This window comes from Zootoca vivipara, chromosome 5, assembly GCF_963506605.1.
Source record: "Zootoca vivipara chromosome 5, rZooViv1.1, whole genome shotgun sequence".
In the NCBI taxonomy this organism is placed as follows: Eukaryota; Metazoa; Chordata; class Lepidosauria; order Squamata; family Lacertidae; genus Zootoca; species Zootoca vivipara.
The window spans coordinates 97,754,150-97,898,328 of record NC_083280.1 but is presented as its reverse complement, the minus strand read 5'-3'; the positions used below and the strand labels follow the sequence as shown (position 1 = coordinate 97,898,328).

At 43.0% G+C, this 144,179-nt stretch overlaps 1 protein-coding gene across 1 annotated transcript; it reads left to right on the top strand.

Moving 5' to 3' along the window:
- The first annotated feature begins 46,325 nt into the window (after positions 1-46,325).
- MPPED1 (metallophosphoesterase domain containing 1) lies at positions 46,326-131,307 on the top strand. The gene is made up of 8 exons (XM_035137988.2): positions 46,326-46,425; positions 60,968-61,245; positions 62,571-62,842; positions 67,816-67,997; positions 93,002-93,227; positions 118,253-118,368; positions 125,175-125,288; positions 129,211-131,307. The coding sequence occupies exons 3-8, from the start codon at positions 62,691-62,693 to the stop codon at positions 129,327-129,329; spliced, it is 909 nt and encodes a 302-aa protein (XP_034993879.1). The 5' UTR covers positions 46,326-46,425; positions 60,968-61,245; positions 62,571-62,690; the 3' UTR covers positions 129,330-131,307.
- Positions 131,308-144,179: the final 12,872 nt, after the last annotated feature.

The following is a 144,179-nucleotide window of genomic DNA, read 5'->3' as shown; positions in this document are numbered from 1 at the left end:
ATTTCAGTGTACTGGAAGAAGCAAAGATCACCAGTGTTGAAGCAATGATACTTCAACATCAACTTCGTTGGACTGGTCATGTTGTGTAGATGCCTAATGATCATCTTCCAAAGCAACTACTCTATTCCGAACTTAAAAATGGAAAGCGTAATGCTGGCGGTCAACAAAAGAGGTTTAAAGACTGTCTCAAGGCAAATCTTTAAAAAGTAGTATAAACACTGAAAACTGGGAAACACTGGGACAACTGCGAGCGCTCCAATTGGAGAACAGCCTTTACCAAAGGTGTCATGGGCTTTGAAGAAACATGCAAGGGAGAAAAGTGCTAAGAGAAAGGCACATTTGGCAAATCCACACCGTGATCAACTCTCGCCTGGAAACCAATGTCCCCGCTGTGGAAGGAGGTGTGGATCCACAATTGGCCTCCACAGTCACTTATGGACCCATTGTTAAAACCATGTTCATGGAAGACAATCTTTTTTTCCCCCATAAGCATTTCTTTATTGAAAGGTAATGATATTGTACAATTATTCCATCACGGTTACTATCCAAAACCGTTATACGTTGTTAATTTAACAAGTTCTTGCCTCTTACTATACGAAGAAATTAAAGAAAAGTAAAAACAAACCATAACATCAATCCATCTCATATATAACTAATTACATCAATACCGTTGACTTCCCGTCACCTTCTGCCGTGTGTCTCCTTTGAGTTACTCATGTACTAACATTCCTCATCATATTCTTGTTATTTCTTTTGTACATAATAAAGCCGTTCATACCAATTTGTCTAATTCTTTGTTATAAACCAATCATTCCAAGACTGCCATGAAGATTCCGTCGTTATTATCGTTTTCTGAATTTTTCCCACTTTTCCGTAAATGACTGTTTAGATTTTCCCTTTAAATTATCTGTTAATTGAGCCATTTCCACAAATTCCAACAACTTAATTTGTTGGAAGACAATCTTACTCGGCTACAAGTGATCGCCAAAGAAGAAGAAGAAACCTCCTACCGGACTATTAAACTGGAGGTTCCAGGCATTGAACTTGGAACTTTGTGGTTGCAAAAACATTGGTTCTACTACTCAGCTATGGCTCTCAAGTTTAACAACTGGATTTGTTTTTTGCGTGTGTGGGCTCTCTTCTCAGTGTGGTGAGGAGGATTCTTTCCTATGGGGTTTTGATGTCTTCTATGCTTTATGTTGCTTTGGGGCACTCGTTTGTGTATGAAAACCAGCTAATAAACATGATAAGAGTTAAATTCATAATTGGTAGAGCATGGGGCTCTTAATCTCAGGGTCGTGGGTTTGAGCCCCAGGTTGTGCAAAAGATTCCTGCATTGCAGGTGGTTGGACTAGTAGATGATCCTCGTAATCTCTTCCAACTCTACGATTCTACTGAAGTAGAATAATGTTCTACCGTAACAGTATTGTATGATCAAGAAACAGAAGGAGAGTGGAGCAATGCAGAGGTGTTTGTGGGTTATAGACATGAGAAGCAGCTCTGATTATCAGTCACTGAGGTCACTAAGTCCAGGAAGCAGATTTGGCTCTGGACCAATTATATTTCCCTTTACTTTCATCCATATGAGTGAATGCTTGAATTCACTCCTTGCTGTTTGAAAAGTAATGCCCCTGCACACACAGACACTAGTAGGATCTTGGCTTTGGCCCAACTTAGACACTCTTTCTGTGTGCGCTTACTTTTGGGTTGTTCAGTAAATGCACCAGCCAAATCTGAATCAATCACTTGGGAGTAGGAATAATCTGAATAACTTTATGTTGGATGGTAGATGAGATTAGTGTTTTTTGTTTCTTTATGTGGTGCCTCTTTCTGGAAGTGTTCCTTCTGTAATTTTGGAAAAGTGTGATCAATTCCAGGCTCTTTTTTATTTATTTTAAGGGGTGGAAGATATCTGCCCCCATTGACCAACGTGACAGCCATCTTTTCTCTGCCACAAAGAGTTCTCCTAAGAATAATGCTACATTATGAATTTGCCTCAGGGGTCTTTTTCAGCCGGAAGTCACCGGAACTTAGTTCCAGCCATTATGAGAGAACAAGAGGCATTCACGGTGAGTTCCGGCACCCCTTTTTCGAGGAAAATAGCACTGCATTGCCTAATGATGAACTTATATTAATGTGGTAGAGGCCAATGTACACCAATAACTTTTTTAATGAGAGTATGTTTTTGGAATACATATGCGACGAGCATCTATTTTTCCTGTTAGGCCAAAACGGTTTTGCAGCCACATCCAATTTTTATTTCCAGCATGTCCTTCAGAGAGGTCCATTTAACGCCAGCAATGGGTTGATACTATCAAATATTGAGGGAAAGGAGAACTAAACGGCCTCCCCAATCTCTCTCCTAAGGTATTATGGGCTTCACTGGATAGGAGCTGTACCCCTTAGGAGTTGGGCAAGATGGGTGGGCAGCAGCAGTTGAACACTCAGTGTGCCTCCCTGGCAGAGCATCCCACTGTGCTCTGGCTAATGTGGATCCTCTTCCCCCTTTTCTGGAGAAAATAAGGCAGCTGTCCTTACTACAGAATTACTGTTTCTTGGGGACACAGGTGTGGAGGACTCCCCAGTCCTGTAGGGGTAACTGCGCACCTCAAGGACCAGGTGCACAGCCTGGGAGTCATGGAGGCACAGGTCAGTTCTGTGTCCAGGGCAGCTGTCTACCAGCTGCATTGGGTACACCGGCTGAGACCCTACCTCCCTGCGCCCTGTCTTGCAGAGTGGTCCATGTTCTGGTTATCTCCCACTTGGACTACTGCAGTGCACGCTATGTGGAGCTACCTTTGAATGTGATTTGGAAACTACAGGCAGGGGACAGTTGCCATCCCTACCTGAAGATGCTGAGGACTGAACCTGAAACCTGAATATGAAGTGGGTGCTCTGCTGCTGAGGCACGGTCCTTTCCTTTAAAAATTGAAGTAAGATTCTAGTCCTCATGACCGTTTTAAATCGGTCCATTGGTCCATCTAGCTCAGCATCGTCTATACTGACTGGCAGTGTCTCTCCAGGGTGTCAGGCAGGGAGTATCTCCCGGTCCTATCTGGAGATGAAAAGCAGACCCTCTCTCACTGAGCTCTCTTTAGGGAAGTTTTTAATGACTGATGTTTTAATGTATTTTTTAACCTTCGTTGGAAGCCGCCCAGAGTGGCTGGGGAAACCCAGCCAGATGGGTGGGGTATAAATAATAAATTGTTATTGTTGTTACCCCATTTGTCATGTCAATGGATTTGCCCTACTCCTATTGTCATTGGACATACTTATCTGACACCATCCTAATGTGGATGGAGAGGAGTCACCAGATCTGCTCCATCCTTTTTTGGAGAGGTCTCTATGTGTCCCTGCTAGGGCACATTGTCCCCTCCAGATGTTGATGAAGTAAGCTGATAAGGGCACACTCTAGCATGACCAAACGAGAGAACTGAGAATAGATAATTTTGCATATAATCCTCACAATTGCCTATTTACTTCCTTTGGAGGTTAGACCAGTGTTGGGCTGGCAAGTGTCTTAACTGCAGGAGGTGCTGACTCTCCAGCTGCAGTAGATGAAGGCAAAGTCATGGGTATGAAACAGCGGGAAGCCTCCTACACAAAACACATCAACCAGAATCAGAGCTTTGCAATGGGACTACTTGCAATGGAGCCTGTGCTTGCTGGTTTGTATCCCATGACTTACCGGTTTGTGTTCTAAAGAAGCGGCCAGCCTGTTCTTAGATGTGAAGAAAATTCATATTTTGAAGTGTTTACTTTTTATCAGTTAAATGTTAGTTATAATTCTATATGCAGGGCCAAGAATATGGCTAAGAGTATCCATTTCTTTCCGAGGCAAGTCTAAATCCTGACCATTTCCAATACATGTATAGTATACACATCCATCACACACTTTACCGAGCCATGGTGGGATCTTATGTATATGGTTTTCTTTTTGCAACTGGTTCTGAAATCAGGATAGCCTTTGTTGTAGTAAAAGGACTATTGTTGTTGTTTAGTTGTTTAATCGTGTCCGACTCTTCATGACCCCATGGACCAGAGCACGCCAGGCACTCCTGTCTTCCATGCCTCCCGCAGTTTGGTCAAACTCATGTTCGTAGCTTTGAGAACACTGTCCAACCATCTTGTCCTGTGTCGTCCCCTTCTCCTTGTGCCCTCCATCTTTCCTACTAATTTACCCTGTACCATGAAGGTAGTTTCTGTAAAATCCAGCAACACAATTCAAACAACAAGATGTTAGACTGAGTCATTGAGTGTTCAAAATACAGATTATGACAAGTGACCTAGGCTATATATATATACAGTATATATATAGGTTGAACCAGCCTTCCCAATTCCAAGGCCTTTGTTGCTTTGACATTGTTCAAAACATATGCGTCTATCATGGTACAGCAGTGGCTAATTAGGTTTGTGCTGCTATATCTCCAGCAAAAGAAGATCTTGAAAATTCAGTGATGACACCCCTTAAAACATCATTTGTCTTTCATCTGTGTAGAGGTATTTATATACTTTTTTTTCTCCAAAGAAGCAGATTTGGCAGAATAGCAGGGATTTTTAGAAAAAGAAAGGGTATGCTCTAAAAATTATTTAGCTGAAAATAACACAGTTACAACAGTTTCCAAAAATACCAGTTGTTTCACAAAGACAGACATTACAGTTTGTTCTATTTTTTTTACTGAGATGGAGCCAAGTGACATCTTGTTGCCAGCACTACAGTAATCAAGATGATAGCATTATTTCACTTGCTAAAGCCAAGATGCAATCTGCTGCAAATTAGAACTGAGCACCAAATAAAGAAAGATAAGCAACATAAGAGAAGATGATGGCTAATTAAAATTGAAAGATTTACAACCCCCAGCCCCAATCCCAATTCCTAGCCTGATCCAAGTTTGGAGCTTGATTCCCACCATTGGAGCTTGTCTTATGTAAGAACTCATCATGTGAAACGATTATTTAAAATTGAGCAGGATAATGCAGGAATAGGAAGAAAGGAAAATACACTAAAAGTACATTTCAGATTGAGGATGGGAAGAGAGCTGATTGCTTCTTGGAGTGAACGAGAAAAAATGGGAGGGGTTTAGAGGTTGACAAACATCTTCCATCAGGTGTTCAGAATTTGTTAAAAGCCAAAAACTAGTGACGCAATTTCCCATCAGGTCTGGAGTGATAAGTAGGAACAAGTAGTTCTGTATTACTAGGGAGATCTATCGATGGGAAAGTGGGCAAGAGGGGGCCTTCGTGCAACCATGAATAATATGGTCACTTGTGAAATAAAAGAAAGCATTTGTATGAAAGATAAAAGGCATTATATGAAGTGCCAGCTATTATTGTTAATATACCTTTAAAAAGCTTTCCGGCAAACCACTAAATAAACGGCCATTTGATCTTCACCTGCAGTCCTTTAACTTGTGGCTTATTGACGTAAATAATCGGGAGCCAATATGTTTTGCAAAATTGATATTTTTGAGACTCTGTGCTGATTTTGAGTCTGGAAAAGGGCCACAAGAGAGAGCTGTTTTATCTTTTTTAAAAAAGTGTATTTCTATATAGCATCCACTAAGATCCATTCATTTGCATCCAATGATTTTGGGCCTCTTCTGCACCTCGTCCCTTCTCTCCCTTTCCTTTTCCTTTATAAGAATATTGTTTTGAAGTCGGCCAACGAAACATGTTTTATTTAAGTACTATATTCCTGGAGCAATGGATTCTTTGGAGAGCTAAAGGCTGCAGAGCACTTCATTAGTTCCACATAATGAAAGAATGGCGCGATTGAAGGAGGGTCTCTAGGGGAGAATGGCGTGGAAATTAGAGATCCGTCTGCTCACTTGCAAAGAAAAAATAAAAATTGTGGATTTGCTAAATAAAGCACACCGTCTCCATTCAAGTCCACTGAGAAAAGGGTACCCAACTCAATCCTCTTACCATTGACAATATAATAAAACCAGAGGGACTTTTTTGAAGTAGATCCGCGCATTCCACATTTGGATTGAGGGGCAATGGACTGTTTAAATTGCTATTTACATTTCCAGCTGTTTTACCAGTGATTTGCCCATCTTAATAGCTCTTTAAGCTTTTAAACAAGAAAATAGCTATTCTCACGACTCAAAGAAGAAACCATGGTTATTTCAGACTGCCCCTATTGAAAACGGCTTAGCTCCCTCTGTCTTTATATATGCTTTTCTTTTTATGCTACTTCCCTTTTCCATCCCTTCCTAGTTTCTAGATTTTGTCCTTTTTTCACTTTTTTTTAAAAAAAATTAACATTATATGTTTTAGTAACATAATAAGTCTTTCCTGATACTGCTGATTCAAGGGGAGGGGGGAGACTACAAGCAGCCAATACGGTTCCCTAGAGAGGCTTAAACTAACCAGAAAATGAGAATTAAGACTATAATATTCTGCTAGTTATTGGAGAGTTAGGTTAGTGTTAAATACTCTGAGATGATAGAAAATGGTGTATTTATTTACCCACTTTTCTCTGGAGATGCATCAAATTTAGCAGCATGTTCAGGCATGATTTAAAACTCTGTTTTTACTTACTTTATTTTATTTTGCTGACGGTGGAGAGAAAGAAAGAAAAACATACCGGATGGCAAATATGGAGGGATTTTATTTCCATGTTGATCTATAAAACACTGCAGCAATTCTGTTATAATTTGAAATCATTAGCTGCCTTCAACTAAATGCCTTTAAATTGTTATTCATGGTATCTGGGGAGAGGGATTCTCCCTTGTCTGAACCAATCATGCCTTATCATTTTTCTTTTCTGTGAAAGTGTCTCCTATTAACTCTGAAAGTATTCCATGTTTAAGTAAAGTGGAAAACTTCCAAAACTGATATTCTTCAAGTGCATTGACTGGTAAATTATTCAGTCTATTCCCTGGAAAGAAAATTGACAATATTTTCTAGGCATTGTCATTTTTAATCACCACAGTCAAGAAATGGAAAGCATTTGCATTTGTGATTCTGCCCTCCCCCCACTACAACAAAAGGTGTAGATTAAAAGTTCAGAAAGCCCGAAAGATTACTCTAGAGTAAGCGGCCTTGAAACATGGGGACAAAGGCGTGACAATTGCTTGTTTATTTAGAGTCAGATTTCCCAACCCCAGCCTTGGGGGACTGGGGAAAGGAACAAGAAAACATGGATAGAGACCACCACCAACAACAACAACAACAGTTTTTGACTGGTTTGTTCAGTTAAAACCTTATTGTAATGTCTGCACTTTGCTAATTTAAGCTGAGTACTGAAAGGCAACCCAGACTGGCAGTAATTTAAAAGATTCCTGAAAGATGCACTTTGGTGAGTGTACCCAGACAGGGCCTTATTTAATAATCGAGCGTGGCCTCCAAGAATGCCTCTCTTCATGTCCTCACCCTTTGAATCAAATACGTAAGAGGTACCATCAAGAGGGGATCTCAGTGGGTCTCGGGGATCATCATTCTATGATTTATTCAGTTTGTTGATTACGTAATTTCATCACGTAATTTTATTGTCTGTATTCTATATTGCATTATTTTACGGTAGGCCATGTTTTATTGTTTGTAATAGAAAAGCAAGTATAAACATTCGCTTAATTAAATAATTTATACATTCTTTCCCATTTGAAATGGGGCATTTGTTTCCACTGAGGTCGATCGCATTATTTGCATTTGCAAACAATGCACGCCCCCTTGGAAGCAGGACTCGATCTTCTCTATGTATTTCCAAAGCGGGTTGTCAGGAGTATGGGCAGGAGTCAGGCCTGTAGTGCTTTGCAGGACTGGGGCATGCTTCAGCTTGTGCTGGAGAAGCAAGGCGTGGCCACACAGGTGGAGACCTCAGCTTGTGCTGGAGAGGCAAGGAGTAGTCTCTCAGGTGAGGCCACTTGTTATCTCACTGCACCTGGTGGCAGGAGCTGGGAGGGATAAAAGCTCAGCATTTCCCTTCAGCTCTTTGCCACAGCAACGCTTTCCCTGCCTGGTTGCATCTGGCCTCTTGATCCTTGCTCCTTGGACCCTTGCCTTGCCGACGTCTTGATCCTTGCTCCGTGGACCCTTGCCTTGCCGACGTCTTGATCCTTGCTCCTTGGACCCTTGCCTTGCCGACGTCTTGATCCTTGCTCCTTGGACCCTTGCCTTGCTGACGTCTTGATTCTTGCTCCGTGGAACCTTGCCTTGCCGACGCCTGAATCCTCGACCCTTGGACCTTTGCCTTGCTTCTTGTTCCTTGAGCCTTCGCCTTGCTCCTTGTTCCTTGGACCCTTGCCTTGCCGACGCCTGGATCCTCGACCCTTGGACCCTTGCTTTGCCTTTGCCTTGCTCCTCGACCCTTGGACCTTCGCCTTGCTTCTTGTTCCTTGAGTCTTCGCCTTGCTTCTTGTTCCTTGAGCTTTCGCCTTGCTTCTTGCTCCTTGGACCTTCGTCTCTGCCTTGCTCCTTGACCCGGCGACTGCCTGCTACTGGACCCTCAGCCCTGCACCTGTTCCTGCTTCTGCACCTCCATCTTGCCTCTGGTCCTGACGCCCGCCGACCGGACCGTGACACGGGTTCATATACAGGGGAATTCCTGCTTACACGGGGGTTCCGTTCCCAGCAGCCATGCGCATAAACGGGACGTGCGCAAGTCCATTCTGCCCTGTTCTGCTCCCTCCCCACCCCCTTTCAGCACCAAAAACAGTGTGTGTGTCGGTGATCCGGCACATGCTGCTTGTCCACCAATGGGTAGGTGCCTGTACCTATGGCCCACCTGCAGTGGCTATGAATTTGTTTCCAGGCCCAATTAAAAGTGCTGGTCTTCTGACGGTTCCCTCGTTGCGAGAAGCCAAGTTGCAAGGAGCCAGGCAGAGGGCCTTCTCGGTGGTGGCGCCTGTCCTGTGGAACGCCCTCCCATCAGATGTCAAAGAGAAAAACAGCTACCAGATTTTTAGAAGACATCTGAAGGCAGCCCTGTTTAGGGAGGCTTTTAATGTTTAATTGTTTTATTTCATTTTTTCTGTTGGAAGCCGCCCAGAGTGGCTGGGGAAACCCAGCCAGATGGGCGGGGTATAAATAATAAATTATTATATTCTACATTCTTGCATGGCTCAGGACCCCATTACCTTAAGGATTTGCATATGAATTTACTGTGATCACCATCTGAGGCCCTCCTTCATGTGCTCCTTCCACGGGAGGCCTGGGGAACAAGACCTTTTCAGTGGTGGCTCCCCATCCATGGAATGTTCTCCCCAGGGAGGCCCGCCTGGCTGACCATCCTTACATATCTTCAGGTGCCAGGCAAAAACAGACCTTTTTCATATGGCCTTTGGCTTTTAACTACCTATGGTCTTTTCGCCCGGGTGGGACGCTTGTTTTAATGTGTTTTTCATTTTGTTAAAGAAACGGTAAGTTGCTTTGAGTTGCCATGGCAAGAAAGTGACTAATAAATTTAATTAAGAGCGACAACAAACGCAATTTGGAGCTTAATTTGAATTCGTTGGCAGGCAGGACCCTGCAAGCCCTGCCGAGTTTCCCTCTGGGAATTCCTTAGCGTAGCCAAGGAGGTTCTGTGTCAGCACCGTCAGGGAGCCCTGCTTGGCCTTGTGGATTCAGATGCCCACCTGCTGCTGTGCTTTGAATCCAATTCATGTCTGCGGATGGACTGAAAGCAGCTTGCTATAACCGCCAATCAGTGGTTACAGCAAGGAAGGCCTCTTGAATTTTGACTGGCGGGTGGCCTGTCAATGGAGGAATCGCAATGGTTTTCAAAGCAGGACTACACCACAAACGGTCCTGGTCCTGCTCTTCAACCTTGGTACCCAAATCCTCTCCCCAAGCAAACTTTAAGAGAAATGTAAATTTCTTTATGTATGCCACAACAGCGGCAAGAGTACTACTAGCCAAGAACTGGAAGTCTCATGAACTACCAACAGTCGACGAATGGCAAATGAAGATGATGGGAGTATATGGAGATGGCTGAGATGACCGGGAGAATCCGTGACCGGGGAGAAGATGCGACTGGAGAAGATTGGAAAGGTTTAAAAATATATTTGAAAAAATATGCTAAAATTGTATATTAAGATTAGATTTAGAATTCTATAGAAGCTGTAGATTTAGAGAATATGTGAAGTAGTTGGAGGGATGAAAGGTTTGAAACAATATGAAATTTATATAAAAATGTATAAGAAATTGCTAAAGATAAAAATGAAATGAAGCACAGATGGATGGAACACGAGGAGGTCCCTATATACAATGTTAAAGAAATGTGGATTTATATTTGGATCCCTTTTTTTGGTCTTTTTTCTTTTCTTACTTCTCTGTTATTTTTGTATGTTTTTGTTATTTTTTTGTTTATAAAATTAATAAAAATTATTATAAAAAAAGAACAACGAGAAGGTTGTAAATCCTGGAGGCAACACATGAATGTTTTTTCCCTGTGGCAGAGGAGGGCTGATGGCTTCAGGCAAAGTTGTGTGAATAACCAGCATCCTTGGGCTTCCCACCGTGGAAGCAGATGAGTGGATTATATGGCTGTTGGTCGGATCCAGCCAGGCCATTCTTAGGTTCTTACGAGATTTCCTTTTCAGAACATGGCCAAAATAATTCCATGACTGTCATCCCAGTTGCAGTTTTTAATCTTAGTGGGGGGCGTTCCTCCCCACCCATATTCTCCCCCTTTCATGTGGTTTTATAGAAACTGAGGGGGGTGCTTACTCTTTTTTCAAAGGGAAATTAAAGTCTTACTTTAAGTTCCAAATAATTAAATACCAATGATTTCAAATTGTTGTTGACCTTGGGTGGGACAAGTTACTGTAAGTCATTTCACATGTTCTGCCCTCAGAGTTTTCAAAACACCATGGCAAACATACTCTGACATTTACAAGGGAAAACAAGCCATAATGTGGTTTGCTGGTGCGGGTTTTATCATAGAATCATAGAGTTGGAAGAGACCACAAGGGTCATCCAGTCCAACCCCCTGCCAAGCAGGAAACACCATCAAAGCATTCTTGACATATGGCTGTCAAGCCTCTGCTTAAAGACCTCCAAAGAAGGAGACTCCACCACACTCCTTGGTAGCAAATTCCACTGTCGAACAGCTCTTACTGTCAGGAAGTTCTTCCTAATGTTTAGGTGGAATCTTCTTTCTTGTAGTTTGGATCCATTGCTCCGTGTCCGCTTCTCTGGAGCAGCAGAAAACAATCTTTCTCCCTCCTCCATATGACATCCTTTGATATATTTGAACATGGCTATCATATCACCCCTTAACCTTCTCTTCTCCAGGCTAAACATACCCAGCTCCCTAAGCCGTTCCTCATAAGGCATCGTTTCCAGGCCTTTGACCATTTTGGTAGCCCTCCTCTGGACACGTTCCAGCTTGTCAGTATCCTTCTTGAACTGTGGTGCCCAGAACTGGACACAGTACTCCAGGTGAGGTCTGACCAGAGCAGAATACAGTGGCACTATTACTTCCCTTGATCTAGATGCTATACTCCTATTGATGCAGCCCAGAATTGCATTGGCTTTTTTAGCTGCTGCATCACACTGCTGACTCATGTCAAGTTTGTGGTCTACCAGGACTCCTAGATCCTTTTCACATGTACTGCTCTCAAGCCAGGTGTCTCCCATCCTGTATTTGTGCCTTTCATTTTTTTTTGCCCAAGTGTAGTACCTTACATTTCTCCTTGTTAAAATTCATCTTGTTTGCTTTGGCCCAGTTGTCTAATCAGTTGTCTAATCAGTTGTTTTAATCTGCTTTTAGTGTAGTGTTATTTAAACTTTTCAAAAGTCTTAAATTACTGTTGTTAATTCTTCTTTTTTTGTAAACTGCTTTGAGAGAGTTTCTTTTTACAATCAAGCAGCGTACAAATTCTATGAAATTAATAAATAAACAAATCCCCCATCCCAATAGATCTCTAGCACTTCTTCCCTGACCAATAGCATGGTTGTGAATTCTGAAGCACAGGAGCTCAGAACAACAGTCCAGGTGGCTGCACCCCCAAGGAGAGCCAAAAAATGCAGGCATCTTGTTGAGCCATTATACACACAGTATAGAATAATGATAAACTTTTTTTTTTATCAGCAAGCAATAGTGAGCTGGCAAAGGTTGGGATGTTTCAATTGGTTGGGGAAACCTGGTTCACGTCCCTAACCAGATTAGAGAGATGTCAGCAAAGCTCCATCGGTGCTCATTTCTGACTGCATTGGGTGAACTTGTAAGACTCATCCACACTAATTCCCCCCTCCCCCGGTGGGCACAGGTCCACACTTTTCCAACCTGTGTCAGAGCCCTCACTTTCTTCACAAAAACCTGTTATTTATCACTCTAAACAACCCATGAAAAACCCAAATTGCTGTTTGTTCCAATTCAGCATTAAAGAGCAGGTTTTTCTGGAGAAAGTGCTCAGACCCAGACCCAGAAAGCATGGACCTGAGCCTGTAAAGTGCGAGGTAAAAGGTAAGCGTGGATGATACCAAACTGAGCATTGCCAGAAGATCTTCAGTTGGCTGAAAATATTGATTGATTATTTCCATCATTCAGGTCACAAGTACAGGAAAACTTGAAATCCTCACTTCATTCACTTGCCAGAGGAAGGAGGATCCGTCATTCGCTTAGTGCTTGGGCAGACGATGTCTTGCCTTCTCCCCCTTTTTATTGACAAAGAAATTGAGGCTGCATGGCTTGTGCAAACCAAATGAAGGTCATAACTACTGTAGTACATAGACCCACTTAACTGGTTTCTAATAATAATTCATTGTTGTGTAGAAGCCATGAGTTGGCCACAGAGACTTGGGGTACTGACAGGGGGTCTGACAGGGGGTCTCTAAACCAGGGGTCAGCAAACTTTTTCAGCAGGGCACCGGTCCACTGTCCCTCAGACCTTGTGGGGGGGGCAGACTATACTTTCCAAAAAAGAAAGAAAGAATTCCTACGCCCCACAAATAAATCAGATATGCATTTTAAAGAAAAGCACACATTCTACTCATGTAAAAACACGCTGATTCCCAGGCTGGATTGAGAAGGCGATTGGGCTGCATCCGGCCCCCGGGCCTTAGGTTGCCTACCGATGCTCTAAACTCATAAACTTGTGACCTCCTTCCCCCTTCCCTGAATGGAGATCCTGAATATAGCTTTTGTTGCTAAGGAAAATAATTCCTGAAGAGCTGGGTCTTCTTTTCAGGGGCTTGGAAATAAATAAATACACTATTGCTTCATCAAGTTTCTGCAGCAAGTCTTTAACATGAGTAGACCCTTTCCCCTTCATTGTTTTCAAAGTAGATGACAAATGGGGACACGGAACATGTGAAGTGAGTTACTGACTGCTCCAGTTGCTAGCTTTGCTAAATGTTTCCACAGCTCTGACTCTCTTTGGAGATAACTCTGGCGAGACTATCACACAAATTTCAAGAAACTCCATTCTTAGTAAGATGTCAAGAAGCCGATCCAATTTATAAAGACATATGACTGTGATTTAGGAGCTGGAAAAGGAAATCCCAACGAGTTCTTAACTTTGAGAGACAATTACAAAGCCCTTGAATAAATTTGTCTTCTATACTGTACTTAAGCCAAGGGAGATTTTGGCTTTGGGGCGCTCTGCGTAGTTAGGGGAGGGAGAAAGAAAGAAAGCAGATGATCGGAGGTGATGGCATAAGCTTGTACAGCTCCTTTACATTTTATGAAATACATGCCTGCAACTTTCTAATTTAGGATATGTTTTTGTGGCCTTCTCTGAAACGAACTCCAACAATCAGTCTGACTTGCTTGCTTATCTTGCCCTGTTAAGCATGAAGTTTCTTGTTAGTGCTATAAAATAAACAAATACAGGGGGGGGGGAGAAGAGTTTAGGGTTTGTGACTCACTAAAGGCTGAGTCGATGGGTCTCAAACCCTCAGTGAGCTCATCAGCCTGGGAGGGTAGCCCATCGAGAAGAAGGAAAAACTCTGATCCTAAACCTCTGCAGCTTTGTGGGAGTAGAAATGGCTAAGGATTAAACCCCACACAAATCCACAGTAGAGTCCCTAAGACAACTGCATGGCGCCTGGTATTTCTCCTTCCAGCAAATTGTGCCGAACGCATTGCTCTGCTTTCCTTTGGACCATGTCTTGTCCTCTGGGCAGCCCAGGACCTCCAAACACACTGCTCAGGATTGCATCCCAGGGAGGTCATTTCAGTTCTCCTAATGCAGTGGTTTGACACCTCTCTCTCTCTCTCTCTCTCTCTCTCTCTCTCTCTCTCTCTCTCTCTCTCTCTCAGATGCCTTTCTCAGCCTTGCTACCAGGGACAGCTTAATTACTAGGGATGGAAGCTGGTGCTTATACAAGTACTCAGCCTCGGGCCTAGTTACTCTGTATAATCTGTGAACTGACCCTTACCTAACTTGCTGCATTTGAGATGTATGCATTACTGGCTCAATTTTAATTATTTATTTTAAACATTTATAAATCACCCTTCATCCACAAATGGATTTCAAGGGCAGCATACAAATAAATTCAAAATTACCACACACACCCCCCCCCCCAAAATTTGCTCCTCTTACCAAGCACACAGGGAGCTGAATCTAGAGCTTCCGATGGGCCATAATAATAATAATAATAATAATAATAATAATAATAATAATAATAATAATTTATTAATACCCCGCCCATCCGGCCGGGTTCCCCCAGCCACTCTGGGTGGCTTCCAACAAAACATTAAAATACAGAAATCAAACATTAAAAGCTTCCCTAAACAGGGCTGCCTTGAGATGCCTTCTAAAGGTCTGGTAATTGTTGTTCTCTTTGACCTCTGGTGGGAGGGCATTCCACAGGGTGGGTGCCACTACCGAGAAGGCCCTCTGCCTGGTTCCCTGTAACTTGGCTTCTCGTAGCGAGGGAACCGCCAGAAGACCCTCGGCGCTGGACCTCAGTGTCCGGGCAGAACGATGGGGGTGGAGACGCTCCTTCAGGTATACTGGACCGAGGCCGTTTAGGGCTTAGCTCTTGTATGCTGGACCAAAAACATCTGAGCTGCACATTGGGGAAAAGATTCTTGCACTTCAGGGGGTTGGACTAGATGACCCCCGTGGTCCCTTCCGACTCTGATCCATAGTTCATTCTGGATACATTCTCTGATCCAGCAGTTCTTATGCCCACTAATTTATCTATCGATGAGTGTGTTTTTTATGTGGTCTGGCAGCAGCTCTCCTTGATCTCAGGCAAAGGTCTATCTACAGCTTGTTACTTGAGATCCTTTAATGTGGCAATGCTGTGGCTGGCAGCTAAGAACTTCTGCATGCAGAATATGTGCTCGGGTCTGCCTTTCCACTCGGATCCTGCCCCAATATATGGCACCAAGTTACAGCTACCATCTCTCTCAGCAGAGTGCTTCTGATATGGGCTACCTGGAGATCTGTGTGGCACTGAGGTTGGGCATGCTCCTTCAGCGCTTCTTTGGGAACCTATGGACCAGGGGAATGGAAAATAAAAAATAATCTGCAACAGAGGGGGCCATGCATGTGGGCGAAAAGGAAACAACGTGGGATCATCGGGGCACAGCCCTGAAAATGCGCTTTGCTGAAAGTTTAGTAAGCCTAATCCAGGTGGCCAGTGAGGGGAAAAAAGACCAAACAGTGAAATTAAGGATAAATGGATAAATTAGCACAGTGAAGTCTACAGTGGTACCTCGGTTTACGAACACCTCGGTTTACGAACTTTCGGTTTACGAACTATCCTAACCCGGAAGTTAGTAAACCGAGGTGCCGGAGGTCTACTGAGCGTCCGATGCCTTCGGGGAGGCCGGGCCTTCGCTCCGATGCCTCCTGGAGGCCCGCAGCGAAGGCCCGGCCTCCCCGAAGGCATCGGAGCAAAGGCCAAACCTCCCCAAAGGCATCGGAGCGTCGGATACCTTCGGGGAGGCTTGGGCTTCGCTCCGATGCCTTTGCGGAGGCCGGGGAGCGTTTCCGTGACTGGGCTGCAGTCACGAAAGTGCTCCCCGGCCTCCGCAAAGGCATAGGAGCAAAGCCCCAGCCTCCGGAAGGCATCGGAGCCGGGACTTCGCTCCGATGCCTTTGCGGAGGCCGGGGAGCCGCGAAAGCGAAGTCCCGGCTCCGATGCCTTCCGGAGGCCGGTGAGCGTTTCCGCGACTGGGCTGTGCAGCCGCGAAAGCAGTCCCCGGCAACCGGAAGCGAAGTCCCGGCTCCGATGCCTTCCGGAGGCTGGGGCTTTGCTCCGATGCCTTTGCGGAGGCCGGGGACCGCTTTCGCGGCTGCAGCCCAGTCGCGGAAACGCTCCCCGGCCTCTGCGAAGGCATCGGAGCAAAGCGGTTAATCCGTTCTAGGGGGTGTTTTTCCTCATCTAGAACGGATTAATCAACTTCCCATTACTTTCAATGGGAAAGTTCACTTCGGTTTACGAACACTTCGGTTTATGAACAGACTTCTGGAACCAATTGTGTTCGTAAACCGAGGTTCCACTGTATTGTAATTGCAGGGCTCCTGAGTCAAACACTGATTTTATAAACTCTATTAAATTGACACTGTAAGCATATAATGTGCAAAGCTAGCCTGCTTCCTGGCACAGACCCTTCCGCTAGGGAATTCTTCTGGGCAAGTCCTAGCTTACACAACCACTTTAACTGCTCAAAAATATTAAGCTTTCTAAAGAAAAATGCTCTGTGTTGATTTGACAAAGACACTGCTGCCTCCTTGTGGAATGTCATGTCTACTATCCAGGCAAGGACTTCTGCTTCAGGGCCAGTCTCAGCTCTCTCGAGCAAAGCTTGAAAATGAAGAGGGACACGGTCAGCATCACCACGGCCTTTATATGGTGTGACCACACTCTGATTCTTATCTACAGTTCTGGTTAAAAGGTAAAGGTAAAGGGACCCCTGACCATTAGGTCCAGTCGTGACCGACTCTGGGGTTGCGCGCTCATCTCGCATTATTGGCCGAGGGAGCTGGAGTATAGCTTCCAGGTCATGTGGCCAGCATGACAAAGCCGCTTCTGGCAAACCAGAGCAGCACATGGAAACGCCGTTTACCTTCCCACTGGAGCGGTTCCTATTTATCTACTTGCATTTTGACGTGCTTTTGAACTGCTAGGTTGGCAGGAACTGGGACCGAGCAATGGGAGCTCACCCCGTCCCGGGGATTCGAACCGCCGACCTTCTGATCAGCAAGCCCTAGGCTCAGTAGTTTAACCACAGCGCCACTTGGGTCCCTATTGCCACACCTCAAAAAGGACATTTTCAAGTAGGAACACACGCAGACATGAGGAACTGTGCCACGAGGAAAGGTTACAGCAGCTGGACAGTTTTTGTTTAGCTCTCTAGAAAAAGGAAAAGGTGGGGGCACGACAGATTTATGAAATTATCCATGGGTCACCTTCTGGGGCCCTGATGCCAGCAATGGGTGGAGCCACAGGCAAAAATGGGCACTTTTGTACAGCAGGCTGGCGAAAGGTGTGCCTGGGGAGAGGGCAGGTGGCTGGAGAAATCCCAAAGAGTCATATCATAGAATCACAGAGTTGGAAGGGACCCCTAGCGGTCATCTGGTCCAACCTCCCGCAATGCAGGATTCTCAACCAGCAGGGCCCCATCCGGTCTGAAACCATACCACACCATGCCATGCGTAGCTTTGCAAATATGCTAGAGCAGGCATGTCCAACAGGTAGATCATGATCCACTGGTAGATCACTTGATGTCTGTGGTAGATCACTGGCTCCCCCCAAACAAGCTCAACATTTTCAACAGTGTTGGCATGCACCCCAAAACAGGGTTTTCCTTCCTTAAAAAAAGCTCAACAACTTTGACATGAACCCCCCAAAAGGGGGTAGATCACTGCCAGTTTTTGACTCTATGAGGTAGATCGCAATGTCTTGGGGAGTTGGCCACCCCTGTGCTAGAGACTCGGTGGTGGTGCCTGGGACAGACATTTCCTGGTTCAAAGCATTTTGTTACAACTTGAAAACAAATGCTGATTTTCCTTCAAAGTGAAATTGGGCTACCAATTTACCATTCCTGTCTTGCAGCATACAGTACAATACAAGCAAATCCCCGTGATCCTGCTGACCCACCTATCCTTGGTCTAAGACAGACATGGCCAAACTTGGCCCTCCAGCTGTTTTGGGGCTACAACTCCCATCACCCCTAGCTAACAGGACCAGTGGTCAGGGATGATGGGAGTTGAAATATACTCGGAGTCGAGAGTGAATTTCATGCTCTTTATTCAGCTCGTAGTCATCAAGGAGAAGAAGAGAAGAATGGCTCTTTCCCCAAAACCATCTGCTTATATACATTATTTACACAATGGGCCTTGCGTGATTGGCTACTTCAGGGCTACACCTGTGGGCCAATCAGGTTGTGGATTGACTTCTGCCAGCAGCCTGATTGGCTGCTCCTGCAGGCCAATCAGGTTGCGGATTCACTTCCACCTGGAGTTGGATTGGGTGGCTCCTGCGGACCAATCAGACTGCTGATTCTGGATCCTATTGTTCCATGATTCAGCTCAGTACAAAACAGGAGTTGTATTCCCAAAACAGCTGGAGGGCCAGGTTTGGCCATGCCTGGTCTAAGACAACAGCACCACCAATCAAGGGGAGTCAAAGAGCTGGCATTGGAAGTTCCCTTTTGGAAAGGGGGCATCTGCTCCATTTCAGGCAACATCCGATTATTCTCAGGCAGCTCACTAATTCTACAGGATGTGGTTGGGGAAAAGAGTGCTTTTTAATCTGGGTTGCTTCAGGGAAATGATCAGTAATGGTAGAAAAGCTTTCCTAACGTCCGCTTGTCCACACGCTAGTGATCCTTCCTGCAGCCAAAGGGGAGTTTTGTGCATGTACAAGGCCACACTGGTACGCAGGAGGGATGGTCATGCTCCACAGTGTGCCCTGGTCAATCCTCTCTGCACACTGAAACACGCCACCGAACCCCCTGCAGTCCACATGGTTTCAAGGGCAGAAATACATGCGTTCCTCAGGTGGCAAGCTGACATGGAAAGGGTTTTCCCAGAAGAGGAATGTTTTACAAACTACACACACACACACACTGCTTTTTTCCCCTAGAAAAAGAGGTGCAGGAACTCCCACCTTTTTTTTTTTTTGACGAACAACCTTATGTTGTTGAGCTTTTTTAAAGAGAGCACCAAAAACAAAAAGGAAAACAATATCAAAGGCCTGGAAATGATGCCTTATGAGGAACGGCTTAGGGAGCTGGGTATGTTTAGCCTGGAGAAGAGAAGGTTAAGGGGTGATATGATAGCCATGTTCAAATATATAAAAGGATGTCATATAGAGGAGGGAGAAAGGTTGTTTTCTGCTGCTCCAGAGAAGCGGACACGGAGCAATGGATTCAAACTTCAAGAAAGAAGATTCCACCTAAACATTAGGAAGAACTTCCTGACAGTAAGAGCTGTTCGGCAGTGGAATTTGCTGCCAAGGAGTGTGGTGGAGTCTCCTTCTTTGGAGGTCTTTAAGCAGAGGCTTGACAGGCATATGTCAAGAATGCTTTGATGGTGTTTCCTGCTTGGCGGGGGGTTGGACTGGATGGCCCTTGTGGTCTCTTCCAACTCTATGATTCTATGATTCAGCATTTTTTCTTAAAACTGAGGCTCTTTAGCAGCCTTGAATGCAGAGCGCCAGGGCGCCAAGTTCTGGAGGGTGCCAGGGAAGAGGTGGAGGCTGGACGTGGCACCTGCTGGCATCAGCTCGCCGCCCTTGTCCGCCTCCGCCATGCCGCGCCAAAGCAGCGCCGTGCCCGGAGCCTCCATCTGCCATGGCCACCGCAGCACGAAGTGGCCAGCTGAGCCAGGAGGTGCCACATCCAGCCTCTGCCTCTTCCCTGCTAGAGGAGCCACCCTCCAGCCGCTGCTCGCCTCCTCTAGCCCCGCCGGCAGCGCCGTCCTTCCTAAAAAACTATGGGAAATGGAGGGGGGGCTGCCGGAGGGAGCTTTGCATCACAGCGCCGGATATGTCCAAGAGCAAAACTTTCAGTATCCCCCCATCTCCAGGGCAAGTGAAGATTGTTGTTGTTGTTGTTTAGTCGTTTAGTCGTGTCCGACTCTTCGTGACCCCATGGACCAGAGCACGCCAGGCACTCCTGTCTTGCACTGTCTCCTGCAGTTTGGTAAAACTCATGTTCGTAGCTTCGAGAACACTGTCCAACCATCTCGTCCTCTATTGTCCCCTTCTCCTAGTGCCCTCAATCTTTCCCAACATCAGGGTCTTTTCCAAGGATTCGTCTCTTCTCATGAGGTGGCCAAAGTATTGGAGCCTCAGCTTCAGGATCTGTCCTTCCAGGCAGCACTCAGGGCTGATTTCCTTAAGAATGGATAGGTTTGATCTTCTTGCAGTCCATGGGACTCTCAAGACTCTCCTCCAGCACCATAATTCAAAAGCATCAATTCTTCGGGGATCAGCCTTCTTTATGGTCCAGCTCTCACTTCCATACATCACTACTGGGAAAACCATAGCTTGAACTATACGGACCTTTGTCGGCAAGGTGATGTCTCTGCTTTTTAAGATGCTGTCTAGGTTTGTCATTGCTTTTCTCCCAAGAAGCAGGCGTCTTTTATTTTCGTGACTGCTGTCACCATCTGCAGTGATCAAGGAGCCCAAGAAAGTAAAATCTCTCACTGCCTCCATTTCTGTGGAGATTATCTGTGAGCAAATGTGAAGAATTATGCACCAGTGCCAATGCAGCTACCAATCTGCCCCTCAAGTGCCGCCTGCCATCTTACCCCATGTATGGATTTAACAGTTGATTCAAAATCAGTCTCAGGAGGACCTCTGGATGCTTGGCTCTGGCATGAATATGCCCTTTGTCTTGCATCAAGCTTGTGGCTTCCATGTTTTGACACCAGATGGCAGAATTCTCCATAACAATAACAAAGATAGAAGAATGATGTGGAAGAGCAACTGGAAAGAGTAGCTTTCAACACATCTATTTCTATTGAAAGTTTTACTACCGTTCCCACCCACCCCCCTCTCACACACAAACACCATAGAGAATAAAATTCTGAACCGATATTCAATATTAAGTCTCACTCGCCCAATTTTAAATAGGCTTAAATTTAAGTTTATTAGATTTGCTCATAATTTTTATAATTTTATACTTCAATATGTCAATTACATATTGACATATTACAAACCGTAATTAAGATTGCCGGAAGAAATATCAACAACCTCAGGCATGCAGATGACACAACCTTGATGGCAGAAAGTGAGGAGGAATTAAAGAACCTTTCAATGAGGGTGAAAGAGGAGAGCGCAAAATATGGTCTGAAGCTCAACATCAAAAAAACCAAGATCATGGCCACTGGTCCCATCACCTCCTGGCAAATAGAAGGGAAAGAAATGGAGGCAGTGAGAGATTTTACTTTCTTGGGCTCCTTGATCACTGCAGATGGTGACAGCAGTCACGAAATTAAAAGACGCCTGCTTCTTGGGAGAAAAGTAATGACAAACCTAGACAGAATCTTAAAAAGCAGAGACATCACCTTGCCTACAAAGGTCCGTATAGTGGACTGCAATAAGATCAAACCTATCCATTCTGAAGGAAATGAGCCCTGAATGCTCACTGGAAGGACAGATCTTGAATCTGAGGCTCCAATACTTTGGCCACCTCATGAGAAGAGAAGACTCCCTGGAGAAGACCCTGATGTTGGGAAAGATTGAGGGCACAAGGAGAAGGGCACAACAGAGGACGAGATGGTTGGACAGTGTTCTCAAAGCTACGAACATGAGTTTGACCAAACTGTGGGAGGCAGTGGAAGACAGGAGTGCCTGGCGTGCTATGGTCAATGGGGCCACGAAGAGTTGGACACCACTAAACGACTAAACAACAACAAACAACAATGTCAATTACAGAGAGTAATTAAAGAACACAGGTTCCTTAATCCAGCTAGGTTTTACTCTTGCTGGCATCTGTCTCTCTCAGGAGACAATGGAGGAGAGCGCCTTTGGGAGTAAAGTCAAACTGGTGGAAGGTTGCAGCGCCTGCTGTGGCTGTAGAGGCCGATATGAGAGAGACATGTTTTGTTGCAGCTGGGGCAGAGGAATGTGTCCGGTTGTGCTGCTGCAGATGCACCAGGACGCTTCCTCTTTCTTCGTTTCTCCTAGGCTCTGGTCACTGCTGTGGATACATGACTTGACTGCCTGCCTCCAGCTACTGTGGCTGACTGCAAGGGACTCCCAGAAATCCCATGGCAAGGTTGATGTTGCCAGCCTTCACCCTTGGGGATCCTGCCATCTTCCATTCGACATGACCAAGGCAGCGCAGACGTCATCTACACTGGTTGTACTCACCCATTAAATTAATGAGCATGACTAAGTGTGGTCCATTATTTTCAAGAGGTCTACTCTGAGTAAAACTTGGTTGCATGCCACCCACAATGCTTGAGTTGAAGCACATGTATATTAACTCATTTATAACCCTGGCTTTTCTACTAGTACCATCATTTTGTTTAAATATTAATTCACAGCACTGCTAGATCCTCCACAGATAATAGTATGTTTTAAATGTCTTTCTAGTCAACATCCCATCAATAACACAAAGTGGCCATTATAATCCAAGGGATCCTTCCTACAGCCAGAAGGGAGTTTTCTGCATCTATGATGAGTTATTATAATTATAATTCAATTTCTCTCTTGGTTTTGCATTCAAGTAAATACACAACATAGTGCCATTGTTTTTGGAAAGGAAAGTATGAAGAGATAACCAAGCCTTTAAATGTCATGCTGACTGGTGTGTGTGTGTGGAAAGGCAATGTGATCTATAGGGCACAATTGGTCCTCAGGTAAAGGATGCTAAAAATGGGTGCCAGTTCATTTGAGAGCCTTGCTTTTAGAAAAGTGGAAGGCAAATGAACCGAGCGGTTTCAGAACTTCTAACCCAACCCCTCCACCAAAGCCAGTCATCTGAGGCCCAAAGAATCCAAACAAATACCAAAAACATTTCTTGACCATAAGAGAACTTTCTCTCTCTCCCATTCCATTCAGGCCAGGCTGTGTGCAGAAACACATTGCAACATCTATAATCGTTTTTTTAAAAAACAAGCATGGTACTTCAAACAATGTGTTTACCATCACATCTAAGCTTGGCCTTGAAGCACAGCTAACGGTTCTGGATTTTGGTCTATGTCTGATTGATTTGCATGCTCGACCTTGTACCGCCCCCCACAACAGAAAATACCGACTCAAGGTTTATTCTCAGAGAGGCCACCACTATGGAAGAGGGTTGAGAAAAGGGCTGTGACACATAATGACAATGAAACTTCCAGTCTGGACCCATGGCACCATTGCACAATACCTATTTAAAGGACCCCTCAGTTCAGTAACTACCTGTACAGGAACTGGACTCAGATACAAATCTCCTTGAGTTCAATGGGGCTTACTCCCATGCAAGTAGGCGCAAGATTGCAGTCTTAATTTCTTTACAGTGGAACCTCGGTTTACGAATTTTCGGTTTACGAACGCCACGGACCCATCTGGAACGGATTAATCCACTTTCCATTACTTTCAATGGAAAAGTTTGCTTCAGTTTACGAACAGACTTCCGGAACCAATTACACCCATGCTTCGGGTTAAGTACGCTTCAGGTTGAGTACTCCGCGGACCCGTCTGGAACGGATTAATCCACTTTCCATTACTTTCAATGGGAAAGTTCGCTTCAGTTTATGAATGCTTCAGTTTATGAACAGACTTCCGGAACCAATTACACCCATGCTTCGGGTTAAGTACGCTTCAGGTTGAGTACTCCGCGGACCCGTCTGGAACGGATTAATCCACTTTCCATTACTTTCAATGGGAAAGTTCGCTTCAGTTTATGAATGCTTCAGTTTATGAACGGACTTCCGGAACCAATTACACCCATGCTTCGGGTTAAGTACGCTTCAGGTTGAGTACTCCGCGGACCCGTCTGGAACGGATTAATCCACTTTCCATTACTTTCAATGGGAAAGTTCGCTTCAGTTTATGAACGCTTCAGTTTATGCACAGACTTCCGGAACCAATTGTGTTCATAAACCGAGGTACCACTGTACTGGGCTGTTCTACTTCAAGACTGCAACAGCCATGCCATTACATGTAGCATCGCTTGATGTTTATTGGAGCTGAAGGAATGCAGCTTCTCTCGGTCTACCAAAGACAAGTAATAACTATCTGAAGGGTGGGAGAAATGGAAAGAGAACTGCACGAAGAACAATGGATAATAGCAAAGGCTTCATTTAATCTGTTTCAAAATAAGAATAATAACTAAAAGGTCTAGACTTGTTACCACCCAGCTTTATCTAGAAATGCAAGGAATGTAAGAATTGGCACAATCTATCATTTGGCACCGATGTTGCATATGTTTTCAAAAATGTTCTTGCTAGACTCTATTCTCCTTAAATTTGTCTAATCTTATAGCAACACACCTCCCATGGTACAAAGGGGGAAAACAACAAGGATATTTCCGTTTGGACTGTTTAGTATTATATTTATTACAATATAAAAGTTAGCTCTGATCCCCATCTCTTACAGACCCACCCAGGAGACAAGGAGACAAGGCCGGCCCACCCAGGAGACAAGGCAAGGCAGCAGCACTGGTTTCTGGCAAGATCTCGCTGAAATCTCATGAGATCTCACAGTGTGCACAAGATCTCACAAGATCTCGCCGGAAGCCGTGGTGCCAGCAGGGCGGGGAGGCAAGTTCCTGTTTCGGTTCAAGCGGCAAAATGGAGACTCACCACCTCTGGCTGCTGGGCGATCCATTTTGTGGAGAGTAGATAATGGTCCAGGCAGCCATACCCAGCCCCAAATTGCCAGCAAACCCAGCTGCCAGCGCACCCTGTCCCTCCACACACTGCTTTTGCCTTGGGTTGGAAACATAAAACTGTTCTCCCTCACATCTGGTTTTGTATGTGGAGAGAGGACATCTGTCTGGAAGAGCTTTCGGTCATGTTAGAAGAAGGGATACAGCCCGGGCACCAATGTATCTTTCACCTCAGTGACAATTAGGCCATCACAATTAGGCTAGACAATTAGTGATGTCAGCAGAATTCTCCAAATTCTCATTTATGTAGAAATTTAGGGTGTTGTGGTATACACCAATGTCTGCCCTAGAACTAACCCTTCTGCCTTAGATGGTCTGTCAGTTTTTGTTATAGAATAGAATAGAATAATAGAATAATAATTTATTGGCAAGTACTAATTTACAGTACTTGGAATTCTGTTTCGGCTACAATTGCAATGTAAAAGTACTTTATACAAAGTGTGCAGAACACTATTTCAAGATCACCAGCGGAGTGACTTCAGAACAGGTTGAGGTGGTTGTTGGTGCCTCTGGCGCCAACTGAATGGCACTAGTTGATAATGCTTGACTTTCGAACCTGCTATAAAACTGATTCAGGTCGTTTGCCAATTTTTTGACTCTCTGGAGCAGAAGAAGATGTTCTCTTATATTCAGTAATGTTCTGTAAATTCTTCCAAAGAGTAGCCGAGTCCCTGTTGAGAATTGACTCTGAATCCTAGGTTGGTTTTGCCACGTTAATCTCCTTCGTCAGTGCATTCCTAGCTTGGCTGTACAAAAATCTGTCTCCTTTCCTGTAAGCCTCCTCTTTAGCATATTGGAGTTTCTTGAGTTTTCTTGATTAATAAGGTGCAGTTCATCCATTTTATTGGCAAGTGAGCGAAGATTTGAGAGATGAATAGATGGTAAAGCCGATCTCATTCCTCGCCTTCATAGCTGAAAGCGCCAGCAAGCCTCCCTCTTTGACGCCGTCTCCAGATCCTGCAAGGAGCTACAACTCCTTAGTATGAAGTAATAACTGCTTTTGACTCAACAAAAAACAGGGCATTTTTACTCACAGCTTAAGTACATAATATCTTAATCATTTTGATGAATGATTTCTGAAATTTTCTGAAATTTTGAATTACTATGACTTTATTGGTTTGTATCAATCATATTTATGAGTTTGTTGTTTGCTTTGTATATGCTGTTGTGTTTGATAGTACAGTGGTTGCAATGTTTGTTGTTTTTTTTAATGTTATTGTGATTATTGTGAGCCACTTTGAGCTCAACATTTGTTGTTGGAAAAGAAGAATATATAAAAATATTAAATCAAATCAATATTAAATCACATAAGTTATGTTGACTGACTACTTTATGTCTTATATCTGGCCAGTTATACACCTCATGGAGTGATTTAGTGTTAAAAACCTGTATTGGATTGGGCCAATGTTCATCTGAGTCAAGCGTTCTGTTTGTTATAGTGATCAGACATGTGCTGGGAGTTTTTGAGTTTCAGGAAAAGAAATATTTCCTGAAGAAAAAACAACAACATTTTGTTTATGAGGCCGTTTAATTGGATCATGTGCAGTTCCATTGTTTTCCTCTACCTGACTTCTTCATGTATTCCTCTAGCCAATCAAGCATCTTACAGTGAACAGAATGATGTCACAAAGCAACAGCTACTTAGATTTGACTAACAACTTTATTGTATTTTATGTGGTGTAAGTCATATTGCTATATTTTATGAAGGAGCAGATAATAATTTTTTTAAAAAAATAAAAGAATAAACAATACAACTAAAGGTAAGTGAAATTTTCCCTAAGAAGGTACAATGGCCAGATTTTAAAGTACAGTGGTACCTCGGTTTATGAACACAATTGGTTCCGGAAGTCTGTTCATAAACTGAAGCGAACTTTCCCATTGAATGTAATGGAAAGTGGATTAATCTGTTCCAGACGGTCCGCGGGGTACTTAAACTGAAGCGAACTTTCCCATTGAAAGTAATGGAAAGTGGATTAATCTGTTCCGCGGAGTACTCAACCTGAAGTGTACTTAACCCGAAGCATGGGTGTAATTGGTTCCAGAAGTCTGTTCATAAACTGAAGCATTCATAAACTGAAGTGAACTTTCCCATTGAAAGTAATGGAAAGTGAATTAATCCGTTCCAGATGGGTCCGCAGCATTCGTAAACCGAAAATTCGTAAACCGGGGTGTTCGTAAACCGAGGTTCCACTGTAGCACCAAAAAAAATCGTTTATTGAGATTCTGCCTGAACCACTTTGTAAGTGATATTGCAATGCAGATTCTCACTTGCTCCAGTTAAGTTATGTGGAATCCTTCAGGATTTGGAGATGGTGACTGATTACCTGAATTACCAAATGTTTCAACAGTGCTGATTTATTTAATTGCTATTTCTTTAAACGCGCGCGTGCACACACACACACACACACAGTGGGCATGGGGACATGTGGATAATGTCATATAGTTAAGTCACTCGGTGGTATTGGACATAGTTCTATCTGAGTAGAGTCAGGATTTTTCAAGATTTTTCTGCTCTGGTTAGAGAGAGACAATGAAGTCCTTTTCCCGCTTTCTCGGTTTACTGCATCTTAATGAATGCAAATGGCATTTATGACTTACTCAACTATTTAATCATGGAACCTGCAGCTTCTCATTTCGTACATTTATATCCTGCCTTTCTTCAATCATAGAATCTGAGGCGGAGTATACAAGGTTCCACGTCAGTCACACCTACTGACCAGACCTAGTCCCTGATGGTCTTCAGCAAGCTGTGGCCTTTAATACAGTCAGAGTCAGACCATGCCCTCATCATATACCCACCTGATCTGCCCTATGGAATATTAATCCATAGGGAACCAGACAGAGGGCCTTCTCGGTAGTGGCACCCGCCCTGTGGAACGCCCTCCCAGCAGATGTCAAGGCAATAAGTAATTATTTTACTTATAGAAGACAACTGAAGGCGGCCCTGTTTAGGGAAGTTTTTAATGTTTGATGCTGTACTGTTTAAATATTTGGTTGGAAGCCGCCCAGAGTGGCTGGGGAAACCCAGCCAGATGGGCGGGGTATAAATATATTATTATTATTATTATTATTATTATTATTATTATTATTATCTGGCTTCCTTCAGATCACAATAAAATAATAAATAATTTTTCTACCCACCTCTGTTTTGCAGTCATTTAGATGCTGGAATTTGTTTCTTGCACTAAGCAAGTTGCACTCAGGCTACATTAAAAGCATGTCTATAATCCCTGGTCCAGTTCAGAAGTATGATTACAACCTTAACCATGATGGGTAAATGTAGGATATTAGCTCTTAGGATTGCTATTGAGGTCAAGGTTTTAATAAGATCCGTGTTGTGTACTGCCAGGATATCAGATTTATGCAGTTGCAGTTGGGGTACTAGCATTTTTAGTGTCAGCATTTTTGTAGTAACAAACCAGATAATGTCAGGGATTATTGAGTCCAGATAGTTTGGGTGCCTGCCTGCCTCCCCTCCCACTATGAGAACCTTCATCAAATTGGTCTTTTACCAGAAGAAGAATGCAACACTTTTCTTTCACCAAAACCACAAGCAAGACAATACAAAGGCTAAGAAAGGAGACTGTTTAGTTTTATATCTTTGGAAAACTTTAGTGTTAACCACATACAGTACGTTACATATGCATTTTATTCGCAGCTAATAAACTACATGGTTCTTTTCTTTCCAGCAGGCAACATGTTCCAAGCATGTTTCCAACACTTTTATTTTTCCCAGTTGTATTGCAAGACTCCGAAGAAAAGAAGAAACTGAATAGCAGAGTAATCGAATGCATTCCTATTTAGCATGAAGGGAGCAATACACACCCAAGATCTCCTGGGATTAACAAATTAAGATCCAGCAGATCTCTGGCCCAGCCAGACAATTCCCAGCCACACTAGTGCAACTATGCCAGCTGAGTAGAGACCGGTTGATCTTATTTTTTTCCCCCCAAATAATTTTTATTCATTTTATGATAGACACACAATAAGCAACAACTAAAACAGACATACAAAAAAAAAACAAGAAGCAACCCCCCCCCAAAAAAACCATATCTATAAAACAATAATAATAAAAAAGATATATTCTCATATCCTTTTTACTAAACATTGTCGTCTGGACTTCCCCTCCCCCCCTACTGATTTTCATTTCCCCCTCCTTCTTTAGCAATTTTTCCTCTATCATATTCAACCCCAATATCACTTAAATAAAATCATATTTCAATGTCATCCTCTTTTTCAGTTATATCCCTCCTTTGCTCCTTCTGTCCACCCCTCCCATCCCCCACCTCCCCGCGACTCCCACTGCCACCAGGAGTCCCGAGGTGTAGCAGGCAGGTAAAGGCGGTCCTTTTTCCAGTGAAATCTCACCCCCCTCCCCATCCCACCCTCCTCCCCCCCAGCAATCCCTCTGAGACTGGTTGATCTTATGCTGGTGTAAGTAAGCCCTAAAAATATTGGTATTGCAGGAGAGTGGCAGCCAGGAGCAGGACCAAACATTGTCAGGGGGAGACTAAACTCCATTCAGCTCAGATGACTGGGCAACCCAGTCCATTCAAAATGGTGTAATGGTCAAACTCTGTTTCAAAGGCTTGTTTTCCTTTTGCCAGGCTTAAGCCAGCTCAGCCAGCGGTAGCTCCACTCTGGAACGAAATAATTTTTTGCCATCTTCCTAAAGTTATAGGAGAATTGCAGCCTAAATAAACCTGCAGCCTGCTTCAGGAATGCCTACCTCAGTGGCCCATATGGCATTACTACACCAACAAAGGCTTTTAACATGTAAGTATCAATTATATGAGGATTGGACCAGCTTTGCTGAAGTTCTATGTTAAGGATGTGTTTCTGTTGCTTTTCTTAACTTTAGAAATTTATTACACAAAATGAATTGCAATGTAGTACTAGTATATAATTACCCAACAAAATAATATTTAATACAACAATAATATTTAGTACATAAATTTCCGTATTTATTGCAATCATTAACAGTCTCCACTGATGCAAATCCTATATTATAAAGTCCAAGTGTCTCTGCGTCCAGTCCCTGTGTCCCTGGGTTTGCGCTACTGCACATGTGCCCCACGGGCAGCCGTTGGGACTTAGAACGCAGAGACACTTGGAGCGCACGAGAGCAAGAGAGAGACAGACAAGATGATGGCGGCGGCCGAATGAAGCGCCAGGTGGTGGTGGCGGCCGGATCCGCTCGAGCTTCTCCCTCCCTTCCCAGCCCTCAGGGCTACCTTTCCTGAGAGGGCAGAGAGAGCGCTGACAGCCACGGAAGCGTGTGGAGGGGGACGTCCGCTTCCTACAAAGGGGCCTGGTTGCGAACGGAGCCTCGGGGACCGGAGTCCTCCCTCCCCCCATCCTCCATACTTCCCCCATCCTCTTCTTCTTCCTCCTCGAAATCCTGGCTTTATCGTAGCGGGAGCTCCATCTTGGTCCTCCTCCTCCTCACAACCCTCCCTGGCCTGTGAGAGGAGCGGCAGGGCCGCAGCCTTCCCTCCCTCTCTGCGCTCGGCCGCGGGGCACGACAGGAGAGTGAGTTTGTTTACTTGTGTTCCCGGCGCGCCCCTCGGCCGAGCGCAGAGAGGGAGGGAAGGCCGCGGCCCCGCCGCTCCTCTCACATATGTTCTAGCGCCCGTTTATTTAACGGGCTCAATGACACTAGTGTGTAATAAAAGGGTCATCCGCACCCACTCACCATGTGAACAACCATGCCACCGCAAGGTTATTTCACATGCCACAAACTGAGTTAAGTTGTTACAGAACAGCTCCCCTAATATGCATGGATTGAGCCCATTGCCTTTGGGAATTTATGATATGACCCTTCGTAGTTACATAGAATCTTTAGCTCAGAGTGGCAGAGAAGCTTTTACACTTCTTTCTCCCCGTGTTTGACATTAGATGGATGGACAAATGTACACACATCACTCGATCCCATCACTGATAGACACCTTTGCACCCTTTCCCTTCAGATGTTTTAGACAACACCTTCTATCAGCTCTGCCCATTGGTCATGCTGGCTGAGTAGTTGGAGCCCAACAGTATTTGGGTACATCAGGTTGGGATAGATGGCATTGTAAGATGGCTCACAGCAGGATGTGTTGGGTGCTTCCAATGGAAAGTGCTGAGGTGGGTGAAAAGTCCTGCGTCTGATCGTTCACATTGTGTGTGTGTGTGTGTGTGTGTGTGTGTGTGTGTGTGAACTCGTCAGAACAAGAAAGTTCTGTTCTGTTTCAACCTCTACCCTATTAGCTACTGCAAACACATCCCCACTGTAACCATGACCGTCACCCCTGTTTTTCATTTGCTTTGTGGTTTGAATATTGTCCAAATATTCCTGCCTCCAGGGGCACATCTGCTTATATAGATTCCTTCTTGTTTATATAATGAAAAGCCAAATACTGGTGCCAAATGGTGGACCCAAGAGAACTTTAACAGGGTATCCAAGTCCTGCGATTTGGCACAACAGGGAGATTTCCATATTTGTACATTCAGGCTGCGTGTATATTAATTATTATTTGTCAAGTACTGGCTGTGCTTGGCAGTGTGCAAAGCATGGGAGGCAGACATAAATTCTGCTGCACACAAAAACACTCTTTTTCTTTCTTTTCTAAGTCTATACCATAAACAAAAGAAAGAATTTGGCGAAGATGGTGAAGCGCGTTAGCGAGTTGCTAAGGTGTCCTGTTGTCATAAAAACATGGCAGGAAAGAGAAAGCAATTCTGAAGATGGCAGCATAATGCTATGTTAGGAACTGACCAAGAACAAAGATATTTCACCAAGAACCCAATAAATTTGCTGGTTTTGCTGCCTACCTGAGACTGCAAAACTGAGGGGTGTCGTTAGTGATGGGTACCCCCCCCCAAAAAAACAGGTCAGCTGCAGAAAAGAAGAGGCAGGACAGGCTTTTTTCTCCCACACTACTTTCTTTTAGTTAATCTGTACATCTTAAATGAACAAACAGATAAGATGTTGGGCTCTGTCAAAATTTGCTAGGCCTGTCAAAACCCGTGGGACTCTTGCCTTGATCAGCTCTGGGCTCCATTCCCAAAACCAGAGGGCTCTGGCCCCAGTTCCAACACAGATTCGAGGGCAGAATGTACCCCAATGTTACCTATCTGGCCAAGTCACAACACTCATGGTTTCCTTTGGGTGGGTGGCCTGAGCGAAGCACCAAGCAGAGGCCTAAAACCATAAGCAGCCGTGGCCTTGTTGACTATTGTCTGGCGTGAGCTGAAATGTTGTAGGAGAGAAACGTGTTGGTGAATGAAAACAATAAAGCTTTCCAGAGCAGTATGGGCGTTATGCTTAAATGTGGTCAACATGTCTTTTATTGTAATGCCATGTAAATAGCAAAAACCATAAAAGCCTAACCACCCACATGCAGTTTATCTAGCCTGTGTTGGAGGGGGGAAGCACAATTCTGTACGTTTCTCCTGCTATGGAAAACAGCTGAGCAACATACGCGTGGCAATGCATTCAAGAAGCAGAGAAAGAAGGCAGTTCTTGCCTCATTAGAATTTTTTTGTCAATCTGATATACCTTGGGAAAAGATTTCTGCTTTTCAGGCTCAAAGGTATCATCTTGTTGTTGTTGTTGTTGTTGTTTAGTCGTTTAGACGTGTCCGACTCTTCGTGACCCCATGGACCATAGCACGCCAGGCACTCCTGTCTTCCATTGCCTCCCGCAGTTTGGTCAAACTCATGTTCGTAGCTTCGAGAACACTGTCCAACCATCTTGTCCTCTGTCGTCCCCTTCTCCTAGTGCCCTCCATCTTTCCCAACATCAGGGTCTTTTCCAAGGATTCTTCTCTTCTCATGAGGTGGCCAAAGTATTGGAGCCTCAGCTTCAGGATCTGTCCTTCCAGTGAGCACTCAGGGCTGATTTCCTTAAGAATGGATAGGTTTGATCTTCTTGCAGTCCATGGGACTCTCAAGAGTCTCCTCCAGCACCATAATTCAAAAGCATCAATTCTTCGACGATCAGCCTTCTTTATGGTCCAGCTCTCACTTCCATACATCACTACTGGGAAAACCATAGCTTTAACTATACGGACCTTTGTAGGCAAGGTGATGTCTCTGCTTTTCAATATGCTGTCTAGGTTTGTCATTGTTTTTCTCCCAAGAAGCAGGCGTCTTTTAATTTCGTGACTGCTGTCACCATCTGCAGTGATCAAGGAGCCCAAGAAAGTATCATCTTACTTAGCATTATAAATGCAACCCTTCTTAATTTAGGAAATGCTCTGCTGCATATCTCATTTTCAGGAGTTTCCCCCACAGGATGAACCCACTTTCTGTACCACATCCGGCCACGTCATGTTGTCCAGCTCCATCTTGCTTCTTAAGGCTGTTTTAGTGACTAGTCAGTCGGTATGATATAGAGCAGCTGTGGGGAACCTTTTTCAGCCAGAGGACCACATTGTCTCCTGGACAGCCTTCTGGGTGCCACATCCAGTGATGGGTGGAGCCAAGGGCTAAGTAAGGTAAAGGGACCCCTGACCGTTAGGTCCAGTCGCGGATGACTCTGGGGTTGCGGTGCTCATCTCGCTTTACTGGCCGAGGGAGCTGGTGTACAGCTTCCGGGTCATGTGACCAGCATGACTAAGCCGCTTCTGGCGAACCAGAGCAGCGCACGGAAACGCCGTTTACCTTCCCACCGGAGCGATACCTATTTACCTATTAGCACTGTGTGCTTTCGAACTGCTAGGTGGGCAGGAGCAGGGACCGAAGAATGGGAGCTCACCCCATCGCGGGGATTCGAACCGCCGACCTTCTGATTGGCAAGCCCTAGGCTCTGTGGTTTAACCCATAGCGCCACCTGCGTACCAAAGAGCCAAGTAGGTGGGGTCAAAAAAGAAAAGTGGCCAGAGCCACAGGTGTCCCTCTTACCTTTGAGCATATTGTGGAGATGTCCCAAAATTCAGAACATTTGGATAAAACATGATTAATGTTGGACAAAAGTAAAAGTTACTTGGAAATTAATAATTTGTCCTTGTTGAAATGCTTGAAACTCAATTATCTGATGCATGATGTATGAGATGAGATACAAAGATTCAGTCAAAGTAACCGCAATAATAAATAATAATAATAAATTTTATTTATACCCCGCCCTCCCCAGCCAAGACCGGGCTCAGGGCAGCTAGCACCGGAACAGCTCTGTCTTACAGGCCCTGCGGAAAGAAATCAGAACCTGCAGGGCCCTGGTCTCATGAGACAGAGTGTTCCACCAAGCCGGAGCCAATGTTGAAAAGGCCCTGGCTCTGGTTGAGGCTAATCTGACTTCCTTAGGGCCCGGGACCTCTAGGGTCCCAGGCCCTACAAAACAATAGAGGCAGCATCTCCTCTTAGCTGTGATCTCATTCAGACTTCTCTGGACACTAATGACAACCTCTTTGAGATACAGGTAGGAACAAAATTTAAAAAATTCCTTCCAGCAGCACCTTAGAGACCAGCTAAGTTTGTCATTGGTATGAGCTTTCATGGTATCTGAAGAAGTGTGCATGCACACGAAAGCTCATACCAATGACAAACTTAGTTGGTCTCTAAGGTGCTGCTGGAAGGAATTTTTAAATTTTGTTTCAACCTCTTTGAGAGTTTTAATTATCGGATGTGTTTTCATTAACTGGCTGATCTTTCCTTAACTTGTGATGCACTAGGTGAGGTTTCCAAGCAAGTTCTTCCCCGGGTTCCCGATGATCCCACCTCCGTTCTGCTGCCCCTCATGCCACTTCTTCCCACAGGCTCACCTTCAGCTCATGTCCAAAGGCACCTTTGGGAGGCTGGCTGCTTTATCTACTTTGAGGTGGGTGTGCACAAAACAAACACAGTTTGGCAGTCCAGATGCAGACCTCCCGCTCTGAACCAACAGCATTCTTTCCCCTTTGCTGCCACATTCTGGACCAACATATGTTTCTGGAGATACTTCAAAGACACGTCCCATGCAGAGATCACTGCAGTAATCCAAACTGGATGCAGTTAAGGCATGTTGTGACCATGGTCAGATCTGATCTCAGGAATGGGGCATATTTTGGAATATTGTGCATTTTTGAAATTTTGACAAATGGATAGACTTAGAAACAAACCAGCATATTAAACTGGGCTCAGAACAACAACTGGTGAGGCATGTCGTCTGTGTGGTTCCAGTCAACATTCTCGCTCTCATGTTCTGTACTTTCTATAGTTTTACTCTTCACATTCTGCTGTGAGTAACCAGAGGGATCTGACCAGCCACAGCTGAAAACAGAATATTGTCCTTGATGAGCAATGACAGACACCCGAAGGCAGCCCTTTTAATGTTTGTTGTTTAATTTAATGTTGTTAATGAAGGAAGCTTTTAATGTTTGATGTTTTGCTGTGTTCGTGGCTGGGGTAACCTGGTCAGATGGGAAGGGTACAAGAAAATAATAATAATAATAATAATAATGACATTTAAGTCCCATTGATTTGGATGTCCCATTGTCAACCCGGGTTACAAACTAGCTGGTAATGTTACAATATTGCTTTTAGGAGTCCAAGAAAATTGGACTATGCAAGCAACGTCATCACCTGTTTTCCTTAGTACCCTGCTGTATCAGACAAAGGGCTTATCAAGGCTGCATTCAGATGGCAGTTTATTCTATTTCCCCAATGTTTCCTTACCTGATAGTTTCTGCATTTTATTTGGTCTTTTGCATCACATAAAACCCATGTCTGGCAATCTAGTGGAATACAGTGAAAGTTGAGCACTCATTTCGGTGTTGATTGTTTCTGGAAAAAATCCATTTGCAACCCCATTAAGCCAGAAAATCAAAGCAGTAAAGTGACAAAATTTGCAGCTGTATACTGGCAAAATGTTATTTCCTGCCATGTTCACGGGTGAATCAGAATCACACATGCGCACAAGGTGTGGGGGAGTAGCAATGCTATCCGGTGATGTTTCTTGCGCCACACCATGGCCCACTGAAATGAAATGAAATTTAGCATGGCATGCTGCTGTATTGGTCCAACAGCCACAATTCCATAATGCAACAGGTACTGCAGTGTGAAAAAATGTTAGAAATTGGGAGAGAAGCAATGCTCTTTTAATCAGTTAAACTAACACAGGAAACCCCATGTGTGAATGCAGCCCTAGTCCAGCCCCCTGTTCTCACAGTGGCCAAACAGATGCCTATGGAAATCCCCAAGCAGGACCTGAGGGCAACAGTTCTCTGCCTGCTCACCTGCAATTTCTGGCTGCGGGTACCCAGAGGTATGCTGCTCCCAACTCTTGGAGCTAGAATACAGCCATTGATAAATTTATCCTCCATGAATCAGTCAAACCCTCTTTTCAAGGCCTCCCAAGTTAGTGACCATCGCTAGAGTTTGCAGGAGAGAACACTACATTTTACTATTCACTTTGCAAATGAGGGTTTTCTTTTGTCCTGAATCATCCAACAACCTGTGCTGAATGATGGAAGATTCAGGATGGCTCTGAGTTCTGGTATTATGAAAGAGGGAGAAAATAATTTCCCTGTTTACTTTCTCTATATTATGCCTCATTGGGCACTTTGCTAATTGCATAACCATCGTCAACAGCAACAACTTAGAAGAAATAAAATGAGTGTGTTTCGTGTTCAACACCCAACCTTCTTCATTCCCTTTCCTGAGTGTCACACAGATTTTTATTTTTAGCACCTGAACCATAAAAACAGTGCCTTGTTGATGAGATGAAGATTTGTGATTGGGAAATAGACTGGAGAGAGAGAGAGAGAGGAGGTCAGGAGATAGACATTCCCTTTGGAATCTTCTCCCCCAAGCTGGCTGTTCCATGTCACTTGACAGTAACTTACTTCTAAGACTCTATCTCACAACGGGTTAAGGTTGCCGCAGTGTCTCATGTGTTTCTGTGCCTTAATTGCTCTCTTATTAGGGTAAAGCAAAGCAAAGCTGTAGGTTTTCTCCTGCAGTATGTGTGTGGCTTAATTGCATTTGGGAAAGGCAAAGAGGGGAATGGGAGCTTGCCAACATTCATGCTGTCTGTCATCCACAACCTATTGATGACAAGGAGTTGAAACTTGGCAGCTCCTCTTATAAACAGCAACCTGGACGATGAGGAATGGAAAAGATATATGAAATATACGGACAAAAAGAGGGGGCATTCTTCAAGTGAAAATTAAACACGAACAAAGGGCACAGAGGAACCCCAAACAAGGACCTTATCAAAACAGGAGAATGTTACATAAAATAGTTGCCTTTGTCAATTAAAAATTAGATTTATGCTAAGCAACATAAGCAAGCATAAAAACACACAGTATTCTTATAACAGTAGTGCAAGTAGATATCTCTGTCATACAGTAGTACAAGTAACAAGGTATTTTTCTAAAAACACATTTAATTGATGTGCATTGCAGCTCCATTGTGGTATATTAGCATAGAGACTGTGGCTATCTTCAGGCATTTGCCTGAACATGTGAATGCCAGAGTGTTTGGGGGGTCAGAGTGTGCATGCAACTCCCTCCCTATAGCCTCCTGCACTTCCTTCCCCATAATGTGTAGGAAAGGTGTGGTTGGTGATTCTGTTTGCTTAAATGCATGTGAAATTGTCCTCACAATCAGGGATCTCCTTTATCTGGCTCGCTAGTCTCACTGAAGGTTCAACTTGCAGTAAATTAAAAGGAGTGGAAGCCCAGTGACGCCTTTTCTATGCAACATGGGGAAAGTTAGGGACTGAGCAGTGGGGGCAGGGCTCGAATGCACATCCCAGCTGTCATCTACTCTTTGACGCAGCTGCCTGCGCAAAGCAAGAGACTTTGATAAGCACAACAGAGGAAGCAGCCATTGTTGTTCACTAGCTAGTTTCCTTCATATGAGAAAGACCAGCTCATAGTACCTGAGAGGAAGAAGATCTCTGAATGTATGCTAATGCTTAGCTCTGCACTGATCTGTTTGCCAACCACCAACACGAGCACACACCTCCCTTTGGCCTTTAATTAGTCCTGGCAAGAACAAAGTGCTGCCTTCAATGGTAAACTCACATATAGTTGTTTCATTCCTCCAAGCTAGGATGCCCTTTCTCTGTTTTGCTGCATTGGCCCCCTACTCTTTTGCATTTGGCAGTCAATGCCAGGTGCAGTTTGTACCTAGATGGGCCCATGGTCCTCAACTTTGCTCCCTAAGAGTGCTTCTCCAACCTGTGGTAGAACACTTGTCTTCCACCATGATGTTATGCCCTACAATCATCATTAGCCCATTTAATCATTACACATTTTGTTTGCTCATCTTTCACATGCCATTCCAACAGTAAATTATACATTTTTGACAAATTCTTACTTTTGGATTCTAACAATTCTATTTCCAATTTGAACTTTTTCATTTGAAAACCAACTTTTTTATCCATTTTAAACATTTCATTAATTTGATGATATTGTAACCAATCATTTACATTACTCTTCAGCTCCTCATATGATTTTAACTTCATCTGATCATCTTCCTCAACCAGAATATCATTATATTTCAACCACTTTGTTGACATATTCAGTCTTTTTTGTGTCTTAGCTTCTGCTGGTGATATCCACCTGGGTGTTTTTGGTTCTAACAAATCTTTATACCTATTCCAAACATTATATAAGGATTTTCTAATAATATGACTTTTAAAACCTTTATGGACCTTAACTTTATCATACCATAAATATGCATGCCATCCGAAAGCATTATCATGTCCTTCCAGATCAAGTACATCACCATTAACTAACAAAAACCATTCTCTTAACCAGCAAAAGGCCGCTGCTTCAAAATATAGCTTCAAGTCTGGCAGGGAAAAACCTCCTCTTTCTTTAACATCGGTTTAAAGTTTATACTTAATTCTTGGTTTTTTCCTTTGCCAGATGCATTTTGATAAAACCTTCTGGCATTCTTTAAAACAACCAACATTATCAACAATCGGTAATGCTTGAAATAAAAATAACATCTTTGGCAATACATTCGTTTTAATAACCGAAATGCAGCCCATAATGGACAACTTCAAGAGAAGTGTGAATTTAAAAGGGAGAACTGCCCCTTGGTTTGTTTATTGGTTAAGAAATTTGAATAAAGTAGTCTCACATTAAACTATGAACCAATTGGATTTCTCCCTGACCTCTAGCTCAGGTCACTGTGAAACAGGAAATCTCCTTGGAACAGGTAACAATTAGGTGTGCTGTCCTTCTATTACTCTCTAACTCCTCCATTTCCCAGACCTCACTGTATTATCTCCCATCACATGGTCCAAAAGCTATCACTTGTATTTGAACTTTCCCCACTGTATCTAGGCTTCTATTGCAGTCTAGATTGTGCATCAGTTCCTTATATGGCAGCAGTAATGTTTCCTGCTTGCATCAATCTCTAGCAAAGAAACTCAAAGTAACCATTTTACTCTAGGCATTTATTGCCTTCCCCCCTTCAAGGGACTACTTTACTCTTCAGTGCTGTTTTGACCCTTCTCATAATAAATGTTTTTTTTAAAACCCAAATTGAGACTCAGTGGTACTTGCATTCCCCCTAGCTCTTAAGGGTACAGTGCTCTACAACTCTGGGTCCAAGTGCCAAGATCCATGCATCCAGCAGCACTTCAGACACAGAGTCGAGGCTGCAGCTAAGGAGTTGGGCCAACTTTTTGGACCATCAGGACCTGTAGAGTTACAGCCCAGACCCTTGCAGTTGTCCTCCCCCTGAGCCTTGAGGAACCAGGCTCCCACTCTGCAATTCATTGGTCCAGTGCTGCAGGAAGCTCACCAGGAGGAAAACAATGGAACAGAGGATGAGTGCCCAAAGCTGGGAGCGATCTACAAGGGGGTGGGGCCTGGAAGGGAGAGAGCCAAGAGACAGAGTGCTTCCAACTTCTGTTGGAGTAAGTTGCTTGCTTGGAGCTATCCGTGGTCCTGCAACTTCTGACTCACCTCCTTCTCCTTAGGATCTGGCATCAGACCAGAACATGGCAGCAGTATTGGGGAAGTATGAAGCCTCTGTGGGGACACATGTTAAAGGGACATATGGCTTTGTACTGTGTCTGTTTGAGTGGACAATAACTTGGTGAATGCTGTATGAACCAAATTTTGTTTCAGGAAACTGTAAATATCCTTACCTAAAGGCTGGAGGAGCAGGTCTGGTAGATATGGACCTTCCTCATCTCTCAAAGCCTCTAAGTCAGGCATCCCCAATCTGTGGCCCTCCAGATGTTTTGGCCCACAACTCCCATGATCCCTAGCTAACAGAACCAGTGGTCAGGGATGGTGGGAATTGTAGTACAAAAACATCTGGAGGGCCGAAGTTTGAGGATGCCTGCTCTAAGTCTATCTCAAGTAGAATATATCCTACCTCTCATTCATTTAAGCAACTTTTTATTGTTTTAGAATACTTGTTTATAATATACTGAAATTTTCTTCTCTTGGTTTTAAGTTAGCTGAGCTGGAGGGAGAGTGGTGTGAAAATGGTTGCTTTCTTATATTTTATTTTCCATCTTCAAGTTGTTGTTATATAAAACTTTCTATTCAGTACTTGTAGTAGCCCCATTGTAATTTTTAATCTTTTATATTGTAATCATCTTCATATATTTTTCTGTTTATCCTGGATCACGCTTTCACTGTTTTAAAGGAATGTATGTATTTTTTCACAATTTGTATGCTCACTGGAAGAAATTTAAAGACTAGACCAGTGATGGTGAACCTATGACACACGTGTCAGAGGTGACACACAGAGCCCTCACTGCTGGCATGCGCCCCATCGGCCCATTCACACTGCTGTTGTCCCCCCCCCCCAATTTGTTCTCCCGCTCCTCCTCATGCTACAACTTGTCTCCGCTGTTAAAACCCGGATCCTTTTTTGTTGCTGTTGCTGCTGGTAGCCAGATTGGTTTTTTAACCCTTTCTGTGCTGTTTTTCCTGGCGCTTTGGCAGACTATGGTTGGGTGTAACAACGTTCGTTTTTTAACTCGTTCTGTGCTGGTTTCGGGGCGCTTTGGCAGACTATGTCGGTGCTGTGTGTTAGTTCCAGCGAAGGTATTATTCGTCATTTATTTCTGTTCTCTTTCCCCCCAAAAAAGTGCAGCAGCAGCTGGATTGTTGTTTTGTCTTGAAGCTGCTGAAGGCACAGGAGCTTTGTCAGAGAGAAAAAATAATTAACCTTCCTTGCCAGTTTAGTTGTTCATGCCATAAATAATAAATGGATAATAAATAAAATTGTTGAATGAATATGCGAAGAGGGAAAGGGGAATTTCGCAGTGGTTATTGTTTGATGTTGGAAGAACACATTCCTTCGCTCAGGCATATCAAAGTGGTTTTTGCAATGAATGATGAAAAATAGATACAGGGAATATTGAAAAAGGGAGAAAAGTGGGGTCAGCTGGGAATGATAGCTGACACAAAATTGTAATACATAGTTCTACTGCCGTTTTTTTTGAGATGCTCCATCAAGCATTAATGTAAATGACCAAAAATGTTCCTTAAAGCAGGAATGGGCAAACATTTTTTCATTTCGTCCATGAATGATGATCCACAGTCCCATCTCACAGGAGTTGAGATACTGTTGCTTCCTCCCTGCCACCATAAGTATCACACTATTCCACTCATGTGAACTAAATACTAGTTCATGTGAACTAAATACTACTTGCAGCTTCCTGGCCACGATCACAACCATAATTCAAGATACTTTCTTGACAATAACCATACGTTGAAATGGTTTATGTGAAAAAGATCCAAAGAGCAAAAGTATGGGTCTTTCTCCAAGACATTTCTGTACTAGGATTTTGGCAGTGTGGGTGGTTGCGTGATTTGCCTCTATGGTACAGCTGAAAAGTAATAACATATAAGAAAAAGAAAAAAGTACAGCACGACACTTTGAAGATTATCTATAGCAATAAACTGTAGCGCAGGGATTTCCACCTCTCAAAGTCCTTCAAAGCCAGCTGCGCTTTACAGCAGCTGTAGGTGAGCAATGCAAATGACTTCTCCTTGTTGTACTTCACAACCCACACATTTTAAGACAGTACCAGGCCAGCTTTTATCATAAGCACAGGCTCTGGACATCTGCATTGTGACCAGGAGAACAAAGACCTGTCATAAATGTACCATGGCGTTTCTGAAAGTGACAAGACATTTTGGCATAAAGCATAGGAAGCAACATTTTTGCCCCTCTGTGCTTAATTTTCACAATGGAAAACTTGAAGGTTTTCCTCCAATTTATTGGGTTAAGTTTTGATCAGTTGTTTTGATAAGTAGATTGGAGAAGGAAGACTGATGTCTAAGTAGATACATAGCTTTGAGTGCCCCTACTTTGACCCCCAAAAGTTATGAAAATAACAGTTCAACTGTAGCAAGTACGCCTAGGACTAATGTTTTAAAAGCAATATTGCAGTTACTATATGCATTTTTTAAAAAATAAACAAACAATTTTAAAGCCAATTTCATTATTTTAAATCCAAATTTTATTCCTTCCCAAACCCCACCATGTTAAATGCAGAGTTTTTGGAATAAGCAGCAACTTCTCCTACAATTCATAAGAACTGGGTATTGATGTGGAACACTCCCCCACCAAAGAAAATAACAGCCACCCCCCAACTCTCAGATGATGTGTGTCTGAAAATAGCACGAGTACAAAGTGTCATTGTTAAGCAGTTTCACCACCATCTAGGAGACAGATTCTGTGAGCTTACAGCAGGCTTCCTCAAACTCAGCCCTCCAGATGTTTTGAGACTACAATTACCATCATCCCTGACCACTGGTCCTGTTAGCTAGGGATGATGGGAGTTGTAGTCCCAAAACATCTGGAGGGCCGAGTTTGAAGAAGCCTGGCTTACAGGACAGCCTTGGCCAAGTCCCTGTCTGGGTTAAATATTCAATAATTTTTCTTAATACTTAACTTGTATTACTAAGACTGTATTTAATGCCTATCAGTTTGGAAGATAAATAAGGCCATGAAAATAAGGGAGTAAATCTTCGTATGATGTAAAAGGGAAACATAGCAGTAAAATAAAAAAATAAAAAGTGGTTCTATGTTGCAAATCAAGCACTGCTAGTTGTTTCTTTTTGTTTCCCAGTGATTTCTTATCAATATAAAATTTGGTGTGGCACGAGCAATTTTTTCTTTCTTTCTGAAAGTGTGGCTCAGAGGAAAAAGTTTGAGAACTTTCCACTAGGCCTGTCCACTAGTTCTAAAGCAAGCTGGCCCCAAAGATTGTTATGCTAGGAGGAACAACAGCCTTCAGGAATACTGCTACCAGCCACGCTGACTTTATGCCTTGGGATGTCAGCCACTGGGGAATAGCAGTGGCAAAGGCCTATTGCTCGCATGTCCTGCATGTGGCCTTTTCATAGGCACCCTGCTGGCCACCGTAGGAAGCAAAGCTGCGCTAGATAGGCTTGGTGTGATCCAGGACAGCTCTTCTTATGTCCTTATAGCTTAGAAATAATGTTATACAGTATGTTGTTGTTTAGTCGTTTAGTCGTGTCCGACTCTTCGTGACCCCATGGACCAGAGCACGCCAGGCACTCCTGTCTTCCACTGCCTCCCACAGTTTGGTCAGACTCATGTTCGTAGCTTCGAGAACACTGTCCAACCATCTTGTCCTCTGTCATCCCCTTCTCCTAGTGCCCTCAATCTTTCCCAACATCAGGGTCTTTTCCAAGGATTCTTCTCTTTTCATGAGGTGGCCAAAGTATTGGAGCCTCAGCTTCACGATCTGTCCTTCCAGTGAGCACTCAGGGCTGATTTCCTTCAGAATGGATAGGTTTGATCTTCTTGCAGTCCATGGGACTCTCAAGAGTCTCCTCCAGCACCATAATTCAAAAGCATCAATTCTTCGACGATCAGCCTTCTTTATGGTCCAGCTCTCACTTCCATACATCACTACTGGGAAAACCATAGCTTGAACTATACGGACCTTTGTCGGCAAAGTGATGTCTCTGCTTTTTAAGATGCTGTCTAGGTTTGTCATTGCTTTTCTCCCAAGAAGCAGGCGTCTTTTAATTTCGTGACTGCTGTCACCATCTGCAGTGATCAAGGAGCCCAAGAAAGTAAAATCTCTCACTGCCTCCATTTCTTCCCCTTCTATTTGCCAGGAGGTGATGGGACCAGTGGCCATGATCTTGGTTTTTTTGATGTTGAGCTTCAGACCATATTTTGCGCTCTCCTCTTTCACCCTCATTAAAAGGTTCTTTAATTCCTCCTCGCTTTCTGCCATCAAGGTTGTGTCATCTGCATATCTGAGGTTGTTGATATTTCTTCCGGCAATCTTAATTCCGGCTTGGGATTCATCTAGTCCAGCCTTTCGCATGATGAATTCTGCATATAAGTTAAATAAGCAGGGAGACAATATACAACCTTGTCGTACTCCTTTCCCAATTTTGAACCAGTTATACAGTATAGTTACTCCATAAAACCCATTAGGGAGTGCCTGGTCGCGAATTTCCCTCCCCGATACTGGATGTCAGCTCCATGTTTTCCCTTTCACTCAGGTTTGATTGGCAAGATCAGGAGTAGGGCTTTATCAATAATAGCACCCACTCTACAGTATGCTATCCCTGGGGAGATTTGTCTGGCATCCCTGTTGACATTTAGTTGAAATAATTTCTATTTGTGAAGTGTTTCTGTTCCTGGGGTATATTTTAACTGGCAAAAAGGAGAATGTCACAGATAAATACATAATATATGAATCACAAAACTGTAGGGAAGGAACCCTAAGGGTCATCTAGTCCAACCCCATGCCATGCAAAAATCTCAACTCAATGATAAAAACCTTCAAAGGAGGAGAGTCCACCACCTCTCGTGGGAGTCTGTTCCCCTGCTGAACAGCTCTTACTATCAGAAGGTTTTTCCTGATGTTTAGCTGGAATCTCCTTTCTCGAAGGCATTGGTTCAAGTCCTACCCTACCCTCCAGAGGAGAAGAAAACAAGCTTGCTCTACCTTCCATGTGACAGCCCTCGAGAGATTTGAAGATATATCTTCTCTCAGGCTCCTCTTTTCCATGCTAAACATTCCCAGCTCCTTCAACCATTCCTCATACAGGTAAGGGTTTCCAGACCCTTGATCACCTTGGTCGCCCTCCTCTGAACCCCTTCCAGCTTGGGCCAACATCCTTCTTAAATTGTGGTGCCCAGAACTGGACACAGCATTCCATGTGGGGTCTAAGGCAGAACAGAGTGGCACTATTACCTCCCTTCACCTGGACACTTGACTTCTGTGGATGTTGCCTAGAACAGAGCATGAGCCTTTTTTGCTGCTGCATCACACTGTTCCCTCATGTTCAGCTTGTGGTCCCCCAAGACCCTTTTCACATGTACTACTGCTGGCCAGCCAGGTGTCCCCCATCTTTCTTTGGTGCATCTGGTTCTTCCTCATAGAGTCATAGACTTATAGGGCTGGGAGGGCCTCTAGGGCAGTGTTTCTCAACCGCTGTTCCGCGGCACACTAGTGTGCCGCGAGACGCTGGCTGGTGTGCCGCGACGTGAAGGGCGATTTGCATTGTCACGTGCCTGGCGGCCGCCAATACACACCACTGACCCGCCGGAAAGGAAGCCGGCCGGGTCACGACGCGGGGCGAGCGCAGCTCTCAACAGCCACCACCACGGGAGGGTGGTTTTAGACAAACTTAAAGAAGCTGGCTGGATGAGCTTAACCTGAAACTTGCTGAGCAAAGGATTGTGCTGGCAGAGAAATCAGCGGCTTGTGAAGCCTTATTACAGGAGATTGCAACCAACACAGCAATTGGCAAGTGTTTCATAATTATATAGTCAATATAGGGCGGCACAGAGTTAAATTTTTAAACTTTTTTAATGGTGGTGTGCCTCGTGATTTTTTTCATGGAACAAGTGTGCCTTGGCCCAAAAAAGGTTGAGAAACACTGCTCTAGGGGTCATACCCGGAACATACCGCGAGGTCCTTTCCACACGTGCTGCCGGCCGGCTGAATCCCGGCTCACACCACTCTCCCCCCCCCGGTGGCGCCGCGGCTGAAGAGACGGCGACCCACACACGGGGTCGGTGGGCGAGGGCGGCCCCCAATGCGCCCCCTCGGAGTGGTCGTCCCCCCCCTTTCTCCTCAGGCCGGGGAGCGAGCGAGGGAAGGAGGCGCCCGGAGGCGCGTCTCTGAGGGGGCTGAGCCGGCGGCGGCGGCCGGGCTCTCGCTCGGGGGTCGTCTCGTGAGGCGCCCGCGCCCCCCCCCCCGGAAGAGGGGGAGGGGAGACCGGGAGCCCCGTTGCCAGAGATGGTCGCGCGCTTTAAAAGGAGGAGGAGGAGGAAGAAGAAGAAGAAGAAGAGAGACGGGCTCCGTGAGGAGAAGTGAGTCTTGGCGGGAGAGCGAGCGAGCGAGCGAGCGAGGAGACGCCTCGGCGGGACAGAGAAGGGCGGGCGGGCGGGGGGGGGGCGCTGAGGGAGCCACCCTGCCATTGGCGGCGGGGGCGAGGCGGGCACCCCCTGCCCAAGGAGGAGGAGGAGGAGGAGGAGGAGGAGGACCGGCCTGCCTCTGCCTGCCTGCCGGGGAGGCGTTTCTCCCGCCCGCCCCGCCGAAGCCACGATGGGGGCCGCTTCCCTCACGCGGGCGAGGCAGGCGAGAAGAGAGGGAGCGAGCGAGAGCGCGGCTGCTTCTTCTTCTTCTGGTTCTGGGAAGCCTCTGGGCTCCTCTCCTTCCCCTTCCTCCCCGCTGAGGGGTTTCGCGGGCATTGTTGTTTTTTCCAGGTTCCTCCTCAGCCTCGCCTCGGAAGAAGGTAAGGGACCTGCCTGTCACGCGTCTCTCTCCCCCCTCCTCGCCCGACTCGTGTGTGTGCGTGTGCGCGCGTGTTCGCGTGTCTGCGGCGCCTGCCTTCCGCTTCTAGATCCTTCTTCCCGGCTGCTTCGGGGCTCCGAACAAAGCGGAGCGGGAGGAGGAGGAGGAGGAGATGGGGCGGCGGGGGTCTCCTTCGCCGGCCACAGGGTCTCCTCCTCCTCCTCCTCCGCCGCCGCCGCCAAGCAGGGAAGTTAGTCCGGAGTTTGCCGAGTTCCCGCGGAGGCTCCTCCGGGCGAAGGAGGCATTGCAGGGCTGGGCGGCTGCAGGACGCAGACCTCGGCCAGGCGGGCTTCCCCGTCCCTCCGCAGCGCGCTCCTGCCGCTCTTCCTCCGCACACCGCCTCCGCCGCTTTGCTCTTTCCCGGAGCATCTCCTCCTCCTCCTTCCCCCAATTTCTTAAGTGTCTCCTGCATCTTGTCCGCGGGCGACTTTGCAAGGGGTCACTCTGCAAAGCGGTTGCTAAGGCTGGGAAGCACATGCTCCCTCCAAACCCGGCACTTTTTCGTTCCAGTGCATTTGCGTGGCTTTTTCTTCCCCCCTTTAATAATAGTAATAAAATGGGAAATGTTTAAATAATTCGTTGGAAACCAGCTCCAGCCCGGATCATCCTGCAGCCCCGGCAAGGCTTATTAGGGATGCTCACTGAAATCATCAAGTGTTTCTTCCGGGTAAAATGTGCACAAGGGGTTGGCCTCTGTATCCTGCTGACACCAACGCGAGAAGTAAAATGTAATTCAAGGGGGTTTGCAGGTCAAGTCCTGTTTGCTCAGAAGTAAATGCCATTGAATTGCGTGGCGCTCTCTGCCACAGGACTACCGTAGCTGCGTTGGGGTCTTGGAGATTGGGTTAGAGCACCGCTCGTTGGATTTCTACTGGACAACTTGTGTCCTCTGCCCTACGTATTACTTCGTCAGTGGTAGTTATTAAACAAAAACTGAAGTCATGTCAGTGGCTAGTGACCTAAAGCATTCTTTTTCTGTTTGGGATCAGTAGGTGAATTCATTGCCTTCACGCTGCGGAAGCACCGATGTCTCACCTCGCCCCCTGCCCCAGTATGTTAGTTAATGTTTGATGTAGCAAAAGTCACTAGCTCATGGTGTAACAGACTATTGTTCCTGCACATCTGTCAGTCAAGCTGAGGGTATTAGATTTTGAAAGTGCCTTCTAGTAAAGCACAGTGGTATGTATGTATGTATGTATGTACCGTATGTATGTTCAAGGTAGCAGGCTATTGATAAGTCTTTTGGGGAAAATATTGGAGAAACTATATTGGAGTTTAAGAATCTGAAAGAGAACAGTAGAATGTAATGGATCTGGAAAAACAACAACAACAACAGTTTAATGTTTTTGGACATGTAAAATGTGGACACTTAAATTCATACTGTGTTAAAAATGCTTTCGCCTTAATAAATGTATTTTCTTGAAATCTTATTAAGTGTGATCCCATATCCCATAAGCTGTTAAGTACTGTATGGCAAAAAGCTGGTATATGCTAGGCTGTAATTTAGCCATGGAGTCATAATGATATGTTTAAACTGTCACCTCAAGGTTTATTTCATTATCTCACATGATAGGCAATTTTTATTAAATTGCAACCTTAAAATTTCTACCTGCAGGGAATGTATATTGTATAAGTTAGTACAGTGCATATTTATGAACACACTCTCTCTCCTTTTCTCCCTCTTAAGGTTTTAGGAAGTTAAATAACTGCTAGGATTTTTGACATCTTGTAAGCAATGTTCTATCTAGTGTAACTGAGGAATCTGTCTCACAATTGATACCAATACCTTTAGCTGCTTTTCTGAATTAGGAATTCAGTTTTACAATAATAAAGGTAAAATTCAGTTTTACAATCTTAAAGGTAAAATCTGTAGCTTGTTCATTTATAGTAGTGTTAATGTTTATTTCTATAGTTTACGTCTGCTTGTTATACTGTATTAGATGTGTTATTGGTCTCAGTGTAAAGATGGCCAATAGTTGTTACAGTCCTCCTATCATGTTCTATAGATATTGGGGTTGTAAATCCTGGAAACTGGTTTACCCCTAGTTACAATTCCCAGGACCCTTAGACTACAGTTCCCATGATAATTGGGGGAGGGAGGGGCATGCTTTAAATGTATTGGGTGTACACGACTTAAGTTTCTGGGCCACTTATGAGAAGTAGCATATTATGGTTTTGTTGAACAACCTTGATGTTCCAATTTTTTTTATAGGCAAGCTATAACAAATAATACTCATGGAAGTTATGGAAATACTGTAATTGTTCACTTCAGATAGTTCAGGAAGTTCACAGACCTCATTTACATTGTTTTACCTAAACAATTTCAGTCCGACCATCTTTAGTAGATGAGGCAAAAACTTCCAAGGGAAGTTGCTATCCACAAGGGAGAGTTAATTACTTTTTATAATAGAATACATGATTACTAGTGTCATCCTTGTTTAGATTGTGATGTGCCTGGAAAGGGTCCTATTGATCTCGTGTTTTGTAAGATCTTATGTCTGGTGGCTTCAGTTAACGATCAATTAACCATTACCACCATCACCTGCAGTTTAATTACTTAATTTGATGATAATACCACATGTGAAATTTGTTGCCACATCTTGTTCTAGCAGTCTTGCAATGGAAGACCATTTTCAGTATAAGATCACCTTCCCTTGAAAACCTTCCCTGGTATGCTGGCATCATATTAAATATGTTACCATTTTCGGTTTGGATTTGGAAGGAGTTGGTTGATTGAGGATGTGGAATACAGTACTTCCTTTCTGCATCATAAACACATTAATGAAAATTTGAGTGTAAAACCATCTACCCCTAGTAATGAAGTCCACCTACTCCTTCTTTGTCCTTACATTAGGTATGTAGGAGAGAAGAAGAAGAAAAGGTGGCACTATGCTTGGCAGCTTTAAGCTGTCTCTCCCCCCCCCCCCACATCTGCTCACAGAAGATAGCTAACGAGTAAATTGATTAAATGATGGGTTAAGAGATTTAGGTTATACAATAGAAATAGTGATGAATAACCTGCCTAAAGATGATGTAGAACCCTTCTAGAAGTGCTATGGAGACCCATGTCAGATCCATTGGTGCCTTACTTTAGGAAACAGAAAGGCAGTACTGTGTGTTGTGGTGTGTTAAGGGGGTGTGTTAATAGGGACCCAGGTGGCACTGTGGTTAAACCACTGAGCTTGCTGATCAGAAGGTTGGCGGTTCGAATCCCTGTGACGGGGTGAGCTCCCGTTGCTTGGTCCCAGCTCCTGCCAACCTAGCAGTTCGAAAGCACGTCAAAATGCAAGTAGATAAATAGGAAGCGCTACAGCGGGAAGGTAAACGGCGTTTCCATGTGCTGCTCTGGTTTGCCAGAAGCGGCTTTGTCATGCTGGCCACATGACCTGGAAACTGTACGCCGGCTCCCTCGGCCAATAATGCGAGATGAGCGCGCAACCCCAGAGTCGGTCACGACTGGACCTAATGGTCAGGGGTCCCTTTACCTTTACCTTTAAAAGTGTGGTAAGGGGAGGTTATAAGGGGTCAATGACTAAAGACAGCAAGGGGGAACAGATTTGGATCCAGAATTCGTGGATTGGAGTGCTCTCGGATTTATTTGTGTGGGGACTATGGGACTGAAAAAATGTGAGACTTGCATGTCACAAGGCATTTAGAAGCTGCAAGCTAGCTTCTGAATTTTCTAAACAAAAATCCTTAAACGAATTGGAACAAATTGGTCACAAAAATCACTGACTTAGTTTCTAGTGATAGTACCAAGCCAGACAGCAGATGAAATTACTGCATTTTTACTATTTTAAATTCTACTATTTCACATTTAACTAATACAAACAGTGTAACAGTTCATAAATTATAAAGCTCCTGTCCAAAGGCCTTACAAACCTTTTTTTGTGTGTGTCAGGGAGGTACCCTAACTCTAATGTGTAGAATTGCAACCTAAATGATTTGCACTCTTAACTCATTGGTATTGTTTGATTATTAAGGAGAGCATGAAGATTTTTTTAAATTATAGGTTATAACATATACCTGTTTCTTTCTGATTGATTGAAAACTAAGAGACCTCTAGCACTTGAAATGCTATAATAATAATAATAATAATAATAATAATAATAATAATAATGGCTTAAGCTTTTTTTTATTACAGCCCACCTTGTCAGGTGTCAAAGGATTATTTGTTGCTTTTTCAATAAAGATTTGCGAATAGATTTCTGGAACCTGCATCAGTTCTTATTTTACCACAAGGCATAAATGCAACAGCATCATTCATTTTCTGTTTAAACTTCCCTTTATAAATGCTTTTAAATAAAATGACTAATGTAACATAAGAAACATTTTTCTCCATTAGTTTTAGAAACTAATTAAAGAGTGAATGTTTTCTTAAAAAAAAAAAATCTCGTTAAATTCGTTAGGTAATTAACCGGCAGCAAGCAAATGAATTGTTCTTAAAATCGGGCTATATTTTGAGTTGTAACAAATTTTAAAAGTCTAGCACAGTAAAGGAAAACCATTTTTACTATATCACAATTTGATCATTGTAGAAAGTAAATCATGGAAAAACATTTAATATCTGGATTTGGAGTCATTAAAAAAATAGATGGTCAGGTGTCATTTTGATGCAGAACACTGACAAATATAATTAGTATTTCACTGTGAGTCCTAATTTTCCTGTAAATGAACAGTTCCTTTGTTTTCCTCTTACATTTTGCATGGAATTAGTCTGATTTATAAGAACTTACCAAGAAAATGTTATTCTTCTTGTCTACAATTCTTTATTTATGGACTTAATTAGATTTGGAGCCCGTCTCATTTTACAGATATAAAATGAAGATAGATTGTTCCTATCCTATATATATGTTAGACAAGGACTTGGATAAGAGTGGGTGACAATTTATGTACAGTCCACAGGTGTTCATACATGCTGCACTTAAATGGAATTTCCTGGGGAGAAAGCAAAACAGAAGTAGGGGAAGGGAATGCTTCATAATGAAAAATAAGGAGAGATATTAGCATATGAAGGATCAGAAATGAGAAGTGAGAAGACAGGGAGGTGAGGCTACTCTTCATTAAATTACTCCTAGAGACAAGTGATGGTGCCATAGAAATGTTAACAGAGAAAATTAAGGCATGGGATGGTAAGGAAACATGCAAGAGAAGAGAGCTTTAAGGAAAGGGACCAGGATGTCTGTCCATGTGTCTTCTTTAATACAGGACCGTCCTCTATTTGAAGGACTGTCTGCCCAACTCCAATAGAAAAGGGGACTCACCAATACCAACTGGATGGCTCTTCAACAATACCTGGGCAGTAGACTGAGAAGACTTACAAGGAACCTGATCACTGTCCTCTCTTCTATGATGAGATGTGTTTCTAGTTGTTGTGTCTGAATTTCCACCTATACATTTCAATCAGCATCTGCAGAGTTTCTGGTAACGTGTCCTTGTTTGTCCTCTTTTTTGGTTATGCATTTCTTAACCAATTCCTGATCCACAAGAGGACCTATCCTTATTCAGTGACTGCTAAACCTCCTCATGAGTCTTTGGTGGGGTACTTTGTCCAAAGCTTTTCGAAAGTCCAAGTATATTATGTAAGACAGATCACCTCTATCTGTATATTTGTTGACACTTGTATCAGGTTTATGAGACAGAACTTCCCTTTGCAGAAGCTATGCTGGCTCTGCTTCAGTAAGGTTGTTCTCCTGTGCTTAGTTATATTATCTTTAACAATACTTTCCACCAGTTTCTTGGGGGCAGACATTAAGCTAACCAGCCTGTAATTTGCAGGATCTCTGCTGGATCTATGTTCTAAAAAACATGTTACATTGGCTACTTTCTAGTCCTCGGGTATGGATGCTGATCTGAGAGACAAGTTACATATTTTTGTTAGAAGATCAGCATTTTCACATGAGTTTTTTTGAGTACTCTCAGGTGGATTCCATCTGGGCCCAGTGATTTCTCCATTTTTATTTTGTCTATCTGACCTAGAACCTCGTCTCTTTATCTCCCTTAGTTTTACAAACTCACCTCCTGCAAAGGTTAGTTCAGGCACAGGGATCTGCCCTATATACTGTATTCTGTAATGAAGACAGATGCAAAGTATTCATTCAGCTTCTCAGTCCCTATCATTCTTTAGCACTTCTTTGACTCCTTTATCATTCAAGGGTCCAACTGCCTCCTTGCTACTTCCTGCTATTAATATATTCAAAGAACTTCCTGTTGTTAGACTTAACATTTTTAGCAATGTGTTCTTCAAATTCTATTTTAGCATTCCTTACCATCTGATTGCACCTCTCCATCCCAAGTTTGTGTTCTTGTTTTCTTTTTTTGGACAAGCCTTCATTTTTTTGAAGAAAGCCTTCTTACCGCTAAAAGCTTCTTTGACTGTCCTTCCTTGGAGGTTTTTAAGCAGAGATTGGATGACCATCTGTCATGAATGCTTTAGCTGTGATTCCTGCATTGCAGGGGGTTGGGCTAGATGACCCTTGGGTCCCTTCCAACTCTATGACTCTGCTTGTTAACCACACTGGTGTCCTCTTGACCCTCATGGTACCTTTCTTGATCTGCAGTATAAACTCCAGTTGAGTTTCTAATACTGTTTTTAAACGACTCACATTTTGAAGTGCTTTGACCGTCTTGACTTTGCCTTTCAACTTCCTTTTTACCAACTTCCTCTTCATTTGGGGGAAGTTTCCTCTTTTGAAATCAAATGCACTGTGTTGGATATTCTTAGCAATTGATCATTTACATGTATATTTGATTTAATAGCACCATGGTCACTGCTCCCAAATGGCTCAACAACACATACATCTAACATCAGGTGCTGGGTCCCTCTCAAAATTAGGTCCAAGGTTGCCGTCCCTCTGTTGGTTCCACCACCAACTGTTCTAGACTACAGTCATTTAAGGTCTCTAGAAATTTCACCTCCTTGTTATGACTGGAGCACATATGCAGCCAGTCTGTGTGCGGGTAGTTTCAGCCACTCATTACTACAATTTGTCCTCTTTTGATGATTGATTTCATTATTCATCTCAAGATCTCCCTGGACTCTTGGGGCCCAGTATCACCACCCACAATGATTCTATAGAAGTATCTGTCACTTTGGGGATTTCTAGCTAGCGGTATTCAATGCTGTCTGTGACGTTCAGAGCAACACCACCTTAGGCACACCCTTCTCTTTGCTTCCTGTAGACTTTATATCCAGAGATAACAACGCCCCACTGGTTCTTTCCATTCCACCAGGTTTCTATTATGCTGCCATCTTCCAAGACAAAGCACTCCCACTTGGAGGCGTCTAGCATTAGCATATAAACACCTATATAAATCTGTCTTTGGTACTTGTGTTTGTCTTGTGGTCCTTTGGCCTCTCTGAATTGCTGTCCTGTCCCCTGCACTCACAATGCCTAGTTCTCTGCCAGCCCACTGAATTTTTCCTCACTTTCCTCCGTTTTACTTTGTGGTTGAACTGGTTACTGCTGCAATATCATTTTAGCTGTCCTGCAACAGGCTGCACTGACCCAGGCAATCACAGACTTGTTCCTTCTTGCAATATGGATGCAGGACACTCAGGCGATTTCCTGCCTAATAGCCTCTTGCCTTTTAGTGACTAGTCTTACAAATCTGGAAGTGCACTTAGTTGTAATACACCATTATATAAATAAACTGCTCAAAAACCAAAGTGGTTTAAAAATGTTTCAAGTTTACTTCTGGTTAGAAATAGCCTTAGTTTCTTTGGTTTTGAATACCAATCCATAATTGTGCTGTCTTCAATAAAGTTATGGGAGTGGAGAGGGAAAGTGAGAAATCACTATAGATTGCAGTTTAAAGTGTCCCAAAGGACTTGGTTCTCCTTTCAAGATGCTTGTTTAACTCCCATTGACAGTAATGACAGATATACTGGTATAATGCAGTCAAATTTTAATGAGTTGGCTTCTAAGTGCATATTTCCATGCTAGGCACAGTTTCAACTTAAAATTACACTTTTGAAAAAAATCAACTAAGACTGTTATTTCAGGGTTCTCAGTTCTGCCAGTATTTACGCACACCATTGACTTCAGACTGCAGATGCCTAAATGTCAGTTTATACTAGTATTGGTGTCAGTTCTATAAATTGGTGCAAAGTTACAGAAAGTTACGAAGGGTGCCTTGAGTAATGGTCATGGGCAACACTGGCTTCTGTCCCTCTTTCCTTCCCTCCCTCCCCTGATGCCCTCTTGCATCTCTGCCTCCCCAAGGCTTCTACAGCTGTTTGGTGCAGCAGCCCTGGCTACAAGCTCCCCAGGCGAATGGTGCCTCTGGGGCTGGCCAGGGGGTGCTAGTTTCTAGGAGCTGAGGCATCCTCGGAGTAAGGAAGCAAGTGGGTGAGGGAGCCCAGCCAGCCAGTCTGCCAGCCCTTGTTGGGAATGGACAGACAAGTCCAGGGGTCAGCAAACTTTTTCAGCAGGAGGCCGGTCCACTGTCTCTCAGACCTTGTGGGGGGCCTGACTATATTCTGGGGGTGGAAATGAAGGAATTCCTATGCCCCACAAATAACCCAGAGATGCATGTTAAATAAAAGGACACATTCTACTCATGTAAAAACACCAGGCAGGCCCCACAAATAACCCAGAGGTGCATTTTAAAGAAAAGGAGTGTCCTGGGAGTGTCACTGCTGCTGAGAAACAAGAAGTGATGTGCCTATGTTTGAGTGAGGAACTAATTGGAACTCTGCAAGCAGCAGTTCTAGCAAAGTGCTTTATTGCATAGGTATTCTCTGTTGTCAAGCAAGAGAATGAGGATTACAACTGAGGTAAAGGGGGTAGTGCTTCTGTTAAGATGGTTCTTAATATTTATTTCCCCCATGTGCAGGAACTTGCATGCATGAAGATGCCTCCAGACTGTTGGAGGGGCTCAGGTGCTTATCAATAATTTAGGTTTGTGCAAATTTAGATTTGCACAATCAAAGTGGGTTAAAGGGCACCTTAGTGGAGCAAATCAACATATATAGATAGATAGATAGATAGATAGATAGATAGATAGATAGATATAGATCAGGGGTCCCCAAACTACGGCCCCCGGGCCGGATGCGGCCCAATCGGCCTTCCAATCCGGCCCGCGACGACTCCCGCCGCCCGCTGCCGCCGCCCGCTCTCACGGCGCGCGGCGCAGCGACGATCTAAAAAATCGCCGAAAATCCTTTGTGCGCATGCGTATGGGCCTCTCCCGACCCGGAAGAGGTCATTTCTGGTGCACTTCCGGGTCGGGGGAGGCCCATACGCATGCGCACAAGCGATTTTTGGCGATTTTTTTCCCGCCCGTGTGCGTGTGCGCATGCGCACGGGCGCGCACTCCCCCGCCCTCCGGCCCGCTGCGCGCGCACTCCCCTGCCCTCCGGCCCACTGCGCGGTCGGCGCGGCGGGCACCGGCCCGCCGCGCAGAAAGTCTGGGGACCCCTGATATAGATAGATATGAGACTTTCTGCAGTTAGGGAAGTCACAGGGAAATGCACTGGAAAGTGTAGGATGAATGAAGGGTTCGTGGGAAGTGGCTCACCATGTAAGCTTCATGTAAGCAAATCTGTATGAGGCTCAGTTTACAGGCCATATAGAAGAGCACCGAGAAGCACACACAGATGAATTGTGAACAGGCTTCAGAAGGTAGAAACCTGCCTATCTTACTCAGAAGCAGATGAGATCTCAGATGCTCCTCCATCTCTCTCTCACACTTTTTAAATTGTCTGGAGAGTTCCAATATGTACAGGGACTGCAGCACAAGGGAAATGAAAATTTAACCCTTCCACGTCCAAGGTCAGCCTGTTTTGGCCTGGCGGACCTTGGTAATATGGCCCTCTGCGTGAGGCCAAAAATTGACACCCCGCTGCCTTCCCAAAGTTGGGCAAGTGCTAACTAGGTTTGGGAAGGAGTCGGGGACGGGGATGGGGGACTCTAGGTTCCTGTCACACCTCCTTCCCAAAGCCCGGCACTTACTAGACTTTGGAAAGGAAGCCAGGGGGTGCCCCCTTGCCCCCTGCACTCTGTGTTGGTGAACCATTCATGCTGCCGGAAATCTGCCTCTACTGCTTTGTTGTTTAGTCGTTTAGTCGTGTCCGACTCTTCGTGACCCCATGGACCATAGCACGCCAGGCACTCCTGTCTTCCACTGCCTCCCGCAGTTTGGTCAAACTCATGTTCGTAGCTTCGAGAACACTGTCCAACCATCTTGTCCTCTGTCGTCCCCTTCTCCTAGTGCCCTCCATCTTTCCCAACATCAGGGTCTTTTCCAAGGATTCTTCTCTTCTCATGAGGTGGCCAAAGTATTGGAGCCTCAGCTTCACGATCTGTCCTTCCAGGGAGCACCTGGAGAAGGAACTGGCAAGCCACTCCAGTATCCCTGCCAAGAAAACTCCATGGACAAAGACAACAGGCCTCTACTGCTAGGAAAACCATATATGTGTGTTATTTCCAAATAGCCTCAGGGAGGGATGGTAGTAAATCTGCTCCCTCTGTAGTACTGACTAGATTAGGCCTCCAGCATTTCTGTATGAAGAAAATGTAAAAAGACAAAGGTGCATTCAAGACATCTCTGGTGCATATGTAGCTTAGCCCTCGTATGATTAATAATTTTACTTTGACCCATCTGATTATACCATCTTTTCCCACTGGATATCAATTCATCCCTACCTCCCCCTAACATTCAATTTATCCTTGCATCATCAGCATGTTATAGATTTGCAAATCTCACATGAAAATGCACTTGTCTTCTCCACACTTTAACCTCTTATATTCCACCTTCTCTCTTGTTATTTTTATGTCTTTCCAACCTTCATTATGAATATTATGCTGTATGTGAGCAGTTTTTTGTTTCAATAGTAGATTGCAGTTATAAGAGATAATCACTATGGGGGTGTATCTTTGGGGTTTGTGAAACACACTGTATAGGTATAGCAAAAGTTGAACAGGGAACAGTAGATAGTGGGAAAAGAGACATTATGAAAGCAGAAGCAAAGAGTTAGAAAAATGGAAATCAAGAAGGAAGAGTTCAGAGAAATATTGCCTTATCTGTAAATAAAAAGAGCAACTAAAATGTGATTGAAAAATAGCAAAATGCAAAAGATGGAATTACTTTTTGTAGGCATGTCAACAATGATGGAATATGCTAGAGCGAAGAGTAAATATTCTTCAGCAAAAAAAGCAGAAATCCAAAGGCCTATAAACACCTATTCATCTCATAGAATGAGATTTCTTTATTAAGGTGCATAAAGTAATAATGTATTGCCTCTGAAAGGTCATGCCAGGCTAAAATCTAGCTCGTTTACATGCCACAGATAGTTTTATTAGTCCTTTTAGTGCAGAAAACAAGATGTGGAAGCTCTCAGAGTGATACCTCCCTGACACTGGTTTCTAACACTCCTGGCTATGGCCCTGAGGTTTTCCTTGCCTCTTGAGGCATCCAGTGATCCATTTATCCCTCCACACATCAGAGTTCCATGTACAGGGGATTTGCTCATTCTTTTTATTATTAATTGTATATCAAACAAAACTTAACAGTATTCATGATTTGTGGAAAGGAGCGCAGAGTCTTGAAACAAGACAGACTGTGTGGGTTGTATCTAGTGATCCTGTTAGTACAAGGACTTCTGCTGGCACAACACTCTCCTCTCCCCATGTCCCTGTGTGCCCTCCAAATGTTATCTAGAGGGTTGGGGGGAAACTCAGAACATATCTGGAGTGTGCATGGAGCAAGGAGAGGAAGGGTCAGTTCAATTGCCTTTGTGTGAAGTCTTTGTGTGAATGGAATGACTTCTTTGACTACAACCCTGTGAGCCTACTATTGTGCTTTGACAGAGAGGAAAGTTTAGAGTAGTTCATGGGTAGGCAAACTAAGGCCTGGGGGCCAGATCCGGCCCAATCACCTTCTAAATCTGGCTTGCGGACGTTCTGGGAATCAGCATGTTTTTACATGAGTAGAATGTGTGCTTTTATTTAAAATGCATCTCTGGGTTATTTGTGGGCCCTAGGAATTCGTTCATCCCTCCCGCAAAAAAAATAGTCTGGCCCCCCCACATAGTCTGAGGGACAGTGGATGGCCCCTGCTGAAAAAAGTTTGCTGATCCCTGGTTTAGACCAACTGGTTTGCAGATCCCTCCACTTGCAAGCTGTCTACAAATGTGGGCTCTTACAACTATGTTCTCCTTGAGCTGAGGGCAGAAACTACAATCGTCTTTTGATACAACAGAATAACATATGGCAAATCTTCTCCAATCCAGCAAGACGTTTAACTTGCATCTAGTTTTAGACACTTGACTAAGTTGCTTATGAATTAGGTAAATATCTACAAACCTTTTCATTTTGCATATCTTAAAAACATTAACAAATCAAATTATGATTGTATTTTTGGATCAGAAAGTACCACAACCTGGGGTTGTTAACCCCATTTCATGGGAATTTTCCTCAAAAGTGCTAAGTGCTGATTGTGCTGTGCTTAATACCAAAACCTCCATCTTCATAGTTTTCAATTGCCGCAAAAATGCTAGGTAGGACATTCACGAAAATCCTTAAGCCATCATGGCCTCTCACTTTGTCATGCAGAGTCCCAAATTCCCAGATGCAAGCCTTCCCTCCCCCTCCTTGTAAAAAAACCACACCAAATCTTTCCCCACCTTTTCATTCATTGCTCCTTCCATCTCCTGGCCAGGGAAAGAGAGACGCAGCAACTACTTCAGGCTCCCATTTGCACAGATTTACCAGCTGCTCGGCAACACTGCACACAATGGGGAGGGTCTGCTCTGCCTCCAAACCTCTTAGGTCCTGGCCCAATTTGTTTGCATTGCTGCCTCACCTTTCCTTGCCAGTTTCATTTGGGAACCTCAAGTGTCACTGAGGTGTGTCGTGGGCATTTCCTCTTGGGGTCCTGCTTTGAAAAAGATGCAGAGAGATCTGATCCTGCAGCTTGTCCCTCTCTGTGGCTTAAAATGAAACAGACTAGATTCCCGGAGTGTAGGGGCATTTGGGGAGTTGGGGAGGGGTCTTCCGGAGCAAAAACGCCTCCCTCCAAAGCCTTTTCCTGCCTGGGTTCTCACTTAGATGGGGAAAAAAGACATTGAGCTGAATTGGAGCCGCCTTCTGAATATTGGGGCATGTGCAGAGTGCCCATTCAACACACCAGCATTCAAGCCAAGAGGCAGGAGCCTAGTGCAAACTCGCTACAAACACAAGGGTATTTATACTTTAGATTGTGCTGAGCCACTCTCTGACTCAACTTTCACAAGTTTGCTGACTCACACTTTAAGGAACCAGCATATACACGCTGGTACTAACACATAAAACCTTTTTTAAATGTCAAAATCAGCATTTTGAATTGTTCTCAGAAGTAGAATGGTTGCCTGTGCTTCTGTTTATAAATTGCATGATTTCATTTCATTTCACTTTTAATTTGTGTACCACCTTTATACATTAGTGTGCTGAAGGGTTAGAAATGACAAAATATATAACAATAATCACATTGGTTCTATTTTCTACTATAATAAGGTAACATTCACATTGTCATTCTATAACAACTCAAAATGTCTTTAAAAAATGTGATCGGCTAAATAAACCCAAGATATGCAATGTTTACGAATTTTCGGTTTACGAACGCCGCGGACCCATCTGGAACGGATTAATTCACTTTCCATTACTTTCAATGGGAAAGTTCGCTTCAGTTTATGAACGCTTCAGTTTATGAACAGACTTCCAGAACCAATTACAGCCATGCTTCGGGTTAAGTACGCTTCAGGTTGAGTACTCCGTGGACCTGTCTGGAACGGATTAATCCACTTTCCATTACTTTCAATGGGAAAGTTCGCTTCAGTTTATGAACGCTTCGGTTTAAGTACTCCGCGGACCGTCTGGAACAGATTAATCCACTTTCCATTACTTTCAATGGGAAAGTTCGCTTCAGTTTATGAACGCTTCAGGTTATGAACAGACTTCCGGAACCAATTGTGTTCATAAACCGAGGTACCTCTGTAAATCCTTTTTGAGTTTTCTTCTGAAGACTATGTTTCTATTTCTGTGTTATAGGATTTCCCTTTTTATGCAGAAAATAAAATGTTATTGGACTGATACACTTATTTTATAAACAGTAAAATATTGCACTTAGGATGAAGCATGTATTTTGCTTTTACTGCATACTGTATATATTTTATGAGCAAACATGGATCATAATTTAAGTAATAATCATCTCCAAACACAAACTAAATGTGGCCTTCTGGACTTATATAATAATGTTTTCAATATAGCTAGCAAATTGCCCATTCCCAGTTTATTACAACTGAGGCCAAATAAAAAATGAGCAATTTTTCACACAGTTTTTGGTGTTTTTCTTCTTTCAAATAGAATATGTGATTTCCCTTCAAATCAGGTTGTCAATCACACACACACACCCCCGTAGGGGCATAACCCCATTTTGGAGGGGCATAACCATCACTGATCATTCCAGTGATAATAATTCTGTTAATTCTTTGTGCTTTTCAGGAGTTGCGGTACTAACAATGTGAAGATGCGATGGTGAAAACATTTGTGGTTTGAAACTGTAAGTTTCCACTGTTGGTGCTTGCAGAGAAAAGTATGAGATATTGAAGAAGAAGAAGAAGAAGAAGAAGAAGAAGAAGAAGAAGAAGAAGAAGAAGAAGAAGAAGAAGAAGAGGAGGAGGAGTTTGGATTTGATATCCCGTTTTATCACTACCCAAAGGAGTCTCAAAGCAGCTAACATTCTCCTTTCCCTTCCTCTTCCACAACAAACACTCTGTGAGGTGAGTGGGGCTGAGAAACTTCAAAGAAGTGTGACCAGCAGCTGCATGTGGAGGAGCGGAGACATGAACCCGGTTCCCCAGATTATGAGTCCACCGCTCTTAACCACTACACCACACTGGCTCTCAACTCATTGAGACTGGGGTGATGAAATTATTTTTAAAATATGTTAGATTGGGAGGTGAAAAAATTCTGATACACAAAGTGATGCCAATGATATGGTTAGAATCCAAGGGGGAAGCTGCACATGACCTAGTGCTCATGCCTATAATTTTTCCAGGGTTTTCTGCAATCGCCCCACAAGCCGTTAAACTTTTTTTTTAAAAAAAAAAAACCTACCAAATTTACACATAGTTTGATTTTACAAAGGGAAACCTGGCAAAAGGGAAAGTGCGAAAACAGCAATATTTCCATTGACATGTTCGTTTACATTTACAGAATTGTGTGTATGCTCCACCATGACCTGCAGATCTCAGGCTATGTAATAGCATACTTTTAAATACACTGGAAGTGGATGATCAATGCAAAATAATAGGCTGCAGGTTTTGAAAATGGATTATTTTGGTGGAGTCTTGAGCCAATATATAGAAAAGCGCACAAAAAAGCACAAACCTTGCATAGTCATTATTGTGCTATTTATGGTATTTTTTTAAAGACGTAGGAGCCACAATTTAGGTTTGGTAGATCCAGTATTCATAAAAAATATTTATGTGGGGAAAAAATCATTAAAGGAATGTACGTTCGTGACACCCATTTTCTGGATTCAACAAAGCATGTTCAGTTATAACTGTTACAGCATTCCTCTGGGTAATTCATGGTTTTACGAGTGCCATAGGAGAAAACAGACCTTATTCTGATTTCTTTGGAACACACACACTTTGTTGTAATCTCTTCACACACAGGCATGCAGTAGGTTGCAGCAATAATATAAACCTTCACTAATACGCTTAGACTAGGGGGGGGGATTAAAATTAAATAATTGTGTTGGCAAAACATTAAAACTGAAATGCAATTTCTAAGCATTATTGCATTGTTTAGTAGATTTGAGATTCAAAGTCCTTACCATTGGAACCTGTTGTGCCATGTGTTCTTTGATAAGTTTGTTTTCCTCCTTACTCACTAAAACATACACACACACACACACACACACAGCACACACATCAAATCATCAAGTTGCTGAGTTGGAGAGATTTGTAATGAGATGTTCAAGTTGTTAGCATTTATCTTCCTCTCCTAAATCTCCTTCTGACATTAAATAAAGTGTATTTCAGGCAGATTAACTGTCAAACACTTATGCCAACTTCATTTTCCCCCAATCTGCTTCTAGGTTTTCAGAAGGGAAAGTTGTGCATGATGAGGTACGGAACGAACATGGATATTTTTAGCCAGTATAGGAAGATAGTGATGACCCCCTGAAAAAGCATCACCATCCTCACACAGAGCAAGCATGGCTTTTGCCCAGTCGCACATTATGACAGCTAGAAGGCATCAGCACAGTAGACTAATAATTGAAGTTGACGAATACAGCTCAAACCCGACACAGGCATTCACGTTCTACAACATTAACCAGGGACGTTTCCAGCCCCCACATGTGCAAATGTAAGTATTCTAGTTCTGTTATTGCTATACACAGACTTCTGAATGGTTATTGCTATGTCAATGTGGTATTTGATGGGCCAGTCAAAAGCAGGAATCAAGGGAATAGTGTTTTGGGGAAACGTGTATTCTTATTAACAGATGCAAGGGGGAACACTCTGTTGTTTTACCTTGATATTTAATAAAATGGCAATAGGCATTTGCAGGAGCTTAGTACTGTATTATACCCTTAATCAGTAACCACCCCACACCCTTATATGAACAGTTATTTTAATATGAAGCCTTTTAAAGAACAAAACAAGTCTCATTGTTTGGCTGGAGATTCAAGAGATTTGCACTGACAAAAGAATGGTGGCAACTAATAAAATAGTGTGAACACCCATATGACAAATCCTATTTTGATTATGACAGTATGTGAAAGGCACAGGGTGCTTAAAGTGTAATTAGATTAATGTGTTTGTTTTGACTTTTTGTGTACCGTGAAAACATCTGTAAAGTTAATTGCTCTGAAGGGTGATTTACTTTTAATGTAACATGGAAGATCATAACTGCAAAATGAACAGTGCTAATAAAGTTGAGAGCCAGAAGGAAAACAAAAAAATGTTTAGCCATAACAGTCAAATGAAGTATTGACATTATTGTAAAATATTCTGGTAAAGAATAAAAAGTAGTACAGTATCCTTTTTATCTTGTGGTTAGTGAACTGTAACTTGACCAGGATAGGAGTAGTAATAGGCTTAATTAGTTCAAAACGATAGGACATATTTTTCAAAAACCAAACTATGGACTGTGCACATTTGACATGCAAACAGAATAAGTTGGCCCATTACCTGGGTCTTTTGCCCCCCCCCCCCTGAAGATGGGGACAACATTTGCCTGCCTCCAGTCTGCAGGGACCTCACTTGTTCTCTGCAAGAATTCTCAAACATCATAGACAAAGATTTAGGTAGGTAGCCGTGTTGGTCTGATGAAGTAGAAATATATATAAAATTAAAAATTGTCCAGTAGCACCTTAAAGACCAACTAAGTTTGTTCTTGGTTTTGTGCATGCACATGAAAGTTCATACCAAGAACAAATTTAGTTGGTTTCTAAGGTGCTACTGGACAATTCCCCCCCCCAATTTTTTTCCTATATATCATAGACAAAGGCTCTGAGATTACATCTACAAGCCCCTTGGATGCAGCTCATCAGGCCCTGGAGATTCAATTTTTTTTTAAAGTAGCTAGGTGTTCCTTTACTACCTCTTTTCCTATCTTGGGCTGCAGCTCCCTCCTTACATCATTTATTCTGTTATCACTTTCCTTTTGGGTGAAGACAGAGGCAAAGTAGGTGTTGAGTAGTTCCATCTTCTCCCTGTTTAGGTTTTGTTGGATTAGTGTTGGTTAATTGTTTAGTTGGGGTTGGTGTTATTTTAATTTGGGTATAACTGTAAACTGTTTATTATTATTATTATTACTGTTGATTTATTGGTTTATTTATTTAATGTTTGATTTTTTTAAAAAATGTTTAAATATATGCTGTAAGCCGCCCTGAGTGGCTGGGGAAACCCAGCCAGATGGATGGGAAATAAATGAATGAGGAGGATCTACCACTTACCTATTTTTCCTCATGCTTTGGACATAGCCAAATAAACCTTTTTAAAATTTATTTTTAACCTTTCTTGCAAGCCTGAGCTCATTCTGAGCTTTAGCCTGCCTGACCTCCCCCCTGCAACTGTTGGCTACTCCTTTGTGATTTCCCCTTTCTTTCATTTTTTTATATATGCCCTTCTTAACTCTCAGCTCATTGGTAAGCTTCTTATGCAGCCACACTGGTTCTTGTTGGAATTGTTTGCATTTGGGTCTTCATTATTTCTGCTTTTAGAGACTCCCATCCATTTTGGATTCCCTTCTCTTTGAGTATTTCTGACCATGGGATTTCATCCAGTAGCTCCTTAAGCTTTTTGAAATTGGCCTTCTTAAAGTCCAGAGTGCTTGTCTCTTGCCTCTGTATCATGAAACCCTGGAGGACATGATCATTGGGGTAATTGAAGTCTCCCATGACTACTTTATCTCTCCTTTTTGAATGTTTGGTCGTCTGCTCTAGTAAGACATCATCCAGATCTTCAGTCTGGCTTGGTGGTCTATAGCAGTAAGGTCACTGTTGTTTCTTCTATCATTTTTACCCATTTACTCTCAATCTGCTTCGCATACTCCAGGTCATGGATTTCTTCACAAGTGTACACCAGCGTTCAAATCAACTGCCTCTCAGCCTAACCTACCTCACAGGGTTGTTGTGGGGATTAAATGGGATGGGGGAAGCAATGTTTTATTCTCACCATATCATAGAGCTGGCAATTTGCCATTCAGAACATTCATAGAATCATAGAGTTGGAAGAGACCACAAGGGCCATCCAGTCCAACCCCCTGCCAAGCAGGAAACACCATCAAAGCATTTTTGACATATGGCTGTCAAGCCTGTTCATTCAGAGAACAGAGAACATTCAAAACAGTCAGAGAAGGATTAAGCATCATTTAAAGTCAACTGATTTATTGCACTTGGGCCCTGCCAGCACCCCCACAATACACGAGTAATTTTTGTGGGAAAGTAGGACAAAGGGAGAGCACTTTCAGCTACAGTTTCACCTCTGAAATTGCCTCAAAGATCTTCAGAGAATATTTGGCCCATCTACCTTACCTGTTCTGTAAGGGTTTTTTGAGTTGGTAATTTATTATTCATTTATTGTGTACAATAATAAATAAGGTGCTCATAATTTATGTGAAGTGCTTTATAAATACTAAGTTTAATCTGAAATATCTTAATGGTAGCCTGAACTGGGACTGGGACATTGCAGGCAAATTACTGTGCACAGTGTTTCCTTTTGCTGATTAAAAATACCCTAGAGAGAAAATTTGGACTGAGGAAATCTGAAGCTACCAGTACCTAGTTCTGCCACACTTGCTATATCTGTATTGATATTTTTTGCCACCCTATCTGGGATCAAGCCTGGTTCTTCTTTTTGTTCTGGCTGGCTTTTTCATTTTATTACATTTTTTGTTGTTCCCTTTAAAATGCTGACTCCTGGAACCACTTTTTGGACTATGTTATGCATCATGAAAATATCTAGGAAATAGACTGCCCTAGACTGATTTATGATTATCTAACTTCTATGAAGTAGTTACCACCCAGTTGCACTGTGAAACTTTGGGGCTTAATACTCTACGCAAAGGTACACAATGTAAGATATTTTAGCATTAAGCATTTATAATGTATTGCAACATGTACATAAGAAACTTAACAAAAAATGGCTAGTGAAGCACTGCTATAGGGCAATTGAGAGAAGAAGGAAAGCATGCATTTCCAGTAGCCATTGGGAGCTGGCAGTGGATAGTGCTGGTGGCTCTGTCAGAATTGTTCAGGTATGTCGCTGCCGACATCTCGCTGTCCTCTGGCACAGGTGCACGTTGCTGACTTCAGCAAGGGCCAACAATAAGCTTCCAGGCTGTTGACTGAGCCCTACTCTCCACTGCTGTCTCCTGACAATTATCAGTAAGGATGTGACCTGCCCCTAGATTACCGTATATTGCAGTGGCAGTGCAAGCAAGATTTCCAACAGCAAACTGCCTCATCAGCTGCTGGTAGACACAACTCAGTTAATAATAATAACAATAATAATAATAATAATAATAATTAATAATAATAAATTATTTATACCCCCTGCCACTCTGGGCAGCTTCCAACACACATTAAAATACATTATATTACCCTGTTTTTCTTTGTGTTTCAAATGATCTCTGTTAGAACTGGGCAATATCTGCTTTCCAACATTGTAATATATCGCCAGCTTCGTGATATGGTGGTATATTACGATGTTGGGAAGGAGGTGGAGAGGAAGAAGGCAGTTGCCAGCCACAGAGATGCACAGCTTTTGCCTCTTCCTGGTGAGGCCGGGCAGGCAGCGCTGCCCTGGGTGGAGCACATCAGCTGGCACGCTGCATGTCATGGCACCACAGAGCTGCCCCAACGATAGTCTCACTGTGCAAGCGGCAGCTACCAGGAGCCACCGTTCCACTCAGTGCAAGGAGGAACGGAAGGAGGCGACAGCATGCTAGCGGTTGTGCGGCCAGGGAAAGAACTGGCTAGCAGATAGGCAAGCCCCATTCCGGAGGCTGGTAGCTGGGCTGCAGAGGGAGAGTGTGGCCAAGCACCAGGGGCTCATCAAGTGGCCTGATTGAAGTGTGCAATGGTCAATGGGAGCGGCACTGGGGATTCATGAAACGTTGCCCAATAGGAAATTCTGAAATCGCTCTCGCAATTTTATCTTTAAATCGGCTTCAGGCAAAGTTTTGCTACATCGCCCAGGCCTAATCTCTGCACCTGTTGTTAAACAGCTATTTTTCTTGAGCTTCTTCAGACGTTTCAGTTATGTATAATCTATGTTAATGTAAATAATACAGAATTGGTTATTTAGTCTGTAATCCTAACCATGTCTACTCAGAAGTAAGACCACTTAAATTAAATTAGGTTTACTTATAGGTGAGTGGGATTAGGATTGCAGCACACACTCAAAATATCTGTAGATCTGCAATCCAGATCATGTAAACTGTTTTCTCTGCGAATTAACATCACTACGCATAAGCCAGTTATCAATTTAACTATTGTGAAAAGTTGAAAAAAAATGTATTTGAAAAATATATTTAAAGGTTTTCTCTAAATGGTATGTTAACTGAACTTCAACAAGAAGAGGTATTTATTCATTTGCAATAAGGAAAAAAATAGCTATAAAGTAATAAACATTTCTGATTTATTTTTACACTTACATTTTGACCAACAGTTATGAAAACTCTGAGTTTAAAAATGTACTGCTTGTCTGCTTGACTATTCTGAATTGCTGTGTCATACATGGTGAGAGTGTATTGGATTTGCAAACTACATGTGTGAAAAACACAGTCATATGATTACATTTTGTAATAATTCCTCAATATTTTTTACATAGGGTGGATCCTGTTCCACATGATGCTCCTAAGCCTCCAGGATACACACGTTTTGTCTGTGTATCCGATACTCACTCCAGAACAGATCCCATCCAAATGCCATATGGTGATGTTTTAATACATGCTGGTGATTTTACTGAACTGGGACTGCCTAGTGAAGTTAAAAAATTCAATGAGTGGTTAGGTGAGTATAGCGTTACAAATAATTTCTAAAGCTAGTTTCATTTAACCAGTGAATAAAACCATACCTCTGCTTCTGAGAATTATGAATATTAATTTTGTCTTGGTGTTGAAGTAAGTCATCAGCACAATGACAAAATCAGATTCCTGCGTGCTTCAGCTGTATGAAGCAGCAGTTTGAAATCATGATTTTTTGCTTCCTGAATTTTTAAACTTTGCTGCAATTTAACAGTTGAACCTTTGATGATTTGCATAACAACTCTTGCAAATATGGTAAACATTTATTTGCCCCAGAGGCTGATAATTTTTCTGTTTGTGGCTCAGCTGCACTGCAGTCCTGAAATCCAAACAAAGCAAAAGACGAGCATGTAGTTGCTGCCTTGGCTAGAGATGCAGATGCCTTTTGTAGAAACTGTTGGCACTGTTCACTGAAATTCTCTTCCATTGGGCAAGCAAGCAAGCACTAATCTACATGCACTCCTATATTGTTTGGAGTAGGCTTTTAAAGTATAAGCTTTAGTTTTGCATCACTAAGTGGCTGCCTCACTATTCCCATGAATCATGGATTTCCACTTTGATATTTTCCTGAACTATCTCTCAAAAGAATAGGAAAAATGGCAATGAATATTTTTAGACCTCTTTAAAATGAATGGTCCTAAAGCAAGCATGTAGGATGAAAAAATTCTATTTGGTATGAATGAACACAATAGATTTCATATGTCTTGAATTGATTGAAGCAGTGGTATGAGTTAAGACTTATTTTAAGCAAAGCAAGAAAATGATGATTGGTATATATTTTTAGCACTGTTGAGCCTCTTGTCATTAGAAGGCTAGCCTAACTGGTATAATGATGTGTGAATTGTATATATGCGAATATATATTAGTGACCAGCTTTAATGATGGAAAGCTTTGCAGCAGATGGAATTAGGTGCAGCAGGTCAAACAATATACAGTAATACCTTGGGTTACGAACGCGATCCGTTCCGGATCGCAGTTCGTAACCCGAATAGTTCGTAAACCGAACGCGACGCGCGGCGCCATTTTGCGCATGCGCAAAGCGTGATTTTCGCGATTTTCGCGCTTTGCGCATGCGCAGACCGCACGCGTGCGGGGCGAAAACACTTCCGGGGTTGCGTAGTTCGTAACCCGAACTGTTCGCAAACCGAGGTGTTCGTAACCCGAGGTATGACTGTAGAAAGCATTTTGAGTCTTAAATCCTTTCTGCATCCACATTAGATTATGATGGAATATTCGGGTAGTTTGGATGTGATCAGAGATTATGCCCTGCTCCTTTAAACTGCTTTAGCGAGGCAACAATTTAGCCCTTGTTTCAGTGTTGAACAGTGTCGATGTGTAGAATTTAAAGTCAGTTTTCTGTTTCATATCATGTTGTGTCCCTGTGCATTAGGCATCTTAAACATTGAGGGCATTTTCACACATGGGGCTTAATACAGTTCTTCCTTTAACAGCTAATTCGGTTGGTGAGTGCCAATAGGGAATGGATCTAAAATAGGGCCAATGAGAAACATATTGGCATGTCTGGAAAACCCTGAAGATTGTAGAATACTGTATGGAGATTGCAGAATAAAATCTTAAAATCCTAAGGGGGTAAGAGTCCCAAAAGTAGTGCAATGAAAATTGAACGTGCTGTTTTGCCAAAGGCAAAAGGGGTTCTTGATTAGGGCACTCTAAAGCAAACACAAAACTCAAGTAGTGAAGAAATTCTGAAATTTATTGAGCAGTAGGCTTATCATACACAATACCAGAATGGGCTAACATACCCGGCAAAAGACAATCCCTCCTTCTTTTCAGCTGCTGGGACAGTTGAAAAAGAAAAACAGAAAACTGGAAGTCAGGGGAAGAGTAGACTTGCCTGCTTGAATGGAATTGGCTGTGTGGAACCCTGAACAGGAATACTCCCGTTAGGATGCAAGAATACACTGCAACATTTTGTTACAGGTGTTTCTTGTTGCCTCTGGTAGTGAACTGGGTAGTTGGGTGCCTGTTAGTTTGAGACAAAATGAAGACACCAAAATCAGGAAGGAGTTTCTACATACTCAGGGATCCCTCTAGAAATGCTAGAGTATATACATTTGTAAAGGAATATAAGTAAATATAAAAGAAAAAAATTATTAAATTCAACAAAGTGCCCAATAACCACTTCAGAGCTTCCAGAGTTGAGAGCGTAGGGAAAAACAGAGTAAGATATCATTGCCTGAAGAAGGAACTTCCAGGTACAGAATGAATACCAAAGATACCATTTACATTTGCTGTTCCCTGTTGTTGAGGAGTCACAGCTACACTGAAATTCTGACCCCCCCCCAATTGTTTTCTGTGGGCACCTTTGACTTTTGTCTAGGGGTGAATAAAGATATAAAAGAACCAGAAGTTTGGCAACCTATGTGTCATTCACTTTAGTGTGTGGTTGAGAGAAGTTGAGATACAAAATGTTAGCGTGTCAGTTGAGGAAGGGAAGAAATGGAGGTTTGGAATTAGCCAGACACATTTTGCACCTGGCTTTTGACTACTGTACTTGCGACCAAGTGAAGATGCCTGGGTGCCAGGATAATGCCTGACCTCTCCACTATCTGGAGGTGCATGGCTCGGGATCATTGGATCTGGGCTGTTTTCAGACACTAATACTTCATCCTGTAGAATTCTATCAGTTATATTTTATCTGCACAATAGGGAATAAATTTCTGGAACCAAAATGCTTTTTCTGTGCAGCCTGAGCAGGAGCAGTCACCATTAAGAAAAAGAGGTCAGAATTGGCCAATATATATTTGGACTGTCCCTGGATCAAGTGACTTTTCTAGTTAACGTTCTCAAAGCTCTTAACTTGGCTCAAGGTTGTCATTTGAAATAGCCAGATGTTTAATCAATCACAGTCAGTCCATTATTTGAAAAATAAATCTTATGAGCCATCTTGCCCCCAAAGGGGAACTAGATATTCCGTTTTGGTGACTGTATCCTTGGTTTAAGTTGCCATTTGGCACCCAGCTTATACATCTGAGTTTCTAACACTGATTGATGGAGGGGAAGAGTGATTTGCTTAGTGAGTACTCTGGAGTGAGGGGGTGGGTGTGCTATATGGGCTGTTTTAGGAGGAAGGAAAGTAAAAAGGACACCTTTGATTTCCCCCATTCTCTAGCACAAAATGCTGTTTCACCACTTATTGAGAGTGGAGGGAGTTTGTCCCACTCTCTGTCTGGGAGGGTGGCTAGGCCCCTCATCACATCTCCAGGGTGGGGTTGCACAACCATTGAGAGCAGGCTTCCTCAAACTCAGGCCTCCAGATATTTTGAGACTACAGTTCCCATCATCCCTGACCACTGGTCCTGCTAGCTAGGGATCATGGGAGTTGTAGGCCAAAACATCTGGAGGGCCGAGTTTGAGGACGCCTGATTGAGAACAAGGCTTTGGCCATTTCCTTGCTCCCTATCAAAATTCAGCCTATAGATGTTCAGTTTCCAGCCACGGATCCTTTGTTCTGTGGCTATTTAATCCAGTCCTGTGCAAGACAGTTCTATGAGCTGACCAGGACAATTATGTTTTCTAGTATTCTTTTCCTGAAAGTTGTATCAGCTAGCCATTCAAGCAAAAATGTTTAATTTTAAACACACACACATACAGTACTCTTCCCCCATAGTACAGTATTTAGAGTCACTAGTCCCATCTCTTCTAACAGAGATTTGGCAGGCATCCTTGCTATGGACTTTCAGGTGTCTCTTGAAGATCCTTTTTAGGCTGACAGGTTTATGCAGCTGTTTAATTTTTCTTTACCAGCCAGTCGTTTTCAGAGTTACTTTGTACTGGTCTTCTAGTGTTTTATGTTTTAGTTTAATCATTCTACACCACCTTCTACATGAGACGGTATTATATATTTTTTTTAACATAAATAATATAGTATGGTGGGACTGTGCAGAATAGGGCAATAAAACAAAGTGGCTCACAGATGAGGGTGTTGGATTTTTTGAATAGTCAAGTTACTTTAGAGCCGGTCTAATGTAAATACTGTCTGTTTAAGAGAAACAGGTGCACGTGATTTCTGTTAATTGCTCACAGGCGTGGGCTCTGCTTCTTGTATATAAGGCTCTGCCAGAAAGCCTTCTGTATCTCTTAGTTAGATCTTTCAGTTTGATTCATCTCTAAGTAGATCACTCTCTCAGTTGTTCTCAGTTTAAGAGATTCCTCAGTTGAATCTTAGTATGAGAGTTGCTTAGTTATAATGCTAGTTTGCTGTTAATTCTTGGGTAGTTTGGTGGGAGTTTTGTTGGAGGTTTGGAAAGTGGGTAGATAACATTGCTAAGAGAGAAAGCATTTATCTTTAGTTTAAAGTCTCTTTAGATTCAGTTTGTTTTTCAGTTAAAGAAACCCAACCGTTTGTATTTTCATCTGCATACTTTTACAAGTGTGCAGCTAGTAAGGGGTTTCATATAAGGGAAATAATACCCTACGTTCTTGGTGGTGTTTTCTTAGCCAGGTCAACTTCTGACTGCGTATACTCTGCGTGAAGCGTACTTTAAAGGGCCGCTGTAAAACTGGGATATATGATTTAGGTTAAGCAGATTTCAATATCCAGTTTTCTCCAATATTATTCTTATTATATATATTATTTTCCAATAGAGGGAAGCAGAAAAATACTAGTTTGTTAAAGAAATAAAGGAGTCCTCTTTGGGCAAACTGAGGACTGCCCCCATGTAAGCCACTGAGTCCTTGTCAGGGAAAATGCTGGGGGAAATAAGTAAGTAAGTAGACAGGAGGATAAGCAGAGCCACCCATGTAACCATCTAATCAAACTCAGAGTTTAATGTAAGCGAGAAATTAGGATTGGGGGAACATGTGTTATCATAGCCCAACCCCATTTTTGTTCTCCTCCCCATTCCCTCCCCCAATTCCAGTCCTTTGGGGTGGTTACTGGTAATTGGAATCAGATGGAAAATCATTTCCACTGATCCAGGTTAATGGGAAGACAGCCTCAACTGCTTAAAAGATCATGGATGGTGAGTGAAATTAGTATCATAATGGCCATTTTCCAATCTAATTGTTATGAAGAAGCACCTCTAGAAGTATGTGCTACCCAAGGTGTGGCTTTAATTCCATTGCAGTACAGGAACTGTGAACCAAAAGGACTCTATGGAAGGCCATTCATCTACTCAGAGCTCTTAGCCAAGTTCAGATGTTAAGGAGATGAGTAATTATATAACATTTAGGAAACATCTGAAGGCAGGTATAGGGAAGCTTTTTAAGGTTTAATGTTTTACTATGTTTTTATATTTGCTGGAAGCCACCCAGAGTGGCTGGGGCAACCCAGTCAGATGGATGGGGTACAAATAATAATAATAATAATAATAATATAATAATAATAATAATAATAAATTAATAATTAAGAATACAGAAAGAGCACACCTCTTATATTAGAACAGTTCCCCAGCTTTCTTGTTTGGTCCTAAAGTTAGCTTCGCAGTTACTCATTTGATTCTCCTGTTCCTGGCAGGAACTCATAGAGTGCTTTTCCTTCAAATACTCTAAAAGTTGTATGTGGTACAATATATGAATTCTGTGGTTTTAGCTGGAATGCCATTTGCGACATGTTGATTTACTTCATACTGGTTCTATAGTAGAGAATTTTTCTCTCTGCTTGTGCTGTTTCCTTCTTGTTTGTAGTATCCTCTTTGGGCAGTGCATGCTGTTTTAGTGGGATACGGTTTTAAATATCAGACAAAGAGTTCTCAGGGTTTTAATTAGTATACAATTGATTTACACTAAGCATATAAAAACTTACCCAGAGTCCTTGAAAGAATTTCTTGTTTTCAATAAACTACCCCATGTGCCTCTTCCTCCCTCCTTCTCTTGTTCTCTTTATGCCTGTGATCTTGCTAATTTGTTTGAAGGAATAATTGACACCATATGGCAACAGCTTTCACCCTTTCCCACATATTCTTGCTGCATTCCAGATTGTATTATTTAACCTTCCCCTTACAACATTTTTTATTACTTTCTTAGATTTGGTTCCTCTCATATTCAAATATATACTGCCACTTTCTCATATTTTAATGCCTATCAAACTGTCCTTCTTTCATAGTTGTGTCCCTCTTCTTTGTGTTTGCTTATTACCGTATGTTCTTCCAGAAGTTTCCAAGCGTTGCCCAACTTTATTTTATTTTATTCCTTTTACAAATGGCTTCCCATATAACAGCTCAAAGTAATTTCACAGTAAAAACATCAGCAGTTAAAAACAATTCCATATATACAGAAAATTAAATATAATTCCATATGTAAAAAATATTTAAAAAACAATTCCAAATCCAACCCAGATGCAGACAAATATCTACACTAAAACAGATTGTTTTAAAAGGAAGGTCCTTAGTAGGAACCAAAAAGGCAACAGAGGTGGTATCTGCCTGATAGTTAATGGGAGGGAGTTTCAAAGAGTAGGTACCATCACCCTAAAGGCCTGATTCCTTTATTGACCTCTTGAGAAGATCCTATAGATTGGGTATAAAAGGTGTGAGAAAGTCCTTTAGGTATCCTGTCCCAAGCTGTATATGACTTTGTACACCCGAAACAAAATATTGAACTTAGCTCAGAAACTAACAGGCAGCAAGTCCAATTCTTTCAGCACTTTTGTAGCATGGCGATACTAGTCTGCCCCAGTGAACAATTCAGCTGCTGAATTCTGCACTAGCTGCTGCTTCTGAACCAAACTGAAGGGCAAACCTACACAGAGCACATTGAGGTAATCCAGTTACCAGCAGTGGTCTGATTATCCAGGTCCAGAAATGGCTGTAGCTGTCTCACCAGCTGAAGCTGGTCAAAGGCACTCCTAGCCACTGAGGTCACATGGGCCTCTAGGGACAGAGTTGGATCCAGGAGGACCTGCAAACTATGAACAACTGAGCAATAATCCAGACTTGGGAACCACCCACCTACACGCCTCTGTCTTGTCAGCATTCAGAGGTAGTTTGTTCTTCCCACCACTGAGTCCAGGCAGCAGGTACAGGGCTTGCAAGCATGACCTCTCCTGACTTACATCTTAGAGGTAGTATACCTTCACTCTACTGATGACTCTTTGCCCCCAAACCCCTAATGACTCAGTGGCTTCATAATGCTGACGAGATGGCAGCCCATGGCACCCCACAGCACAACTGCCAGGAGATTGAACAATAGTCATCTAATGCTATTCTCTGAAACTGACCCTGGATATAAGATCTGAACTGTAAAACCTTGCCTCCGATAACCATCTCACCAAGACTGTTCAAGAGAGTAATATTGTATCAAAGACCATTGGGAGATTGAGTAAGGACAACAGGGTCACGCTCCTCCTTTCCTTCTCCCAATAAAGGCCATCCATCAGGTCAACCAAAGCCAAGTCAGTCCCATAATCAGACCTGAACCCAGAATGTGTTGTTGTTTAGTCGTTTAGTCGTGTCCGACTCTTCGTGACCCCATGGACCAGAGCACGCCAGGCACTCCTGTCTTGCACTGCCTCCCGCAGTTTGGTCAAACTCATGTTCGTAGCTTCGAGAACACTGTCCAACCATCTCGTCCTCTGTCGTCCCCTTCTCCTAGTGCCCTCAATCTTTCCCAACATCAGGGTCTTTCCCAGGGAGTCTTCTCTTCTCATGAGGTGGCCAAAGTATTGGAGCCTCAGCTTCAGGATCTGTCCTTCCAGGGAGCACTCAGGGCTGATTTCCTTCAGAATGGATAGGTTTGATCTTCTTGCAGTCCATGGGACTCTTCAAGAGTCTCCTCCAGCACCATAATTCAAAAGCATCAATTCTTCGGCGATCAGCCTTCTTGATGGTCCAGCTCTCACTTCCACAGAATGTAATGGGTTGAAATACATAAGAGCCCCTGCAGCTCCCCTACCACAACCCTCTTAATCACCTGAAAGGGGGTATTTGCCACCAGGCGGTACTTGTCACAAAGCAGTGGGCCCAGGCTTTCATACCTTGTCTCCTGTCATCTACGTACTGCATTTCAAAATCTAAGTATTGTTTGTTTTTAAAGGCAATATGCACAACTTCTCAGAAGTATCTCTACCAATTCTCATTCTGTTACTAAATCCCTCTCTCAACTTTTTTGGATAGTACCATTTCTTTAGGTACTCATTTCCATACCATAATAATAAAATGACATTTATTTTAATAGTAATTAACTGTAGGTTAGTGATGTCCTTCAGAAACAGCACCAGTAAATGGCCTCCATATAAGGATTGTAGAGAAGATTTCTCATGTAGTACACCCTGTTGTTACTCTCTTACAAATCCTCTACATGTCTATAGTCAGAAGCAGGGATGTGGAGAGGTAAATTATCCAGTGCTTTATTTTGTTGTTGAAAAAAATCTGTTTCAAAAGTCCATTAGTAACAATGAATGGGTGCAGATTGTAAATACAGTACTAGACAAGTATGGCAGTTTCAATGGTTTTAGCTTTGCCTGAATTTGCCCAGGGATTTCCCCCCAGATAATATCCCAGTTGATTTTTTTCTAGAAAACCCACATCACTGGTCAGAAGCAAGTCCCATTGAGTTCAGTGGAGGTTATACCAAGTAAGGTAGCATACGTTAGTCAGTTTTCTTAGGAAATGATTTGTCTGACCACTATAAATGTAATATTGGATATTGAAATCAGTGACACCTTCTTTTAAGTAAATTGGTCTAGTTTCAAAATGGATATATCTTTTTGAGCCAAGACAATTTTTCTCCCGTGTGTGTGTGTGTATACACCCACACCTACCTTTTCCCTTCCTATTAATATTGTTGCTGGGTTGTAGTGTTTATTTTATATTTTAATGTTTAATTTAATTGCTAGCTTTTATTATTCAATGATGCTTAGATATAACAGTTTATAGGTTACTTAATAAGGTGTATTCATTTTCAACGTTAATGTAAATTTCCCTGACATCAGCAGAGTGTTTAAACACAGAACTGTCAATGAGATGCTTAAAATGCAATCTAAGACAGTTACACTGTCTTTACTGTATCACTCACTTCAGTATTCTAAAAGGTTGAAATGAGAAAGAGAAAGCGTTAAGTGAGCATTTATATGGTTGCCAGTGCTCTTACAGAATACTAAAATCTGTTCAATAAAATATCTGCAGGAAAACAGAGCACAAACTGCTGTTAGGAGGTTGTGTATATGTCTCACTGAGGTTAGTTTATCATTTGTATTATTTATTTTCACACATAGCATAGGAAAGGATGCAAAAGCGCATATCTATGTAAAATGATTAGGCTCAGTTCTAGAACTGATGCTCCTTGCAGCAATTAAAGCCAACAAAAATAGGAACAAGTCCTCGTGGAATCTAGAGCAGGTCAGAAATGTAGTGCACACAGACCAAGAGTCACCCCCGGATAAACCAGGCTGGTCTAAGGCAGGGGAAGCAGGTGCGCCACCCCCCATTGCTGGACTTTGTCATTAACATATACTGTTACTTTTCTTTCAGAGATCTAAACATGTGTTACACAGCTCGTGTGTGTGTGTGTGTGTGAGAGAGAGAGAGAGAGAGAGAGAGAAAGCATAAAGTGAAAGAATTTTTTCTTGAAACAGTGATACAATACAAAATATAGGTACAAGTAATGCAGTTATCCAATTAATTACAAGACATGATAATTTTAAAAAAAGCATTCCAAATGGAATCGTATTTATCTGTGCCCAATCTGCGTCTAAAAGTAAACAGTTTGTATATTGTGATAGTTGTCATCTCTTCTATCCATTGCTAAAAGAATAGAAAATCCAAGCCAAAGAAGAATTCTCAGCTTCTCTCTCCTATCTGTGCCCAGACCCTTTCTGTCCCTCTGAAATCCTTACTACAAGCCCTACTTCCCAAAACACTTTCTCTGGAAAATAGCAGTGACTGACAGAAGAGAGGAGATAGGTTTGACTCTGTCCTCCCCACTTCATGTGCGTGGGGCACTGACCAGAAGAATGCTGGACTACAAAATCAAAGGACATTTGGCCCATTGGCTGCACAGTTTGCCTGGGAGATGAAGATAAAGGGGAAGCAACAAGCCTTCTCACTCTCTTCTCCCTGTGCAGTGAGATCTTTAAGGGATGGGGAGGGCTGATGGTGATGGGGAAGTTCATTTTGTTAAACCATGGATTACATTGACCTAAAAAAAAATCTTAAGATTTTGGGGGGAGAACTTCACTCATTACTGGTTGTTGTTGTTATTTTATTTATTGATCATTTTACGAAAATAGTCTCAAAGCAACACACAAATAATAGAAGAATCCATACAACACAGCTCAAGGAAATATAACATTAAAATCAACAATAACAAACTAAAATAAATGATCACTAATAGATAGAAAAAATATCTCCGGACTGAACCATATAACAAATTATAAGATTATAAAAAAAAACCTCCTAGTTTATCTACTACAGCTAGTTTGTGGGAGCTCACCCATCAGTACTTTGCATCCAACAAAGCAGTAATAGATTTGGGAACGATGCCCTCTGCCCATGCTGTGCACTGCTGAACATTCAAAACTTTAATGTCCAACTGCAGCTGCTCCAGCTTCTCCTGTCACCCTCCGTCCTCTGCCCAAGAGCTTGCAATTAACCTCTTCCTGCTTTTTATAAAACAGGGCTGCTGGGAAGGTTGTGATCAGGAAAGATAGAGTTCCTAAGTGCTAAGGCGACCTTTCTGGTGTAGGTATAATAAATCAAAGCTGGGAATCATTTTGAGCAATATAAGTACTCCAAACGGGTTTTCAAAACGGGTTTTCAATAAATGTTCAAAATGAATAAACAAAGCAATTCTCAGCTATAAGCTATAGACAGACACATGCCCATTAGACTGATACCATCAAATTAAAGAATGAAGTGAAAAATGAAAAACAGAACTCACACTCACAAAGTTACTGATGAAGAAGTTAGGGATATAGAGAAGGTGCAGTTACACACAAAAAATAAATAAATAGAAAAATGGCTAATTATATTTTGCTCTAGTTATAGGTGTATATACACCTGCCAACTGAGGATTAAATTTCAAGCATCTGGTGAATTGGACTTTAGTCCCCAAAAGCTTATGCTACAATAAAACAAGAAATAAAGCAGATTTATAAAGATAATACTAAAACATGTTGCATGTATGGGCAGTGGAGCTGAGAAGACTCCGAGCTGGTGTCAGGTGAGCTTCTTTGGAGAAGGAATTCTAAATATGAGCTTTTACAAATGAGAAAACCATGTTCCCAGTCACTATCCATCTGCCATCAGATGGTGGGTGGACCTGAATGTAGACTTCTGATGGTAAATGAGGGACTCAGGCAGGCATCTGTGAAAATGGCAGTCCCTTGGGTCCCTTGACTATATTCTCTAGTCAGTCCCAGCCTAACTGGACTCTGGTAACTCTTCAAATGCAACCCCATGTATAACACTTTGTAGTAATCAAGTTGGGAGGTTAGCAGGTCATGGGCCACTGTGACCATGCTAGCTCAGGAAGGCTATCATCCTTAGGGGAACCACCAAGCAGCGAACCTAATATTTTAGAAGGTTTGCAACCCACAATCTATCCAGAATAGATTGAACATCATCTCCCTGGTTAGGTGAAACATCTACACAATGTCTCACCTGAACTAAACTTCATTTATTTTATTGGCCCTCATCAAATCCATTACTGCTTTCAGATGTTATTTCAGCATGTCTACTATCTCACTTGAGTCCTAACAAAAAGGAGCTGTGTGCCATCAGCATACTGATGGTTCCTCACTCCAAATTTTCATACAGTCTTACTCAGCAGCTTCAAATACATGCTATGGGAGACAAGATGGAACCTTTGGGATCCAACAGCATAATAAACACCAAGGAGCCAAACTGCGATTTCCAAGTATCACTTTCTGAGCTGGCTAATAATCTACAGTTTCCCCAACCCACATTCTTCTTTGGATCCTATATTACAAGTGTTCTCTCTTTTATCACACCAAAAACATAGGCAGTATACAGAACACTATAGAGAGAGAGAGAAAAGGTTTATTAGGGTATTGAGGGCTTCTTTTAACCTGATCATATTAGGAAGTATATCAAAGGGTGAGAGCTTTCAAATTTTATATATTAGACTAATCACTGTGCCCTATTGTTTATTAATAATTTGCACTTTGATTTGCATCTGAAAAGCTAATTTAGACATGCCTAAATGGGCACCCAATCAATTTCTTCTTCTTCTTCTTCTTCTTCTTCTTCTTCTTCTTCTTCTTTGAAATGCAGGCTCCTTTTTTATGTTAAGAACTGGTTTTCAAACTCCTGCAAGTTTCAAAACTGGTTTGTCATTCAGTAAAGTACTTCCGCTACTCAAGAAAAACGTTCCTGTTAGGCAGAGAAACAGTTGCGTATTTCTTTACATCCTGGTCTTGGAAATTAATTTGAAATCATTGGAAATAATACACAAGACTTTCTAGTACAGAAGGATTTTCAATATTTGTGGTAATTGCCATGCCATGGCTGTTATGTTATGCTTAAGTAATTCATAAAAGAAGCCCAAATGCAGAAGCAATTTACCTTGCAAAAGAATGCTTTCAGAGTACTCTGAAACGGCAAAAGTACCGTGTTTCCCCTTTTTTAAGACACCGTCTTATAACTTTTTTTCCTCAAAAAAACACACGGTGGCTTATTTTCAGGGGGTGTCTTTTTTTTTTTTAAGTGCTGGTACAACTGGGTCCCACTGGCTCAGGACACTCGGTGCTCTCTTCCGCGCACATTATAAACACCACACTCTAGCCTACTGTGCTATCCAGGTTTTACTGTCAACCAGGCTGGCAGCAGCTCTCCAGGATTTCAAACTTGGGGGTACCTGGGGGTTAAACCTGGGATCCTTCTGCATACAGAGCACAGGGTGCTCTGCCACTCTGTTATGGTCTTTTCCATTTTCTGCCTCTTCTATTTTTTCCCTTTCCCCTCCTACCCATCCTGAGTCAAGGGCTTTCCTTCTATGGAGGCTTTTAAGCAGAGGCTGGATGGCCACCTGCCTCGGAGACAGATGTGCACACAGGGGGGGGGGACTTTGTGAGGTGGATTTAAACCTTGTAGGATGCCGGAGCAGGAGGTACACACGAAGCTGCCCACCGTCATGTCGGTGTAGGTAGGACCGCGTTGGTTACAGTCGAAGCACTTGCGGTTGGGCGGGAGGCTGCTCATCTCCCTCAGCAGCTTCTGGTGCTTCTCCTCCTGCTTCCATGGCTTTGGAGGCGGCCGGGTGTGTTTGCGCGTGGAGGTATAGAGGCTGCTCCCCGGGCTCTCTCACGCCGGCCGAGGAATGAGGAGGGAGGCCGTGACCCGTCCCGCTCCGAGATGCTTGTGAGGGAAGCGCGAGGGGGACGAGGCTTGGGCCCATGCCCCTGGCGCGCGCGCGCGGCTGAATAACGAGCCGAAGCGGAACCTTTTCTCTGTGGGGGGGGGGAGACGCGCGCGCGCAAACACACACACACACACTGAGAGAGAGACACGCACAGGGAGAGAAAGAAAGAGACACGCGCGCACACACACACACACAGAGAGAGACGCACGGGGGAGAGAGAGAAAGAGACGCGCGCACACACACACAGAGAGAGATGGACGGGGGAGAGAGAGAGAGACGCGCGCGCACACACACACACACACAGAGAGAGAGACGGGCGCACAGGGAGAGAAAGAGACGCGCGCACACAGAGAGAGAGAGACGCACGGGGGGGAGAGAGAAAGAGACGCGCGCGCACACACACACAGAGAGAGACGGACGCACAGGGAGAGAAAGAAAGAGACGCGCGCGCACACACACACACACAGAGACGGATGCACGGGGAGAGAAAGAAAGAGACGCACACAAACACACACAGAGAGAGAGAGACGCACGGGGGAGAGAGAGAGAGACGCGCGCACACACACACAGAGAGAGAGAGACGGACGCACAGGGAGAGAAAGAGACGCGCGCACACACAGAGAGCGTGCGGCTGCAGCGCTCACGAAGCAGCGCTGCACTTAGGGGAAGATGGCCAGGGAGGGGGGCTGCGGGGTCAAGGCAACGCGTGAAAGGGAGGGATGGCGAGGAAGAAGTGGGGAGTGAACTGATCGGGGCTTTAACATGCCCGCACGCGCAAAAGGGAGGCTCGGAATGTGAAGATCGGTTCTGGCTGCTTCTCTTAAAGTGCCGCAAGTAACGAGCCTCTCTCTCTTTCCTCCTGCCGCTCGTGCCCTTGGTGCTCCGTGCGGCGCTGCTTCACGCTTTGTCAGCGCTGCAGCCGCCACCGCTTCCGGGCACCGACCCAACCCCGCAGGCTTCCTCCTCCTGCCGCGGCCAGCATTGCAGGAGCTGGGTCCTGCTGGCTGGTGCTCCGTGCGGCACTGCTGCGCGCTTTATTGGCACTAAAGCAGCCACCGCCGCTTCCGGGCACTGACCCGACCCGGCAGGCTTCCTCCTCCTGTCGCGGCCGGCATGCTGGGTCCTGCTAGCTGGTGCGGAAGTATGGCTTATTTTCGGGGTATGTCTTATAGCTCTCAAATGGTTAAAAACCCTGCCATGGCTTACTTTCTGACTACGTATTAAAAAAGGGGAAACACGGTATTCTGCATAATTTAACTTTAGATCACAAGACTGCACTCCACCAACCAGTCTATACTGGAGTAGCTATGGATTAGTGTTAGTAGGATTTTAGTGCAACCACTTTCTACTGACTTACTTGATTGGAATATCCCATCCTGCTCACTCCAGTCTAGTGATTTACTTCAGATAGAGTAGCTTCCTCACTTTGAATGGCTTCTCCATGCATTTGATTAGGAGCATAAGAAGCTGCTGCCTTGTACAAGGACAGAATGTACAGTACTTGTCCATTTAGATAAATATTTTCCACTCAGGAAAAGGTATTTCATATCAGCTGTTACTAGTTCCTTTTAGCTGGAGATGTCAAAGACTGAACATAGGATCTTCTGTATGTGGGATGCAAAGTATGTGCTCTGTTGCTGTGTTTTTATTTGTTCAATAACCTTGTAGCCCAGGAGTCAGTTAACTTTTTCAGCAGGGGGCCGGTCCACTGTCCCTCAGACCTTGTGTGGGGCTGGACTATATTTTGAAAAAATATATGAATGAATTCCTATGCCCTACAAATAACCCAGAGATGCATTTTAAATAAAAGCACACATTCTACTCATGTAAAAACACCAGGCAGGCCTCACAAATAACCCAGAGATGCATTTTTAAGAAAAGGACACATTCTACTCATGTAAAAACACACAGATTCCTGGTCCATGGGCCGGATTGAGAAGGCAATTGGGCCGCATCCGGCCCCCGAGCCTTAGTTTGGGGATCCCTGTTGTAGCCTATCTTGATTTCAGCAAGGCCTTTGACAAGGTGCCCCATGATATTCTTGTAAAGAACAGGGCCGGCCCTACAGCCAAGCTGGGTGGCACAGGAGCTGTGCCCGCCCGCCGCGCTGTTCGCTGCGCCTGCCCGCGCAGCTCCGCCCGCCCGCGCAGCTCCGCCCGCCTGCCGCGCTGGGAAACGGGGCAGGGCGCGGGCGCCAGAGGGATCCGTCGCACCACGGCGCCAGGGCACCAAATATACTTAAGACGGCCCTGGTAAAGAAGCTGGTAAAATGTGGGCTAGATTATGCTACCATTCAGTGGATTTGTAACTGGCTGACTGACCGTACCCAAAGGGTGCTCATCAATGGCTCTCCTTCGTCCTAAAGAGAAGTGACTAGTGGGGTGCCACAGGGTTCTGTCTTGGGCCCAGTCTTATTCAACATCTTTATCAATGACTTGGATGATGGGCTTGAGGGCATCCTGAGCAAGTTTGTAGATGACACCAAATTGGGAGGGGTGGCTAATACCCCAGAGGACAGGATCACACTTCAAAATGACCGTAACAGATTAGACAACTGGGTCAAAGCAAACAAGATGAATTTTAACAAGGAGAAATGTAAAGTACTACAGTTGGGCAAAAAATAAATGAAAAAATGAAAGGCACAAATACAGGATGGGTGACACCTGGCTTGAGAGGATCTAGGAGTCTTGGTAGACCACAAACTTGACATGAGTCGACAGTGTGATGCAGCAGCTAAAAAAGCCAATGCAATTCTGGGCTGCATCAATAGGAGTATAGCGTCTAGATCAAGGGAAGTAATAGTACCACTGTATTCTGCTCTGGTCAGACCTCACCTGGAGTACTGTGTCCAGTTCTGGGCACCATAGTTCAAGAAGGATACTGACAAGCTGGAACGTGTCCAGAAGAGGGCAACCAAAATGGTCAAAGGCATGGAAACGATGCCTTATGAGGAACGGCTTAGGGAGCTGGGCATGTTTAGCCTGGAGAAGAGAAGGTTAAGGGGAGATATGATAGCCATGTTCAAATAGATAAAAGGATGTCCTATAGAGGGGGGAGAAAGGTTGTTTTCTGCTGCTCCAGAGAAGCGGACACGGAGCAATGGATTCAAGCTACAAGAAAGAAGATTCCACCTAAACATTAGGAAGAACTTCCTGACAGTAAGAGCTCTTCGACAGTGGAATTTGCTGCCAAGGAGTGTGGTGGAGTCTCCTTCCTTGGAGGTCTTTAAGCAGAGGCTTGACAGCCATCTGTCAGGAATGCTTTGATGGTGTTTCCTGCTTGGCAGCGGGTTGGACTGGGTGGCCCTTGCCCTCTTCCAACTCTATGATTCTATGAAATTGTCTAGATTTAATTCACTAAATTCCTGGGAGTACAGATAGATTTTAACCTGATGCCTGAATTCCATCAAAGCTGGGTCATTCTATGCCCATTGAGGGAGAGAATTCCAGTTGGGGTTTTTATTATGGATAAGGACTGATCCCATATTGCCACTTGCTGTGCAACAGCTAACAACAAAAGGGCGACATCTGCCAACCTCAGAGTCAAAATAGGATGAGGTGTGCCCAGGATATCTTGGTCCGGGAACAACCATAGCTAATACACAGTAGACCTGGAAATAGTCACTTCTTGCAAGTTCAGTGCCTCATGTTCAGCACTGAATCTGACACTTCAGGGTAAGTGTGACTCTGAGCCTCTTGGGCTTGCTGATTGGAAGGTTGGCAGTTCAAATCTGCGTGATTGGGTGAGCTGCCGTTGCACTGTCTCAGCTTCTGCCAACCTAGCAGTTTGAAAGCACACCAGTGCAAGTAGATAAATAGGTATTGCTGTGGCGGGAAGGTAAACAGTGTTTCTGTGCTCTCTGGCTTCTGTCATGGTGTTCTGTTGCATCAGAAGAGGTTTAGTCATGTTGGCCACATGTTGGCTGTGCTGTGGACATATGCTGGCTCCCTCGGCCTGAAGCGAGATGAGCACTGTAACCCTATAGTCACCGATGACTGGACTTAACTGTCCAGGGGTTCTTTACCTTTACCTTTACCATTCGCCCAATTTCCAGACAGGGAAACCACCCATGCCTCCGTCTTGTGAGGATATGGCTTCGGTTTTTGGGCCCTCTTCCGACTCATTACTGCTTCCATAGACCAGTACCTCCCAAGATAACAAATACTGGGGACCAGGGCTCCAAGCAAGCAACTATTTGTGCATCTGAACATATATAGCTCTGTGAATGAGAACTACTGAATAGCAAGTTCTTTTGTAGTTGAGCAAGCATAAATATTTATAAGATTATGACCTAATATTTAGTTTGGGGAGAATAATCAGGTCATTTTCTGTAATGTAAGGCTTACTGACTTGCCAGTGAGTATGGAAAAGCTTGAAAAAAGCTGTGCTGCAAACTCATCAAAAATAGAGTTGTTAATTGAACAGCTGACGGACCTATAACCACAACGATGCAGCTACCTCTATGATAAATGTTGCTGTACATTTAAAGTCATTTGATAATTTGCTTAAGTAACATCCATAGACAGCAGCATGACATAAATACATTAGTTGAAGCAACAACTATATCCAGCTTACAGGTTTTAGTTTAGTAGATTTAGTAGGTTTAGATGAGCTGGAAATCAATTAGAAATCACAGTGGAAATGGAATTGTTCATGCAAGTTTAGTATGAATTTTCTTCTACATTTTATAAGGATACTAGATCAGCAGTTTGAAGCTTGTTAACAGCTATAGCACTTGCGTGATATTAGCAGCTCATGTTGGTGTCGACATATATATGAAAAGGAGACACGTCTTTTCAAACTGCAATTGAAATTATATCTTAAATTTGAAGAAGAGATTTGAATAAATCTAATTTTATCCCAAGGGCAGAAAATCCTGATGTGCAGTAAAGAATAGAGGTGAAAGAGAGTGGGCTTTTTATTTTAAAAAGTACATATGTCTAGGTTATAATAAAGCTAGATTTGTTAGCTATCATTTCAAAATAAATATTCATGCAGATGAGTAATTTTGATAGGATTTCAGGGTGGGGGGGTCCATTTTAGCCTGTATAGAAAAATAAGTGTCCAGGTAAAAAAGTGGGTAAGAATGGATAGTCTGACAAATTACTCCTTTTATGTGCTGCTATTATTATTTACCGAAGTGCTAATGTATGGTAGTAAATGTTGGTATGCTCCCCCCCACTTTATATTGACAGGGCCATGTGAGATGTGATAGATGAGTTTTGTGTGTTTAAGTACGGAAATGTCATAAACACATTAGGAGAGCAGGTATTTCAGTAGCAAAATATTTACCTGAGTAAGAGGTGCTGAACTTTCTCCACACCTGTTTTTTACCTTCCAGGTGCTTTTTTGTGTAGTTGACCTCGCTTCTAGTATCAGAACTCAAATGAGAAGAACTGTGCTTGGGGAACAAAGTTGGATCATAAATAGTTGATCAGTTGACTAGTCAAATAATGGCCATGCATTTAAACAACGTAAAAGATACTTAAAACCTGAACATGTTTGATACTTTTAGTAATGACACATACAAATTTGACAGCTATTATTGTGAAACACTGAAATTAACTTTTAATTTGCAATGAATTATAACTTTTAATTATGGTAAGTAAAATTTCTACAAACGTGCAAAAACCACTGAACAATTCTTCACTTTGGTTATTGTCACAGTGGCCGGAGTGGACTACTTCAGAGTAACGACGCTACGCAGCTCTGCATTTTATTCTTTTATTGGTGCTGCGTATTTACAGTGCTCAAGTCATTGCTATTTACACGGAGCGATGTTGTCAGTCGGTTTCAGAACCTCCTAATGGCTTTTGGCGCGTCTTTCTCCAACACAAAAGCTTTGGCAGACCCATCCTCTTGCCCCTCCTCTTCCTGCGTAATTCTGGAGTTGGGGGGATGGGTCTTCCCCCCTTGCTTGCCCCTTCCTGTCCCACCTGGGACCCTGGCTCCACTACCTTGCCTGAGCCTCGGACACGACTTCCTGCTTCCCCACTGGAATCGGAACTCTCCCTGCTTTCCCCTTTGCTCGGGGACGGGCTTGAACTCAGGAGGGGAGGGACTTCGCGATATCCCCTGTCCCTCACATCCACCCCCCTCCCAAGCTCTCCTTCACCCCTCCCCAGGCCCCCCCCATGTGTCGGTGACGACTGGAAGCCTAAAAACTCGGTGCTCTCCGATCCCGTTGGTGTGAACACCTCCCCCCAGTCCTGCGAGCCCCCCCCTTCCGCCTGGGAGGACGGGAATCCCAAAAAGTCCGTGGCGTCAGAGCTGGTGGGGGTAAAAATGTTTTGCCAATCTGCTCCTTCCTCTGACTGGGTGGATCTTGGCGACACCCATACCTCATCCTCTGGTTCCTCAAACTCCGCTTCCCAGCGCCATGGTGAGCTGCTCTCCCATGCCTCCTCCTCCTCCCCCTCCCTTTCCATGTGCCAGGGCTTGGGTCTGTGGGGAAAGAGGGCGTGAAATTCTTCCACCAAGAATTCCTCCTGTATCTGAGTGGCTGGGACCCATTCATTCTGGGACGGTGGAGCGTCCTCCCATGCCATGAGGTACTCCAGTCCCCCCACCCCCCACCTTGAATCCAGGATGGCCGTGGCCCCATTGAGTTGCTCCCTGCCTTCCCTCTCCCCCCCTCCCTCGGGGGTTTGTTCGCTGTCTCGGAGCCTGCTGCTTTCCCTGTACGGCGACAGCAGCGATCTATGAAACACTGGATGCACCCTCATGTCCTCTGGCAGTGCCAGCCTGTATGCCACCGGGTTGACCTGTTGCGTGACCGTGAAGGGGCCCAGCCTTTTGGGTGCCAGCTTTTTGCACCTCCCTCTGGTGGGAAGGCCCTCCGAGGACAACCACACCTTGTCCCCCACCCTGATGACCTCCCCTTGTCGCCTGTGGCGATCTGCCCCCTTTTTGTACGCTTCCTTGGCCCTCTCCAAGTGTTCTCTGAGCTGCTGGTGCACCGTCTCCAGTTCCTCTGCCCAATCCTCAGCCTGTGGGCCCTCCTCCTCCTCCTCCTCCCTCTCCCTCTCTGGGAAAGATCTGAGGTCGCGCCCGTAATTGGCCTTAAAGGGCGACACCCCTGTGGAGACGTGCACTGCATTGTTGTAGGCAAATTCTGCTAGTGGCAAGCGATCCACCCAGTCCGTTTGCCGCTGGCTGACGTAGCATCTCAGGTACTGCTGCAGAATGGCGTTGACCCTCTCCGCTTGTCCGTTGGTCTGCGGGTGTCTAGCCGTCGACAAGCTGACCTCCACCTGCAGGAGGTTCATGAGCCGCCGCCAGAACCTGGAAACAAATTGGCGGCCACGATCCGAAATAACCCTTAAAGGTAATCCATGCAGTCTGAAAATGTGATCAACAAACAGTTTGGCTGTCTCTTCTGCCGAGACTGCCCTGGCACACGGTATAAAGTGACACATTTTGGACATAAGGTCCACCACCACCAACACTGCAGTCTTACCCCTGGACGAAGGCAGATCTGTGATGAAGTCCATGGACACCACTTCCCACGGCCTGTGTGGTGTGGCTAAGGGCTCCAGCAACCCTGGTGGCGCTGCTCTGACCACCTTCGCCCGCTGGCAGGTGGTACAGCCCCTTACATAGTCTCGAACATCTTCCCGCACCCCTGGCCACCAGAAGTGTCTCATGACTAGGTGAGCGGTTTTGTCCCTTCCAAAATGCCCCGCTGTAGGGTTGTCGTGCATCTGCTTGAGGACCGTACGTCGAAGCTGGGTGGTGGGCAGGTACAGCGCACCCTTGTAGAAAAGCAGCCCTCTGCGTTCTGCAAAGTCTTTTGCCTGCTCCCTCCCCCCTCTCAGTTCTCTGAAGATGCGGTTGGCAAATTCATCCGCTGCCGTCAGTGCTGTGAGTTCTGCCTCGCTCACCACAGCTGCTCCGCAGGACCATGCCGACGGGGGGAAAATGTGCCTTGGGGCTGGTGGCGCCTCCTCCTCCATGTACTCTGGCTTGCGGGAGAGGGCATCCGCCCTGACATTCTGCTCCCCCGGGATGTAGTGGATGGAGAAGTTGAAGTTCGAGAAGAACTCTGCCCACCGTATCTGCCGCTGGTTGAGCACCCTGGCAGTTCTCCAGAACTCCAGGTTCTTGTGGTCTGTGCACACCTGGATGGGGTGCTTTGCGCCCACCAGGAAGTGTCGCCAGTGCTGGAACGCAGCGTAGATCGCAAGAAGTTCCCTATCAAACACTGTGTAGTTGCGTTCAGGCTGTGTCAGCTTCCTGGAGAAGAAGGCACAGGGTCTCCACTCCCTGTTGGCGTCCAGTTGCAACAAAATTGCGCCCACAGCTTTTTCAGAAGCATCTGTCTCAATGCGTAGGGGCGCGTCCTGCACCACATGGAACAGGTTTTGGTCTGAGGCGAACACTCTCTTGAGGCTTTCGAACGCTGCTTGCGCCTCTGGTGTCCACTTGAACTTCTGCTTGCCTCTCAGGCAGTCCGTGATGGGAGCCGTAACGCGAGAGAAGTTCTTGATGAACTTCCTGTAGAAGTTAGCGAAGCCTAGTAGGCGTTGGGCATCTTTGCGCGTCCTGGGGCTGTGCCAGTCCAGGATGGCCTGCACCTTGTCCTTGTCCATCGCCAGCCCCTTGTCTGACAGCTTGTAGCCCAGGAAGTCCACCTCTTTGGTGTGAAACTTGCACTTCTCCAGCTTCACATACAGGTGGTTCTCCTTCAGGCGTTGCAACACCTCTCTGACATCTTTCACATGCTGCACCGGGTCATTCGAGTAGATAAGGATGTCATCTAGGAAGACCAAGCATTTCCTGAAGAGGAGGGACCCCAGGACGTGGTGCATGAAGGCCTGGAAGCATGCTGAGCCCCCTTGCAAACCGAAGGGCATCACCAGATATTCAAAAGAGCCCAGAGGCGTGAACATCGTGGTTTTCCATTCATCTCCTTCCCGGATCCTGATCAAGTTGTACGCCCCCCTTAGGTCCAGCTTGGTGAAAATCTTGCCCCTGCGTGCCGCTGTCAGGAGATCATCCACTCTGGGCATGGGGAAAGCCACTGGCTCTGTCACCGAATTCAGCCGTCTAAAGTCCACCACAAGACGGCGCTGTTGCGTGTCTTTCTTGTCCACCCAGAAGACCGGGCTGCCCCCTGCTGCCTTGCTTTCCCGTATGAACCCCCGCTTGAGGTTCTTGTCGATGAAAGCGCGCAGATCCTCCAGCTCCTGGTCTGACATGGCGTACAGCTTGGCTGGGGGTATCGTCGCCCCTGGCACCAGGTTGATCTGGCAGTCAAAAGGCCTGTGCGGGGGTAGGTGGTCGGACTCCGCTTCGCTGAAGACCTCCTGCAGGTCCCAGTACTGCTTGGGTATTGCCTCACCCCCTTTGATATGCATGGTGGCCACCGTGGCTATTGGAGGCCCCTCCCCTGGTTGGTGCTGCATGCAATGTTCCAGACAAAAGTCCGACCCAAACGTGATGCACCTCTGGTGCCAACTGATGGAGGGGTCGTGGCGCGCCAGCCAGCTCATGCCCAAGACGATGGGGGGGTCTGAGATGGTGGTGACGTTGAACGCCAGTGTCTCTGAGTGCCTTCCCACCGTCATTCTCATGGGGGGGGTTTGATGTGTGATGGCCCCTCCCAGCAGCTCCCTGCCGTCAATGGTTGCCACGTGCAGAGGAAAATCCAACTGCAAAAGCTGGATTTGGTGCTCTTCTGCAAAGCTTCTCGAGAAGAAGTTGGCGGACGCCCCACTGTCAATTAAGGCGAGGACCGTCAGGGGATAGCCATTTGGGAGCGTTAGCGTCACTTCTAGAACCACTCCTGCTCTGGGAGGGGTGGGCTGGCTCTGCACCTCTCTGTGCGGGTGGGCGGGCTGGGGCTGTTGTCTGCTGACTGTGCCTGGCTGCTGCCCCTTGTCTCCTGCAGCCAGGCTTTCCCGTTTCCCTGCTGTGGTGCTGCGTCAGTGGGGGAGGGCACCACCGTTCCCGCCTTTCCTTGCCACCCCCTGCGATGTGGGCAGTCTCTGACGAGATGCTGGGGTGAGTTGCAGAGAAAGCAATTCCCGCCCCTTCCCTCCTTGCGTCTTGGCGCCGCTGGGGTTTGAAAAGCCCGCGCGCGCGCGCTATCAATCTGCATGGGCTCCTGGTCCTGGCTGGCTCCAGGCGTGGCTTGAAAGGGTTGTTGAGGGAGTGGCTTCTCCTGCGACCGTGGGAACCAAGCCCGCTTTGCGCGCGTCGCTTGCTTGTCGTTCCACCGGGATTCCTGCCTCACCCCCACCGCCAGAGCTGCTTTGCTCAGCTGATCCATAGTACTGGGCTTTGGACCTCTCGAGAGTTCATCCTTCACCTCCTCGCTCAAACCCAAGTAAAACGCAGCTTGCATGGGAGGCGAATCCAAAACCCACCCCAGTCTGTGCACCAGCATGGTGAATTTCGCCCAATATGCGCGAACTGTCATATTTCCTTGGCGTAAATTATGCAGTTCCTCCTTAGTCTGGTCCAAATGACTATCGGACGAATACATCGTCCTCAAACCTTCTAGAAATTGTTGGACATTTTTCATGCAAGGATTCTTGGTTGCGATTAATGGTCTTAGCCACTCCCTGGCTGCTCCGGTGAGATGTTCCACAATAAACGCTACTCTGTGCTCATCATCGGGGAACTCATTCTGGTGCAGCTCAAGAGCATACACGATCTCAGTTTCAAAGCCCTGAAACTCCTTCGGGTCTCCATTGAACTTGCTTACAAGGGTCCCTGCTCTCCTTCCTGGCAGCACTTGGACTTGGGGAGCCCCTCCCGCCTTGTTTTTCTCTGCATCCAGCTTGTTTTGGAGGTCTACCGCCACCGCCCTTAAATGCTGCTCTTTTTCCTGGAGCTCTCTCACCTGTTCCGCAAGTTGTAGCCGGTCGTCCTGGACCTTCTTAGTCTCCTCTTTAGCTGCCTTCAATTCTCCCTGCGCCTGCAGCGACAGCTGTTGCAGTTCTAGCTGGGCTTGCTCAGCGATCTGCCGCCACTTCTCCGCCTCGGACACGCTCATCCCGGCAACTCCGAAGTAGCCCAAAAAGGATTAGGAGGTTGCTGTCACAGTGGCCGGAGTGGACTACTTCAGAGTAACGACGCTACGCAGCTCTGCATTTTATTCTTTTATTGGTGCTGCGTATTTACAGTGCTCAAGTCATTGCTATTTACACGGAGCGATGTTGTCAGTCGGTTTCAGAACCTCCTAATGGCTTTTGGCGCGTCTTTCTCCAACACAAAAGCTTTGGCAGACCCATCCTCTTGCCCCTCCTCTTCCTGCGTAATTCTGGAGTTGGGGGGATGGGTCTTCCCCCCTTGCTTGCCCCTTCCTGTCCCACCTGGGACCCTGGCTCCACTACCTTGCCTGAGCCTCGGACACGACTTCCTGCTTCCCCACTGGAATCGGAACTCTCCCTGCTTTCCCCTTTGCTCGGGGACGGGCTTGAACTCAGGAGGGGAGGGACTTCGCGATATCCCCTGTCCCTCACAGTTATTATCCCACAAGAAGCAAATATTTAAAGGGTTTGACTTGCCAAGCACTTGAAGAAGTGCAAGCCGTATTGCTTTCCTAGGTATAACTGCTGTGAGTTTCATCTTTGGACTTCCTTTGGAACGATTGGCAACATCGGTGGCATAATTTGAATATGCATACTTCATTTTGTTGTTGTTTTTTTAAAATAAGTGTAACAATAAATGGATATATTGTGTTTTCTCCCTACCATTTAGGCAGCCTACCATATGAATACAAGATTGTGATAGCAGGCAATCATGAATTGACATTTGACCAAGAGTTCATGGCGGACTTAATCAAGCAGGACTTTTATTACTTTCCCTCTGTATCCAAGCTGAAGCCAGAAAGCTACGAAAATGTGCAGTCTCTCTTAACAAATTGCATATACCTTCAAGATTCAGAAGTGACAGTAAGGGGCTTCAGGATATATGGCTCCCCTTGGTAAGTATTTAAAAACTTAACAGAATTGATTCATTCTAAAATTGTTCACATTTTGGTGGTTATACCAATGGAAACCCAGGTTTTTTCCCCAACCAGAACTCATTCTATGGTGAGGACCTCTTTGTTGCGTTCCGGCACCTCTTTAGTGTTGCTGCCGGAATGGCTCTCATAGCTGCATCTGTAGTGTTGCTGCAATCTGGGCAGCACTGCACCTCTTTTTCTAGAAAAGAAGCACTGTGGAAACCATTCCATATATTTTATAATAAGGTTTCGACAGTTAAATGATTTATAAATTAGATGAATTAACTTTTGATCAACTAAAAAGTGTCTTCAATTTATTAGGGAGCAGATTATAAATATTTGAATACAGGTACTTATAAAAACTCCATATAGCATGGAAGGATATACATATTCTGCCTTCCCCTCATACACAAGAGGAAGCATGATGTGTTGAAACCCAGAATAATCCCTGGAATTTTCAGATAGGGCTTTGATCGGAGGCAGGGAGGCCTTTTCCTTAGTGGCAGACCCCATCTTATATAAGATCTCCCACAAAAACAAAAGAATGATGATAGGTTGCTACCAGACACAGTGAATCTCCTGCCATATCCAAGGACTGATCAGCTGCCAGAGAAGCTTCTATACCCTACTGCCAAGGGTTCCTCCCTTCAACCCAGTTTGAAGTCTATGGGAACCTGAGAGCAAAAGAAGCAGGAAAAGATTGATGTTTTGCCCAGTCATGAGATGTGCTCTATCTGTAGCGGCAGTGGTCTCTGTGGCCAATCGGGAATTTACTTCGAGCCTAGTTATTATGGGTGCCACCCTGGGTGCCTTCAGGAGGGATATGAATTGAAATAACAACAACAACAACAACAACAACAACACTTTGACGTGCTTTCGAACTGCTAGGTTGGATGGAGCTGGGACCGAGCAACGGGAGCTCACTCCGTTGCGGGGATTCGAACTGCCGACCTTCTGATCGGCAAGCCCTAGGCTCAGTGGTTTAACCCACAGTGCCACCCGCATCTCTAACTAATAGGTACTTACAAGTAAAAAAAAGCTAGCCAGTTCTGGCCAGTTAATCTTTGTTAAAAGAGGCTTAACTTGAGGGTGTATACAGTGGAACCTTGGTTCTCCAACTTAATCTGTTCCAGAAGTCTGTTCGACTCCCGAAATGTTCGAAAACCAAGGTGCGGCTTCTGATTGGCACAGGCGCCCTGGAAACAATAGCCAACAGCTGCATCAGATGTTCAGCTTGCGAGAAACGTTTGAAAACCCGAATACTTAACTCCGGGTTTTCGGCATTCAGGAGCCAATTTGTTCGTCAACTAAGCCATTCGAGAACCAAGATTCCACTGTAACTACTAATCCAGGTTCACAGTGGAGGTGAGAAATCCCGGACACTCTGGGTGGCGCTGTTGAGCTACTTTGGAGTATGTGGAACTCATCATATTCCCACCTGACCTGTGAGGGCAGGGCCCTGACTAACTCCAGCTACAAAAGTTGAGGCTGCTGAACAGGCTCATGGGCTGGGGTGTTGTTTAGGATGTTTTGTTGCAGTGGTGGTAGGGAGGTTGTTTCTGGTATTGGTAGTAATTTTTTTAATTGCTATTTTAGCTTTCTTATTTATATGGAAATGGTTCAATATGGCTCCGTATATATAGAGAGAGCAAGCTGCCTTGAGCATGGTTTTAACTTTCAAAAGGTGACATATGAAAAAAAAGATTACTTGCTCATGGGTCTGAGGAGAACTCTTGTATGAAATTCTGCAGAGCTGTTTTTGATTCCAACATTTTATGGTGTGAGTCAATGGCTACATAAGAAATTTCAGAGGAGTAGCCCTGATAGTTAAAATGAACAAATAAAAGAGTTTTCAGGCACCTTTAAGACCAACAAATTAATTATAGCATAAGCCTTTATAGTCTACAGCCCATCTCATCAGAAATGTAAAATATTATTCTTGGAGCCAAAGTTGGCATGATGCCAGAGATGTATGTGCAATACATCTCCCCAAATCATCATTTTTGTCTTATTCTTTTGATTAAAAGCAGCTGCACATTATGGAGTATCCAACTCTTCCCTTTATGTTGACACCCTGATGCAAATCCCCATTCCAAAGCCAGTATTAGTTGTGGAATGGAAAACATGCAGGAAATGTATGTCCCTATGTTTCCCCCCAGTGTTGATGGAGGGTGTGAATTAAGCTTATTGAGGGCCAATTTTTTTTTTTTTAAAAAAAAAACATTGGGAGAGAAATTGTTTGATATATGTGACAATAGAATAATAGTGGGTGGATTTCAGTGGAGTGGTCTCACTTGATGAAGCATCAACAGAAGTATAGTGTCCAGATCAAGGGAAGTAATAGACCCCAGACCACACCTGGAGTCCTATGTCCAGTTCTGGGCACCACACTTTAGGAAGGATGTTGACAAGCTGGAATGTGTGCAGAGTAGTTGGATCAAGGGTCTGGATTATCTAGGGTCTGGAAACCAAGCCTTATGAGGAACGGTTGAAGGAGCTAGGTATGTTTAGCCTGGAAAAGAAGAAACTGAGAGGAGATATGATAGCCATCTTCAAATATCTTAAGGGCTATCACATGGAAGATGGAGCAAGTCTGATTTCTCCTTCTCTGGAGGGTAGAACTCGAACCTGTGGCTTCAAGTTACAAGAAAGGAGATTCTGAATAAACACCAGGAAAAAAAATTCTGACAATAAGAGTTGTTCGAAAGTGGAATGGTCTCCTTCGGGAGGTTATGGATCCTCCTTCCTTGAAGGTTTTTAAGCAGAGGTTGAATGGCCATCTCTCATTGATGCTTTAGGTGAGATTCCTGCATTGCAGGGGGGTTTACAAAATGACCCTCAATGTCCCTTCCAACTCTTTTGTTGTTGTTGTTGTTTAGTCGTTTAGTTGTGTCCGACTCTTCGTGACCCCATGGACCATAGCACGCCAGGCACTCCTGTCTTGCACTGCCTCCCGCAGTTTGGTCAAACTCATGTTCGTAGCTTCAAGAACACTGTCCAACCATCTTGTCCTCTGTCGTCCCCTTCTCCTAGTGCCCTCAATCTTTCCCAACATAAGGGTCTTTTCCAATGATTCTTCTCTTCTCATGAGGTGGCCAAAGTATTGGAGCCTCAGCTTCACGATCTGTCCTTCCAGGGAGCACTCAGGGCTGATTTCCTTAAGAATGGATAGGTTTGATCTTCTAGCAGTCCATGGGACTCTCAAGAGTCTCCTCCAGCACCATAATTCAAAAGCATCAATTCTTCGGCGATCAGCCTTCTTTATGGTCCAGCTCTCACTTCCATACTGGGAAAACCATAGCTTTAACTGTACGGACCTTTGTCGGCAAGGTGATGTCTCTGCTTTTTAAGATGCTGTCTAGGTTTGTCATTTCTTTTCTTCCAAGAAGCAGGCGTCTTTTAATTTCGTGACTGCTGTCACCATCTGCAGTGATCAAGGAGCCCAAGAAAGTAAAATCTCTCACTGCCTCCATTTCTTTCCCTTCTATTTGCCAGGAGGTGATGGGACCAGTGGCCATGATCTTGGTTTTTTTGATGTTGAGCTTCAGACCATATTTTGCGCTCTCCTCTTTCACCCTCATTAAAAGGTTCTTTAATTCCTCCTCGCTTTCTGCCATCAAGGTCGTGTCATCTGCATATCTGAGGTTGTTGATATTTCTTCCGGCAATCTTAATTCCGGTTTGGGATTCATCTAGTCCAGCCTTTCGCATGATGAATTCTGCATATAAGTTTAAATAAGCAGGGAGACAATATACAACCTTGTCGTACTCCTTTCCCAATTTTGAACCAATCAGTTGTTCCATATCCAGTTCTAACTGTAGCTTCTTGTCCCACATAGAGATTTCTCAGGAGACAGATGAGGTGATCAGGCACTCCCATTTCTTTAAGAACTTGCCATAGTTTGCTGTGGCCGACACAGTCAAAGGCTTTTGCATAGTCAATGAAGCAGAAGTAGACGTTTTTCTGGAACTCTCTAGCTTTCTCCATAATCCAGCGCATGTTTGCTATTTGGTCTCTGGTTCCTCTGCCCTTTCGAAATCCAGCTTGCACTTCTGGGAGTTCTCGGTCCACATACTGCCTAAGCCTGCCTTGTAGAATTTTGAGCATAACCTTGCTAGCGTGTGAAATGAGCGCAATTGTGCGGTAGTTGGAGCATTCTTTGGCACTGCCCTTCTTTGGAATTGGGATGTAGACTGATCTTCTCCAATCCTCTGGCCATTGCTGAGTTTTCCAAACTTGCTGGCATATTGGGTGTAGCACCTTAACAGCAGCATCTTTTAAAATTTTAAATAGTTCAGCTGGAATATCATCACTTCCACTGGCCTTGTTATTAGCAGTGCTTTCTAAGGCCCATTTGACTTCACTCTCCAAGATGTCTGGCTCAAGGTCAGCAACCACACTACCTGGGGTGTACGAGACCTCCATATCTTTCTGGTATAATTCCTCTGTGTATTCCTGCCACCTCTTCTTGATGTCTTCTGCTTCTGTTAGGTCCTTACCACTTTTGTCCTTGATTATGGTAATCTTTGTACGAAATGTTCCTTTCATATCTCCAATTTTCTTGAACAGATCTCTGGTTTTCCCCATTCTATTGTTTTCCTCTATTTCTTTGCATTGCTCATTGAAGAAGACCCTCTTGTCTCTCCTTGCTGTTTTTTGGAAATCTGCATTCAGTTTCCTGTAATGCACATACCTCTGTGAATTTTCACACTGTGAATAAACTGTGAAATATATTACAATTTTTAAAAAATGAAAATTGGCATTTACCAGTTTGATGCTTGTATTGGTGTTAATCCTTCCCACCTGCTGATTGTTGTGCATTTATCTAAATTTAAAACCACATTTCACTTGAAATGCACCCATTTATCTCCAATATCCAAATTGTTTTGTATTTTCTGCCTATCCACCTGCTGTTTTCAGTTTAATCTTCCAAGTTAATTTTGTGCCTGCTATACATACAGCCAATACAAAACTAAGATTGGCTTCTAAAATTACGAAGTAAATACCTACCATTTCCAATAGTATTTTTTTCTGTGGCATACCACTTTTGGCACCCATTACTAATTTGTAAATCTAATGTAAACACAGTAATTATCCTTTGACAATATTTCTGGACTCTTTCTTGGAATCTTCACAGTCGAAACATAGAATCATGGATGTAGATGCAAAAAAGACCTGCATTGCAGGTTACAAGGAAGGAAAAGTAGTGGTGTTCTTAAATAATATATTCTGCACTGCAGAAACAGTAGATGATGTTATACAATAGCAAACACTTCCACAAATTGCAGAGAGATGCTGCTGAAGCAGAATCTTGCTCTTTCTAGTGGCAGCTGCTCTGCCCAAATCATCGCTGTCAACCCCCAGATTTGAAGATAAGGAATCCTATGGGGCTGTCAACTCCCGGATATGAAAGTAAGGGCGCTGAATAAGGGAATTTCCCACAAAAAAGGGAAAGTTGACAGCACTGGCCCAAATGGCTAAGTGAACTGGACTTCCCTCCTCCTGACAGGTTCTGTTCAGTGTATTGCTGTCATTGCCCAAAGAAATAGATATTGCTTAATCAGTAATACTTTGGAATATCTTTGGGATAAGAATGGGGTAAGAAGCTCCTCACCCCTCTTGATTTATCCTCATCTGGACTACAAGGCAAAGGGCAAGTGCTAGGAAGAGGTTTTCAAAACCCTGCCTCTTCTTACTGTATGAAGGAGATTGCTGCCTCTTTCCAGAGGCTGATTTGGATGACAGAGTCATTAGACAATGTGTTAAGGAATAGTAAATTGTTCCCTTGTGGGTTTTCATATATGGGATTGTAGTCTTCCACCATATAACTATGGTTTCATTGTTGCTTTCCAAAAGCGATTCTAGATGTTAGTCATGCACATAAAGCCTCAAAAGATCAGAATTATAATGTGGTGGGTTGATGCAAATACAGTGGAACCTCGGTTTATGAACACCTCGGTTTACGAATTTTCGGTTTACGAACGCCGTGGACCCGTCTGGAACGGATTAATTCACTTTCCATTACTTTCAATGGGAAAGTTCGCTTCAGTTTATGAATGCTTCAGTTTATGAACAGACTTCCGGAACCAATTACACCCAAGCTTCGGGTTAAGTACGCTTCAGGTTGAGTACTCCGCGGACCCGTCTGGAACGGATTAATCCACTTTCCATTACTTTCAATGGGAAAGTTCGCTTCAGTTTATGAACGCTTCAGTTTATGAACAGACTTCCGGAACCAATTGTGTTCATAAACCGAGGTACCACTGTATATACCCTGCATTTTCTCTTCTTAGAAGGAAACGGGCTTTCACCAAAAAATATTTTAAGAGGTGAGAAAACAGTTGAACACTCTGTTCCTTGATAAGATTGATGTAGAGTTTCTTCTAAATTTGCTGACTGAACAGGTAATGTGACGAGGAAAAGTGTGCAATTATTCCATTGCACAAGTGAGGTTCAAATAAGCGGTCGAAGAAAACTGGATTCAGATCTTCACTCCTCTTCCCAGTTGATAGATGTGATTACTCCTTTTCTAATTGGGTTGCACAAACATCATCCCAACAGTTGCACAAGAGCACATCTGGATAAGGCATCTGGTCTTTTGCCTGTGTTTTCCCAGCTGTTACTGTGCTCTTTCACATATACAATATAATTAGCGAGCTTGCTAATCACATTTATTGGCCAGCAGCACAACCTCAGAATCTGAAAAAGTGTTCCTGTGATCACTGAAATTGTCAGCCAATAACTGATGACTAGGTTGTGAACCAGGATTGCTCATGGAATCTAGAACTCCAGGTTGGCTGGAATGATTCACATGATCATAAACACAATGTTTGAACCTGAGTTGTGTTAGGATATAATCTGACCACTGCAGTCTCTATATTACTTACAGCAACTACCAATCCACAGAGTCACCTCATATTCCAGTTATTTCATTCATTCCTTTTCTACTGATGATACTTCTCAGAGCTTCCTTCATTGTTCATTAAACATTTCTCCATAAGTAAAATACTATGCAACATCAAGATTGATAGGTTTATTTAATACTAATGATCCAATATCAGTTTTGCTGGTGATTGTCTTTTCTCAGACACTGTGCATATTTTAACTATTGTCAAAGTGCATATCAATTGAAATGAAATACTTATTTAATTAAACATAACTTATTTAAATATTAGTGTCCACTCCTATGTTGAGAAATTCAGGGTTGCATTTCTGTCTTCAAATTAATGTTGAATTAATTTGAATATAGCTTTTAAACTTACATGGCTAAAAATTGTTGAAACAAAACACTTGGAATTTACTTCATTCCTTTGTATGCTTGTTTAAATATTTGCACAGTGTATTATGTGAATATATACAAGCATGCTCATAGGGGCTGAGCACAGAAGAAAGGATAACCTTTTGCAAAATAAATAAATCTCCATGTATGATGTTAGCCGCTCTGAGCCTGGCTTTGGCGGGCGGGATATAAATAAATTTTATTATTATTATTATTATTTGAAAAAAATCCTATTTTTTGTGATATGGGGATGCATCTTGTGGCAATTTTTAAGGCAGCCTAAGCACCATGTATCAATTATTCAGTCAGTAGCTCCCATTGTGAGATTCTTAGCAGCCCCAATCAGTGGCAGTTGGGCACCATTTAAAAAATATTGTCCTTCCTAGTTAACACTAATGTTTTTATACAGCCAATCAGATACAGTGGTGCCTTAGTTTTCGAACGTAATCCATTCCAGAAGTCCGCTCGAGTTTCGAAACGTTTGAAAACTGAAAGCGGAAGCCTCAAAACGGAAACCTTAATATGGAAAACTCAAAACGGAAGCCATGTTTCCTGTTCGACTTCTGAGATGCGTTCAAAAGCCGAGGCATTTACTTCCGGGTTTTCTAGTTCTGAAACGTTTTACTATGGAGGCATTTGAAAACCAAGGTACCACTATATTGCTATATGATGGGAGGTTGATGTCTTAAATTTGATGAGGCTTTAGTATTCTTTGGAACATAGAAAAGATACTTTATTTCAGATGCTCAGTAAATTAAAGTTAAATGTGACAGATGCTTAATCTTTTCTTAAAAATACAGAATTGATCAGCATGTTAAAAAAATTATTTTAGCATTCAACACACTGTTTTTATTGGAGCATTGAATTGACATTTTATGCCCAATGTTGTACTTATTCAGGTTCTGCATTCTAGAAGGCACCATTTCTCTTCAAAACTCTTCATTACCCTTTCAGGTATCGTTCTCAACTCTGACTCAAACATACTGTACTCCCAGCAAATTGCAGATGAAAACAGATACCTGTTCTGTTTAATGTTCCCTGTTCTGTTTAAGGTCTGGGGGGAAAAACATGGGTGACTATCTCAGATAGTCAAAAGGAGCATGCAATGGTTTTGCAACAATGTCTTATAGATTCTCCATAAATCAATAAGTGAATGAAGAATTACAATTCCAGAGAAAGGGACTAGTGTGGAAGCAACCTAACAGTTCTGTGTCATGCACAGTTTGTGTAATTATGTTATACTTATGCAGCATATAGTTAAAACTTCAATCAACGTGAAAGCTATCATTTCACACTCTTTCAAACAATATACAGCGGTACCTCAACTTACGAACGACTCAACAACCAAATTTTTCAACTTACGAATGGGGCAAATGGCCGCACGCTTACGAATTTCTCGACATCCGAACGGAAACCGCGGCGGTTTTAGATAGGGTTTTTTCGACTTATGAATTTTTAGATGGGGTTGCTTCGACTTACGAATGTTTTCATTTCCAATGCATTCCTATGGGAAATTGCGTTTCCAATGGCGCTTTTCGACTTGCGAATTTTTCGACCTACGAAGGTGGCTTCGGAACGGATTAAATTCGTAAGTTGAGGCACCACTGTAATGCAAAAGCATGGACTTCATATAACTTTTTTCAACTGCATGGGCCTTACAATAGTTTATTTAATACTTAGCTATTTTGGAAATGGAAAGGAAAATAACTGATGTGTTGAGGTGGGTCTGTTCTGGACCTTTATGCTTTTCACTTCTCCTTTAAGGGCTCTATTCACACACGCTATACGCACTGTGCCTAGTAGCAGAACGTTAGAGACGATTCCACTGAAAAGCATTGTGAATGTGATATGAAAGCTCAGTCCATGGAATACAGTGGTGATATATTCACTCACGGTAGTCATCATTTGAGGCTTCAGTCATCAGATGATGTACATGCATATGTGTGCCCTTTGTCCCAGAAATAATCAATGTATGTTTCCTGCACATGCTCAGCTTTTCCATATGTTGTATTTGCTTGCATGGGATTAAATGGCATCTAGTTTCTAGGAATGTGAAGTACCCAAATACAGTGGTACCTCGGGTTAAGAACTTAATTCGTTCCGGAGGTCCGTTCTTAACCTGAAACAGTTCTTAACCTGAGGTACCACTTTAGCTAATGGGGCCTCCCCCTGTGCAATTTCTGTTCTCATCTGGGTTAGCGGAGTCTGTACCTGATGCGTCTGTAACCTGAAGCGTCTGTAACCCGAGGTACCACTGTATGGTTCTGGAAAGTATCCAGCATTTTAGCTTGTGCTAGCAGACAGAATGATCAATGTATGGCTGAACAGGTACATTTTGTTGTTGTTGGCATATAATGGAACAAATTCAATGCAAAAATGCAAATACAATAATACTGAAGGAGGCTGGGGCAGTGACAAGGAAGAAGGTCAGCGGGTGAACCCATGCCAAACTTGCATGAAGCACTTGCACCATTTTAATGATGTATGGGACTTTGTGTAAAAAGCAACCGTGAAAAAGAATACAAACAGTGACAGATTATAGTACAGTGGTACCTCGGTTTATGAACACAATTGGTTCCGGAAGCCTGTTCATAAACTGAAGCGTTCATAAACTGAAGCGAACTTTCCCATTGAAAGTAATAGAAAGTGAATTAATCCGTTCCAGACGGTCCGCGGGGTAAGCGTTCATAAACTGAAGCAAACTTTCCCATTGAAAGTAATGGAAAATGGATTAATCTGTTCCAGATGGGTCCGCGGAGTACTTAAACTGAAGCGTTCATAAACTGAAGCATGGGTGTAATTGGTTCTGGAAGTCTGTTCATAAACTGAAGCGTTCATAAACTGAAGCAAACTTTCCCATTGAAAGTAATGGAAAATGAATTAATCCGTTCCTGTTGGGTCCGCGGCGTTCATAAACCGAAAATTCATAAACCGAGGTGTTCATAAACCGAGGTTCCACTGTATGTGATATAGTGTGTGTCTCCTCAGTAGGTCCAAAATTGGGATGAAAAGCTCCTCCTCAGTCACAGCCAGGGATGAGCATCCAGTTAAATTTAATGGTAATATATGCAGGATAATTTCAAAAGTATACCAGATTCTTTTTGTATGATTGTGGTATGAATTTTCTTACTTCAACACAATGTTTTTAAACCTTTATTTGCTATACCGTAATCATAGTAAAAAATCTTTGCTTATTTTTGAAGGGTGTTAATCCTTGCACGCATGCATTATAACACGTAATTCAGTTTTCAGTTACTTAAAAGAAAATAATTGAATTTTCAGAGTAAGTTAAGAAGTGTACTCCATTCAGCTGTCTTTTAATTTAAGGCCTACAAAATAAGAGACCTGTAATTTCACTTTGGGGAATTGCTTCATTTTCAAGCAGTTCATAAAGCACAGGAATTTAAAAAAACCAATCCCCGAAAGCATTTCTTTTTCTTTTTCCTCATTTCCTTAAAAGTTTAATTTTATGAGGAACATCTGGGTTTTTTTTTAACGTTTTAGGTGTTATTTTTTGTTTATGCTGTACAATAAAAACTTCTACTAATTGTTCTTAATTTAATAGGGTGTCCATTCTTAAGGGGCAATCTTGTCATTGTGTATCCATGGAGAAATGCCATTTACTTGCCATAAAGGCAAAAGTTACTGTACAATTACTTATATTTAAGTTCCATTCATTTCTGTGGTATATAGGCACATGTAGCTGGGTTGGAGCCATTTAAAATAATGGGTTAGCTCCAGATGTGCAGTATAATTCTGCACATGTTTTCTCAGATTCAAATCCCAATATGTATGTAGAATGATACTTACTCCCAGGTAAATGTGTATAGGATAGAAAGCAGCCTTTGATACTCTAACAATGCTTCCCTCCAGCCAATAATTTTAAATCTGAGTAGAATTCTCCCTCCTCTTCTGGCCACAGGTCTGGTCCAGTGGGGTGAGGCAGACTGCTCATTTACTTAACAAATCCAAACTACCAGATTTTGGTTATCTCTGTAGAAATAACCAGGCACTCACTACTTATATCACCCATATATACAAATTGTGTACAAATGAGAAGGTGCATGGCAGAGCTTTTTTCTGAAATATCATGTTTGTGCCATTGTGCACTTAATTTGTCGTTAACCAGATACAGAAGGCAGAAAGTCAGAAGAGGTGCTTTTTGTTCTCTTTATTTTACTGAGATACTTTCAGCTTTTAATAATTTTTGTATACATATTAGACATATAATATGCACACGTTTCAGTTTATTATTTTCTGCTTATTTAACTGAAGCCTGCTTTGAATGAGAAAAAAAGTTGGCAAGCAGCTAGTCCATATGGTCTAATTACTTTTGGTATTTTGGAAGGAAAAAAATGAAAGCCTTATGTGAGAAATTAAATTGAAAAGTGGATCTTATTTAGGCATTCCTTGTAAATTTTTAAAATACGTTTATTACACATATATCCTACTTTCTTTAGTCTTTTGCCCTTCTGAAATTTATTCCCCACCAGCAGCAGTTCATGGAAATTTATCAAATTATGTAAGCTACAGGTAAGGTTAATCTTCAGGATTCCTGTTCACACAGGGAAATTCCCATTATACAAAGAGTCTCACACATAGCTTGGTCTTGGCTTTGTTTGTTTCAGACTGGACTGTGTGTCCTAAACCTGGTAGTTCAGGCACAGTTCTTTTCTGAATTAGAGCTGAAGGCTCTTCACTCTTTTACACCACAAAAGTGTAAGACAGTTCGAATAAACCATCATTAGAGGAGTTCCAACCTTTGTTCTTCATGGGCGTACCTAAAAAAAGCAGTGACTCATGGAGAGATGCCATGAGTGTGTGTTGGTAGGTACATACACTCATGAATAAACAGAGCTGCAGAGAGAAATTGTAACTGAAGATTCCCACCCCCACCTCCAGAACCAGGATGAAAAGATCCCTTTTTCTGGAAAATATTTATCTAGGAGTATTTATACCCTGTCTACTAACCAACATTATAAATAGGGAGTGAACTGCAATTTCATCCGTATTAAAAATGTATTTATTTGCGCATTAGCAAACCCATTTTTAAAAGAAAAAAGAAGAAATAGCACTCAAGTCCAAGCAATAGGGGTCTCAGCCACCTGTGTTCCAGCCAAGGCTTCACCCATCCATTCTTCAGAGTTGGCTAGCTTGTGGCAGCTGAGGGGAAATGGTGCTTGCTGCTGCTCATGCTGTTTTTGCTGTGAGAATGAATGAATCTTTATTTGCGTCAGCCATCCGCCATAGCAATAAAACAACCATATGATATACAAAGAATAGAAATAAGAAGTCAATTATATAAAAGACACTTTAGGGTTTTGAATCAATAGTCAAATAGTGGATCTTATTCTAATTGCCCCAGCTAAAAACCTTGCAACCTTTGCTGTCACCTGCTTGTCTTGATCTGCCAAGAGAAAGGACACTGTGGCAGTGGTTGGGTGACCCAGAATGGACAATAAAAGAGGGGTGATAACTTCATTCCTCAGGCATTGAGAGTTTTATTGCAAGGTGAAATCTTCCTTTGTTTCCAGGCTCATAATGGCAGTTTTCCCCCCTCCAACCACCCTCCTCTTCCATTTCCTCCCCCTCTGAGCTCCTATGACAAATGAGTGCTTTGCTGTCACTCAAAGAGGAGTTTATAACATTATCTTCCTGCTTTTAAAAAAGGTTGCATTTAAATGAGGGATAGACATTGTGGGCCACATGGTCAGCCCACAACCTGCATGTGGCCCTCGTGGGGGCTCCTCTGTGACCCATCAATAATAATGATGATGATAGCAATGTTATTATTTGTACCCTGCCCATCTGACCTGGTTGCCCCAGCCACCCTGGGTGGCTTCCAGCATATACAAAAACATAATAAAACATTAAACATTAAAAACTTCCCTGCCTTCAGATGTCTTCTAAAGGTTGTATAGTTACTTATCTCCTTGACATCTGATGGAATACCGTTCCACAGAGCAGGTGCCACCACCGAGAAGCCCTCTGCCTGCTTCCCTGTAACTTCACTTCTCGTGGTGAGGGAACTGCCAGAAGGCAGAACTTCTTTAGCTTCTTAGCTTTTCTCAATCTGTATACAAATCTCAGTCTGTATACAAATCTAAAGCAGGAGGGTGTGCTCTCTTATTCAAAGTACTGGGTTCCGTTTTCTGGAGCCTAAGATGTAGCGAGCACTGATGAGGCAAGGACAGAAGGCCTTACTGTTAATATATATGTCAAACTTGTTGAAGCAGAGACTCAACGCCATCTTCCAATTGCATGCTCTTATTCTTTAATGTGCTTGAAGAATGCCCTGAGACATGATCATACATAATTTGAGGTAATTTACTAGGCCAGGCTATAAAGTGCTTAGGTAAGACTCCAATAAAATACTGCTTTTTATTGCTTTTACACCAATTTTAATTATGGGTGTAAATTTGAAGAAGTGAAAAATAGAGAGTTTACTCAAATTGGAGAACCAAAAGGTAATAGCCACATGGGGTCCCTTACATTTGGCTGAAGCTGAGCTATCATTGAGTTGTTGGTTTTTTGCTCTGTGTATCTTAATGTTAAATATATGACTTTTTATTCCCACCTACCTCAGAACTTGAATGTTTCCTTCCATCATCATCATCATCATTTGAATTTATATACTGCCCTATACCCAAACGTCTTCAGAGGAAGTGCAACCCCATCAAGAGCAGATGATCTTCCACCCATCTGGTCTAGGGAACTACCCACTAACAGTGCCTTAGTCTTATCTGGATTGATTTTCAGTTTGTTGGCTCTCATCCAGTCCATTACTGAGGCAAGACACTGGTCCAGCACTTCCACTGTCTCACCTGCAGACATAAAGGAGAAATAGAGCTGAGTGTCAGCAGCATACTGCTGATTTTAAACAATGTGGGGGATAGGATTGAGCACTGCAGAACCCCACATTGAAGGTTCCACAGGGCTGAAAAGCATTCCCCAAGTAACACCCTCTGAGAACAACCTCCAAGTAGGACTGGAATCACCCATCCCTAGTTCGTTCCAGAAGGATATCATGGTTGATGGTATTGAAAACTGCTGAGAAGTTGAGAAGAATTAATAGGGACATGTTTCCTTGTCTGTCTCTCAACAGAGGTCATAATACAGGGCGACCAAAGCAGTTTCTGTGCCAAAACCAGGCCTAAACCCCGATTGAAATGGATTCAAAAAATCAGTTTATTCCAAAAGCACTTGGATCTGGTCTGGGACCACTGGCTTCAGAACCTTGCTCAGGAAAGGGAGATTAGCAGCTGGCTGGTGGTCCAGGGAAGGTTTCTTAAGGAGTGGTTTTACCACTGCCTCCTTCAGACAGGCAGGGAACACCCCCTTTCGTAAAGAGGCATTGATCACCTCCCTGGCCCAGCCAGCTGTTCCCTGCATATCAGACTAAATTTTGGCAGAATCAGGCTGGGTGGGGAGGAAACACAATTGTATATATTCAGCATTCTGTTAACACTATTTTCTATGTGTTCCTATCTTGTCTGTCTTAGTTATGGAGATAAAAACTTAGCTATGGAGATAAAAGTTTTATTTTCCATTGTTTTATAACAAATTAATTTTTAGAAACAATCATTTCACATTAGTCACAGCTTGAGTCTTTCTTCTTTCCAGTCAGAGATGCATGAATTCTCTTGTTAAACAAAAGGTGAATGATTCCATGAATAATTTGAAAAAGGAGAAAAAAACAATAGTTAATACCAGAAATGCAAAAAAGAAAAGAAAAAAGTACCCGCAAATTTTGATTTCTGTGTCTCATTTTCCCTTTCATTTAAAAAATGTTAATTTAAGACAGAATCCCTTGGAAACTTCACCTGTGCCTCATTGAAATTTAAATGTGACATGGAGTTCTGCCCATACCCTTTGGGGCAAACAAAGATGGTTAAGAATGTTGTGAATATTTGAGTAAAACAGTGAGTACTGCTATTAGAATACTTACAAATGAAACTGACGCGAGTAGGTCCCTGTTCACATTGACCCTGTCAGCCTCTGCTGCCATTTCACACTTTTCCTGGCCCAGGGACCCATTTTCTTAATTTGGGACAGAGTAAGTCACTTGCTGTAGGGATGCGGGTGGGTAGGGATGTGGGTGGCGCTGTGGTCTAAACCACTGAGCCTCTTGGGCTTGCCAATCAGAAGGTCGGCCGTTCGAATCCCAGCAATGGGATGAGCTCCTGTAGCTCTGTCCCAGCTCTTGCCAACCTAGCAGTTTGAAAACACGGCAAAAAGTGTAAGTAGATAAATAGGTACCGCTCCGCCGAGGAAGGTAAACGGCGTGTCCGTGTGCTGCTCTGGTTTTGGTGTTCCATTGCGCCAGAAGCGGCTTAGTCATGCTGGCCACATGACCCGGAAAAACTGTCTGCAGACAAATGCCAGCTCCCTCGGCCTGTAAAGTGAGATGAGCGCCGCAACCCCAGAGTCGTCTGTGACGACTTAATTGCCAGCAGTCCTTTACCTTTAAGTCACTTGCTAGGCACCCCAGAGACCCCAGCAGAATATCTTCTCGTGAGAAAAGGGGCTAGGACTGCTGACCAACACGGTTAACTTTTTCTGCAGTCACTCTGCACTTGACCTGGAGGCATCAGCACCTGGAGATGGGAGGGCGGGCTTTCTCCTCCTCCTCCTCCTTTCTCTTTCTCCCTTGTGGAGTTTAAAACTACATTAGGGCAATAACTTTTATAAGGCCAACCAACATGTCACCAAGTAGCGTGTAAGCTTTCAACTTTCCCTGGTGCTCAGTAGTAAAGCACTCTTTGCATAATGAAGAACCGAAGCTTACTCCCCAGTGGGGAGAGGTAGGGCTGGGAGACACTCCTGCCTAATCCCTGAAGGGCTGCTTCCATAAGTGTGGGCAGTTCTGAGCTAGATGAACCCAAGGGTCTGACTTGCTATAAGGCATGCTTGTGATAATGTATTAATATCAGGGCCGGCCCGCCCATCAAACAATGAGAGGTGACCGACTCAGATGGCAGGATCCACAGGGGCAGCAGATCCTGATGTGTGCCCCCCCCCAATTCCCTTGTTCCTGGTGTAGATTTTCGCTCAACCCTTCTTCCCTGGCTGTGGCGGGGCAGTGGGAGGTGCCAAAATGTCTTGGCACCCCTGATTAATATTTGTTCCCTAAGTTTCTGAATCATTTTAGGGCTTCCTTTTGAATTGTTGCTTCTTGACACTTTCAGTACAAATAACAGTATTTCGCAGTTATCTGTAACCAGATATCAACTCTGACATTATTGAACTTTGTTGAGTAGATTGTTAAGGAAGTTCTTCCATGCAAGCCCCATTAGATGAATAGGAACTGTTCAAAAGGCTGGTTTATAACTCCAGTTTATTTCAGTGAGATGAAGAGAATCATGAACAATATATTTAGAACTTGGGTAACTGGAAATAATATGATGGAGTGTCCAGGACTGAAACAATTTTATTTCATCCGCATAATAGGATGATGACAACAATAAATGTGTCTTAGTGTAATGTGAAAGCCTTAGTTTAATGTGCAATTTATTGATAAGTCATAGACCACTACAAGAATACATTGTTTGATAAACTGAAAGAAGGGATTCACCAGAACAGTCTTTATAAGGCTTCCCCCCCTCCAATATTGGGACAATTACAGCAATGTCTTCCTCTTATATAGAATAGATGGTGCATTTGTCCAGATTACAAAATATCTACATTGTACGAGTAATGTAGGAAGTAGAAAGCTAAGGTTGCAATCCTATACATACTTTTCTGATAAAGTCATACCTCGGTTTAAGTACACTTCGGTTTGAGTACTTTCAGTTTAAGTACTCCGTGGACCCATCTGGAATGGATTAATCCACTTTCCATTACTTTCAATGGGAAAGTTCGCTTCAGGTTAAGTACGCTTCAGGTTAAGTACAGACTTCCGGAACCAATTGTGTACTTAAACCGAGGTACAACTGTATTATCCTTATTAGGGGTTACTTCTGCATGTATATGCGCCAGACTGAGCTTTTTTTGTTTTTATTTTGCTCACCAATTTATGTAAGGGAACATTCTTACATTACTGTCAGTGGCTTGTTTAGCATACATGAATGAAGGCAGGTATAGATTCTTTATTACACTTATAGTTATCTGCATTTAAACTAGAAAAAAACAATACTTCATGTTTTTTGGCCAATTTATGGAAACAAAATAGTGAACTGCCTGATTGTACTTTTCTCAGAAATGAGACCACAACCAGATTGCATCTGGACCTTTTTCCTGTGTTCATGCCCTGTTCATTTCTGCAACTGTTAAAGTCATTTGAGGGCCGTAAACCCTCAATTTCCATGTCAATTAAAGATCAAATCCACAGAAAGCACTATAGCCATGTAAAGTAAATTACATGTACAAATGTGGTGCGTCCCATTTAAATAGCACCATTTGAATGACATTGGCCCTTTTTAAAGCAGAAGTTGAATAAAACCAGAAACTGATACATAATTAGTCTGAAATTCATTTGTCCACTTTTTTTTTAGTCTCACTTATTTCTGTTATTATGGTAGCAGAAATGAATACTTCAGAGAAAACTAAAGTGCTAATTATAGCTAAAGAGGTCATTTATAAGAGGTTAAATTGGTTTAATTAGAATTTATTTGAAGGTTACATAGGAGTACAAAGAGATGTTAAGGGGTTAACCCATAAGAGATTATATTGTAGTCAGTGTTCTGTTAAAGTTTGAATTAATTTTTCCCATGGGTTTTTCACATTCTAATTTTCAACTAAATGAGACATCTGTTTCAGAAAAGGAAAATTTGCTATGGTTGTCATAGCAACTATCATTCTGTAGGAAAATTATTCCAATGGTTACTTTACAGCAGAGAGGCAGACATTCGGTACATAAAGCAGCATCCAAGAGCTAGCAGAAATTCAGTCCTTTTGTATTTGACCTGTAAAAGTTGTTCATACATTTCAACATAAGGTTAATTAGGCTGTAAACATTTTTTATTTTTTTTGCCATTCAGTTCTGCTCCCTGGAGCCTTGTGTGTAGCAAAACCTTTTCTGTCACAGCATTAACATTCAGTTTACTGTATATGGGATACAGAATACTGAAAGAAATTTCTTCTCTTTTGGAAAGGAAATCTGTCAGAATACAGTGCTTTGTCATGAATACTTTTGTTTCTTTAGTGAAATGCATGGCCATTTAGATACATTAAGTAGATTAACATTCCAGAAATATGTGAGGGAATGTTTTCCAGACATCTGCTTAAATTTTACTTCTTTTATTTAATCAAGTGAAAGTAAAATAAAAGTATAAAGTAAAATAAAAAGTTGTATGAGCCATATTTTTTTTTTAAAAAAAAATCACAGCGAAGATCCGAGAAAGGTACTCAGAACCTTAGTTCCAGATATTTAATCAAATGCTCTAAATTAAGTGTGAAGATCTTTTTAAAATCAATTTTCATATAAGATTATAAATACAATAACAGCCAAACTGGTCTAAAGAAGATAAACAGGAAACAAGCAAGAATAAGCAAAGGAAGAAAATAAAGAAGAAAGAGAAGAGAAAATAAACACAAACCCCGTGATATCTTAACCCTTATTCCACACATACTGTAGAAGAGTGAACCCTCCCAGATCTGACCAAGGAGCTTCCTCCTCTTCCCCCAGCCTCTCACCCTGGGAGATCTGCTCTCCCTGCCCCTCACACAGGGTCCTTCATCTTCCATTCATCACCTTCCTGTGTGTATCTTCTTTAATCCAAGATAGGAAACTTCAAAAACCAAAGCATAAATATAGATAGAATTAACAGAAAGAAAACAAGAATTAAAGATCATAGAAAAGCAAGAGAAGAAGAGAAGGGGGGGGGGAGAGGGTCCTCAGATTCTCTGTCTGTCAATTATGTTTATGACATTTATTCAAAGTATGCACTCCAGGATGACATCTAGCATGCATTAATGTCCAGCTTTTTCTCAATCGGCTAGGTCTTGTTTTCTCAATCTTCATGCCCAGGCATCTCAAATCCTCCTTTTTTCCATACAAAAAGAGCATAAGTAGCTCTTCAATTATTGTTGTCGTTAAGTGAAAATAATCCCGCTCTGACCCAATATGATGAATTTCTCCCCAAGGGTTCCAGCAAAGTAGTGTAATAGTCCATACTTATTTGCTTGTTGTGACTTCATTAAACCATACTCACTTCCATATAGTATTCCAGTCCCATCATGCTTCATCCTGGTTTGAGGAAATAGGGGGAAATCCTTTTTCTTCCATGTCTTCTGTTTTCCCCCAAAACCAATTGTCAAGATCTTAGAAGCTTTTTCTTCTCTGGTCACCTCAGTTTGTGCACTAGGCCCTTTCTCTCTGTCATCTCCAGTTGTCTTTAATGTCTCTGATCATTAATCCATTTATCTCTTCTGGCATCACAACAACATCCTTTGTCTGTTTAAAGTATTCAGGCAGCCGTAAAGCTTTCCATGGAAATCTAAATTAGGGGTGAGGATCTTGTGGATCTTCAAATGTCATTGGACTCCAACTTCCACCAGCCCCAGCTAGCAGTCCTAAACCCACAAACATGGGAGTAAACCCCATTCATGTCAGCAGGACTTAGGGCTTATCCACACTTAACTTTCCTGCATGCTTTCCAGGCATGGACTGCACTTTAAAGCTGAATTGGAGCAAACGGCAATATGTGAAAAACCAAATTGCTCCTTGTTGCACTTCAGCATTAAGTAGCAGGTTTACACAGGGAAAGCTCTGGGGCAAAAAGAAAGTGTGCTTGGACATGGTGTTTTAAAGCATGGACCTTGTGGGTAGACACTTTATAGGATTGCAGTTTAAATCATGTTTAAATGGAGGAGGGGGTGTGATAGGATTATTCATAGGATCATAGATTTGTAGAGTTGGAGGTGAACCCCGAGGGTCATCTAGTCCAACCCCCTGCAATGCAGGAATCTCAACTAAAGCACCCATGACAGATGGCCACCCAACCTCTGTTTAAAAAGCACCAAGGAAGGAGAGTCCACCACCTCCCGAGGGAGATTGTTCCACTGTCAAAGAACTCTTACTGTCAGAAAGTTCTTCCTGATGTTTTGTTGCAATCTCTCTTCTTGTAACAATCTCGTTTTTTGTTACAGTTTCCTTCTTTACACTTTACATTTTAAAGATTTTTTTATAATGATTCACGGAAAGGCACCTCAATGCTATACTCCTAGAATGGTTTTGAATGTGTGTCTGTTAGGCCTATGAAGTGTGTGGAGAGGTATCTTTCCAAAGGCAAGAAAGAACACGAGGCTCATGCGCCAGATCTTTTCTAGGGTTTCATCTTTCTAGCCAGATTTTGGTCTGGTTTGAGATTATCATAAGAGAGACAGAATAATGGCAAACCACACGCCTTAGCGTTACCTTTGCATAAAAGAACAGCTTCAGCTTCCATAACTTAGCGGATCTTAATATATACCACAGTTCCAAGGGAAGGGAAGGATGGACATTTCTTGTCCCATAATAAGCCGATCATTTCTATTCATAAAGGAAGACACATTTTCTAAGAAGAAAAATGTGGGTTATGTATATTAGGACTAATGGAGGAAATGATAGCAGTGGGATTTTGCATGTATTGCTTAGGACCGATGATACCCTCAGTTTCAGTGGTGTGAAAAAATAGAGGTTATTTTTATTCCCTTGTTATACTTTACTATAACACTAGATTTCTCCAATATTTGACCTTTTCTATAAGATAACTTTATTATTCCTTATTCCATTTGTTCATCCGGTATTAGCTTTTAAAATGCACCAAAAATTCCAGTGTTATCTATCGATATCTAGTTGGGGGCACCTCGTCAAATATAGCATCTGGTGATCTGGTGGAGTGGCCCCTCTTTGAGAAGTCCTCCCTGGACCCTTAGTTATTAGACGAGTACTACCCTGTTACATATATTCCTTTCCTGGGTAGGGTGATTGAAGGGTTGGTATCTAGTCGGCTTCAGACATACCTGGATGAAAATGATGGTTTAAAACAGTTTCAGTCTGACTTCAGTCTTGAATTTGCTACTGAATCACTCTTGGTTGCTCTTGATTAATAACCTTTATTGGGAAAGAGAGGTGGGGGTTGTGGAGTGCCAGTCCAGTATCTGCCAACCCATGCTCTGAGGTGTGCATGAGAGGCCCTGCAAATTTTGATCCATTGACTTGGCCTGTTAAGCGGTAATACAAGATACAGTGTCTTACCTGTGGCAGCACCCCATTTGTGGAATTCCCTCCTGATGCTACTGTGATTTTGAGCCTCAAAGCTAGTTTTCCATTTGCTTTTGAGTTCATTTCATTGTTACAGATTGAGGCTGGTATGCAGCTGTGTGTGTTTGCAATTGGCTATATCTTGCATGATTTATTGAAATTTCTGCAGGAGGGATGGTGGTCTAGAAGTGAAAATGGAAAAATGAGTAAAAATTGGTGGGCATATTTCCTATCTTAGCATACTAATTTATGAGCTTTTCTATAGCTGGTTACTGGTGTGCGGCAGGGGTTGGACATGCACCGTAGGCCATAAAGGCAATGGCTGTTTACAATAGCATCATAAAGAGTACCATGGAGTGTTAAGGAGATATACACGGGATCAGATCCAGGTGTACTTGTATGGAGACAAAATGATGGGAAATGAGAGCCAATATATGCATACTGACCTCTCCCTGATGTTGGCAATAAAAGAGGAAGCCTGTTAGATTATCTTTCTGTCCATAAAATAGGATCATGCACTAATATTAACCCTATTTGTATTGCATCTGCCTGTCTCTTCCCCATCTGAAGTAGAATTGGCGTTAGAACTTTTGAGGACTGGAAACAGGAGTAGTGAGGGATGGTTTTCACATCTGCCTTCAGTAAATCCTTGTAGTTCTGATAGTCATGGAATATCAAACCTTAACATTAAGGACTTCCAAGTGAAAAAGCAATACTACAAAGACTATAAAGGGGGTGACATGATCAGAGAGAGGATATGTGTTCTCAAAAGAGAGGGGAGAAGCATTCTGGAGCATTTCTGCCATTTCTTTTCTACCACTAACTTGGAACTTATTCTCTCAAATAAAATTTATTCTATATTCAGGCTAGTTTGCATTTATAATAGCTCCTGGAATGCAGTATTCTACAGGCATTCAAACACACACACACACACACACACACACACACACACACACACACACACCAAAGGAAATATGAAAAAAGCTTCAGAAAGATTGCAGACAACACGTTAATTTCTGAAAGAACTAGCAATTCATCAGTAGTGGAAGAAGATAAATTGCAGCTTCAGGGGCACTTCCTTTTGTCTTTGCAATGCAGTATACAAAGAATAGTTCAGAGCATTTCTTGAAAGAATTCTCTGTTTTTTGTTGATGTAGCAAGGAAGTTGTGTAATGCCTTCTCCAAAGTAACATCTGTAAAAGAAATGTAGTTGATGTGCCTATATTGCTAAGCACTAACGTTGCAGTTATCATAAAACTTATTAAATTATAACAGTCTGTTGTTTGTTGTTCCTTCATAAGGGATGTAGTAAAATCCCCATGCAGCAGTCCATAGAAAGATAAAAACCCACAAACATATTCAAGAGTATCAACCCCACACTCCATTACTTGTAGTATTGCCAGGAAGCAATTGTTTGCCACTGTGATGATAAATTTTAATTACTGAGATTGCAATCCCTTTAACTTCCTTACATAATGAACACAGTTTAAAATAGTAACTTCAGAGTCAAATATTTGAATATGAAGGATTAGAATAGTAATAATTAGCATATCAAATACCAGAATAAAACTTTATATACTAGTAGTTGAGTAATTGGAAAGATTAGTTATTAATTTCAGATTTTGGAAACCAGAGATTTAGATTTTTGTTTTTTATCAGATTCTTCTTAGAACTGCCCCCCTCCCTTCAATAGGAACTTCAGTGCTGCTGAAATTGCTGTTAATATACATCTCGATTTAGGCAATTGCCTTTCGGACCATTAAAAATGGTTGGACATACCATCTACAGGTGAAACTGCTATCTTAATTAAATACCATATCAACTGATGTACTTGTTTTAATAAGATAATTTAGCAGGCTAAGCAGGCATGGCCAATTAATTTATTAAAAACATTTAAGCTGTGGACAGAGCTGTGTATAATTTAATCAACATTACAGTTTCCAGTACAACTTTAATAATTGGCAAGGATCTTACTTTTCTATATTGCTAAATAAATTTTACACAATAGCAGCAAAACAGGTTTTGATTTCGCGCACATTTAATCTGACCCTGTGCAGGGACCAAATTATCCTGTGTTGTTGTTTGACTCATTAACAGGCTGATATTACAAGTTGCACACCCCTAATCTCCCGGTTAATGTTCATAAGGGTGGGTGGCAGCTGTTTAGCTGTGTATTACTCGAGGAGTTGCTGTAGGAGGGTAGGGTGTATGTTTCTTGAATAACTATAGAAAAGGCAAGCTGGGAAAGGTCAGTTTGCCACATAATAGTGCTGTAGAATAAGAAAACTTGAATTCCTCCAAATGCCTTCTTATATTCTAGGACTGCATTGCCTCAAGGATAATCCAGGTCTGCAAACTGGCAGTGGGTGGAACCGGAAACAAAAAAGTTACACATGAACTAATCCAGCATAGACTTCCATTTTCACTTTGGGTACCTCACATTAGAATTCCCAATTTATTCTGCAGTAAACCACATTGGGGTTGATGGGTTATTCTCAAGCAGGAATGGGAGGAGAAAATTGATTCAGTTTGCCTGTAAAGGCGAATCTACCTACTTTGCATTTTCTGAAATGATACACAACTAAAACACAGCCATCCTTTAAAATTTCTACGTCTCTTAATTTTGCAGTGGTGTGCTCCAACCAAATACAAAGTGCATATATGTTAAATTAAAGAGTGCATAAAATGCACATATCTATGAAAATAACATACAAAAATGTATTAGGTAACATTGCTTTGAAATAATGTGTGAAACAGGCAAAATTGCATATATCCCTGTATATTGGGATAAATTTACACTAAAATGCGAAACAGTATAATATTTTAATACACTGAAATTGTGTTTGTATGGATTACTATGTGTTTAAATTTGGTTGGTAACTGAATTGTTCTCATGTGATTGGCTAAAGTTGGTCACATGGGGAGGTATCTAGTGAAGGAGATTATGTAAAGCAAGATTACTGTATTTTAGAATTTAGCAGTGAACACTGCTAAGTTGAATAGAGTGTTGGAACTCTTCTCTGCTTGAAAGAAACAGAGCAAAGCTGCAGAAGAAGGTAAAAGTGGAAATCTCTCATAGGACCCCCAAGGCATGTCCTAATTGAGATACAGAAGGGTGAGTGCTGAGCTCTGGAAAGAGAGGAAAATACAGTTGTTTAGAAGTTAGAAGAAGAGACCGTAAGGCCATGCTTAGAGAAGCATGTGCCTTTAAATATTATGTTTTAATTAATCTACAACTATAAGTTTCTGCAAGTAAAGTTTTTGAATGTTAAAGTATGGACATTGGTTTAATTTCCAAACAAGGGTGTCAGTCATATATATGATTTGAGCTTCTTAGCTGTGTTTTCATTACTCTTCCTTCAACACAGTACTGTATTCACAAACTGATATGGAAATGTGTAGAACTGACATGCCATGCAATTCAGAATATGTACTTGTATCCATTATGAACAAAGTTGAATGGAATGTTTCGTGGTTGGTCTTAACTGACTAATCAAACGTGTATATAGCACTGAAGAAAATCTCTCCCTTTTTTGGCAGGCAACCTTGGTTTTATGGCTGGGGTTTTAATCTTCCACGAGGCCAAGCACTTTTAGAGAAATGGAACCTAATTCCAGATGGAATAGATATTCTTATAACACATGGACCACCTCTTGGTAAGGAAACACTGAAAAATGTTTTGGGTCATAATATATCTGTGTTGTGTCCTTGCAAGTAATAGTTTGTAGATTCTGCTGTCAATTCAAATGTGTGGGTTTAAAGGGGTGTGATTCTGCTACGCTTTAGAGCGAAATAGTAGTCCACCCGTGCTTGCAGTCCTAATTTCTGGTTTTTTTTAAATATTAGGATTTAATGTTGTGACGGGCCCTGAGATCTACGGGTATAGGCTGGTATACAAATTTAATAAAATAAAATAATAAATACAGGAAGCTTTATTGATTTAATGATTGAAATAACCAAGGTTATAACAATAAAATAGGACAACTATAGTAACACATTGCTTATGCAGTGTGAAGTTCTAGTGCACTGCTACAAGATTTTGTTTCTTTGGGGTGTCTGCAATATGTGCTATACAGTATTTGCAAAGAAGCACGCAGAGCTCAGTGGAAGCAAACGGGCATTGCAAAAGCACACACACAATTTGATGAACATGCTTTGAATCATAGAATTGTAGAATTGGGAGGTTTCCAAAGGTCATGTGCAGCAAAATCAGCTCATGTTCCTCAGAGAATGGGATGCAACTCTTTTTTTCATAACAAGATGTTCATTCACTGAATGCCAGCTTTTTGTAAAGAGCTGTGGAGTCACTGGTTTATCTTGAAAAACTGAATCACCTCCCATACTTCAGCTTGCCTGCATATTTAAAAGCTAGTGTAATATAGTGGTTCATGTAACATGAGCTATGATCTAGACGTTCCCAGTTCCAAGTGCACCTCAGCCATAAACTCACTGTATGACCCTAGACATGACACTGTCACTCAGCCCTCCATTTGCAATGTGATGACAATAATACCAGCCTATCTTACAAGATTCCAAGGATTAGTGAATGAATGCATGCATGTGAGCAAGATAATATATGAACTTCCAGAGTTAAGCACTTTAGAACCAACTTTAGATGGACATCTCATCAGATGTCAATAACTGCACAACTTTTAGAAGACCTCTGTGTAGGGAGTTTTTCAATGTTTGATGTTTTATTATGTTTTTATATTTGTTGGAATCTGCCCAGAGTTGCTGGGGCAACCCAGTCAGATGGGTGGGATATAATAATCATAATATCATGGAACAGTTGGAAGGGACCACAAGGTTCATCAAGACCAACCCTATGCAATGTAGGAATCTTTAGCTCAACGTGGGGCTCGAATCCACAACCCTGAGATTAAAAGTCTCATGCTCTACCCACTGAGCTCCTACTTATGTCAATAGGAGATACAGTGGTACCTTGCTAGACAAATGCCCTGCTAGACTATTTTTTTGCTAGATGAATGGGTTTTGCGATCGGAGGTTGCCTCGCAAGATGAATTCGTTTTGTGAAAAATTCATCTAGCAAATCGCGGTTTCCCATTGTTGTTTAGTCGTTTAGTCGTGTCCGACTCTTCGTGACCCCATGGACCATAGCACGCCAGGCCCTCCTGTCTTGCACTGCCTCCCGCAGTTTGGTCAAACTCATGTTCGTAGCTTCGAGAACACTGTCCAACCATCTTGTCCTCTGTCGTCCCCTTCTCCTAGTGCCCTCAATCTTTCCCAACATCAGGGTCTTTTCCAAGGATTCTTCTCTTCTCATGAGGTGGCCAAAGTATTGGAGCCTCAGCTTCACGATCTGTCCTTCCAGGGAGCACTCAGGGCTGATTTCCTTAAGAATGGATAGGTTTGATCTTCTAGCAGTCCATGGGACTCTCAAGAGTCTCCTCCAGCACCATAATTCAAAAGCAGCGGTTTCCCATAGGAATGCATTGAAATTCAATGAATGCGTTCCTATGGGCAAAAAATAAAAATAAAAATTTCAATGCATTCCTATGGAATTCGCAAGACGAATTTTTCGCAAAACGAATTGACTCACAGAACGAATTAAATTCGTCTTGCGAGGCACCACTGTATTTACCTGCATGCTTAAACTCACTAATTTTGAACAATGGAATATAAAGCTGGTTCATGCTCTAACTCCTAAGTGTTAGGAAAGCCCTCTGGAAATGGGTTATTATTCCATTCTGAATTTTTGTTGAGACTTCTTAAATTTCCTGATAGATACAGTTTGCTTATAATTTATCCTAGGTGCAAAATATTATTGATAGCAACAGTTGCTCCATTAATATCTGTTTTTCTTGTTGACGTCCTTTAATGAGCTGATAGTTATGGTGTCATATGCTTTGTAAAAAGAGGAAAAATTGCTGTCTTACTATTCCCCTCCCCCCCCCAAAATATTATAACAGTGTTGGAAGTTTTGGGGACTTTCAGCAGGTCACCCTAGAAAGTGCATTGGAGATGGTTATTGCTCTGTGACATTAGATTTATTATAGACTCCAATAAAATATAGTGGCTGTCTGTTTCATAATTTCAGTGACAGCTTATTTCTTCTCTATAGGGCCCATGGGATGAGATTGCAACAGGCTGTCTGACTTGAATCCTGCTCCTTGCATTAAATCACAGACAGCTTTCAGCCTAAGCTAAAGAGGTTAACGGCAAAGTTTTTTTTAAAGCTAAAAACTTTCCAGAAATAATGTTAGAAGTACCTGTGAAGATACATGCTTAGTTGTAGTTAACAAAGCCCCAGAGATGAAAGCTAAATTGCCCACCCAAAATCCTTCTTGTAGTCTTTCTTATTCATTGTGAAAGCTGGAGAATGGGATGAGAGCTTGGGAGGTATGAAAGGAATGGGCAAGAGTGTATGGCTGTAGCGAACTTGAGTGGTGTAAGGAAGTATTCAGGTTTTAAAACTCACTGATTGCTGAAGGTCTCACTGAATGTGACAGCAAATAGTGATATCGTGTCCTCATCATGAATGGATATGGGGAAAAGTTCAGGAGTTATGTTGCCAAATGCAGTTAGGGAAGCAATAATAGACGTCTGGAATAAACCTAGAAAATTGACACCAGGAATACTCTCTTTAATGCTGCCCCCCCCAAAAAAAAGTTACTCATTCCAACAAGCTAGATAGCTTTTTAGGTGGAAGGAATGGAGGCAAAAAGTTTTTGTGAGGATTTTTGACTTGTTTAAAGCTTTATCATAACTTTTCCCTCCAAGAATCTTTTGATGAATTTTTTTGCTTTAAAGGTGCATCAGGGGTTCTAAAGGCAATTTTATTGATGAGAAGGAATGAGGGATTTGCATATCCTAATCAAGAAATTTCATTTTCATAGAATTATTGAATCATAGAGTTGGAAGGTACCACGGAGGACATGTAGTCCAACCCCCTGCAATGCATGACCCTGAGATTAAGAGTTTCATGTTCTACCAACTGAGCTATTCCAGCATCATGAATTTTGTAGCTTTAGTGATTTACCCAATTTTGGAATTATCTTCTATGCATGTTTCAGTTATGAGTTTAAAGATGATTTGGTATGGTGCTGTGGTCTAAACCACAGAGCCTCTTGGGCTTGCCGATCAGAAGGTCGGCGGTCCGAATCCCCGCGATAGGTGAGCTCCCGTTGCTCCGTCCCCACTCCTGCCAACCTAGCAGTTCGAAAGCACGTCAAATGCAAGTAGTTAAATAGGCACAGCTCCGGCGGGAAGGGAAACGGCCTTTCTGTGCGCTGCTCTGGTTCGCCAGAAGTGGCTTAGTCGTGCTGGCCACATGACCCGGAAGCTGTACGCTGGCTCCTTTGGCCAATAACGCGAGATGAGCGCCACAACCCCAGAGTCGTCTGCGACTGGACCTAATGGTCAGGGCTACCTTTACCTTTAAGAATGCTCAGATCAACATATTTCTGGCCCATGTAATCCATCTATCTTACACTTTAATCTGTGAATGTTGCAAAAAAAAAGTTTTTAAATAATGGCTTTCTAAATGTATTTCTCTCAAAATCCTTTTAAAAAAATGAGCAAAAACAAAAGCTGTCAGAATACCCAGGAAGTGCAAAAGCCAGTGAAATAACTAAGTTCCCATCTAGTTTGGGAGGAGGTATGGATCAGATCAGTTCATATCCAAATCCTCAAATATCAGAATCCTCAACCACAGTGCTCACTTCCCCACAGAAATGCACTTTGCTTTTTCTCTGCCACCACTTCCTATAAGTATATCCATTTATAACTAGTTTTACATGCCTGGGGTTATGCTGGTAATAAGGTTGTTAGGCAGGAATATTTTGATCTTGTTGGGACCCAGTGGATTTTTACTTTGAGGTTTTATTATTGTTTTAAGTGCATAGCAGGCCACCCTGAGCTCTTGGTTCAAGTTAAAATACCATATGAATAAATCTCTACATCCATCCCTGGCCTAATTCAAAATTCTTTCTTTTCTCTAGGGGGTACTTTTACGCCTTTTGTCTTTTGTTTTTACACAAGCTTTCGTTTCTCCTTTATGTCTTTATCAAACAGTCTGTTTGATTGTTGGTGACAAAGATTTATACTTTCCTGCCAGTTACAGATCCCTGTTTTCAAGTAGCCAAGCGTTGGGGAGGAAGGGGGAATCTAAAGCAATCTCTAATTGTTAGCTAGGTGTAATCAATTATTCTTAGTTTGTGTAGTCAGGTGTACATAATAAGCTGCAAACATATGGGAAAGCTTCAGAAGGCTGATATTGCATGCAAACAGAAACATGTTCAACATAAATAATGCTTAATTTAATGGAGAAGTTAATTTCATGGATTTTAGTTTGCAAAGTTTTTGAAGTGGAAATACCTTTTGTCTTTACAGACAGGCTTATTTATAATTAACTATTTCCAGCCACCGAACCAGCAGTGGCTTGAGTTTCAGTCTCTGCTGCTCAGGACATTCTATATGGGAGATACTTTTTCCATTATGTACTTTCCCTTCCTTGGGCAGTTGTCCTTGGCAGAAAGGTTATGCTGGTGATGTTCTGCCTCTACCGTGGTGTGGCTCTGAATACCAGTTACTGGGAATCACAAGTGGGGAGGATGTTGTTGCACTCCGTTCCTGCATGCTAGCTCCTCACAGGTGTCTGGTTGGCCACTGTGAGAGTGGGATACTGGAATAGATCGGCCTTTAAGACTGATTCAGCACAGCTCTTGTTATGCTCCCAGAACGGCCATTTTGTACCTTGTGTGAGAGGATTTCATGAGAAAAGTGAAAGGAAATAGAACTTGCACAAGACCCTGTGCACCCTCTTGCAGCAAGTGGAAGCATGAAGAATTGCAGCACTTTGCACAAATTTTGCCTTTGATTTGAGGGTTGTTTAAGATTATGGGACCCAGGTGGCGCTGTGGGTTAAACCACAGAGTCTAGGGCTTGCTGATCAGAAGGTCAGCGGTTCGAATCCCTGCAACGGGGTGAGCTCCCATTGCTCGGTCCCAGCTCCTGCCCACCTAGCAGTTCAAAAGCACATCAAAGTGCAAGTAGATAAATAGGGACCGCTCCGGCGGGAAGGTAAACGGCGTTTCCATGCGCTGCTCTGGTTCGCCAGAAGCAGCTTTGTCTTGCTGGCCACATGACCCGGAAGCTGTCTGCGGACAAACGCCGGCTCCCTCGGCCTATAGAACGAGATGAGCGCCGCAACCCCAGAGTTGGACACGACTGGACCTGATGGTCAGGGGCCCCTTTACCTTTACCTTTTAGATTATATGTCATTACTGTTATTTTTATTATTATAATGCATGTTGAGCACCATATAGATAACTTTTAAAAGCTTTGCTAGTCCCAGCAGAACACAGAACTGAACAGAAGCATTTGGCATGCTGTAGGTAATGTGCACAGAATTCTGGTTAGAAATCTTCCATATGGCTGAAACTAGCAGAAAAAGCACAAGAGCCCGCTGGATCTCAAGCTAAAGGCTCATCTAGTCCAGCATCCTGTTCTCACAGGGGCCAACCAGATGCCTATGGGAAGTTCTCAAGCAGAATCTGAGCACAACAGCACTCGCCCCTCCTGCGGTTTCCAGCAACTGGTAAATGTAACAGTTATGGTGTTGCATGCTTTTATTTCCTTACCGTAAAACTCCTTCACTGTAGCTCTTTAATCCCTAGCCATTGTTTTAACATAGTGAGCATCACAAAGAGGCAATAGGAACGAGAATGGAAATGAGAGGTCATTTTCTGACCTCAGCTGGCAACTGCTAACATCTCTCACCCTACTGAACCACAGCACTAACAACGAGTCTTTAAAAATGGTGTGCTATACTGCTGATTAAGCACTTTTATTTCGAAGATTAAAAAAGAGTAACTACCATATTTCCCCCCCTTGAGATAATTTTATTATTGTCAGGAATGTTATTAGAAACTCCAATATACTATGCATGAGATTAGGTACTCTTTTTCTTCTCACATGGGGGCCACAATACATTGAGTCATCAAATTTCCATTTTCATTTATTTTAGGTGTTTGCCTGTACTCCAAGAGAACTTGATATTAGGCACCATGGTTTGAACATAATGGCTGGTATTCAATTTATTTCACTAGGACTCAAATCAGAAGAATATCTGGATGCAGGAAAACAGCAGATGTGTCTTAAGCTTATTAAACTATACATTTAGTTTAATATTAAACTGTACATTTGTTAACAAATACTATTTTAGTTGAATTTATTTAAAACCATATCTACCCCCCCCACACACCTTTGTTGTTAGCAGTAAGATTAGCCTTAATCCCTTTTGTTTGCATAGTTTGATTATTCCATTTTATTCAAATTCTTTTTAAATGCACTTTCAAAGATAATTCTTCATACAGCCACAGCCACAAGAACTAGGGAGAGATGTTCAGTGCTGTGCATTTTTAAAATTCAGGTTATAAAATTTCTCTGATAATATCTGTTTTCTTTGTTCTTCTTTTATACTGTATCTTTTATTTTAAAGGTTTCTTAGATTGGGTTCCTAAGAAAATGCAAAGAGTGGGTTGTGTTGAGCTGTTGAATACAGTCCAGAGACGAATACAACCACGTCTTCATGTTTTTGGACACATCCATGAAGGTCAGAAAGCCTGTTTTTGTGTATAGATTGAATTCCAGGTCAAACTTTCATTAGATGCCGGACCTCACCAAATACAAATTGAAAAGATCCAGCTTCTGTTGTGCTCAGAATATTGTTGAAGGCCTAGGTTGTAACATACTGTGTTAATGCTGATTTCACCTGAATTATGCCCACTTTAGTTCCCTAAAATTTCTAAAAGAAAAGCCATAGTACTTGGATCCTGAGGGGCAACTGTCTGCTAGTTACTAAACAACGTAAGTAGTTTCCTTTTCCGGAATTGATTTGACCTATTTATCTATCTTTTTCTAAAACAACAGTGCCTTTATTTCTGTTACAAACATCACATTATAAATAATCAGTTACACTGATTCTGTCAATATATTTAACAGCACAACCCTAAGCAAAATTACTCCTAAGCAAGTCCTATTGTGTACCATGGAGCTAACTTCTAGGATGGAACATGCTTCTGAGTTCCAGAATTGTGTATTAGTCTAGTAAACTGAAGGGATTTTTGAACACAGGCGCCCTTCCTGACATGCAAAAATCTGCTTTTTGAAACTCAAGGAAATTTAAAAACCAATATGAAATCTAGCATGGCGATAGAATATAGAATCATAGAATTGTAGAGTTGGAAGTCCAACCCCCTGGAATACAGGAATCTCAACTAAATCATACAAATAAACATTTCACAACTCCCCCCAGGCACATGCATGTCAGCTCCGGAGCCGACTGCGTGTCCAGCGCAGGCTCTGCTCCGCTTAGAAAACCCCGGAGCAGACGGGAGTGAAGTCTTCTCACTCATGGTCTGCTCACCTGGCCCTGCCCCCAGTGACGCCGCAGATTGGCCAGTTTAAATATGGGTTTGCCGGGAACCCCAACGGTCCACGGCGCCGGAAAGGCAGGCCAGCTCCGGCAGACTGGCTTGTCTCCGGGGAGATTGTGGGTGCTGCGCACCGGCCCGCAAATGGCGCCCACCACCAGATGGGTGAGCGGTTATTTCCACACGTGGATACTTAAGATAGACTCTCTTGCAATGTGCATAATTAGTCTTTTGTGCCAGCAAAACCAGTCAAATCAATGCTGTCACAAATACTACCTAGAACTAAATAGTCCACTTACAATGCTCTGGTGAGTATGTAGTGTTTGCTTTGGCAAAGGATATAGAACATTTATTGCAGATGACAGGAACTTAAAGAAAACAAGTAGGAAACGGCAAGCTAGATGTTATCCTGGGACGCTCAGGTTCCTCAGGGAAGAACTCCCAAGTAAGTTGCTATAGACAGCCTTAGAACAACAAGCTACTCTTTATAGAGTGTATGCTGTGAGCAGTAGAAATCTTCCCCCAACCAACCAAAGCTACATCTGCAGTTGTCATTTATAGAACCTTGGGGAGGAATAATAACTTACTGTTCTCTCCCCTCTAAAACTTTTTTTCCTAGCAAAAATGTCCCACCTGAAACTATATTTTCTGCTGCTCCCTTTCTAATGGTGACAGAATCACCATTATTCGAGTGCTGTTGCCAACTGCTCGTTCTTCAGCCAGGGCTCAGTTTCAGTTTATTGAGGGCTGATGAAATCCCACATTCTCTCTCCCCGCCCCCTCAGAGAGTTTCTTCAAACATTTTTCCAATTCTATCTCCAGCAGCTGCTCAGTCTCACCCCTTTAAAAACTGTTTAGGAAAAGCTACTGAACTTTCTAGGCAGCGCAGCTACTTAGGAGCTGAAGGATGGAGCCTGCGGTGCTTTCATGGCATTGCCAGCCTTTTCTTTTTTAAAGGTCTCAAAAAGTGCCGGAGTTTAATCCAAAAATGTCAGTTTATAATACAAAATGGATTTGGTTGTTTGAGCATGTAAGTGACCTTCAGGTCCTAATGTTCACCACCTGGAGGTCCAGACCCTGCTGTGACCTTCAAGCCGAGGCCAAGGACCTTCACATCATCACAATGGTAGACAATGCTACCATTCAGTGGATTTGTAACTGGCTGACTGACCGAACCCAAAGGGTGCTCATCAATGGCTCCTCCTCATCCTGGAGAGTAGTGACTAGTGGGGTGCCACAGGGTTCTGTCTTGGGCCCAGTCTTGTTCAACATCTTTATCAATGACTTGGATGATGGGCTTGAGGGAATCCTGAGCAAGTTTGCAGATGACACCAAATTGGGAGGGGTGGCTAATACCCCAGAGGACAGGATCACACTTCAAAATGACCTTAACAGATTAGACAACTGGGCCAAAGCAAACAAGGTGAATTTTAACAAGGAGAAATGTAAAGTACTACACTTGGGCAAAAAAATAAATGAAAGGCACAAATACAGGATGGGAGACACCTGGCTTGAGAGCAGTACATGTGAAAAGGATCTAGGAGTCTTGATAGATCACAAACTTGACATGAGTCAGCAGTGTGATGCTGCAGCTAAAAAAGCCAATGCAATTCTGGGCTGCATCAATAGGAGTATAGCATCTAGATCAAGGGAAGTAATAATACCACTGTATTCTGCTCTGGTCAGACCTCACCTGGCGTACTGTGTCCAGTTCTGGGCACCACAGTTCAAGAAGGATACAGACAAGCTGGAACATGTCCAGAAGAGGGCATCCAAAATGGTCAAAGGCCTGGAAACGATGCATTATGAGGAACGGCTTAGGGAGCTGGGTATGTTTAGCCTGGAGAAGAGAAGGTTAAGGGGTGATATGATAGCCATGTTCAAATATATAAAAGGATGTCATATAGAGGAGGGAGAAAGATTGTTTTCTGCTGCTCCAGAGAAGCGGACACGGAGCAATGGATTCAAACTACAAGAAAGAAGATTCCACCTAAACATTAGGATGAACTTCCTGACAGTAAGAGCTGTTCGGCAGTGGAATTTGCTACCAAGGAGTGTGGTGGAGTCTCCTTCTTTGGAGGTCTTTAAGCAGAGGCTTGACAGGCATATGTCAAGAATGCTTTGATGGTGTTTCCTGCTTGCAGGGGGTTGGACTGGATGGCCCTTGTGGTCTCTTCCAACTGGTATGATTCTATGATCACTGCATGCCAAGTGGTGATTTAGTGAGAATGGCCTCATTCACACCTCGAAGACTACAGTAGGGTCTGAGTTCCCAGGCCTTGGCAAGATGGCTTCCAGAGGGAAAGTATTGGGGCTGGGTTTCAACACAGCTGCTTAAACTGTAGGAAACAGAATGTGAGCATACTTCCGCACGACTTCCCTAGACACCAACACCCCAGGTGACGATGGCCAGTATTTTTTATTGCTTCTTCTTGAAATGTTTTTGGACATTATGGAAGTTAGAGTGCTGTTTGCTTATATTCCGGTGAAGACTGATGGAGTGATATCATTCAGTAGAAAAGGGTGCTTTAGCCTTTTCAGTACATGGTGATGCTACAAAGCCCTTGTCACGGGGTGTGATGGAATGAGGTCACCATGTAGAACACCACTGCACTTTCTGCCACCACCCAGTCTCGTCTCTTTTCGAATGCCAGGACACGGTAGAACCCTAGATGTAGCCGCTGAAGCTCTTTTCCTGATGGAATGCAGAATCAAAATACTTGAAGAATATCAGGCTAGCATTGCTGTTACTGCCTTTGCCAAACAACCACCATTTTGAATTCCCGGATTCCCTAAAGCCCTCCAGTGAAAGTTAATTTGAAGCCAAAAAAGAGAGAAGATTACATATGGTCTGGCTGATGGTTTTAGCTCCTGTGATTTGTATTGCATTTTATTGTGCCGGTCTTTTTGTATTTGAATCATACACAAAGCTGGTTTTTTCAGACTTAATTGTGATTTGGGGCCGGGGGGGGGGGATCACAGTTATTCTGTATATTATTCCGTTTTTACTTGATTTTGTTACAATGCTTGGCAAACTTGTTGGATGAGATGTCTTAACAAGTACAACTGAGTAATAATAACAACTCTCTTTTTAAATTCTAGGTTACGGAGTTATGGCTGATGGAACTACCACCTACGTGAATGCTTCTGCATGTACAGTGAATTACCAGCCACTCAATCCACCTATAGTTATCGATTTGCCTACTCCAAGGAACACATGATTATCACATGCAGAAGTATGAAGCCTGCAACCTGTGTAAAACATTGGCTAGCAGCACAGAGCTGCTAATGTAAAAACTAAGCATACGCTAAATTATGAACGTGTTTTTCATTTCTCTTTATGAAATAACTGGAGAAGCAAGAATGGACAGACATCAGAGGTATCTGGTATCACAGCCTTCTAGAAATACTTCGACAGATCTAACATCTCATCATTTTAAAAAAGACTTTTTAATACAGAAAAGGGGCCTGCATTCCATGTTATATCAAGAGACATCAATGCATTATGTATATTCCATGTGCTATACTGAACTTACTAAAATGACATGACTCTTCAGCCAAGTGGTTCTTTATGAAGGTTTACGGTTTTCATGTGTGTTAAATGCTAGCATTTGCTCATTTAAACCTGGTTTCACAGGATAATCACAGTGAGGGGGAAATAAAATTGTGTAGATTATTGGGACTATTATTACAGATATAAAATGGCTCCCCATGTATTTAAGAGGTCAAAAGAAGCACATTATTATGGCACAAGGTTATAGACTTTTCAAATCTATAATCTTCCAGTCTTCCAGTAAAACCCAGTATAGGAGAATTTTTAAAATCATCTTCCATCGGATATTAAATATGGAAAGTGATATTATGGTGGAGATTACCGAAATGCAGTATACAGCACAAAAATTGAAAGAGAAGTTTAAAATTAAATGTAAACTCAGGAATTAAAAAGCCCCCTCCCTCCCCCCAAAAAACCCTAATGAATTCTGCAGCTGTTAAATCTCATACAGGGCAAACTTAATCATGTTTCCTTAGAAGTAAGTCTACTGTCTGCAACCGTCTGTACAACAATGTGCAAATGCAACTTGAAATACTTGCTGCATTTTAAGCCACTACTGCGTCCATAGCCATAGCTTTTGCCCTTGCAGCCCAGTTCTCAAAGGTCAATTCCACATTCACCCAAGCTGGCAAATGTGTGCGCATGCAGCTGATCCAAACATGTTTAAGAGTCCACATGAGCACATCACAGGGATCATAAATATGGGTTTTAACAATATATATATATAGGCACATAACTTCAGGAATGTGGAGTTCAGGGTCAAATCTGAGAAAGGTACAGAATGATATCTAGACTTGTTGCTTGTTAAGTACAGTCATATCTCGTGTTGCGTTCTGCTCTTCTTATGGACTTTCAGCTTACGAACACGGCAAACCTGGAAGTGTTTACTTCTGTGTTTGCCGCCGGCGCATGCACAGAAGCAATCTGCGGGCTTCGCACATGCGCAGAAGAGGCGCGCTAGTTGTGGACTTTTCGGGGTTGGAATCCATGGAATAGGGAGCACAAAAAGAAGACTTGTCATTTTATGGCAACCTTATGTGTTCTGAAAATATATATTACTGTGGATCAAATTTATTCACAAGATCGGGTGTGCAGATATAACTTTGCACAGAAAGGCTAGTGCAAACCAGGCTAGATGGCAGATATCTCTGGTCACCGTTGCAAGAAAAAGCAAATCCACTAGTTTGCACCAGCCTTTCAGCACGTTGTCATTCCTCCACATGGAGGAATTCTACATTGTGGCTAATGTGGCTATTTTTATAATAAACCTTTACATACCGTAAGTTTTCTAGTGACAACCCCAGAAAATAAAATAAACAAACTTCCTGAAACAGATAAATGAGTCTAAAATGTTTACAATAACTCATAGCACTTCAGAAACACTTAAAAAAAGAGGTGGAGCATATTATTAAAATAAGAGGCCTTTTTTTTGCCTCAAGTACATTTCTATGTAAGTCAGGATATATTCTCTGAAGAATATTCCCCCCCCTCTAAAAATATTTCTTTGAAATATCGTGCATTTTTATGTATGAATGACATTAAGAAGCTTTTGAGGTCATGAAAATTTTCAGGCGTGTTGGATCATTTTGGCATAACTGGATTGTTGTTGTAATTTCCTGTCAAGCATGTTAGACAAATAAAAATCTTTTAAAGCTACTAATTGTGTGGTGTACACATGGACAGAAGAAACGGGGCATTTCACATTCAAAATGCTGCAGTTGTGGGCTCATTTTTTTGTAAGTGTCTGCTTCATCATACACTAGAAAACATTTGCCAGCAGATCTGATGAGGTTTTGTGTGCCATTTAAGGCAAAGTGCCCCAGTCGCCCATACTTCTTGGCCCCTGCTCTCACTAGGCACAGCCTCCTACAGTAAATTGTTGACAAGGCTATGTCATCAGTCAGTGGACTGTCATGGATGCTTGTAGGCCTTCCTGGGCTATCTTATCCCAAGATGTCTCATTCCGTCTGAAGAACATAAGGTCCTTCCACAGAACCGGGTGTTGTTTCAACTTTGAACAGTAGTAAACTTTGAGCAGGCACTCTCTGGGGCCACCTCACCCACATTGTTTTCCTCCGAGGAAGGGCTGCCTCGGAGCAAGCATGGGCAACCCTGGGGCTGCTTTTTGGTTGTTGGCTAGCCTAGGGTTCTAGGCACATGCTAGAAGCCAGGCTTGAGGGGTTGGGAGAAGGTCTGGGCGCGGCAGCGGCAGTAGTAGCCGGTGAGTTGTGAGCAAGAAAAACGCTCATGCGTGGCTGGAGTAAGGCCAGATGTGTCAGGGAGCAGTGATTCACCCACCACACACATACAATCTGCCACCCGAGGCAAAGGTCTCATCTTGCCTAATGGGGCAGCCACTGGCCTTAGGTTGGGTTAATACACTACCGTGATCATGTGGCTACCACTGGGGGAAAATTGCTTCTGTTCAGCTGGTATTAATGGCTGCAACTATAACATATGCAAGGACCTAAGCAATCAGGGACCTGAGGAATTCCTGCATTGCAGGGGGTTGGACTAGATGACCCCGGGGTCCCTTTCTATGAATTGCCTTCTCCATACCAACCTGTCCATTCACTGAAATCTACAGATCAGGCCCTGCTAGTCATGCTCTCTCCTGCCCATCTTATACATCTCATAGCAGCCAGTCAGAGGGCCTTCTCTGTTGCAATGCCAAACTGTTGGAATTGCCTGCCCTGTGAAATGTGACAGACACGAGACTTGAAAGGGGCTTTTGCAGGAGAACTTTCTGCTTGGTTGTGTTATCTTTTCTACAGGGAGCTCAAGGTGGTGTATGTGGTTCTTTCCCTCCCCGCCCCATTCTATCCTCAGAACAACCCTGCGAGGGAGGTCAGTCTGAGAGGCAGTGACTGGCCCCCAAGCTGAGGGAGGATCTGAAGTCCGTAAGTTGCCTCAGCCCCCAGATCATTATTTCTTTACTTCAGTTTTTCTAACTCTTCAAAATGAGGCAACCAGAGCTCTTTGCTTGATTGCAAAGCCACAAATTTAGACAGAGAGGGAGGCATCTGAAAGGCATTTAATTTACTCCAGAGCCTATAGTTGGGTAATATTTGTGGCAATGCAAAAGGCGCAAAAGTTGGTCCTCTCCAAGGTCATCTCAGGCCATAAATAAAAGTACCTCCCCACCCCCATCCCAGAATAAAGCATTTATTTACAGCCATTATTTGCATGCTGTTCCACAAGACATCTTGCAACTAAAACAATTGTGAGCAAAAATAAGACATAATATTGTAAAATCAAGGCAGGTGTCAACCCTGGTGTCATTGTCCTATGTTTGCCAGTAATTGTGGCCAACTGATGTCTGTTTTGGCCAAACTTTGCCTGCTCTTTTTTCCCTTCTGCTTCCAGAATGTCTTGCACCCGGGTCCCATGCTTACATTTAAAATGCAGCAACATGGAAGGAGTATTTAGATTGGCAAGCACTAGTAAAAAGTGAAACAGGAATCCCCACTTGGACGCAATCGGCACACACGCTTCCACTTACATGCGTGCCAAAAATGGGGGGTGGAATTGGGCAGGGGCGGAGTGGGGATTCCCCGCCCCGACATGCATCCCTGTGACACACATGATATCCTAGAATGGAGCCCCATGTAAGGGGGGATTCTCCGGGTCCCACAGGGGAGCCAAATGTGGTTGATCAAGAGAGACATGGACACAAAAAGGTTGAAAACCACTATCCTAAACCATTTCCATCTTTGCCCAAACCTATTAACCGCTTGTCACCCCCTCCTTCGCAAAAAAATTGTATTTCATTCACTTGATAAGAAATCACTGAATCCCAAAGTTACAGTCTAATCACAGAAGCTTTCTTCTGTTCCCAGTATTTAATTTAAACTAACCTCATGACCATTATCACATAAAACAGCTGTTCTTTAATAAAATATTTTTAATAAAACATTTGCAAGCATATTTGAGGTCAAAGGCGATATTAACATATGGTATCTCATTAGTTTCAAGTGTTGCTTTTGTTGAAAAGCCTTAGGTTTGTTTTTTACTCAAAAACAACAATGCAAAAATGAACAAACTTCCTCAGACATTCCTGGTAATTGTCCCTACACTTTCCAAATGACTTCCATATTTTACATGAACTTGAGGACCACTGAGTTGACAATTTATAACAATTTACTCTTAACAGTCAAACATAAGGAGCTCCCTTTAACCCCAGAACAGTTCTATATATCCATTTGCAAGTTTAATAGTTTTCTCCTAATTTACAACTTTGTTTTAGCTGCAGTAATGTTCCATATAATACATCTGCGGCAAAGACCACTCCTAGGGATACAGTGTTCCTCACTCCTTGATCTGCATTTTTAAAAATTTGGGATTTTTATGCCAACTTTCAAAACAAAAGTTTTCTTAAAGTGGCTTAGAGTTAATATCTTTAAAACATGCAACCAGGTACGTATCTAAAAATGTTTAACATATTGACTGCTTAAGCAATTTCTAATCAAACTAATAATAACCACATTGCACTATAAAACACACAGCAATTACTATTTAAACAACCCAGCTCATAATTTTAACAGAGTGAATTGAAATTGATCTTTTAAACCTGTATAATGGCAAACAGAAAAAGAGCCAAGCATAACGGATGAGCTGTTCCAAAGTCCAGGATCCTATTACAGTCTCACTTGCTGGATCATCACCTTGTCGTGGTGAGTGGACTTGGAAGTTCCTGTGATCCTTGTGAGCGAAGCCGTCAGGAATCTCGTACTCCCAGCAGGGTCACCCAAGGCGGTAAGGTCAAAGGGAAGGAGCTAGACAAAGAATGATCCAAGAAGTCCTCAACGGCAGAACAGGTGGAAGATAGTGGTTATTGAGTTGTTTTTCCTTCATAACGATCCCCAACAACTTACATTTAAAAGCATGCAGCCTCCAGTGTCTGGCAACCACCAACAGGACTTTTTGCCCCAGTGTGCATTGCTTTACACACACTTACATTGGATCATATTTCCCATTTTAATGCCTGTTTATTATCCAGCTGGAGAGATCCTTCTGGAGAACCTTGCAATTATTATTTTTTTGTTATCACCCTGAATAGTTTGGTGTCATCAGAAAGCTTTGCCACCCCGCGGCTCACCCCCAGCTAAAGAGCACAGGGCCCAATAAAGATTCTTGGATGACCCACAGGGTGGGAACTGTTCATTTATTCATCGTCTCTGCTTCCTGATCTTTAAACAAATCGTGTTCCATAAGAGGGACCTGTCTTCTTATCCCATGACTGCTAAGCTTACTCATGAGTCTTTGGTGAGGGATTTTATAAAAAAACCTTTTGAAAATTTACATACAATATGCCCAATGGATAGCCATATCCATATGTTTATTGACCACCCCCCAAAATTCTAAAAGGTTAGATAGGACTTTACCTTTGCTGAAGCGATGCTGGTTCTTCTTGAGCAAGACTCGTCCTTCAACATGTTTGGCAATTTTATCTTTAATAATGCTTTCTGCCAGTTTTCTCAGAAGAGATATTAAACAAACCAATCTGTAATTTCTGGATCTCCCTTGGACATTTATTTTTTTAATATATATGTATTTAATATATATGTATTTAAATACAACATGGTGTCGTTTTTGCCACTTTCCAGTCCTCAAGTATAGAAGCTGATATTAGGGACAAGTTACACATTTTTGTTACATTTCATATTTGCTTTAGGAACTCTTGGTTGGATGTCATTTGGACCCTGTGATTTATTTATCTAAATTGTATATTTTAGATCTTCATCTTTGATGGTGTCATTGGTTTCAGTTCCTCAGATTCCCTTCCTGAGAAAATTCAGGGATCTTCTACCATCAAGACAGACAGAAATAATCCAGCTACTCTGCAATTTCCTTTTCTTTATTTAGCTCACCTTTGACTCCTTTGCTGCCCAGGGATCCAGTCACCTCTCTATCTGCTTTCCTTGATATCCAATCCCCTCCGCTGTTATTATCTACTTGCATTTCTTTTCCAAAATGTATCTTCCTTTTCGTTCTCGTTTGGGCAAGACTTCCATTTTCTGAAAGAGCCTTCTTACCTCCAAAAACTTTCTTGACTCTGCTCTTTATCCATGCTGGCGTCCTCTCGACCTTTGGTAGTACCTTTCCTGATCTGTTGGCGTGCATTCTAACGGAGTGTCTATTACTTGGGTTTTGAATACCCAAAGCATTTTGAAGAGATTTGACCCACTTGACTTTCCATTTCAACATTCTTTTTTTAATGGTCCCCTCATTTTTTAGAAGTTTCCCATTCCGAAGTCAAATGCTGGACATGCTTGGCAATTGTCCTCTTTGTTGTTGTTGTTGTTTAGTTGTTTAGTCGTGTCCAACTCTTCGTGACCCCATGGACCATAGCACGCCAGGCACTCCTGTCTTGCACTGCCTCCCGCAGTTTGGTCAAACTCATGTTCGTAGCTTCGAGAACACTGTCCAAACATCTCGTCCTCTGTCGTCCCCTTCTCCTTGTGCCCTCCAACTTTCCCAGCATCAGGGTCTTTTCCAGGGAGTCTTCTCTTCTCATGAGGTGGCCAAAGTATTGGAGCCTCAGCTTCACGATCTGTCCTTCCAGTGAGCACTCAGGGCTGATTTCCTTAAGAATGGATAGGTTTGATCTTCTTGCAGTCCATGGGACTCTCAAGAGTCTCCTCCAGCACCATAATTCAAAAGCATCAATTCTTTGGCGATCAGCCTTCTTTATGGTCCAGCTCTCACTTCCATATATCACTACTGGGAAAACCATAGCTTTAACTATACGGACCTTTGTAATTGTCCTCTTACAATTGGCAATTGTCCACCAATGTTAAATTTGATGGCACTATGATCACTGTTCTCAGCAATTTGTTCAGCAACACATTTCTTATTCCAGCTCTTGGGCACCACTTGAAATTAATTCCAGAGCCATTTCCCCTCTGGTCAGTTCCATGCCTAACTGTTCTAGGGCGCAGCCTTTATAGATCAAACACCTATAAAAATATTAAAGATAAACTGAAAAGACATCTATAGAGAAAAATGATGTTCATAGAATTGTAGAGTTGGAAGTGACCATGAGCAATGCAGGAATCTTTTGCCCAATGTGGGGCTTGAACCGGAGATTAATAGTCTTATGCTCTAGTGACTGAACTACTTTCTATACAGCTGTCTTCTAATTTGGGGAGGGGGCAAACTGGGAACATAAGCACCTTGTGGCTAAAATTACACACCCTTGCCAAAACAGGAAAGTCACCCATCAATTTTGTATTACAGTAACAAGATTAAGATTAAGGATGCTGTTTTAAAATAAAATTTTGCTTTGGAAGACTTCAGGGTTCATGTCTTCATGCCTTCCCTGAATTCACAGGGTTTTTTTTTTTTTTTTGCTTCTGCCTGTGAATGGCATCTTTCACCTAATATATTTTCCTTTGAAAGCTGTGCTGCACAACAGCACAAGAGCTGCTAACGGCTGTTCAAGACACTTTGTTGTATAATTCACAATGCATTGAGATAAGCCATGATTAATAGATGTCCCCCTTCCTAACCAGAAAGGGGATCCCAATACAACTTTGAAACTGGGTGTTTATGCGCTTTGGCCTTGATCCAAGTACTTATGCACAACCGTAAGTGCCCCTGTCTTCAAAAGACACACCCAACATATTCAGTAGGGTAGACAAGCTGCTCTCTTGCTGAATAGATCTGATAGACCTGCATAGAATAAACCACACAGCAACACAATAAGCCCTCTCTGCTGTCCATCTCTCTCAAAGAGTGCGGCGCATCACGCTTGGGGTGGCAGGAAGAATCGAGGACAATCAAAGAAACATTTCAAAATTATAGTATACTATGGTGTATAGTAGGGACCCAGGTGGCACTGTGGGTTAAACCACAGAGTCTAGGGCTTGCTGATCAGAAGGTCGGCGGTTTGAATCCCTGCGACGGGGTGAGCTCCCGTTGCTCGGTCCCAGCTCCTGCCCACCTAGCAGTTCGAAAGCACATCAAAGTGCAAGTAGATAAATAGGGACTGCTCCGGCGGGAAGGTAAACGGTGTTTCCGTGCGCTTCTCTGGTTCACCAGAAGCAGCTTTGTCATGCTGGCCACATGACCCGGAAGCTGTCTGCGGACAAACGCCGGCTCCCTCGGCCTATAGAGTGAGATGAACGGCTATAGAATGGCTTAGGGAGCTGGGTATGTTTAGCCTGGAGAAGAGAAGGTTAAGGGGTGATATGATAGCCATGTTCAAATATATGAAAGGATGTCATATGGAGGAGGGAGAAATATTGTTTTCTGCTGCTCCAGAGAAGCTGACACGGAGCAATGGATTCAAACTTCAAGAAAGAAGATTCCACCTAAACATTAGGAAGAACTTCCTGACAGTAAGAGCTGTTCGGCAGTGGAATTTGCTACCAAGGAGTGTGGTGGAGTCTCCTTCTTTGGAGGTCTTTAAGCAGATGCTTGACAGGCATATGTCAAGAATGCTTTGATGGTGTTTCCTGCTTGGCAGGGGGTTGGACTGGATGCCCCTTGTGGTCTCTTCCAACTCTATGATTCTATGAGTGCCGCAACCCTAGAGTCGGACACGACTGGACCTGATGGTCAGGGGCCCCTTTACCTTTACCTTTTATGGTGTTTAGTATCTATATGCAGGATATGGATAGATATCTTTTCAAAATGAGAGCAAAAGCATCCATTTTAGCCAATCCTCACTTAGGAACGACACACGTGAATGTCCCATTTTTAAAGCTTTCTAGCAACTGGGGGATGTTATGGACTGCACCAAACTCCAGCTTTCTGCATAGTGTGGACCTGCTAACTGTTTTGTGGTGTTACACTTTGTGTCCTCTTTGGAGAGAGAAAGAGATGCATCAACCATGGTACCTCAGGTTAAGAACTTAATTCGTTCCGGAGGTCCGTTCTTAACCTGAGACTGTTCTTAACCTGAGGTACCATTTTAACTAATGGGGCGTCCCACTGCCACTGTTGTTCTCATCCTGAAACAAAGTTCTTAACCCGAAGTACTATTTCTGGGTTAGCAGAGTCTGTAACCTGAAGCGTCTGTAACCCGAGGTACCACTTGTATATCACTTTCTCCAGTAAAAAGAAGAAGGATGTCTTCAGCTAATATGCATATTCAAATTCAGGTCCCAATGTGGAAATATGGTAACATTTTAGTAATTCTGTGAAAGTGTGAGTTAGCCAGTCACTCGCCTTAACTAGGGACGCAGGTGGCGCTGTGGGTTAAACCACTGAGCCTAGGGCTTGCTGATCAGAAGGTCAGCGGTTCGAATCCCCGCGACGGGGTGAACTCCCGTTGCTCGGTCCCAGCTCCTGCCAACCTAGCAGTTCGAAAGCGCGTCAAAGTGCAAGTAGATAAATAGGGACCGCTACAGCGGGAAGGTAAACGGCGTTTCCGTGCACTGCTCTGTTTCGCCAGAAGCAGCTTAGTCATGACCTGGAACCTGTACGCCGGCTCCCTCGGCCAATAACGCGAGATGAGTGCGCAACCCCAGAGTCGGTCACAACTGGACCTAATGGTCAGGGGTCCCTTTACCTTTTACAGGGCCTAACTACGCATGGCCTGGGAGGGCCAATGGCCAGATCTTCCAATACTGTTGATGTAGTTGCCGGGGGTGGGGGTACAGGATGGGGTGGAGACCCTGAAGGAGAAGGTGTTTAACCCTTTCCACTTGTACCACTCTCCTGCTCTAAATCACCCTGTTGCCCCAGTGATTTAGGGGAAGGCAGTGTGGCCCCCATATGCTGCTTGTCTTAGTCTCCCCCTGGGGAAAAACAGCATTGCAGGGAATCCCCCCCCCATTTCCCCAATTTTTAATAGGCAAAACCACATGTGGGGAGCAGTTACAGCCCCCAGCTCCCACCCCAAGCTGCTTTTATATTTCAGAAAAGACATCTGGAGATGTGATCATGAGTCTCGTGCATCATATGTAGTTTGACGCTCAGTGATGCCCATGAATGTAGCAGCATATTATAAGGAGCACATGATAGATACTCTCAGATAATTAAGCATAACAAGGGCCTGATTGGGCTGGATATTACACTGCATTGATCCTGGTATTTAACCCAGCCGTATATTCTAAACCCACTGCCTGTTTGCCAAGATAATCAACGAATGCATCTGGATCCTCACACTCTCTGTCACAAACTGAACAAAACATTGTTTCCAGCCAAATTTCATGCATACAAATCATTAGTGCAAAATTTGGTGCCGCCATTGTAACAGCGCCCTTTTGAAAGGCAGTTAAATATGCATCATGCTTGCTATAAATAATATTCTGAAACCTTTTTTAAAAAAATTATTTAATAAAATGTATCTACTGCTTGGTTGTAGTAAAACCTCTTAGCAGTTTTACCATGATGATATTCATTGTCCAGCCACCTTCATTTAAAACCCATACAAAGAGAATAAACTCTGCTTGGATGCTGTTAAAAATCAGAGATGCTCCAGAAACAGTGATGTGGCTGTTTTTACAGTAATTTTAACAGCGTGTTGTATCTGCTTATTTGAAGATGGTGATATTTTGTATTGTTGCAGAGAAATTCATGTCAAGCTTACTTTCTGGGGATATTCAGTGAAGACATCAAATTAGCATATTTTAAGTATTAACATATTACAAAATTCTTTTTTGTGTCTACTTGAGATAATAATAAGCCATCCATGGGATGACAGCCTTTGTGCGGGGCGGGGGTGGGGCGGGGGAGAGAGATAGCGAATGATGAGAGCTGCTCTTTGTGTCTATAGATATATGAATGGCTCCTTCCTCACTGTGCTTTTCAAGTTGTGACCACCTGGTCGTCACTCAAGAGAAAAAACTCCCAGTACCCTGCCCCAAATAAACGTCTGAAACTGAAATATGGCAGGCAGGCCGTCATGTACAGAGACTGGAGTACAAATCCCCACTCTGCTAGGATGTGGGGCCTGTGCCCAAGTCTCGGCCGAAGCTAGATCACAGGGTTGAGGTGAGGATAAAGTTGGATAATGCGTCCCTGTGCACCCCATGGCGGGTGGGTGGATACAGAGAGTAACTCAGGTAGCCTAAATTGTCTTGCTTCTTCCCAACCTATAGCATTCAAGTTACAGGTAGGTAGCCGTGTTGGTCTGAGTCGAAACAAAATAAAAAAATTCCTTCAGTAGCACCTTAAAGACCAACTAAGTTTTTATTTATTTTATTTTAAGTTTTTATTCTGCACCAGCGGGTGCAGAATGCCGCGGCGAGGCTCCTTACAGGGTCCCGGCCGCGGGATCACATTCATCCAGTGCTTTACCAGCTGCACTGGCTCCCGGTGGAGTACAGGATCAGGTTTAAGGTGCTGGTTTTGACCTTTAAAGCCCTATGCGACTTGGGACCCTCGTACCTACGGGACTGCCTCTCCTGGTATGCCCCGCGGAGGACCTTAAGGTCCACAAACAATAATATTATGGAGATCCCGAGTCATAAGATGGCTAGATTGGCCTCTACTGGAGCCAGGGCCTTTTCAGTACTGGCCCCAACCTGGTGGAACGCTCTTTCCCAGGAGACCAGGGCCCTGCGGGATTTGTCATCTTTCCGCAGGGCCTGCAAGACAGAGCTGTTCCGCCTGGCCTTTGGGTTAGACTCAGCCTGACCCCTGTGTTTTTCTCCCTCATGGCTTGGATTTATGGCCTACTTGAAATGAGGCTGCACTTTAAATTTTAATACTGTATTTTAATCTGTATTTTAACTAATTGTTTTTATGTTTTATTGTGGTTCTGTTGGTGTCAGCCACTTATGGCCTACTTGAAATGAGGCTGCACTTTAAATTTTAATACTGTATTTTAATCTGTATTTTAATTAATTGTTTTTATGTTTTATTGTGGTTCTGTTGGTGTCAGCCGTCCTGAGCCCGGTTTTTGACTGGGGAGGGCGGGGTATAAATAAAAATTTATTATTATTATTATTATTATTTTGGTATGAGCTTTCGTGTGCATGCACACTTCATCAGATACACTGAAACAGAAGTAACCAGACCCTTATATTCAGAGGGTGGGGGGTGATGGGTGATGGGCTGATAGGAGTGGTAAACCTGTTGATGACTGTTAATGACTGCAATTGGTCTTGCGGGGGGGGGAGCAAGGGCTGAGGTGCTAAGGAAAGCTTGATCATGTATATTGAGATAAGAATCCAATGTTCATCCCAGGTGGCTCCATGGTTTTAAGCTTGCTAATGAGTTGTAATTCAGCAACTTCTCTTTCCAGTCTGTTTCTGAAATTTTTCTGTAATAAAACAGCTGCTTTGAGATCTTGTATAGAATATCCTGGGAGATTGAAGTGTTCTCCTACTGGTTTCTCTGTCTTGTGATTCCTGATGTCAGATTTATGTCCATTTATCCTTTGGCGTAGGGTTTGGCCTGTTTGTCCAATATAGAGAGCTGAAGGGCACTGTTGGCATTTGATGGCATACACAATGTTAGAGGATGAGCAATTAAATAGTCCTGAGATGGTATGTTGGATGTTGTTGGGGCCAGTAATGGTGTTGTCCGGGTGTATGTGGCAGCAAATTAAACAAAAACACCCCCAGTCCTCCTGTGTTCAAGTAGCAGGAGATTTCAGAGAGAGCTTTGAAAAGGGCCCATTTCCTTAATGATGAGCAAGTACTGGAAAGTTGCTGCTGCTTTTAATGTTTGGTTCTTTGTGGGGGTGTTTTCTTCCTCTTCCTTTTTTCAAATATTCAGATAGGCATTCAGAGAATGCTAATCTGGAAAGGCATTTTACACATTGTATAGAACAAAGTAGTCAAATTCTTAATTGTACTAGGGAGACTAGGGAGGACGTATTTTTGAATGCTTCCCTATGTAGTAAACTGACATATTAGAAATAGATAGATAGATAAATAAATAAATAAATAAATTGCCCAGTAACACCTTAGAGCAGGCATCCCCAAACTGCGGCCCTCCAGATGTTTTGGCCTACAACTCCCATGATCCCTAGCTAACAGGACCAGTGGTCAGGGATGATGGGAATTGTAGTCCAAAACACCTGGAGGGCCGAAGTTTGGGGATAATGCCTTAGACACCAACTAAGTTTGTTCTGGGTATAAGCCTTCGTGTGCATGCACACTTCTTCAGATACAACACTTCTTCAGATAAGACATATTAGGATAAGATCTACTTCTTTGTCACGTGTATTAATTTACTGCATGGATGTAGTTTTCATTATTATTATTTTTTTTCAGGTAGGGGATCATTCCAAATGGTTACAATCAAGAATCTTCTGCCGTCCGAATGGGTGGAATTAAGCACCCCTGCATCTCATTCTCTGTAATGAGCTGAATAGGTCTCTCTTATTTGGAAACTCCTTTTTATTTCATTACATCTTCGACTACCACTTTGAATTACCTCTGACTTTTTTGCGGTGCCAACTACCCAATATTTTGTTGAGTCAACTAGTAAAATCATGTTCTGTCAGGGAACCAGTACTGATGTTCAAAAGCACACAATGGAGGTCTCAAGCCCTCATCAACTCAACGTTTTTGCTGCAGTTTGGCTGTTCTCCACTTCTGATCCACTGCATATTGTCCTGAACACCATCCCTCACCAGTTACTTCCCACTTAATCCATTATATTCTGAGGTGGCTCTGCCTAAACAAATAATAATAAATAACCTACTTCTGCCTAGAGAACTAGTATTTCTTAAATCAGAAGTTGGCAATCCTACAGACTTCCTAGGGGGCAGAGTTTGGGCACAGAACTTGCAATATGGGCAAACTTTGTCAAGTAACCAGTTGGAAGATTGGAGTGTTGTCATGTAAAAGACCTGCAGGGCTTCATTTTTTTGCATTTGCAGAATTACATTTTGGCAATAGATTGCCTTTGTTGTGTTCAATATTCTTCCTCTGAACACACCGACAGGGGAAGGAAAGCACTATCTTCTCCTTGCAATGCACAATCCTTATTGATTTATGAAAGTTATGCTTGTAAACAGTAGGTGTTTTCTGTGTTATCCAGGATATTTCAAAATACTGTCACTTGAAATTCAGTGACATTCTCTCTCCCCCCTCTTGCCCCAAGGCTGGATAAAACAGTTTGGCAATTGTTATCCATGCTGTTTGTAGTGTGTGTGTGTGTGTGTGTGTGTGTGTGTGTGTGTGTGTGTGAAAGCTGCATGATTTGATTTGTTTTTACAGCAAAAATATTGCTCTTTAATCCCTTTGGAGTTGTTGAGTCAAGTCCTCCTGCCAGTAGCACTAATGAAAAATACGCTGCCGTGATGTGCCAAGAAATTGTGAGATACCCGCCTCTCCTCCCCCAGAGCGCTGCTTCTTCTTACGCCACCCAATATCCTAAAGACAATTGGAAGAATGAAGCGAACGTTGCTATTTCGACAACTGTGCATGAATTACAGGAGCTGCAAGACATGGAATAATGCAATACAGGAGCGGGAGAGGTGCTTATCTTTCATCTGATCTAACTACCTATTGCATTCGGGAGAAAAAAATATAACTGCTGTGTTTTATCCCTACCGGTACTAGTTAATATGAAATTAAAGGTTTTCATTCTTTGCACAACAGGGTAGTAG

Bases quoted from the DNA above. Each gene is read 5' to 3' on its own strand.
- MPPED1 (XM_035137988.2), top strand. From the start codon at position 62,691: ATGGCTTTTGCCCAGTCGCACATTATGACAGCTAGAAGGCATCAGCAC. The intron at 93,228-118,252 runs GTAAGTATTTAA...CTTTTTTGGCAG, and splicing joins AGGATATATGGCTCCCCTTG to GCAACCTTGGTTTTATGGCT. The intron at 118,369-125,174 runs GTAAGGAAACAC...TTTATTTTAAAG, and splicing joins AACACATGGACCACCTCTTG to GTTTCTTAGATTGGGTTCCT.